At 40.1% G+C, this 144,179-nt stretch overlaps 1 protein-coding gene across 1 annotated transcript; it reads left to right on the top strand.

The window, feature by feature from the left end:
- The first annotated feature begins 40,979 nt into the window (after positions 1–40,979).
- On the top strand, positions 40,980–142,795 carry large1 (LARGE xylosyl- and glucuronyltransferase 1). Its single transcript, XM_076722074.1, has 15 exons — positions 40,980–41,690; positions 67,886–68,072; positions 91,595–91,893; positions 96,150–96,232; positions 102,314–102,437; positions 103,434–103,605; positions 119,467–119,571; positions 120,803–120,915; positions 126,981–127,106; positions 129,966–130,121; positions 134,856–135,019; positions 135,930–136,208; positions 136,349–136,495; positions 138,450–138,645; positions 140,256–142,795. Exons 2-15 carry the CDS (start codon positions 67,967–67,969, stop codon positions 140,451–140,453), a joined length of 2,268 nt encoding a protein of 755 aa, XP_076578189.1. The 5' UTR covers positions 40,980–41,690; positions 67,886–67,966; the 3' UTR covers positions 140,454–142,795.
- The last annotated feature ends 1,384 nt before the right edge of the window (positions 142,796–144,179 follow it).

The following is a 144,179-nucleotide window of genomic DNA, read 5'->3' as shown; positions in this document are numbered from 1 at the left end:
CTACAGTATGAAATGCAAAGAAATGTTTTTTGCATCTGTATTTACAATATCAGTATGACTGTATTTGTATTTAGGTTGCATGTTTTTCATTTGCGGGTCATAGTTTTTCTTTGTGTTTCTGAGTTCTGTTACTCTTCTCAATTCTAAGATAATTTTAGCTGCAACTCTTACAAAGTACTACTGATAATAGCAGCAATAGCATCAGAGATCTGAGATCACTTCCTCGAGTTTCTGGCAGGATATGTTTGGTAAATGCCCAAACATTTTGTCCATTTACCATAAAGATCAAACTCACTAAGACGAGGCACAAAGAAAAACAAGAAATGCAAAAGAACACTATGAATTTTACAGCTGCACTACATATGCTCTACGTCAGTCAGTTGACAAGTGGCTATGATCCTGAGAAAGGCTAAATGCATTGAAATGTTGAAAAATAAAATCTGAAATTAAAAGTTCTGATAGAGTTAAGAGTGTGCAACTCTTCCCTCCTTCCTTGGTAGATGGATGGACATTTGCAATGCAGGGGGTGTGACTGCAGGGAGGAACTGAGGACTGTGGCAGATTTTGTGACAAGTAATCTTGGAACCTCTTATGCACATTACAGAACATGATACAGAACAGTTTTTTTTGTTTGTTTGTTTGTTTGTTTTTTACCAAATTATAAATAAAATTCTTCACAGCAATCAAGGTAAACATTACAAAAATAGAGTACAATAAATACAAAAAGAGTTTTAAGTCATTATGACTTTTTCAGGTCATGATGGACTAACTCCAGTCAAACTGTAACTGAACCTGTCTGTCTACAGTAACATTAAAAACAAACAGAGTTAACAAAAGACAAACACATAGTCCTCAGTGTTCGGCCTGAATCACAGCAGCTGTGTGTGGCGGTGGTTGAGGCGAGCCTGAGGTGTGACGAAATTATGCCGTCCTTGTTGCTTTCTCACTGATGGGAGCAGGGTGAGTTCACAATGCTTCACTGTGGTCTGCACAATTACTGGCAGCTGTGGGGGCATCTTCTAATGAGGCAGCCTTTCCTCTCAGGCACATCACCAGACGGCCTAAGTGGAGGCCAGATTAGCTTCCACTAAAAGACACAGGAGAGGGAAGTAGACCGAGGAGATGCCCTTGTACAACTACAGAGAAAAAAAAAGACATGATTATGTGCAGTTTTGTTAAGATTCCGAGAAATCAGAGCGATTACTCGATCAGATTACTGGACCAGAGATGCGGACAATCAGCAGGAGACAAGGAGCCGTTAAACAAAAACGGTTTATTACCGAGGGCACAAGAAATACAACAACACAAAATCAGCCAAAAACACAACAATCACTACTCCGTGACGAGCGGGTAGGAATTAACCCCTGACTGAGAAACAAAACAAAATACAAGGGAACAACAAACTAAAACTCAACCAAAACACCTCGGAATAATGAAAACACAAAACCAGCCCAACGAAAAAAACTCACTACTCCGTGGCGAGCGGGTAGGAGAGACTCAACCTGAACTAGAAATAGTCTAAACAAACTAACAATGCAAAAGACTACCAAAAACAAGGAAACGAGACTAGCAGATACAAAGACTATGACACAGGACAAGAGCAAGGAAATGGCTGGAAAGTCGTGGCATGCAAGCGCAGACAATCTGGCAGCATGCGCATACTGCCAGGGTGCTTAAGTCAGACAGGCAGTGGAGATACGGCTCAGGTGCGACGATGAGTGACGGCCCCGCCAGGCCACACCTCCACTGCAGACACGGAGAGAGAGAAAAAACGTTAATACCAGCAATGCAAAATGACCAGAGAACACAGATCATAACAAGTTTAGGACTTTGTCAACCTTTGAAATCATTGACAGTCTGCCCACTAATGATGAGGGCAATAATAACCCCAAAGATTAGTTTCTAGTGACAGGATCATGTCTGTCTCATTTTGAAGACAGTAGTGTCAAATGTGTTTCTGTGCTTTTATTTTACTTGTCCAGATTTCCCTCTTCCTAGCCTCCTGCTCTCACTGGGGTATTCGGAAGTGTTCCCAGGATACATAAAATATGTCCAAGAGAGTAATTTCCACTGGGGACTGGGTGGTCAGTTATTTCAGCATACAAAAACCTGTTCAGTATATCAAGGTGTTTACCTTTTACAGGGACATAGTATAGGCTGAAATATGAGTAAATTATTGTTTGTAATGCAAAGCTCTACATATTATTTCAGCTGTTGAGAATGATGAAAGGGTTGTCCACAAAGAACAGAAATCGAGCCCTGTGGCATTTCTTTGTCCCTGTCGGGACTGTTACAGGCAGAGACATTTCTGCCAATGGGAACAGTCCTGAGTAGAATCACCTTCATCTCACTGCTTTGCTTCAACCTCTTCTGTCTGTTATTAAGGTACCTCTAACACACACCTTTCCTGGTCTGTCTTCCACCCCCCACCCCCAACCCCCCTCATCAGCTATTCCATGCATAGTACTTGCTTTGTTGCTCTGGCCCTTAGGCATTGCTTCTCCTGCATGATTCATTGTCCTCCCTGGTTGCTCTCAATACTCAGGTCCTCATTCCTCCACTCGCCTCCCATCTCTCCTGAAGAGAGCAGTGAGTAAATTTCTACCACTGGGACATCATGTTACAGTTTGCTGAGATAGTAAAGCAGCCTTCTGTATACTCCACTATGAAGGATACAAACGGTGAGGTTTAGTGTTTGTTTTGTAATCAAATTGTCAGTTCAACTCAGGTGAAAATATTTTTTGGTTTTCCCTCCCCATTAAGATAACTTATAAAAAATTCACAGCAGACACACCTGATTATTTCCCATACATTCAGAGATTCTCTGAGCTATCCTGGTGAGACTTCTTTCTGAAGTTAGACTTTCAGACTGCACGAAAGGAAGAGAAAATAGCATAATGTGCCCAGGGAAGGAAGACAAATTAATTAGAGAAGCACCAACCCAGCTCAATAGTTTGGCTTGCCAGCATGTTTTAATCACTAACAGTATAATTAGGAAGGGGCACAGTGAGGCATGTGAGGGTTCTCCAGTAATAAGGGATGAAACTCCAAATTTCAATTACAGAAAACACTCTAAAGATTTGTCCTTGGATAAGGTCTTTGGTGCTTCATAGTGGCATATACTGTCTCTCCAACAGTGCCTGATGTAAAGGGTTCCCTTTACAATATCCTTTTCCCCAGATGATGGATCAAGCCATTTTTGGTTGTCCAGTGCTGGGCAGGTGTTGTATGCCATCACCTGCCCAACAATAATGTATTTAAGACCAAACTAAGACTTGAGTTGTTGTTGAAGAGAAACTCAAGATTAACAAAACTTGAGTCTTATTTTCATTATTTTTTTATTTTTCTATTTTCAGTTTTGGCCAGTGGCTTAGAGAATCTGAATGAAATGGTTTGTTTGTTTCCTACCTGAAATGATTGCCATTCCCATGGTCATGGCAGCATGCAGAGGCAGCGGCCAATAGCTCCTTCAAACATTTTTTTTGTTTAAAGCACTTATTACTAATGACAGAAATACAACATTGGAAGAGAAAGTGTAGGTATTTCATTGTGGTGGACCTTGAGACGACCACTGTCCGTGGCATCTTCCAACCAGTATGCCAGACCAGCCAGACCAAATGCTGCTGCACTGCAGGAAGAGAGGGAATTTAAGAGGTAGTCTAACCCACCTTGGAGGTAAGGCTATTCCACTACCCCTGGCTCCCAGCCACAGGAAAATACAATGGAAAGGGACTGTTGCGACTACATCTTTACAGAAACCTGGCTCCATCACATCTCAGATCAAGGTATTGCAATCAATGGGCAGGCTGTGTTCTGCACCAACAGAAAACTGAACTCTGGTAAGATGATGGGAGGGCACTCTGTGCTTATCATCAATGATGCTTGGTGCTCAAATGCAGTCAAAATGAATGGACAGTGTTTAGCAGTCGTCAAGTTTTTAATTCTAAGATGTCAATGATATTATGTGCCAGCAAATTCACCAATGTTTTTGTCACTGCTGTTAAGATTCCGCCAGATACCGAGTAAAAAAAAAAAAAGATTATTATCAGAACTGTATGAGCTCCTCAGCAGTCATATGGCAAAACAACTGGATGGGTCAATATCACCAAAGAGTGCCTTGTAACCCTCACAATATTCACACATTTGACACTTAAATTCCTATTCCTTGTATGTCTTATCATAAATAGTGGACACTCAAGTTGTAGTGTGTATTCACTGATCGCCCACACATATTTTCAGATAACTATGGCCTGGTTTTCACAGAATAGACCAGAAAATATCTCCACCCTGTCATGGACATATACATTACTGTTAAGTATGTTTCCATTGCCACATTAAGATGGAAATTACATTTTCTGAGAGGTATGATGTCCCTTTCATAAATAGGGTTGTTTGCATTCAAATTATAAATAAACAATTGCTGCTGAGGTAAACACAGAAGAGCTCAGCAAAACCTGTAAAAAAGTTGTAACCATGGGGAAAATCTCCTGCATTACATCAACTGAGCTGTGCAAGACTGTCACTGAGTGTAACTTGTACACCACATGTAGTGACTTTGTATCTACATCATTTTTAAAGAGAATGTTTGACTTTTTTTTTTTTTTTTTCAAATCATGTCCTGAAGACTATAAATATTGCTCTGCAAACAGGTATCCTCCCAAATCCCTTCAAAACAGCTGTTATAAAACCCCCAGGATAGAAACCCAACCTAGATTGTTATGCACTCTCCAGCTATAGGCCAATATCCAATCTTCAATTCATCAGTAAGATACTTAAAAAAATGGAGGAGGAGGAATTTCAGTAAGGCTTTAGTATGTCTCCATAGTTATGCAGATGGCACACAACTGTGCATCTCTGCTGAACCAAATGATACTGCAGCTATAAATTCCATTACTAAATCTCTGGTTGTTGAAGTTGAAGGACAAAACTCATTCAACTCATTCAGTTCTCCAGCATGTAAAAGACAAGATCCTAGCCAGCCTCGACCATCATTTTGCGTTCAGAATCAACAGATCCAAAGAGGATGCCATCTCTACTGGCCTCCACTCAGCCTTCACGCACCTTGAAAATAACAACACTGACATCAGAATGCTGTTTGCTGTTTTCAGTTCAGCATTCAACAAAATCCCCCCCATGAAACTGATTGGCAGACTTAGCCCTCTGGGCTTGCATAATACACTCTGGCAATTGATCTTCCTCACAAACTGACCCCAGACCATTTGGATTGGCAGTTACACCTCCTCCACTCTCGTGCTCAACACTAGAGTATCTTGCTGTTCACACTGTACCTCCATGACTGCAACCCCCCAACATGGAAACAACTCAGACAACCAACCAAATTTCAACAATCTCACATGGTGGTGCACATAGAACAACCTCCTGCTCAATGTTAACAAACCAAGGAGCTGATTTTTATTTTAGAAAAAGACACACACCCTTGTCTATTTCTTAAGGAAACTGTGCCAAGTTCTTAAGTTTCACAGAGTAATAGAAAGCATCCTGACTGAAAATATTACAAATTGGTAAGGGATGTGCACAGCCCAGGACAGCAAGGGTCTGCAGTTGGTGATTAATAGCTTGTCCACACATACATAGGTATCATCTGAACATAGTTTCTTCAATGTTTTTTGGTCTTTTGTCCACACACGGGCTATATTTTATGTTTTTGGAAAGAACACGGCTAGCCCTTTGGCTAGTTTGCCGTTGTTGCCAGTCTTTGCGCTAAGCGAACCACTGCATACATACAGACATGGAATTGATTTTCCCTTGTAACTCTTGAAAACAAAAAAGCTTAAAATGGTAATCCATTCCTTCAAGAGATCCATATCAAAAAATGTTTTGGTCAAGAAGAAAGTTTGACCTGATGGTAGTAACAAAGAAGAGTCAGGAGATTACCAAATTCATTCCGCATTTTATTACAGTTTAGCCAGTAGTTGTAAAGATATCTTGCCCTGAACCAAAGTGTTGGATCAATCAATAGACTGCCTGAAGAACCTACCGACCAACAACACCAGCCCAGGACTTTAGACTGCTGGAGCACTGATCACTAATGAGTAAGTTGATCTTGAGAAAGTAAACAGAACCAAAGAGAGACAAATCAATACAACAGAGCTGCAGCGTGGCACAAAGCAAGCTCAAAGATATTTTGCATGAGAAGTCGTCTTTTGGCATTGTGCTGCTTTCAACAAAGCAGTCTGGCAGAATGCAGGATTAATAACAATCCAGGGAAGTTGGTGGTGGGTCACAAAGGATTTCAGTGCTCAGCACTGTAAATGTTCTGCTTTGTTTTAGAGAGACTAATCTCTTCATGGCACATTTGTTCTTTCTGTTGCCAGCATTCAACCTAGTCACTCTGATAACAGGACAGAGCTTTAGCCACAGGCTTGAACCAACATGTTCAGCTCACTAACTCATGTCAGTACAATATTCACATTCATTTTAAACATGTGTGATGTACAAATATGAGACAAACAAGCTTTTGGATTGTTATGGTAGAAAGTGATTAATCACACCTTTGTCTGTCTCTTGGTAAAGTAAGAAAAGTAAGTGCTCACCATCATCTCTGTGCACAACTAAACAAATACATTTGTAACAATAAGAATGAGGAAGAGAGTCGTGAAATAGATCGTCTTATTTATTTTAAATTGCACCTGGTCTATAACTGAGAAAAAGTTTTTTCCGTGCTTGAATTATTGATTTACTTTCCCAAAGAACAGTATGGTCAAAATTAAATGCTCCTATTGAGGTAAGGGGGTGCAATGTTGTCAAATTGCGCTTTCTCAACATTTGTGCTTGGGAGTTACAGTACAGAATAATTACTTTTGAACAGAAGCTATGACCAACGTGGTAGCACTGTAATTTCTTGATGATTATATCTGTGACTGTGACCTCCATCCCATTCTTGTGAACATGATATCTCAAGAGGACCTTGAGTGAATTTCTTAAAATTTGTCACAAACATTTACTTGGACTCAAGAATGAACAGGTTAGAATCTGGTGGTCAAAGGCCAAGATCACAAGAGCCTCAAAGCATGTTTTTGGCCATAACTCAAGAATTCATGTGCTTGTTGTGACAGAATTTCATGCATTTCATACATTTACATACATTGCATATCCAAAAAGTCAACGATCAACTTCACTGTGACACCATAATGCTCTGCAAAAATAGCTATTAGCATTCAACAGCCACTTTGACCACACAAAGCATATTTTTGACCATAACTCAAGAATTCGTACAATAATTCTGGAAAAGTTTCACACAAATTTCTCAAAGGTAAATAAAGGTTAGTGTTTCATAATTTAGCATGGCCTTCAGAGGATATTATAAAAATTGATGGGAAAAATGTTTCCAACCCCTGAGTAAATTTCTCGTCAATCCACAGTTAAACTGATGAGAGACAATGGACTGACAAGGCTGGTCCAGATATCAGAGGTGAAGCTGAAGGCTGAAATGTCCTGCAACAGGCTTTTGCGGTGATTTTTCTATGGTGTAGTGATTTACTGGGAATCTCATACCTTGGCACCAGTACATAGAGAAGACAATTTTATAAAATTGCTTGTGTTAAAAGAGCTACTTTTCACCCATCCTCTTCACAATTAGGCAGAGCATCGTTTGCAGTCTGCTCTACTTCATATCATTGTTTATCCTAAAATACCTCCAAACTGCAGACAAGGCTGCTCCAAGTAGTGGAGTAGTTGTATGATTACAATTGCATTTGTTACGATTTTCACCCTATGCTTTTGTTTGAACCCAAAGATGCAGACCAGAGAGAAGGTTATAAAAAGAACACAGTTTATTAACAATAAATAACATTGAACAAAAGGCGCATTCTAAAGGAGTGGAGAAAAAAACTAAGGGAGCTCTGTTGCGACGGGTCTGAGGCAAGGCACACGCTGACGTGTCAGGCAGGCGACTGAAACAGAAAAACACACCTTGAGTGGTAGTTCATAAGAAGAACATTAGCACACTCAGGGGCAGAGGAGAAAGAGAGTTTGTTACTCACACTCATGAAACACATGATCACGCCAGGAGTCAGGACTCAGGAGGAAGGAGTCGGGAGAAGTCAGGAACAATCCGGCAACAGGTAGGAGAGAGCTCTCCCCTTTTAGGTGTGCTCCGGGGAAGGCGGAGCTGGCCAGGTGTAGAGACACATCCGGCTAGACAGACAGGGGAAATAAACAGACAAAATCTACACTGGGGAAAGGGAAAGAGGAAACACAAGGATTTGACAAGTCTGCAGGATCCTAACTGCATTAGCACATTATCAACACCCATTGCCCAATACTGGTGTCAGTATCAGTGCATTCCTACTTTCTAATGAAGATGTTGACAGAGAAAGGGTAGAACAGCAAGTTCAGTTCAAGCGAAAGTCTTGAAGTCACAATGAGTCAGCATTTACCACAAACCATTCAACAACTCAAGATCTCGGCTGGTGCTCTGTATAGACAGGAACTCCCTCTGAGAGGAAGATTAAAGTGGTGTATGACATTTTTGAGACATGGCACAGGACAGCTGTGGCAGACACTAGATCAGTGAAATACGAAGGAATATGGACAAGAGACTGAATGAACACCAGAAACAGACAACATCAGCGGTCTGTGATCACCAGATCAAACCCACTCACAGCGTCCACTGAGAAGAGGCCAAAGGTCATCGGTTCAGTCAGTTGATGAGAGAGATCAAGGAGGATATTCATATCGACACAAGAGACCATCTTTGAACCATCGTATCATTTTATCAATATCTTATCACATGACCTAAGTTCATGACCTGTTAATAACTGAACCATCTCTATGATGACTCCATCTACCGACGGAAGCCACAAGATGTGACAGAAAGCTCTCGACAAACCAAGAAAGTGGTATTGCATATTTCAGCATTGACAGAATACCTCTGACAGAACCCTAAAATGAAATGGTTATTCATGGGATGTATCTGATGCAATTATAATGTGTGGAGGTCTTGGCATTTTGTTCACCACCTAATTATGTCTTTGTTTGTTAACTGGGTCACACAAACATAAAATCCTATAATGTTATTTTGAGTTTGTAAGTGTCTTCTGGCTGTGTGGTTTCTTTTTATAGCCTCTTCCACGCACTCAGTGAAGAGTAACTGCAAATTGAATTTCTCTTTCGGAGGAAGTCACAAACTTACTTTGATGTTCCCTCATTGAGTTACCCTGCATGAGTGCAATCTAGCAATCCAGTGAGGAAGAGAAGAAAATATATACCAAAGGTGTGTAGCAAGGAATCAAAATCTAATTTCAACCATACAAGAGAAATTCTTTGGAGCTATCATCTGTCAGGTCACACTGAAATGTCTACTCAGTGGATGCAGATTGGGGTTTTTGGCTCCACAAAAATTTCAGGGACTGGGATGTTTTGGAAGCAAAAATCATCTTTTTAGCATGGTGACTTTGTGGTGTACACTGCCACCTCACAGCGGGAAGATTCTGGCCTTGAGTCTGAGCCCCGTTTCTTCCTGTAAAGAATCATCATGTCCCTCCTATGTGTATTAAAAACAGATTTTACCATGATATTTTTTCTTATGGACAATAATTTCTCTCTGTTCCCTCAGGAAGCCTGTCTGTTGATTGAATGTTCTAGTTTTTAGTTTTGGTCTGTTCAGGGATTCTGTCTCTTTAGTGCTTCATGGTGGCTTTTGGATAATGCCAGCATGCTAACATGCCCACAATGACAATGCTAATGTGATATTTAGCAGTGATAATGTTTACCATAATAGTTTAGGATGTTAGCACACATTATTTCCACTAAACACAAAGTACAGCTGAGACAAATGGAAATGCCATTACTTCTACAAGTAATCATCATCACCAGAGAGTGGCACAAGATAAAACATTAAGATTGTAGGATTCATTTTCTGGAAACCATGTACCAAATTTTGTGCACGGATAAAGCATTTTTGACGAGTACGAGCATGATACGTGTAAAACTCGTCAATATCCGTACTCGTGCTGAAGGAAAATCCTCATTGGGTAACTGACTGTCTTCACGCTCTGCTCTGTTCTCACGACTTGTTTCATAACGTACGTGGTGCAATTGACAAGACAGAGCTTGTGTCGCGTCGGTCACTGCCTCCACTCCGGTCGGATTTTTTTTTTTTTTTACCGTCTGCTTGCTCTTAGTTTGGCTGGTGATATAAAGTCAGTTGGAAAACTTTGCTCGTACTGAACGCGGTGCTTTTGAGAAGAATACAGTGAACAAGGCTGACATATTATTTCCCTGTTTGCCGTCACTGGATGTTTGCATGAATCACCAAGTTCACTCAGATCATTAAAAAATAAACAGTCTTACAGACCACTTACACACATACACACATATAGCTGAACACACAAAGTAGCCTATATTAATGTTTTTATTGTATATCAATTTCAGACTTAAAATAATATACCGATTTAAGCCCCACCCATTTCCGATTTCTGTGTTGTTGTTTTTAACGACCACACCCACTTCCGGTTTAGGCCCCGCCCACTCCGAGTACAGATACGGATACAGATAGTGGTGTACTCGCTCATCCCTAGGCATCGCACTCTGGGACTATGAATGTATGTGCCAAATTTCATGCAATCCGTCAAGCAGCTGCTGAAATATTTCATTGTGGACCAAAGTGATGGATTGACCAACAGGCCAACATTGCCATTTCAGGAGCCATGTTGCGAGTATGACCAAAAATGCCACAAGTAAAAATGACAAGTGAGAACATATTGTAAGAATTGTGGGTAGAGTACTTTTCAACAGGGACAAAGTTGTTAGTCTCATTTGCAAAACTGATGTAAAGAAACATTACTAAATTCAGAGACTTTATAAGAAAAATCAACATAGAGTAACTCAGGATGGATACAGTTTTATACAAAAGCAAAATCACAGAGTGAGTTAAAGCCAGTGTCACTGTGGCAGAAAGAAGTTGGCTGATGATTTACCAAAGGATACTTTTGCTGAAGGCTTAAATTTCTGTTGTCAAAAGTCAAAGTTCACTGTGATCACAAAAATCACATTTTGGCCAGAATTTGCCTACACTAATACATACACTAATTAATTAATCACACAAAAGTGTCATAGGGTGAAATAATGAAGTGATGACATTTTAGATTGAAAAAGTCAAAGGTCAACCTCATTATGACACCATGATGTTCTGCAAAAACACTTCTCTGACCATTATTCAACGCATTAAATCGTGAATACATTCGCATTTGGCTGGATACTGAATTGGTGACACTAATCTTGGGTGCCCATCTTAAAACTGTGGTGACTATTTAGATCTTCTGGGCTGCCAAATTGAAAAAGTCCATCCATTTATACAGTCATTGATAAAAAGATGAAAGATCATAGATTTCTCACTTTGTATTAAATTAATATCTTGACATTTCTAAAATAAATGTTTGTGTTTTCCTGCTGAAAGTTGAAAGTGAAGGTTTGTCAGGTGATGAGAAGACTGAAGAAAGACACTGCTCCTTGCCAAGATAGTCCAGCACATAACCCTTCATAAAACTGTAATGTAATGTATAAAGACAACACCTCTGAGTTTTTCTTTTTTTTTTAAACCAACAAATTTAGTTTCCTTCAGACAAAGCCAGGTAGCTGTTTCTCTCTGCTTCATGTTAAGTAAATCTTACCATCTTCTAGCTGTGGCTTCAGATTTGTCATACAAACATGAGCGTGGTATCAAGCTTCTCATCTAACTTTCTGCAGGAAATATTTTTCCCAAAATGTCAAATTATTCCTTTGAGATACATTTTCTGTTGGTCAGAAAAAGTGTTGATGTCTCTAGCTTTCAAGGATTAATTCAGACATTCAGATTACAACCACCAGCTGCTGTCCCTCCCACATTTTTGTAGAATGAAACCGTCAGCCTGCATGCTGTGTGTTTAATTGCCCCTGCTCTCAGAGGGACAACCTACAAATATTAACCAGTCAGCTCATAAAATATTCCCCATATAGGGCACTTTCAAATGAAACAATTTAGAGACAGTGTTATGGAGGTGGTCACTGAGGTAACTGCTAGTCCTGGTGCACATATGACTATGGTGACCTTCAGTGACTGTGCTGTAACTCCTCTGCAGGGATAAGGAGGATGCCCTGCAGCTTGATTAAGAATTCCCTCTTGGCTGCTGGCTGCTGCATTAGTATGGATGTTGAGTAGGTGAAAGTCCTCTCTTGAAGTTGTGACCCTCGGCTGCTGTCAGGTATGTGAGACGCCTTCATCCAGACAAGGAGTAAGTCGAGCACTTAAGGACGATAACAGACAGGAAGTTCGAATGTAATGAGACCACAGAGAGCCCAAAAGTGCTTCCTCATTGTCTAGACACCTCATAGTCCTTTGTGCCCACCCCTCCAATACACACGCTATCACTCTCTCTCTCACACACACTCTCTTTCAACCACACTATCACTTCATCGGCGAGTTCATTTCCATTCTGAGCGCTCGGTGCTGGTGGGTCAAAGCCCTGATTGTGTGGAGAGCTGATGAAGGGAAGGCAGAGACTTTCACTTCCCAGTGCCTTTATTATGGAGGAGGAGGCTTCCCTTGGGCTCCCTCCTCTTACATCACTGCCTCCTGGTTGCAGCAGCAAGGACATAAATGTATTCATAGCAGCCACAGCAGGATTGTTTGAAATGAACCTACGAAGGGATGATGCAGGTAAAGAGCTGGTGGAACTGGGAGATGATGGGAGGGGAAGGGGAGAGTTGGATTTAGGTGCAATTCAGCAAGCTGGGCACCTTTGTTTTATTCAGCTAATTCTATTTGACCAGTGGCAAAATGTGAGCAAATGTTAGCAAAAGCTTTTTTAAATCATGTTTATTTTCCATCCAGTTGCCATCACCGGAGAGTAAAGGAGAATGAACATGGAAAACCTGAATGCAAATCAATACTCATTCAAAATGCTGTTTTTTTTGTTGTTGTTGTTGTTTTTTTGCAACGCCAAATAATTATGGTTCTGTGAAATATAGTTTGAAGAAAGTACTCTTCATTGCTTTTCTGAGAATTGGAGAAAACTGTGGTTATATAGTGCTGGAATGTAATGGAAGGAATTACATTTTCTCAAGCACTGTAGTAATGCTATAACTATCAGCCATCCTACAACTGTTATAAAACCTACCATCAGAGCCATCTCATCTCATCTCCTGCCTCAATATTGTCAATACTTTCACACTAAGTCTGTGAATCAGAGTTTATTACTGACAGATTGGTTAATTTTATTTTTTTCAATGAGTTTGAATGAAAGTGTTTTGTGATGCGAGGTAAAATTACTGGTTTTGTGAGTGAAGTGTGGTGGTTCTGAAGAAAGACAGTGTTGTTAATCTATCTCTAAAGGGATCCTATCTATAATATTGTCAGACACTTCTGATCTCTTAGTCTGACTTGAGGTATTAAATATGTTGTTTTTGTACCATTGTCAAATCAGTATATGACAGAGAGGATTAGCAAATTATCACATTCTGATGTATCATTTAGACACCAAAATAGGGCCCAGCTTTAAAAATATACTATCCTTCAATATTTTGACATTAGTCTAACACACTCCCCAGGATGTGAGCTGCATTAGCAAAACAACATGCTAATTGAAAGTTCAACAGACAAATAAATAGTAAAACAACATAGAATATGCCAATATAAGTATATAGACCCAATTTTTGGGGTCTAGACACACCAGAAACACATATGTTTGTCAAAAAACAATGAAAAAGTGTAGTTTGCATAATACGGTGACCTTAAAATATAACACTGCTGTGTGTGTACATGGATACTCAAGTAGATGTGGGAATATGAGAGGCATGAATGTATATGTGCATAATGACCATATGTGTGTTGACTGCGTGTTTTGCATGTTCTGTATCTGTACGTTTTTGATTGGAGACATGAGCAACTCAACACCCCATTTTATCTTAAACACACCACCTACCAATGTGTTTAAATCAGGAGACAGACACCACTCCTTTTTCTTTCCCCTATGTCCATAGCATGCTTTGTGCTCCTATTGGTTACCATCATTTAAAGCATCATAGAAGATGTCATCTTATAGCCTGGTTCCAGACCTCAGAATCGCCACTCACATCCTCAATGCTGTTGTACCCACTGATAAGTATAGTGGGTGGGATTAACAATGTGGACATCATCTTCCTACATAGTGAGCTTCCAAATTGTGACAGACAATTCCTGAAGAGTTGATAAGATGGACACAGTTATACAGAAATAATCTCTTGTATCTACATTTGTTCAGGGTGAAGTTAAATTGTAACCAGTAAAAATTACACTGATGGGACAGACACATGACTTGCTACTGACTGGGTAAGGCCAAACAAAAGAAAGTAATGGTCCATCCCAACATGAAATTAGCAAACATGGACACAATGTCAGGCCAAATGAATTAAATGAATCAAAATGGCAGTTCAGGTTGATTGTACCTTCATCAATCTAGGAAACAGTAGGCAAAAAAATTCTAACGTGCAGTCTTTTTATCTAGAAGTCATGAGGTGACCCAAGGGCAGTGTCAGCTGGCTTCCACTTTGACAGAAACACTGTGCCTGACGTTCACTTTCATTCCCAACTGTCGACAACTGGTAGGTTGGGCCATTATTGGTCTGATTAAGTGTAGTCTGAATTTGGCATTAATCAGTACAGCTGTCAACATGTAACTACAACCCAACAACTGAGGGTCACACACAAATCATAATTTCTTGCTAATTATAGCTCCAAATAAAAGTTATATGTGTAACTGTGGGTTTCTGACACTGAATGTCATCCAGAGACAGTACCTGAATTTTCACCATCTGTGGCAGTCAAGGGAGCATGAGATTACATTCAAGACACCACTGGGAGTTTCTTTTAACCATGATCACAGCATTTCCTAAACCATGGTAATCATGCAGTTTTACTTTTTACAGTTTTACTAAGTCTAACTTTAACTAGACCTTGACAAAACAATTGCCCTGTTTTGTTGTTTAGGTTTGATGACATCAGAGATTGCCATGCAAGCTGTAATTAGAGTCAACTACACATATGTAGTTATTAGAGATGTCCTGTTCCATGGTGCCAAAAGCCAAGCCAGTGTCATCACAAATGCATGTTGGTAAGCATGCAAGGCAGAATAGAATTAATACAATGCTACATGGCTCAACAAGAGCACAGAAAATCCCCTAATTGGCTCTTGTTGTCCCTCTGGAGTTCAAGGAGCAAACTCAACATTTTGCTCTTTGCTCTCATCCTGCTGCATGAACTTCAGAGCTCTCATTTGGAGACATGGACACCTGGGATGCTGAATCATCAGGGCTCAGGGATGCATACACTCTATCTGATCACATCCTCTCTGAACCCTGTGAAGGTTGCAGACGTGACCAGACTCAGAAAGCTCGAGTTTGTGCTGAGACATTGCTTGTGTGCTGTATGGCATCACTATGTGTGGACATTTCTGTCGGGGGAAAATATCAGCGAGTGGGTCAGGGATGGAGGATTGTTTTGCTTGCTTTTATGGGTTCATGTGAATGTCACTGAATGTTAGTGCTGTGGGATGAATGACAATCCATCCTTTCCAGCACTCCAGTGTTTTCTTCACTTGGGCTATAAAGTGTTGACAAATGGAGATGATCAGAGTGTAAGACAAATGATGCAAGGTGTCTCATAGCATAGATGTGACACTGCAATAATGTGAAAGCTATAAGACTAATGCTGAGTAATGAAGTGAGCCTGAGACCTGACCCCTCTTCATCTGTCTCTATTTGTCTGCTCCACATGAAACACAAGATGTGAGCAGTGCATAAATGTTATTGAAGCGTTCATCCCATTCTATTCACGCTCACTCTTGCTTGTCGCTGATTACACAGTTAGATTAGGTGGAAAAGGCATTGCTGTTTAAGGAAGCTTTCAAAGAACCCAAAGCATGAACAAGGATTCTGCTGGAGAACTAATCCCCTCTTCATCAAACACATATATACATGAATATCAAAGAAGCACTTAAGGAGGTGGTTGGAGTGTTGGAGGGACAGCAAACAGCATTGGCATTACGTACATTTTCAGCAGAGCAATAGTGAGAAGTGCCAGGCAATGATGGTGCCCTTACACCTGTGTGGATATGAGTGGATGTGACTAGACAGCTGGTAGCCATACAGCTGGCAAATAAGCCAGTGAATGCAAAGGATAAATGAAGCAGCTGATGCCAATCAGTGAATGTAAGTGCTAATCCAGTGCTCTGCCAGAACTTATGCTCCCAGGCCTGATATTCACTGTGATGGATCACACAACTCAACCAAGACTCAAGTATCTGTTAAGTGATTTTCATATCACATGGAAATGGATGGAAATCAATGATTCTGACTTCGGAGTAATAGGAAAATGCATTCTTTACATAGTTGTGATGTAAATTATATGTGATGGGAGGAATATGCCAGACAAATGAAAACATCTTTATATGCAGAAAAAACTATTTATGTTTCATGTTTTTGTGAAAATGAACTGATGTAAAAATAAATAAATAAATAAATACATTTAAAAAATACTGAAAATGTGTAGATTTGCATTGAAACCATGTTGAAATGACGTTGCACTGGCTGTATTTTCCAAATTTCAATTTGTGAAAGAAAGTATGTCTTCAACAACTCAATTTTGGACTTGATAAGAAGAAGAATTGAATTTTATTACACTGCTCACAATCTGAACACATTAAAGCATATGAAGACTATTTCATTATACCCAAATGTTTCTAGCCACTCACCAATACTAAAATTGTTGCAGAAAATGCCCAAGATGGCATATATGAGCATTACCTAAGCAGCATATATAACAACTGGAGAATACCAGTGTTCGGCATACTGGGCTTTTGCCGTCAGGTGCTTAACGTTGTGAAACAGTTAAAGTTTGCTCAGGCTTAGGTTAGCAAGACCTTCATCATACTGGACCTTCGTCATCAAGTGGTTAATGATGAAAACGTCAGTTTGCTGAGGTTTAGGTTTTTAGGGGGAACAAAAACACTTGGTTAGTGTTAGGAGACAATCATGTTTAGGGTTAAAACATTAAAATAAGACGTTGAAATAAGTCATCATTGAATATCAGTTTCACACAAGACAAGTTCTGTGTTTAACCTATGCATCCTCTCCAACTCCTCCATATGTGGACCTTCTTGCTTATTATAACTCATCACCTGACTGCATCCACTAGAGCTTGCAGCAACAATAAACATAATTATGGGTTGTAATAATCTATTTGCACAGATAACCTATATGCCTGTTTTTCTGGTGAGGATGGGCTGGTTTCAAAGTGCATGATATATACAGTCATGGAAGAAAGTATTGGCACCCCTCTGGAAGTGTTGGTTTTCTAACAAAAGTCACACACTTTTGGAAGTTTTTTGATGAAATAACCAAACCAGGATCATTTCAATAACTTAACACGACTAAAACAATAATTGGTTTCCCCAAATTCATAAAATACCGCCAAAATGCTGTGGGAAATGAAAACTGCGTGGTCAAAGTATTGCCACCCCTTCACAACAAGTGTCTTTTGTGCTGATAAAAGCACATTTCTCATTGTTAGAATCTTGTGTTAAGGTTATGGGTAGTCAGACTTCAGCTCTGGTAGCATTCCTGACAAATATCAGTCCATTTCTAACGGATAATATGCTCCAGTTGTCTAACATCACAGTGCAATTGATTTCTGTGGAAGGCATGATGTTTTCTCCTCAGATTTCCAAATATTTGAATGAGTATACCTTCGCCTTTACATGCAGCTGATTTTCAGTGCCAGAGGAAGCAAAATAGCCCTACAGTATCACCTAATTATTGCCATGCTTCAGTTTAGATAGGGCGCACTTTTCAGTGTATGCTTCATTTTTCCTCGTCCATATATACTGCTGTTCCATAGGCATGAACAGAACAGAATACTGAACCAAAACCATATAAATGAGTGACAATAGGTTTTGCAGTTAATTCTATAGAACAATGGAACAAAACTAGAACTTTTTGGGCCTCCTGACCAATGGTTATGTCTGGAGGATGAAGAATGAAGAATACCCTGAAAGGTGCACCATGCTTAAACTGAAGCATGATTATGGGCAGGTGATGCTCTGGGACTATTTTGCTTCTTCTGGCCCTGTAAATCAGTAAAGGAGAGGGAGAAGATTGATTTATTCAAATATTTGGAAATCCTGTATCTCCCCTTGGCTAACAGAATAACTGGTGTTGCAACAAAAAAGGGAAAAACTTATCTGACCAAGAATAGATTTCAAGTTGAAATAAAAGATTATGATCTACAGTACATGCTTCACCCTCTATTTTCCATTCTGTTTTAAAGGACTCTAGTACCGATGCCTCAACCAACACAGCTGAGGCCTCGGTACTAGAGTCCAACAGCTATACTTAGAATGTAGAAAAACATAGGGGACTTTATTAAAATGATAATGCTAACTTGAAAACGTAATTCCACAATAGCATTATAATTTTCCATTTATGTATGTGTTGTTTGGGTGAAAATTACAATGAAACTGCAATAATAAGTGCATTTTCATTTTCGCTTATTTATTTGGCTGTTCAATGACCATATTAAGATTAAAATTTTGAAATTTCCCCTCGCGGGACGAATAAAGGAATACTGAATTGAATTGAATTGAAAATGAAGAAGCCGCTTGACATTTCATTTTCAAGGACTTAACTTGTTCTGTTGTTTATGAGTTCTTGCTCTTGTTCTCATTAGCATGAAAACAAAGGAATTGATGTCAGTCTGTATAAGACATAAATATAATTTAAGTATTGCAATAAAAACAGATCTAGGGTGTTCTTATTTATTCTTAGAAGAGCACAAGCATTGTGAACAGAAAAGAACCAGTATTTTGTTTTACTCTCTTTTCTTACAGGTGGGGCTGAAGGATATGAGCACTGCTGACTTGGTGCATCATGGCTGCACATGAGACTGGATCAGTGTTGTGCAAGCATTGTGTTGCTCTCCTGTTCAAATCAGCACATTAAATCTAAATTCCTGTGGTTCCCCCATGTACAGCTAAACAGCTGCAGCAGTGGCACAAACCAACAACTTTGGCACATCTGAGGATAGTGTCATTGTACTTAAATGCTATAGCTACACACATCATGTTGCATACAGTCTTCATCTCATTATTTATCTATGTATTTATTTGATCTTATTAACTTTTCATTCATTTTATTTCCTTCATTTCTCTGTGTTCATGTCCTTGACCTCATTTTACCCCCTTTATCTGGTTCATTTTTTTTTTTTTAATTTTGTAAAGCACTTTGTAACATTGTTAAGGAAAGTGCTATATAAATAAGGTTTATTATTATATATCTTGCTGGGTGTCTTGTGCAGGGTGTAAAACCAGGCCCACTGAATTTTCTTCAAATAGGAGCACACTATGCAAAGTCATGAGGGGAGTTTCAGAGAGCTACAGCAAACTACATGCATGTATGTTTGCTTGTTGTGAACATCTACAGCAGCACTTGCACATGTAAGATCTAGCCAAGCATTATTCATTCATCTTCTATACCGCCTATCCCTTTCGGGGTTGCGGGGGGGCTGGAGCCTATTTCAGCTGTCAACGGGCGAGAGGCGGGGTACACCCTGAACCGGCCGCCAGTCAATTGCAGGGCAACATATAGAGACAGACAACCATTCACACTCACACCTACGGAAAATTTAGAGTCACCAATTAACCTAATGAAGCATGTTTTTGGTCTGTGCAAGGAGTGCCCAGAGAGAACCACCACGCACGCACGGGAAGAACATGCAAACTTCACACAGAAAGGTCCTGCCCGACCCGAGGATCGAACCGGCAACCTTCTTGCTGTGAGGCATGCACACTACCTGCTGTGCCACCGTGCCGCCAGTCTAGCATCAATGTTATATTAATGTCACATTGCCTGTATGGCAACTTTAACATTTACATTTCATAATGTTAGCTAACTACTGTAATATGTTGGACCTTTCTTTCTCAACCTCACAACACTCCTCTATTAGGTTTTGACCTTTTGTGCATGCCAGTTTAATAACTGTGGCCCAGCATACACCCCTGTTAGCATGAAGAGCTTGTCCTTCTTCAGATCCTTTTACAGGTGACAGATGTCATAAGTTATCTGTGAGTAGACAGGCTGACAATTCTCCCACACAGCCAGTTAGCCTCAACACTAGGCTAAAGATGAGCCTAGCCAAGGCAGTAGCAGCAGTTGGTTGTGGGTCTAAGTTATGTAAAATTCTTCAATTTTTATCCAAGGCCACCACCAATATTTAACCAAGGCCACCATCATTTGCTGACCTTAAAGTCTGGGGATATATTCTGTTCTTGTTTACAAGTCAGATGTGCATAGCCAAACCAACAATGACTGTATCTACGAACACGTATTGTGCCTGTATCAAAACCTAATATACAGTATATTCTTCCTCCTTCCTCCTATTGTGCCATAGAGCTCTATTGTTGTCCAAAAAACTTTGGCTTTGGGATTTGTTGACAGGAACAAATATTATAGAATAACCACAGCTTTATTTTTAAATAGCTCTGGCAGTGTGTAGACTTTTTTGTATACATGTTTCATCATTAAGTTGATGGTAAAATTCAGGAAAAAATTATCTGGATGGCATTACATAATTGGCACTACAAAGTAGTTGTATATAAATGTAGTCATAGTGGCGCAGCAGGTAGTGCGCGTGCCTCACAGCAAGAAGGTCAGCATGGGTTCTCTCCGGGCACTCCGGCTTCCTCGCACAGATCTCATTAGGTTAATTGGTGACTCTAATAATTGTCCTTAGGTGTGAGTGTGAGCGTGAATGGTGAGAGCGTGTGAGCGTGAATGGTTGTCTGTCTCTATATGTTGCCCTGCAATCGACTAGCGACCAGGGTGTATGCCTCTCGCCCGTTGACAGTTGGGATAGGCTCCAGCAGGCCCGCAACCCCGAAAGGGATGGTCGGTATAGAAGATGAATGAATGTAGTTATTTAGCATTGCTGCACCCCTCCATATTAACAGTGTAAACCCACTGCAACTTGTGCCTGGACTGTACAATACTTTCCATGATTCCCCTTTTTGATTATTTTCACTCAAGCCAAATGCAGGTTCTGCTACCTGTCTATTAGTCAACAGGCAGCAGAGATGATAGCAGTTTTTTACTGTTTATTTATAGCTTGCCAAGCCAAGGTGACATTGGAGGATTGTTATTGCAGCAGCAGTGAGTCTGTTTTATTGGCGTAGATAATAATTCACTTTTACCTTACAGGGACAGCAAAAGAAAAAGAAAAAACTATCCCCAAATGTAACATCCCAAAATAAAGCATGTCTTCCCACGCCAGGCATAGATCATGTGTCTGATTCCTCGGCTATGCATACACACATATACCTGAGGGCTTGTGGGGGGGGTGTATTTAGATTTTTTTAAAATACATTTGCACTGACATTTTGACAACAGCTAACATTAAGTTTGGTGGCCCGTCTGCCTGAGCAGCTGCTCACACACCACTTAAATCAGGTCGCAGTGACAGATGGGTTGAAACTGTATGTGTGGAGAGTGTGTGGTGTAGACTGTGTTTCATACAAGATGGGGCAACTTGGATGTTTTCGGATAAACATACCAAAGTTATAGATCAGACAATTGTTCATAATAATGTTTGAGAGCAAAAATGGGAGGGCCGGCAGGTATTGCTGTGCAACAAATCAAATCAACGAAAGATCTCTTTGTGTTGGGGTAAGTTTTTTCTCCTGTGTGATTGTAATGTCATTTTTAAAAGCCTTCTCTCTCTTGCTTCCTGTCTGCCAAATACAGTAAATGCTCACCTACAGCGACAGGAATGTAAAAATTCACAACTGACATGGAAAGGCAGTATGATTTTTAAAGAAATACATCAGTCAACTGCCAGTCGCTTCATTGCATTGTTCCTTTCAGGCATGAAAATAGTGATGAAAGACACATGGACTGAAAATGTGTCCACAACATCTACAATAAATAGACAGTTGAAAATAGGATGAACATGAGGCTCTGCTTTATAAAGATGTGTAATTTTTGCTTTTCTTTCCATCATTTTTTATAATTCAGTCTAGCAACATATCCCCTGGAAGAATTCCACAGAGGGATGTATGGTGGTTACAGATAGAAAGTGCTATAGGAGGCTTCATGAGTTTCCTGTCCAAAGCACGGTGCCATTACTCAAGCATGTCAGTGCTGATCTCAGCTCGAACACTGCTGTCCGCGCTGAATGAGGAGCCAAATAAAAGATATACAGTCTGCAAAAGACCTGAATGAAGGTCTGAGCGCTGCATCATTCTCTGATGTCAGTTCTTCTCTTTTCCATACGCAGGAGATAAAAATGGTCTCAACTGCCATATGGAGTAACTGTGAATGTGAGTGCGCTTTTACTATGTCTCTAATGGCTGAAAGAAAATGTGAGGCTGTAACCAGCCTTGTGATGCCCTACTTAGAAATTGTCATTTACAGACAGAATGCTGTTTTCTCCTGATGCTTTGTTGAGGGTATTAAGCTGGGCAGACACTGCATTTTTTAATTATCTTGTCAGTTGTGCTCACATATACATTTTAATCAGCCTCTCTGCACAGCCAGAACCTGCAATTTTTAGTCTCATACTGATGGTTCAAGACATAGTGCTCACACTCCAGGATACTCTGCAACTGCAGCATCGCAATTGAGAGTGTCCTGACTGGCTGCATCACTGCCTGGCATGGCAGTAAGGCAGTACAGAGGGCGGTGAAAACAGCTCAGCACATCACTAGGACGAAGCTGCCAGAGATGGACCATTGTTCCAACAACCCGTTATTCCAAAACTCCAATAGTCAGAAAAATGTCCAAAATTACCCCCTCCAATGTCCCTCTGACTGGGTAGTGTTCCTTCTTGTTCCTCCAGGAACATGTTTGATTAGGGTAACACTTAGATGGTTGATTAGATTGTTAGGTTAAGAAAAAAATGCCAGGCTCAGAGCCAGTCCGAGACAGAGTTGGGCCATGTCAATACATACACGTGCACACGCCATGCAGTTTGGTGAAATTTGTCCTCCGCGTTTGACCCATCCTGGTCGTCCTTCCTCCACGGCAGACCAGGAGCAGTGGGCTGCCATCTGACCAGCATCCAGTTTCTTTTTGTCACCATTTTTTGTCATCCAGTTTCTTTTTGTCACCATTGGTCAGGTGGTGATCTTCTTGCATGTTTTAAGTGGAGGAGGATTTAAGGAGGATACCCCAGGTGAACATGGGGAGAACATGCAAACTCCATACAGAAAGGCCCCCTTTCCTTGAGCAGTGGGCACCAAAGGCATGGTGGAGGACACGTCCCCAGTGCCCACAGTGGGAATCAAACCCCAGACCTTCTAGCTGTGAGGCGACAGTGTTGCCACCGTGCCACTGTGCCCCCAACAACTACTAGAGTAGAGACTAGTATCCAACTCACTGTAATTCTTCATCTTTGTTGTGATGCCAACTTTTCAACATTCAAATCAAATCGCCACTGTCGCCAAGTGCTTGCTTATGAGGGAATTGTTGGCTCTCTGTAGATAAAGATTATGGTCTTTACCAGCTTTATATGGAAAGTGTCCTGAGACAAATTCTGTTGTGATTTGGTGTTCTATAAATAAAATTGAGTTGAATTGAATTGATTCTCTGACAGCCAATCTGTTATAACCATCTGTTACAGATTACCAAGGACTTTTTTCACCTACGCAACCCAACTAAAATTCAGTCTTGTCTGTCCTTAGCTGATGCAGAGACCCTAATTCATGCCTGTCTCTCCTGGCTGTTGGTGGCTCATTCCAGATGTTTTGGATCTGGGTCTTCATCCATCAGGAGATTCAGCCTCTCCTGTTGTTTCTCTCTTTCCCTTGTGTCTCACCCTTTCTCTCTCTGTCTCTCTGTTTCCTTTATCCTACCTGTGTGAATGGTGTTCTTGAGCTTTGTTTCTTGTGTTTTTTGTTGTAGTCCCGGTCTCCGTGGTGAAGATGAGGTTGTGTGACTACAACAACTGCGTACTGCTGATTTGTGTCAGAACTGGTTAGGTTAGGTTTAGGTTCCTGAACAGTCTCTTAAGTCAACTTTTCAGAGGAAGGTCTGCATTGAGGACTCAACTTGTCAGAAAAGTGTTAAACATTTAAGAGACTGTAAAGAGCAGCAGCTCCCCTTCCTCTGTGGTAAATACCTATTTCTGAAATAGAAGAAATACCCTGGATATAAAAGGTGGTTGTATACAAAACATTTTCAATCTAAATGAGCAACAAATCCTCCAAATTAAACAACAAAATGGATTGTTACTGCCCCCTAGAACAACACATGGAAGCGTTTTTCATATCATATTGGCAGTACAACATCATTTGTCAGGCGCTTTCCAAAACCATTACAAATCACTGTTACAAAAACAAAAACCTTTTATGATTTGACTACACTATAGTTAAGTTTTGGTTTGGTTTAGGCACAAACATGACTTGGTTGGGCTTCGGAAAAGATCATGGTTTGGGTTAACTTACATTGGTTAAAGATAGGGGACCTTCGCTGTCATGTCACAATAAGACTCGATTAAGGTTAGGGAATGATCTTGGTCAAGGTTAAACGAAACCAACGTTCCCTGTCACTTAGAAACTGGAAATGTTTTGTTGACCCACCTCTGTCTTCTGTGCACCACAGTAACATCACATTAAACAAATTCTTTGTGATTGTTTTTTTCGAGGATAACAAAATGGGATGGTATCTCAGAAGTCTGTATTTTGTGTCACTTCCTCTTCAGCCCTCTGGTTATTTGTTGGTTTTCAGTACCAGCCTGTTTGTAATAATTATCCATGCCAGTCCATCATCTCAGGAGGGAGCAAAATGAGCTTGAAATCACACCATCATTTCACACCATGACAGTGATTAGTTGTACTTGCGCCTGTCTCATGCAGCAAGTCACTCTGAATCTGTTCTTAATTTAGCTACACAATTTTTTATCCGAAATGATAATGTTAACTGAGAGATCGTGTGAAATGCTTTTGAATTCTTTAAAAGGTCAGCAAAACTACAACAGGCAGTGTGAGGCCCCCAAACAAATATGAATTACACATTAGTATGCCTCCCCTGGGGTCTCATTAAGACTAATTGATTTATTGCAAACTTGTTTGTACATTAGCAACAGAACAGTTCAAATGCTATCTTTGCAGAAAGAACGTTTTGCTTTTCATGCAGTATTTTTCAGTCTCTTTCCATTCTTTCATTAATAGAGACACAGAGATCAGAGGACAGAGCAAACCTAACATAACAGTAAGTCCAGGCAGAATTAGCCTCTGTTGTCCTGGGGGGGATGCTGAGCTCATCCCTTGGTTCCTGGCTTTCCCCAGTGGTGTGCAACAGAGCATGCTCAGTGGGACAGAAACCAGTGCCTGTTTACATCAGCGAAACCTTCCCCTGTCTTTGCTTCCCACTCTATGGGGGGTTTTCATTTTGGCTGTTTGAGTTAATATCATATGAGAAACACAGGAGTGTGCGGGCCAGAGCATGTTATACAGTTGGTTGTAATTACTCGCTGAGGGAGCTCTCCTCCCCAGAGATATTTGCCTCAGTTGAAAAGCAGAGTCAACCATGAATTTCATCTAAATTACCCTCAATGGCAATAATCTTAACCATAGTAAATATACTACTATCTGTGCCTGATATGAGTGTGTTTTTGTTTTTATTAAAACTAGTGTGCTGAAATAAAGTATGCTTCCACATGCTTTCAGTTCTTGCAGTCATTCTACATTAACCTGATCATTGTCTGCACTCCTGCAATCAAGTTGTTGTTCCTCACATCACCAGTATATTACCTCACCTTTTGTATTTCATGATTCACAAGACTCCAATATCCAGCATACTTCGTTTTATTGCCATCAACGTCTTCCAGCGTTAACCATACATGGCAATTCAGTGAAATTAATGAATAATAAAAGACACACACGAGCCATATCATTATTTCACCATCAAAAAAATGATTGATGGTCCAATGTTGTTTCTTAGAAAAAAGAGAAAAAAAAGTAATTAAAAAATTTAATATACAGAAGTGTTAGAATCTATCAAATTATAAACTACCAATCCAATCCAATCCAATCCAATCCAATTTTATTTATAAAGCACAATTTTAAATAAACATAAAGGTTTCCAAAGTGCTGTACAGTAAAATAAACACAATAAAACATAACAAGTAAAAGATTAAAAAGATAAGAAGATAAAATGATAAAATATCTGTGCACATAAAATCAACAACCTAAGTGGTGTGAAAAGCAAAAGAAAAAAGGTGCGTTTTAAGAAGAGTTTTAAAATTAGACAGTGAAGAGGCCTGTCTAATGTGCAGCGGCAGTTCGAGTACCAATATCTCGATATATCCTGCCAAACAGCTTAGTGGCCGTAGCACATGGACCACTCTGTGGCTGGACTGAGAAACTTCCATTCTAAATAGATGCAACTTGATTAATGGCCATGTTGAAAAAGAGCAAGCCATCTCTGAAAATGAATGTCTTCCATACAGAGCGGACTAGTGGGCCTCTCCAGCTTCATGAAATGGGAGGGTCAGCCCTGTCTACCAGTGTCACTGACAGTTTTAAGGTTGGTTGCTCTACTCTTGTTCAGGCATTTCCTGCAGACTTCTGCCTCAGTGACATTCTTCTGTCATGAGCTGCAACTCTGAGTTAAAGTCCTGTAACTTATGCAACAACTTTCTCTCCCCTCACAGCTCTCTGTGGTGTGCCATTCTGTTACCTCACATAAAAAACCTACACTTCTTCAGTAGGTTTCTCTTGTAGAATGGATTCAAAGCCATTGCATGCTGAGTGCTGTGGAGTGATGGAATACACTGGAGGGACTGAGACGTACAATATCATCAGCACATCTATCCCTGCTGACCTGAGTGGATCAGACAGACAGTCTGTGGAGAATGAATGAATGTGACATGACATAAGTATCAGCGTTAAAGGAAATGCAATCGCATGAGCCTAGAGTTATGCTAGACTAAATGTCTTTCTGTACTCAAGACTACAGTAATTAACATTACATTTAAAAAGTGACATATCTCAGTGCATACAATGACTGTTAAAGATTGATTGTTCACAAATCTGTCTAAATCTGTGTTAGTGAGCACTTCTCCTTTGCCAAGATAATCCATCCCACCTCACAGGTGTGGCATATCAAGATGCTGATTAGACAGCATGATTATTGCACAGGTGTGCCTTAGGCTGGCCTCAATGAAAGGCCACTCTAAAATGTTCAGTTTCATCACACAGCACAATGCCACAGATGTCGCAAGTTTTGAGGGAGCGTGCAATTGGCATGCTGACTGCAGGAATGTCCACCAGAGCTGTTGCCAGTGAATTGAATGTTAATTTCTCTACCATAAGCCATCTCCAAAGGTGTTTCAGACAATTTGGCAGTACATCCAACCGGCTTCACAACTGCAGCCCATGTGTAACCACACCAGCCCAGGACCTCCACATCCAGCATGTTCACCTCCAAGATCATCTGAGACCAGCCACCCGGACAGCTACTGCGATCAGTTTGCATAACCAAAGAATTCCACAAACTGTCCGAAACCGTCTCAGGGAAGCTCATCTGCATGCTCGTCGTCCTCATTGGGGTCTCAACCTGATTGCAGTTCATCGTCGAAACCGACTTGAGTGGACAAATGCTCACATTCAATGGTGTCTGGCATGTTGGAGAGGTGTTCTCTTCACAGATGAATCCTGGTTTTCACTGTTCAGGGCCGATGGCAGACAGCATCGTTGGGTGAGCGGTTTGCTGATGTCAACGTTGTGGATCAAGTGGCCCATGGTGGCGGTGGGGTTATGGTATGGGCAGGCGTATGTTATGGACAACGAAGACAGGTGCATTTTATTGATAGCATTTTGAATGCACAGCGATACCGTGACGAGACCCTAAGGCCCATTGTTATGCCATTCATCCACGTCAGCTTAATTACGTTGAAGCCTCAACGTAATTAGCCTCATATCTTTGGCTGATATGAGGCTTCCATGTTTGAAAAAAAAAAAAAGTCTAATTATGCAAGAATAGGGATTTTTTTCCTTTTTAATATATAAAAATGTACAGTGCAGTGTATTGTCTGATTTGGAGATATTCTATATGCTCATGCTGCTGCCACTACCCTGACTGCCACTGAATTAGATACTCAAGATTGCTATCACACTCAACACTGTGAGATAATTAATGCAAAGGTCATGACTGACATCTAAAATGCTTTAGCAGACTTGTGTTGGTGTATAGGCCTTGTTCTTTAAGTTGCTGAAATAATTCACATTTCTAAGCATGTAATCAGAGATTTTCATTCAAATCTGTTAAGTGACTGCCTATCACTAAATGTAATTGTGATGGAGTCTATGGTCTCCAGATGGAAGCCCTCGCATTTGCAGTATTATAAACTGGGTGTTGGCAATAACATTCCAAGCAAAAAATCTATGACAATGCTGCCAATGTAAACCAAACATTTGCTGCCTTTTATTATCAATTCATCACAGAAAAAGCTATATGTTTGTCAATGAGATTAGCAATGGCCGCTATCGTTCATCAAAAATGCATCTACAACGCAAGACAATGGTCATTTTTGACATTTCTGACAGTGGATCAGTTTGAAAATCAGTGTAGTAATTGAAAAAGAATGAGCTGCCATATAGTGCTGTTAGATGAAGAGCTGCAAGCAGCAGGCTGTCCTGTCACAGCCCCAACTTCTCCGCAAGGTAAACAACTCCTTTCACTCCTCTGGCAGGGGATTCCACAGTTGTTGAGCCTTGACTCCAGAGGCTCAGTATCCTCTGGTTTTTAGCTGGAGTATGTTAACCATTGAAACTTTAAATTCAAAGCTAATAACCATGACACCAGATCATAGGATAGGTTAGCTCTAAAAGTTTCATCTTTGTTATAAAACATTATCAGAAGTCTGGTACAATATCTTTTGACAGCTGGTTGGAATCAGAATCACAGCTGTTGTCAGGATTGGCAGAATCCTCCTGCCTGTTTCCTTGTGTTTCCCTTGTTTCCTCTTCCTTCCCGTGTTTCTTGTGTGTTCTCTCTCTCTCTCTCTCTGTCAGTTCAACTGCTCCCCTCCTGCTGCCAACCCACCTGCAGACCTGAGGTTCATCAAACAATCAACCCTGACGGTATATAAACCCCGGTCCTTCACTCTTGTCTTTGCCAGTTATACCATGTGGTACTTTGTCTTAGTTCCTATTCTGCTCTTGCTAGTCTGCTCCATGCTCTGTGCTTCTGACTTCACATCACTGTTTTGTCTCTTCTGCCTCGAAACTTCTGAGTCATTCTCCTCCTGGATTCACTGCCGTAAGTCAGCCCAACTCTCCCCGCCTCTCTAATCAGCCTCTGTCATCCACAGTCTCCCTGCCTCGTCTCCCTGATCTTCCCTCGTCTGCCATTCCTCATTGCCCAAATAGATCAAGCCTTCTTCACATTCTGAACATTGATATTGTTCTAATAAAGTGCTTACTCTGATTTGTGTCTACCATTCTGCTTTTGAGTCCTACAAGCTCACCCTTTATGACACTGTATTCCACACATGATATTAACACCATTTTTCTCAGCCCAATACCATACCACAAGCATCAGATGGTGCCATTGGTGACTGATTAATTAACCTTTCTTTGAATAAATGAACCCTTCTTTGAATAATTCAAATGATATATGACAAAATAATGAAGCAGTGTTTATCATGTATTAGCGCTGTGTGATCCTGACCATGGGGGGTTTGGTGGGCTAATGAGGATGTAGCCCTGTGAAGTCCTGAGGTAAATTAGCAGGAATACTTCAACCTTTAATGCTGACAGAACTGGGCACTCTACTGACTACACGCCTCTGCTCCTCATCTATATCTTATATTTCCTTCTGCCCGGCTGGTGGGGGGGCTCCCTACCTTGGTGTGGGGACTCGCCGGTATGTCAGGGTCGGGGGGGCCTGGGTGCGTGATGACTCTCGGTGTGGACGGCTCCAAAGGTGGCATTCTCCTCAATCCTCAGTGCCTTACCATGTCTCGTTACTCCTGCTACTGTCTGTGGTGAGAGTGTGTGTGTGTGTGTGTGTGTGTGTGTGTGTGTGTGTGTGTGTATGTGTTTATGCATGTAGTTGAGGGTGTTTGTTTGTACATATGGAGGGTGGGAGGGTTGGGTTTTTGCTGTTGTTCTGTTTTTATTTATATTGTTTTTAACTCTTGTAAAGCACTTTGTGTTGCATTATCTGTGAAAAGTGCTATATAAATAAAATTTGATTTGATTTGATTTGATTTTCTTGCCTAACTAGCAGCATTGGGTAGCTCGTCCATGCAACACTTTAGTTCAGAAATCACAACTACTACTGGTTGAACTGCTATTAGATTTTCTATGGATATCCCTGACCCCAATGACTTTCCCTCCAAACTCAATATTAGGACAAAGTAAGTGTATTTACTCAAGTATTGTATCTACTGTGGCTATAATTGATTTTTATAATAACAATGCATCAAATGACTGTGAAAACAATCTACCAATGTGGAAAAAGGTGGCTCTTAGGGATAAACCTACCAAGCCAAGCATAAGCACAGCAACGTGCTCCGCCAATGACTGCATTTACAGTATAATATCTCTGCCATCCATTTTCATAATCACCCTGTCCTGCCTCTTGCCTCACTTGTCAGTAGCCTCTCTCAAAATCACAAGTGTAGCATAATGTAATACATATTTAAGCTAAGCACTGAATTCATATGCCATTTTGTGTTTTCATTCATATAATATATGAATATTGTCATGTAATATTGTAAATAGAAATGTTAGTTGACAGAAGTGGCACTTAAGGCTGAAAGCCTGATGATTTAAATATGTTCTTCGACAAAATATCAGATCTTTTCTGGTTTCATCCTCTTAAATCTAAGGATTTGCTGTTTTTTTTTTTTTTTCTGTGTTAATAATTATTGTAAATATTTAATGTTTGCTAACAGAAGCACTTTTGGCTTCAAGCCTAATGGTTTGAGTTATTTTCTTTAGACAAAGTGACATTTTTTTGTTGCTTTGATAGTCTTAAATATGAGGATTTGCAGTGTTTTCATTGTCATTTAAGGTTGTTAATATAAATGTTAGCTAACAGAAGCACTTTGGGCTTTAAGCCTGATGGTTTGATTGTTTTTTTAAACAAAATGTCCAGTGTTTGTTGGTTTCATGTGTATGTATTTGCTGGGGGTTTTTTTCTTTTTCTTTTTTTATTTGAGTATGTAAATATAAATATGTTGTTCCAAACAATTAGCTGGACAGAAGAAGCACTTGGTACTCTTGGAAGCTGTGAAAATGAATTGTTTCTCTTTTTGCTTTTGAAGTAAAAAATGTATTTATACATTCTTGGTTTGTTTAATGATGGAAAGGGAGATTTTAAGGGTTTGTGTGCACCAATTATATCTTATCTGGAGAAAAACATATCAAACACTGGGGAGATAAATTCAAATTCACTAACTGGTAACATTCACCTACATTTAACTGTCTGTTTGACTCAGCAGTGGTGCTTACGTGTGCCCTAGTAGTGATACATAGTAATAGCACATCAAATGGTTGTAAACATAATATACATTAATTCTTGTGGTCCGACCTTGCGCCCCCCCAAGAAATTCACCAGCCGCCACTGGTCATTACAGATGAAACTCACTGCTCTGTCCCCCATAGTTGTAAAGGACTGCAATCAGCCCTGTAAATGTTGTATGCGTTCTGCAGCAAGAACACATTTAGACAAACAGGTTCTAAACCTGGATGGTGGATCATGCATGGAGGCCTTTCATCCAGCTGCTGCTGCCATGTTGTAACCTATTATGCATAACATAAGGTGAGTATCTGCAGTGGGATGTTATCTGCAATCATACACTGCGATCATAAGTGTAGGTAAAGATAATGTGACCTGTGGCACCTCCTGGCAGCATATGTTCTCAGGCTCTGACTGCATTGTTGCACAATTTCCACATGTGCACTGATACAAACAAATAAAAAAATCATGCATGTATAAAGCTAAAGAAATAAGAAACCTTGCATACCAACATTTTCAACCAATAACAGCACCCACGTTTTAGATTTGAATGTGTGTGCTCTCACTAGCTACTTTTTCTCAGCCTGAGGTGAATGGTCAGTAGTAAATGGGATGGAGCGCTGAAACTAACAGCGCAGTTAGACGGTCAATGTCTCAGCAACCCAGTGATTGCTAGAAACCCCCTCCTCTTTATGTAAACAACCAGGACCTTCTGACTCTGCTTTCATATGGTACCAGGCTTGTGTGGTTTGCGTGATGTGGTGAAATCAGCAGACGCGCTAAAGTGGACATACGCTATTTCCGTGTTTTCTTTAGATGTGCATATCATTTATTGCAATATGAATTATGTTTCGTTTGGCTGGCAATGCTTGGTAGAGTCTTTTAGCTGAGTTTCTCCCCCGTCAATCTGGTATGCTACAAGTTAGGATTGGTGCTTCCTAGCGTGAGCATCGACCATCTCAACTACGGGCCTCTCAAGCTGCCACTTGTACAAGCAGTGCTTGTGTTGAAGACAAAAGATAGAAAGACATTTGGTGACTAACCTTTCAGATTCCTGCTGAATTCTCTGAGCTTCTGTAGGAGCCTCCCCTCCTTCAGGATCCGATTCAGGTTCGTACATGTACGGTTGAACTACTGAAGAACTCGGTCTGTTCACTGCCACCACGTCCGCTACTTTCACACGGATAATGCTATGTGAGTTTACGCTCTCCCCGTTACCATGGTGACATGGGTGGGACAGCAGCAGCTCATTTGCATTTAACGCTACAGACACCAGAAACAGCGTGTTCTGAAAGGGACTGAAACAGAGGGATATAGAGGGGGATGAGAATCTTTTCCTAAAAGCTATTTCCAGCAAACAGCTTCAAAAACATGTTTTATGGAACTCATAGACCTATGTAACTTATTGAAAAAGCTTCATAATATGTCACCTTTAAAAATATTATAAAGAAAAACAGAAAACCCATCCCTCCCACCCTCCATATAAACATATGCACACCCACGACCACACCCACGACCACACCCACACACGCACACATACACAGTAGTGAGACATGGCAAGGCACTAGGATTGGGGAAAACGCTACCTTTGGGGCTGTCCACACTAGGAGGAGTCATTGCAGACTATGACCACAGGGGGGCGCCGGCACCCAGGCCCCCCCAACTCTGACAGACAGGTGGACTTCCACACCAAGTTGGGGAGCCCCCTGCCCAGCCGGGCCAAAGGGACCCCAGACCAGTATCCCCAGCAGCAGGAAACAGGAAACACTGCAGTTAAAGCTAAAAGGCATGATATAAGATAACTAAAATAAATTAATGAAGTAAAGTAGATAAAGTAGATTAATTAGGATAAAATACCACAGAATATAAAACAGCAAAATAAAAGACATCAACATATGATAAATGATAAGAACGTAAGAAGAATTTAAAGGCCAGTTAAAAGCCTGATTAAAAAGGTGTGTCTTTAACCTTCTTTTAAAGATATCAACAGTCTCTGAAAACCTGAGGTTCTCTGGTAGGCTGTTCCACAGGTAGGTGCCAATGGTTAACTTAGCTAAAGTGTGAGCTTTTCCATTACAACAAATGTTCATGTTCCTACAATAGTAGTTTGTGGTGAACAAACAGGCAGTACGCTTCTCATGGTCAGGGAGGAGGGATCAAGTTTGAATGCTGTGTTTACAAACAGTGACTGACATTTCTTGCATGCTGTACCTTAAATGCATCTAACTAGCCTGAAACACCCATCCCAACTTGCACCATACCAATTGGGAAATGTTAGCAAATTTAAGATTAATATTGCTGTGTAACTGAAATTGCTGAGTCAGTTTGCTGAATTCAAGATGCTTCTTTATTCAAAAGTGAAAACAAGAATTAAACAATTGTCTGCCATTATCCTGTTGTAGGCTTTTGTCACAGCAGACATTTTGACTTGTGCTTGCTCTGTTATATTCAAATGTCCCAGTAAGCCATGACATTGTGACAGTGAGCCAGCATGGATAATACCAGGACCCTGAAACAGAAGCAGCTAAATGGCATTCAGCTTTCATTTATTTTACTAATCTCACCTGTGGTTTTTTATTCTACTGTCACATGTCAAAAAGTCTGTTGTAGAAAGGGCTGTTGGCACCTGTTACTACAGTCTGCTGTTCAGCCAAACTTATATAGTCGCATCAAATCTTGTATTTTATGTGTGTCTTGTATTGCTCCTTGTAAAGACACATTCATTTGAACCAAGGGCAAATTAGGTCACTAAGAGCTTATTTTACAGTTGTCCATGAAGCAATTGGTGGAGACTCAAGAATGGAAAGGAGCTGGGCATTCATTGGATTCATGCTGCCCTTAATTTTTCATACACATACTGATAAAAAAAAATGTGAAAATGAGTGTTGATTTAATGCAACAAAAATTATAGTTACTGCCATCTCTTTCTGAGGATGAATAGGATGATAGGAATAGGAAGATAGAAAACTAACCGTTGATGTTCATTTCAAAGCTAGAGTAGAATCATATTTAAATGTATCCAAGAGGCTCATTACTTGGGCAGTGTCAGGCTGAGCAGAGTAAAGCAGACTAGATTGTGATTTCCAGTCTTAGAGAGTCCTGAGCCCCTGGCAGCCAGCAGTGCAGCTCAAAGACTGGCTCCCTGCTGGGGGCTTTAAAGGTGAGCACCATAGCTTTAAAGTAGCTTTCCACCAGTGATCCCACTGCTAGGACTTTGAGGTAGTCACTTCACAACCCAGAGCCATCAGAAACATTCTCACACTCTAGAATCCTCTAGAAATGTTGATTTCAAGTGCTGAGATGAGACTAATCAAAGTAGAGCAATGTGGAAATGTAGAAACATGATGCAATGCAAAAGAGCCAGAAAGCATAATGTGGTTCAAATTTAATTGGTTAAAGCTGGGGGTAAGCTGAGTGGGGAGTGAAAACCTGCTGGGAACAAACTCAAGCTCACAAGAATTTTGTTTGAATTCAGATTTGATTTAAAAAATTGAACAGGTTGTTTTAAACTGTTGAACTAGTCCTTCAAGGCACAGACAACATCAAGAAGGGAAGGCATTGCTTGACTATCCAACTCATTTGAACTGCTGTACAAATATTTACAACGGTGCCTTTTAGGCAGTGACAGTCATTTTCTTTTCAGTGTCTCTTAATTGACACCTGGAACATCACACAATTCTCAAAATCAAATTTTTGATAGTCTCAAACATTTAACTGATTATTTTGTATTTACTGTTGAGTTAATTTGCATGTAACTTTCAAAATGTTTAATGCTGTTTAATCCTGAACCTTATTCCATTTTTTAAAGGATAGGTTTGATGATATTAATATTTTAATTACTGTCAATAAATACCATAAAAAACAATAATGAATCATCTTAATAAGAAGCACTGCACGTGTATCCAAAGCCTCATATTCCACGATGCTATAGAGCTCTATTGTTGTCCAAAAACTATTAACAATGCATCAGTGAGCCACACTATTGCACTGGATGACAAGATAAGAGATAAGATAAGATAAGATAAGATAAGATAAGATAAGATAAGATAAGACAAGACAAGACTTTAATGATCCCACACCGGGGAAGTTAAGTAGTTACAGCCAGCAATACAAAAAGCAAAATCAGTGGCACAGAAGGGTCAAGATAAAAAAAAAGTATACAGGATACAGAATAGAAAAAGAACTATGTATATGTAAAATATACAGATTATAAAAATACTAAAAATACTAAATGCCGTAAAAAGAATCCAACTGCCCATAAAAGTATTAAAAGTTAATAAGTAAGTATTATTGCCAATATTCCTATGAGAAAAACTACTACTGTCATATGTTGTATTGCACTTGAGAAATACTGTTGAATACAAATCTTATATCTAAAGTTTAAAACACTGTTGCCAATATGGGTAATAAATAGTGTTAACACAGTTGAGAAAAAATATACAACTTACCAGATTGCACAAGATGTAATGGTATTGCACCACCTGAAATGGATAATGTGAGCATTGATAACAGTAGTGCAGAAGAAAAGTAAGTTTATGATGTAGAAATTGGAAAGACAGCATCAACACAGTGCTACATTACATGATGCTGCCGTTGGGATAAAGGACCTGCGATAGCATTCTTCCTTATGGAGTGGATGCAGCAGTCTGTTACTGAAGGAGCTGCTTAACCCCCCTACTGTCTCATGCAGGGGGTGGGATGAGTTGTCCACGATTGATGTTAACCTGGCTAACATCCTCCTCTCACCCACCTCCTCGCTGGTGTCCACAGGGCAGTCCAGGACAGAGCCAGCTCTCCTGACCAGTTTGTCTCTCTCTGTCCCTCTCTGAGCTTCCACAGCCCCAGCAGGCCACTGCATAGAAAACTGCAGATGCCATAAAATGTTTATCATCAGTGTCCTACATACTCCTCAGGACCTCAGTCTTCTTAGCAGGTGCAGATGAGTTTGGCCCCTCCGGTACAGAGCATCTGTATTTTTTGTCCAGTCTAGTTTGTTGTTGAGGTGAACACTGAACTATTTGTAATCCCCCACTACCATGTTTGACACGCAGTCACAAAGCTTCACATACTGTGGTCTGTTGGTGAGGTAGTTGATGGTCCACGCATTCAGGTGAAGTCTACTCCAGCTCCTTCCAGCTTCCCCCTGAGCGGTGATGGTTGGATTGTGTTGAAAGCACTGGAGAAGTCAAAGAACATGATCCTCACTGTGCTTCCAGTATGCTTCAGATGAGAAAGAGATCAATGACTGCAACCTCCATACCGATGCCTGGTCAGCATGCAATCTGTATGGTTCCAGCTTGCTGCTCACCAGGTGGTGGAGGTGGTTCAGTATGATCCTCTCCAAGGTCTTCATCAGGGGGGAAGTTAGTGGCCTGAAGTGGCTGGGTTTCCTGCAATGCGTGGTCTTTTGGGCAGGGACCAAGGACTGAGGCTCATGAAGATGTGCAGGATGACCTCACAGAGCCGATCTGCGCAGTCTCTGAGCAGTCTGGAGCTGATGCCATCTGGGCCAGTAGCCTTCCTCACCTTCATCCTCCTGAGCATCTTCCTCACATAATCAGCTGTTATAGAGAGGCTGGAGGGGGGGGGGGACTTGGGGTTAGCTCCTCTAGAGTGACATGGGGGGAGATGGATGTAGTTTGTGATGTGGAGCGGAGAGGGGTTAGGTGGTGCCCGGACGGTGCTGCTGCACCCCTGACACCACAACACGCACAACGCACACTAGTGTTTATGGCTCAATCCCACATACACCATCCTGCTGCCATACTCCACAGAGGACCATATGTATGTGTGTGTGTGTGTGTGTGTGTGTGTGTGTATGTGTGTGTGTGTGTGTGTGTGTGTGTGTGTGTGTGTGTGTGTATATATTTTATTTTTTTTATTTTTTTTATTTTTTTTAAAGAATTACGTCTTCTGTAGGAAACAAGGGGCTTGGAGCAGAGAGTCAAAGACAGAGTAAGGAAGTCAAAAAGTGTTGGTTTGGGTATTTTCATGGGATTTTACAAGACATTCACACATTTCTTCGAGTTTATGTGAAAATGAGAAATGTTACCGTATTATTTGACAGCTATATCTGTCAGCAATACTTGCTAAGTTAATGATGGAACATTTAACACTGACTTAAGTTCATGTTAGCTTTTTAATAATATGTAGGCAACCTCGGATCATTAGCTAACTAGGCCCGGCTCTCGAAGGACCTGTTTACTTTGTCTGTATTAAAAATCAATAAATTATTTTATTTTCAAATCTTCAGACATTTTTCCAAATGCGTCTTTTTTCATTGAACATAAGGCAGTCATTTTGCCAAAAATGTGGCCAGAAGAGTTAATTTCACATATGCCTATCACTCACCTTAAAATGGGACGATAACAGATCATTATGTATCATAGATAGATAGATAGATAGATAGATAGATAGATAGATAGATAGATAGATAGATACAAAGATGACATTTAGGTTAATCTCCATAACCACAAATCTGCATATGAATGGAGATAAATAATACAAAATAATAAATATATAAAAAGCTAAATCATGAGATGATAACCTGATGGGTTCCGAAATTGCGCTTCACCACTTTTGCTCTCCAGACGAACTGTTTATCTGCATGCAACCAAAGTCTGTTCAAACATGCTTGGTATAACTACTTGGACTATAAACATCAACCAGAACACTTTCTGTATCAAAATCTTGTCCCTTGCTTACTGATTCTGGATCCATGTGCAGATACCTGTTTTAAAAGATTATTACATTGCTGACTAATGTCATGTTTTCTTTGGGGCTTGGAGTGAATGATTCCAATACTTCTTGAATTGGGTGCTTTTGTACAACCTCAAATCCAAAAAAGTTGGCAGTCCACACACTGAAGTATCTTTGGGCAAGATACTGAACCCCAAAACTGTGAATTCATATGTGTGAACTCATATGTACGTTGCTTTGGATAAAAGCAGCTGCCAAAAGGGTAATTGTAATTGTAATTGTAATTGTATGGAAGGGGCTTCCTTGAGGACGGGGCAACATTCATCACTTTGTGAAACATGATTGTATAACAGATATCAGTCCATGGACTTGAGAAAACTTCATAAAAATTGTTGCCAGTGAACACAGTTTGATTGCATGCTGTTTTACACAGTGTCCTAACTTTTTTTGGAATGTGTATGTTACACTTGCATGACTGATGTGAAATTTAAACATATTTGTCTGCCGTATGAGACGTTTAAGAAATGTTGGTAGCTGCAGGCAATCTGGAGACTCAGAAGAACTGAGGAATATTTGGGTTAGGTCAAATTTAATCCATCCCTCATAAAATCAAACACGACTTGTTGTTACTAAGAAAAACTTGCTTCAACAAAACAACCTCGCCACTATCCATCTGCAGCTGTTCAGTATGTCTACAAGTGAAAGTTTGCAACCATACACACACATTTAGCGGGGAAAAAAAGTCATAAGCAGGTTTGTGGGGCTGGAACCTGGAGGAGCTGCACAGAAAGCTGCTGGGGCTGGGAGAAAACAGAGCTGCTACTGGCTGCAGGGACAGCTAGCGGCAGCTGTTTGAAATCGGTCTGTTAGACACCCTCTGTCCTCCTGTGGCTCCTGGCACCACACTGTGGTGAGGCTGTTTGTTTGATTCTTATTTTATGGGGATAAAATCTGTTTTTGACCTTATGTCTATGCCACATGTCCCTCCCATCGTCACAACTTCTCGGCTCTTCCTACACACACACACACACACACACACACACACATATATATATATATATATATATATATAGAGAGAGAGAGAGAGAGAGACTTGGGTGGCAGTTGGAGTGGAAAGACATTTTTGCAGGGGCGGCAGCTGCCAGCCTGGTGGATCCACCCCTGCGACTAAATACTAATTATAAACCAAAAGTAAAGCAGAGACTGATGAGAATGTCATCAGTTGTGCATGTATTTGGACATAAACTGAAACATTGGTCAAATTGAAATTGGGCCTGATGGGACAAAGAAAAACGTAAAAAATGTATGGGATCACTGAAGTTGTTAAAATTCATCCCCAGGGGACAATGAATGTCACTTCCAATGTTCATGACAATCCATTCAATAGTTTTTGAGATATTTCTCTCAAAACTACACGTGAACCTCATGAAGGCACCGGTGGAAAAGTCAGGGAAAGACCAAAGCCAGTAGGATTCATCCTAAGGGACCATGACTGACCTCTGTACAAAATGTTTGTGCTAATTAATCTAACAGATGTTGAGATGCATGTATATTGCTGAATAAGTCAACAAAAAATTCTAGTACTGCCAAAATCAGTAGGATTAATCCTCTGATGACCATGAATCTTGTTCTGAAATTTTATGTCAATCAACCCAAAGAGCTGTTGTGATATTTCAGTCTGGATCAAAGTGGTTAAAGAGCAACCGACTGACCAACAGGCCAACATTGCTTTCCATAGAGGCATGCTGCTAGTGTGGCTGAAAAGTGGATGTGGGTATGGGACATAAAATATGGAACAATGCAGGATTTGTTTCTACATTTGGAAATGTAGAACAAACTGAGAAAATGGACAATGTAAAAAATAATGAAATGAACATAAAGAATCATTAATAGGAATGTGTCATTCACAGATATTCATATGTTTCATTAAATTACACCAATGGTCTCACATAAAATGTATATAGTATCAAATATACATGTACACTGACTGTAATGAATGTCCACATTATTTTGCAGTTTAGATAATCAGTGAGTTACCCAGCAGACTGATAATAGCAGTATGTATGTGTTTGTGTTTGTGTTTGTGTGTGTGTGTGTGTGTGTGTGTGTGTGGCTCATGAAGTCGAATGAGAGCTCCTTTATTTTAAAGACTATATAAACATTTTATATAAGAGCATCTTCAGGGAAACCTAATTCTGCTCATAGTGGAAAAAGAGTTGCAATATGACTTGATACAATGCTGAGAGAGTAATTTCAATGATGGCTGCTACAAATATTATCACCCTCCACTGCTTATTATAATGTTCTTGGGCCCAAAGTCTTTTTGTAACTGTTCATAAAGCAAACATAAGCCATAAATGATCACATCTTTTGACTGACTTCATTCCTATTAAGTTTTACAAGTTCTACACTCATTTTTTGGAATGTATTGCGTGTCAATCTCTGTTAGCTGAAATAATACCATTTCAGTACAAGTGTGTGCAACCTACCAGCACACTCCAAAACCTTCTAACTTCTTCATTTACTGATTAATATAAAATGAAATAGATGGGCTTAAATTTATGAGTCAAAACTCAATTTTAATACTACTTTTAATTACTTACTTACTTTTACTTGAGCTAATAATTTTAATACTTTAATACTTCATGTAATTCACACATGGTGCTTATTCTTAAATAAATATGCATTTAATCCTACAAACATATTGAAGTTGGGGAACACATGCGCCCGAAGCTTACTTTAACCCCCAAAGCATGTTGGTTAATCTCGCCGTGGCGGAGGCTGCTGCGGTCCTCGGTCCACAGTCCTGCGGTCCAGTCCAGACTCCAGTCCGTCACGATCCACTCCTTTTTCTCCTCCATCCCTTCTGTGAATGCAGAGCTGTGATTGGACGCTGGCTGCTTGTCAGGAAGAAAGAGCTGCTGTGTTGAGGCCGAAAACTCAGACGCCAACAGGACGTGGACGGTACTGGAGTATCTCCATGGAAGGGATTTACACTGTACTTGACTTTCGAAAGGTTTTTTTGTTAACTCGCTGAGTTTCCGCGGAGCTCCGACCGAAGCTCCGTGCCCCTGCTGTCGCGGCCGCCGCGGTTCTGTTTCTCCCCTCCGACTGTGTCGCTGCCTGCTGGTCTCACTGATCCAGACCCGCTGCTAGTAATGAGACTGAGAGGAGATTGACGGTGCTGTGTGGCGACGCAACCATAAACCTGTCTGAGACATGAGTCTTTCTCCAGTCCGGAGAAGACATAACGGCTAATCTGTTGCTACTGGCAGTCGGGACGAACAGCTGAGGCTGCTGGACCGCTTCAACATCCCGATCAATCCCCAACTGCATGGAACAAGTCGGCGGTGGGCCACCGTGACATTTTGCGCAAGAACTGTTATGACTGGCTTATAGACACCCATCTCCTTTTGAAGCAGTATCGTGGGCTTTATCGCTGAGGATTTATTGGATTAAGATCTTCTAAAAGCAGGAGTTTGAAGCCTCTGCATCAGGTGAGTGGAATCCGCAGTTGTTCACGTCTGACTAGCACGGCGACCTTACCTCACCAGCCTCCTTCTAGCTGCTGTAAACCGCGTTCTCCCGCGACATTTTGGCACGACTTGTGTGGTTTTGAATTGTTATCGTTACCTAATTAAGTACTTGTGCTTACATTTCCATTAAGGCCTCTACGTGTGTGTGTGTGTGTGTGTGTGTGTGTGTGTGTGTTGATCCAGAGTGCAGGCAGCAACGCAGCTGATTTGGGGTCTGTAGCATCCAGACCGAACGTACTGAAACCAGGGCAGAACAGTCATTTAATCCCCCCCGCTACCCCCCCACTCCACCGCTCAAACAACACAAAATATAGGAGGGCAAGAGGATTAACAGCACATGGGTTCAGCCGGCTGTCCTCGGAGTTTCCCAGCTGTCGCATTCTGACTCTTCGTGATAAGAAATCGTGAAAGGCAAAGCGACAAATCTTTCTGTCATTGTCCTTTACAAGTATTCCAGTTCTTGTCCTTTTCCAGTCCTTGCGCGTGTCGTTAGTGAGCACGCGGACGCATCAGCAGCCATACGGAACGAGAGCGAGCTGGATGGCAACAGATGAGCGCGAACACTGACAGTTGAACAGTGGGGATGAGAACAAGGAACGAGTTAGATGAGAAAACTGAATGGCTAACACATTTTTCATTTACTACTACAATGCTCCTTTTAACTTTTAAGTAATTCAATAGTAATTATACACATCACATTAAACAACATTAAGTTGCATTCATACATAATGTATATAATGTTGCTACAAATAATTGTAAGTTTATCAGGATTTTTTTTTTTTTTTTTTTTTTTTTTTACCACAAATTGCTTTTTGCTTGGACCAAACCAGCGCCACTTGCAGTCGGCTTAGTTTTCTAAATAATTCTCATCGTTTTTATTTGGACGAGATTTTTGCATGTAATGGCTGTCCTGTGAAAAGTATGTGTCCACAAAACTTTAACTTTTTACGAGTTACCTCATAGGCATTGAAATAGTCTCTGGAACATAATGAGGAGGAACAATTAATCCTTTCAGTTTATTAGAAAAATGAAACCCACCACATTTGGAGATGCCAAGCTTTCACTGGACAGCATCTGTTTGTCCTGATTGACTTTAACTAAGTTGTCATGGCTGCATCCACCTGATGCTCCTGAGCTGAGGGTGGACTGGACGTTCAACTGTCCCAAAAAACACTCCCAACATTACAAACTACATCATAGTGAGCCTTTAGTCTCAAAATGTCAGAAGTAATATGCCACTATAATTTATATAATTATACATAATGTTTCAACATGAAGATCCCAGTCTAAGACTGCTACCAATGATCATTGTCATTATTGATCCTATTAATTGATTTGGAATGAGTTGTATAAAATGTTAGAAAATAGGAAAATGTAAAATGCCATCACTTTCCAAGAGCCCATGGTGATTTCTTCAGCTTCATTTTTTAAGTTTGTTAAGTTTACAACAACATAAAACAGAGAAAACCAGCAAATTTGAGAAGCTGAAACTAGTGAATGTTTACTGTTTTCTGTTGAAAAAGACTTTATTGATTCATTTTCTGACATATGGATTAATTGACAAATTGTCTCAAATCCACTTATTTTATTGGACCAACCATACAAAAATCAATACGGAATCATTTTATAACTATATAAAGTGATGATGCCAAGCATCATCCGAATGACGAAGTACTTCCCATCATGCATGCCTGTTGCTGGCCTGAGTTACTTTTTGTACATGTTTGTAATGTGTCTGCTCAGAACATGGTGCATGATGCTGGTAATTGTCACTTTTTGTGCTGGTTTATTGTTTTAACTATTAGCGATATCAGTGATAACTACTAGTGTGGCTGTTACATTTTTTGACCCCATCTGAATTTCACTACTGTGTTTTAGATTCATAGTCCAGTATAATGGACTGTCTTTATCTGCTGTCTTGATAAAAGTAATGAGTAACAAGTCCTTTTTGAATTCAAGTAATTGTATTTGCGCAATTTCTTTTGAAAACGTAATTAGTTACATTTTCAGTTACTGCCAAAAGCAGTGGAATGATAATAACATTACTCCCAAAACGGGTAATGGCTCAGAATTAAACATTTATTTTCAGCACTATCACTAACATCAAACCATGCGTATTAAAATTCACATATAGCATCTATTAACCTATTTCTATTGTCAGGTGTAATATCTAAATATATATCTAAATGCCAAGTTTGCACCAACAAATAAACACAGCCATGTTGACAATTTGAGACATAATCCTTACCCGCCAACTTCAGTTTCACTGTGGAGATACATGTCAATGAAACCAGGTTTTGACCTTTTGCTTAATCCTGTCTTGACAGGAAAACATTTTTGTCAATAATATGCTCACCTGTGTGGGTGTTCACCTCACCTCAGAGAATCAATCATCTAAATTTAGACATGTGTATCTAATGAGTCAATAATCTTTAGACAATCAGAAGACAATCGATATCTCAATCTGTCCCCGGATACGTAGTGTATCAGTATTATGTCTGTTTGTCTTCATTAATGAGCGTGGAGGCTGACTCTCAGGGGGATGTATGGTGGAACAGCAAACAAGTCTGTTCTTTCCACTGCTTCATTGATTTCCCCATTCAAGCCCGGCGGCATTAAACAGCCACTTTTCATGTGATGCACTCATCACAAAGTAATCACCGGAGATATTTTGGAACTTAATGCCCCTACACTGGAGATCTGCTCACTGACACTGAAACTACAGCCATATGAGTGATGAAGCCAATAGAACATTTTGACCTCTACAGCTGGGGTGGAGAACCTGTTTCCTATCAAGGGCCATTTCAGTTTATATATCATCCTTCAGGGGCCATACTCAGTGGTGCCCCCCTAGCAGTTGAAAAGAACTGCTAGTTGGTTGTTGCTTAGCAGCTCAATGATTTCATGTTATTGGTTGTCAGGCACATCAGCTGGTTCCACATTAAAATTATGTTCAGTTCCTTTTGTTTACTTTTCATGTCTTAAAACCTCTCACCAAATGCCTGAAGGAGATTACACACTGTTATAGGGGGCTTTTGCTCTTGCCGAGCAGGAAATGCACAGTGTTAACCCGCATACGTCAAAGCCCATCAGTCTTGGAGATCATGTGTTGAGGAGATCATGGCGGCTCTGACTCAGGAGGTAGAGCGGTCCCTGGCCTTAGCAGTCCACATGCCAAAGTATCCTTGGGCAAGATACTGAACCCCAAAACTGCCCCCAATATTGTGCCATCGGTGTGTGAATTCATATGTACGTTGCTTTGGATGAAAGCATCTGCCAAAAGACTGATCGTAATTGTATAAATGTCTTAAACCAGTTTAACACACTGTCAGAAGGACCAACCAGCTGTTCAAGACAATTGATGAAGATATCATGGTCAGTCGTATCAAAGGCTCCACTTTGGCCTAAGAGAACAAGAACTGAGCACTTATTTTCATCAAAATTTAGTCTGAGGTAACTGATTATTTTAGTAAGAGCAGTTTCAGTGCTTTGTGTTCGAGTGAAATTCCTCCAGGATATTATTTTCTTTAAGAAAGTAGTTAATTTAAAATGAAACTACATTTTCCAGTATCTCAGTGATGAATGGAAGGTTAGTTGCTTAGTGTATTATCATCAAGGTTGGGTTTCCTTAGTAAGGGCTTCACAGCAACTGTTTTGAAGGAATCTGGGAAGACGCCCATTTGCAGAGAAGTATTTAAAGTCTTCAGGACATGACTTGAAACTCAGTAAACACCCCCTTAAAATGCTGAGTTGGGTTCAGTGACAGTCTTGCAGAGCTGAGTTATTCTAATACAAGGGAATTTTCCCATGGTTAAATCTTTTTTTACAGGGTTTAGAATACCAAGGTGCATTCTACCAGCGTTGGACTTGTTAGTGTGAGTCAGCCAACACCCTGTCTCTTAGTTGAGAATCCAGTCTCTTCATGTACTTACTGATAAATCAGAGAATTGTAGAGTACCGGATTGTGATGCTTTGGTCCTTGCTCAGCAATGTCACAGACTTCCTTTCTTGGATGATAAGGTTGGAAGGTGTCTTGCGTTGCTTTTCTGCCTGTTTCTGTGAAGTTGTTTTGCCGTAGGACTAATTCTGTTGCTGTGATGAGGTCAGCTATTGATAAGTTTAACCCTTTAGCTGGACACCTTGCTCTGCTTTGGTAAGTTCCTGTCTGTTGTGTGTTTCATCCAGTGTGGAATTATCTTTCTTTTGCCTCCAGGTAAGTTAGTCTTTCCTCAGGTTGCTGGCATGTGACTTTAGGCTTTGAATTTCTTTGTCTGTCTTTCCTTACTTCTGGTGTGTTGAGATAGCTGTGCCTTCTCGATGAAATCAGTGACCTTCTCTAGGACCACTGGGCAGATATGATTTCAGATTGTGGAGTAACTTGTTGAATGCTATATTCATAGCTAGCTTCAATTGTGGAATGGAGTGTCACTCTGTCTTTCAGTATCAAAGTCTGTGCCTTCATGTTTGCTCTGTGCCCTTTCACCGTGGAACCCAGATGTAGGCTGTTTGGTATCAGTCTGTGTTTTCAGCATCTCAGCTTAAACCGCAGGTGGTTTCAGTAATCTGCAAATTTTAGTACTTTAACACTCCTGTACCATTCTGAGGGTCCCAAAATGCTCAGTAAGATGTCTGTAAAGATTCTCGGTCATCCAGATCATGGTTATCTAAGGATGGTCAGAGCTAGGGCAACTGCACTTGGTGGTAGAAAATTGTAAATGTTTCCCCTCTTATCTAACTAGATTACTTTAGTGTTACATCTCATTACAGATTTAAGAGAGTACAATTCTTGGGGTTTTGGCTCCTCAGCGTAGCAACAACAGCAATTAAAAAAAAACTGTAGAAATGGAAAATAGTACTAAAAATAGTACTAAAAACAAAAGATCCAACCGTGTGTATATATATTTAAATTGTTATATTCTTATGCTCTTACTTTAATAGATGTGTCATGCACCAATTTCACCAGAAAAAATTCCTAGTATGTGTAAAAGCGTACTTGGCAATAAAGCTTTTTCTGATTCTGATTCTGATTCTGATTCTGATGATGTAGTAGTGTAGTTTGTGCGTGTGTGTGTGTTGGCCCTGCCTTAATAAAAGTGCATATGTGTATGTAGATTGTTGTTGGCATATTTGTGTATCAACAGCTGTGTCTGTGTTTGTGTGGCAATAACTGTGCTGGAGCGTCCTGGTCCGGGTCTTGAGGCTGCAGTACTGCTTGCCAGATGGCAGCAGCTGAAACAGTCCATTGCTGGAGTGGCTGTGGTCTTTGACAACCCTGCGGCCCTTGCTGACACACTGTCCGTGTATATCCTGGATGGAGGGAAGCTCACATCCACTGATGCTCAGGACTGTTCTTTGGGAACACACATCAGAAGCCAGTGTGGACGCAGTATAAGACACCAGCGGACACAGTCACTGGAAGACTCCTGCATCAGCATCTAGACTAGGCTATAGCCTGAGGCGTGGGACTATTTGCCCATGGCCTCCAAAACATTGTGATGAGGCAAGAACACCAGATGCCACCCAATGCCTCAACCCAAAGATGGTGACTGCTAACATGTTAAGATAACAGTGATGTAGGCAAGGTTTACTCCATGCAGGCTTTCTGGTTCTCCGTGCTGGCTCTCTGACCCTCTCCATTATGAATGCTGTCTGTGCACTGGTGTTCTCATATACTGTACAGGTTAGTGGGCGTTCAGGCTCACATGAGCTGTGACTTTTGTCAACTCATTCATCAGACGAAGACATGAAAATCATAGAATGGGATGAAATAAAATCACAAATTTTCACTGATGAGTATATCACTTGGACATATGAAAGAGACAGAAATACAGTCATCCAAGGTATATCAACTGTATATAAGCTGCTCCAATTAAGCCACTGATTGATCCAAGTACACTCCAAAGAGTCCTTGCTCTTTGGCTGTCTAGTTGAGCTGTGGAGTGGCTGAGGACATGAAGTGATGGAACTACAGCAAACACATTATTGTCTTCAACACATTTTATGTCCTTGGATAAGCAGCTGTTGAGGCAGGTTGAACTTGCTGAGCTGACACATAAAGTACATGTTCATGTGTCATGTGCACCCTATTTTATGGTGGCACAGTGGCACGGTGGCAACACTTGCCTCACAGCAAGAAGGTCCCGGGTTGGATTCTCGCTGTGGGCACCGGGGGTGTGTCCTCCACCATGCCTTCGGTGCCTGCTGCCCGAGGAAAAAAGGGTCTTTCTGTGTGGAGTTTGCATGTTCTCCCCGTGTTCACCTGCGGTATCCTCCGTAGAATATACCCCCATTAAAAACTTGCAAGAAGATCACCACCTGACCAATGGTGATGGCAAGATGGGTCCCCGGGCGCCGGTCTGGCTGCCCACCGCTCCTGGTCTGCCGCGGAGGAGGGGCGACCAGGATGGGTGAAATGCGGAGGATAAATTTCACCTCGTGTGCAGTGTTCCGTGCATGTGTGTGACAATAAAGGGGAATGTCTCCCCCCGATTTTTCTTCTTTTTTACCTGATGCTACACGCTAGGGCTGGGTATTGTGGCCATTTTCCTAAATCGATTCAATTTCGATCCCTAAGGTTCTAAATTGATTAATCACGATTCGATTTGATTCAGTCTGCTCTTAAATAATGAAAATGGCTCAACTCTCATTTAAGAGATTGTGAGGTTCTTGTTTTTATCCAGCTCTTTGTCCTTTGTTGTTTTAAATCCGAAATGGTTCCAGACGTCAGTTGGGACGACTTGCAGAGCTTTACCTGCGTCGGCCATTTCCGTGCTTGTGAACGTCAACCTGACATAAACGTGCTGCTGCTTCATCACGCACGGGGGGGGGGGGGGGGGGGGTCGATCTCATGCCCTGTGAATCGATATTGCAAAATTTTAATGAAATCGATCCAAAATCGATTGAATCAATTTTTTTTTACCCAGCCCTACATGCTGAATTAACAGTATTATGAGTCAGTGTTTAATTTGCTGGGTGTCTGATCCACCACGCAGCCTGTATTTTAGTCATTGTGATTTTTGAAATGCTTCACCTCCTTCCCACGCTTGTCTCCCACTAAAATACTGCCGCTGACCAATGGAGGCAGGTAAGAAATGAGGTGACAAAATCTAAAGTCTGTAAAGACTGTACAGAAATACAGTTTATCTTTATGGATTATATTGATGCCGAATTGGAGGAATGGAATTTTTAGTATGCCGTATTTCTTGAAGGGAGTTTGGCGTAATATTTATCTTGGAGAGCACAGGGAGCTTCCATTCAATTCAAATATTTTGTGAATATTTTTATATGTTTTGCCACCACCACAGAAACACTTGGTAATTGCTAAAGTATGATAAAGTCGTCTGGCATTCATCGACAGTGCTTAGTTATCGGTTTGATCAATGGTTTACAGTCTAGTAAAGCATGTTGGCATTGATTACTGATGGTGGCAGATCAGCATAAATATTAGTTAATTGTACTCAGTTTCTAAAATCAGTGTGTAATAACTACTTTTCTAAACATAATGTGGTTGATGGTGATTTTAATGACTCCTGATAAAACGTGAAAGCTCCCGTTTTTAAACTTTCCCTTTAAAAGTAACATTAGCATTTAGTCACCCAGAAACAGCCAGTATTTCTCTGTGTAATGTCACCTCCTGTTCCTGTCAGCTGCTGTGCGTCAGTGTTCAATGCTCAACATGTAAAAAAGTGTTTGAAATCATTTTTGGTGACACTCTTGACTCTCAGACTCAAATGCAAATAGCTGCATGAGTGTTGAAACTCAGAATAATCTTGATCACCCCTAACCCATTTATAGACTTAATTTTCTCATTAAAATATAATGGTAACAATATGAGCTCTTCACGTTGTAAAGAGTAAGTCAGACAGCATTTTGTGGAAAAGTCAAACAGTATGAATGCAGTCCATTTACTATTCCTTCATAATATGTACTTATCACTTGTTATTTCACTTTGGTTTTGGCCTTGGAGCCCCACATTTTGGCTGCAGTGCCACAGTAAATTTGTATTTGCACTTGAAAATGGTCATAATATAGTGAAACTGTCTTAAACATGCAGCCACCCTGTTTGTTTCAAACCCAGCAGTGATGCTGAAATAAAGCCACAACCAGGAGCACAATTTGAGAGCAGCGGCTCAGGGGGCCATTTGAAGTACAGTACGTCAAGCAGAGTGCAGTGAATACAGGTACAAAATGTGAAATGTGCCAGAAATCTAAATTATGTTTATGTATGTCATTTTCTTCTAGATCATGAAACTGAATAACAAATTTCAGCGCAATGCTCAACATTTAAGTCTAAGTCGAGGTCTTGGAACAGGTTGATAAGTTGTCCAGCTCCTCTTCAATGGCTGTGCAAAGTTATTTGGATATTATCAAGAATCTGTGCTCCTGTTCAGAAAAAGATTTTGCCATGCAGTGAAGAAAAGATATTGAGTAGATTTTCAATGTCTGTGTTTCTTTATTCCATCGTGCAAGTTTTATGCTAAAAGGAGGTGTTATCTTGCACCCAAGATACATCGAAATATACACACACTCCCAGGGTGGTCCTTTAAAATTAGTTTTGAGTGTTTTCTCATTCAGTTGTCCATACATACCACTTTGCTTGTATACAAAGATCAAATCACTTAAACAAAATGATTGCATGCTGACTGATTGGTGGGTCACGTCTCACAGTTAGTAGATTAATATGTAATTAACCTACATTTAGTCTGTGACTATGTTTGCATGTTGCAAAGGGTGGATGTTAATCAGAAGAAAGCCAGTAAAATGGAACTGTGGATGTACAGAAGCAGTGAGGCGGCTGTTCACTACTGCCGGAGGAAGGGCTGACATTCAGGCTGAATAGATTGGACCTTTTCTGTCCATCGTTACTCTGCAGTGGGTGGTCATGTGGGAGGAATTCAGAGGCTTGTTACATGGCTGTTTACCACCAACATTTGTCTGTTTCATGCAACAGCAATTTGAGAGGATGAGCGAAGATTATTTTGAAATGAGATCACCTAAGTTGTCTCATGACACTTTCCATAGAGAGCAGGTCAAGACCATACTCTGTACAGGGTTTTAAAGTGAATATAGGTACTGTCACACCTTTTTTTGTTCGAATTCTTTTTGCAGTATATTTCTACCATATTAACAACCAATAAAATGTGAACTCAGTAACTCTAACCCCTGAGTCAGTTTTACATAAGGTCACGATAGCAGTCTTACTAGGTCAGACTTAAGTTGTCCAACCTGAATGCTGTTATATTAATGTACTAATGGCAGCTTCACAAGTTTAAATACACAGATATTAAATGCATGTCTTCTAGGAGAATTGTTGTCAATTATCAGTTATCATGCACGAGGAAAATAAGATCAGTTAAAGCAGGAAGCACTAAATGAGACAAATGTATTGGTAATTGTTGTTGAAGAGTTTCTGCACGAATCAGATCAGTCAATAAAAACTATTTTCCCCTCAAAAATAATAATCTGAATCCAGATGCTATGAATATCCATCCAAATTTAACATAGAGCATGCGAGCCCATAGGAATTGAATGATAATAGTAATTTAACAGTCTAAGTTTAATAACCTTCAAAGATGTAGTCTGTGAGAGAAATGAGAACAGACTAGAATAATTAATTACTATATTATTCATTGTCTCCACCCAGGTACGGTACATTCCACCTGCAGAACAGCAGCACTACACTAACTTTTAACTCTTTTAACAGCCCACATATTAACTCTCTGGTTTTATCAGTAATAATCGCATTAGTGCATCGTGTTCAGCAGTGTTTCCTCTAGGATCTTGTTCAGCAGGCAGGCTCTCCGGGGAGCCGTGGCGGCGTAAACAAATGACACTTGACTGCAGATTTTACTTTTACAACCTATTTATTGAATGGCCAGTTGAAAATTGCTTTTTAAAGGCTGAATGTAAAAATAAAAAAATAAATAAAATAAATAAAACAATAAAATCAAATAAATAAAAATAAAAGCAACAAATAATAATTTCTTGATGGGGCTGTAGAATCAGTGGCAATGTTTGCACCCAGGCTCCGAACAGTTAATTTTTCTGTTTTTTTTTTTTTTTTAAGGCTCAGAGGCTGCACCATCACTTTGCTCTCTGCTCCGTCACTCGGCTCTCCCCCTGCTGTACTCTGCTCTCCTTCACTTTGTTCCACTGCTCCTCCCTGTCTAATGTTACTTGTCTTATACGATTACATAAAACATTAACGTTACATAATTTACACTCACATCACATCTGATTACAAGTGTGGACACAATTTTTTACCTAACCATTGTCATTTATGAGTCAGTAAAAGGCTAATGATACCTGACTAGCGTCATCTTCATCAGCTGTCTTTCTCTTCTTAAAAAAATATTTGAACAAGCTCATCTGAAAATGCAGGCAGCAGTTACATCATGGCGTGTAGATATTAGCTTAATGCTATCAATTAGTTTACTCACATTAGCAACACTGAGTTGGCACCGGGCCCAATTAACTTAAGCTACCGATATGTTAGGTAACGTTAGCTGGCCATCAATATTCTGCAAATGTCTATTTAACTTGTAAAATCTATTATGAGTTATCTTAAGCTAATACGTCTACCTTTTCTGCGGTAAGTCACTGCCCATTTTTTCCAAGACGACACTCCTCTGACTCTCTGACCTGCTGCCTGGGTGCTTGACATGATGTCACTTTCAAGGCTGCGCTCTAGCGAGTAATTAATGTCAGACTCTGCTGTGAAGCTGGTGACATGCGGCGGTGGTGTATTTGCTACAATAAAAAAAAAAAAACAAGAAAAAGAAATTTGAAGGAGCGGCGGCTAGGATTTAGGAATGGTGACCCACCACTCCTAAATGAATGTAGAGGAAACACTGTTCAGAGTTTAGTGATATGATCCCAGAGTGTTGATTGCTGACAGCTTGGTCAGCCAAAGTGTTGATCACACTGTGCGGCAGTAGAGGAGTCAATGCCTGCATCTGGTTCATGAGTAACTACGTTGACCAGAGCCGTGAGCAGAAACGTTAAAGAAGCAGCGTTAATGTCTAATCATGTTACAGTATTCTGCCTGCGTATGAAAAGTGAAATGAAAGTATCATTAACTGATCAACATTACTTGTTCAATTTTGTATTTCACGTAAAACAGAAGTTGATTTGTGTTCTTGAAACGGGAGGATAAGATGAAAAAAAGGATGTGTCTGCTGTTGAGGATCTGCCACCTGTCAGGATGGGAATGAAAAACCTGTTCAGTTGAGAACTGATCCATCGGAATCATATGCCTCCAAGCTTATCAGTTCTAGAACACTCATGTGTCTGTGCTGCTGGAAACTTCCAATAAGAAGTCAAGGTGGAGAGGTGGAGACGGTCTGCGTTCAGTTCTTCACCTGACCTGAATTGGTTGTAGGTTTTGTTCAGTGTGGCAGTGTGTGTTGGCTGACTGGCTTATTTGTTAGTGCTGGAGTTCAGTCCTCCAACAATACTCTGTGTGTGATTGATCTGGCAAAGAAAGTATTCACATAATGCCTTTTGCAAAGCTAATTATTAAGTCATTAAATCAGATACTTGATACTTGAGTCGCTTTTTGTTCCATCAGCAGAAGGTTACTGATGATGTGCAAAAAATTATATTTGGCATTTATGAATCCATTCAGAATCATAGAGGATAAGAATCATAATTCATATGTGTATGGATTGTTTTTTTTCCCCCCACTCCTACTAAAAATATCAAATCGCTCATTTGCATCGTCATCGTCGTTTATTCGTTGTCGTTTATGATTACCTCTCTGAGATGTTACCCATCAGTATGTGAGCTGACTCCCAGGTGACTCACTATTGTCTGCTGGATTTAACTGATAAATGCAGAAATATTAATAGCAATGACTGATAAATGAGGCATCCAGACACACCTGGATTAGAGAATTAGAAACCCAAATGTTCTCACTCTGAAGTTGGATGGAAGGGTAATGGAAAGCTGAGACAGAGCCTCTATAAATATGGAGCCAGGTCAGCTGTTCAGAAGCTACAGCCCAGTTAACATGCCTAACCCTGAACCCTGGCCAAGCTGCATGTCCCATGGTGCTCCACTTGGTCTTATTTCTTTTAACATACATGTTGGAGTTCTTTTGACTGGAGCCTTAAACCAGCTGAAGGGCAGCCCATTTGGCTCTTTCTATTTAAAGAGCTGTGCATGGATGTGAAATTGAAAATTGAAAGCCTTATACTTTTTCAGTGACTTTATTTAGATATGATTTGCTGGAATGGAACAACTCTTATCAAACATTCAAGAAGGGGTTGCAGTAGTGATGGGAATTTCGGCTCTTTTAAAAGAGGTGGCCCCTAAGATGTTTTGTGGCTTAAATCAATTTATTACCAAAATAATGTAAAATTATGTGTACATTAATTACTATTGTACCAAACATACTTTATCAAATCAATCAATCAATCAATTTATCAATCAAATTTTACTGCATTTCCTGCGGTCATTCATTTTCTCACCTTTCCAGCATATTGTCTCTGTCACGGCTCTGTGTGTGTGTGTGTGTGTGTGTGTGTTTGTGTGCGTGCGTGTGTGTGCGTGTGCGTGTGCACTGTGTCTGTAGCACCCGCCCCTCCCCCTCCTGCTCAGTGAGTACACACAGAAGCCACCACACATCATGTAGTTGACCAATTACGTGCAGCTTGAACAAAAAAAAGTCAAAAAAAAAACCCCCAAAGCGGCTCCTACTCCGGCTCCCAGGCAGGAGCCAGCTCTGATCATTCACTTCAAAGAGCCAGCTCTAAGAGACGCTTGGTTCACAACCAGGGTTCTAAATTAACACCCGCCAACCCGCCAAATGCGGGTTAAAATTCATATTGGCGGGTGTAAATAAAAACTTACTAGCCAATTTGGCCGGTAATGCATTAGGCAATCATGTCAGTCAGAGCCGCTCTACAGTTCTCGGTCATTTGTCCCCCTGACAGTCCGTCCTACATTTCCCATGAACACTGTCGTAATGCTACGTGATGACGTACAAGACGACCATTGGCTGTGCGCAGGCACACTACAGTTTGTAGTGCAACCGGCGCGAGAAACCACGGAAACACAAACACAAAGAAGAAGAAGAAGAAGAATGAACAGCGGCGTATAAACTGTAAAAAAGGAGACTGAGCTAGCTAAAAGTAAAAAGTAAAGTTAAACTAAATGCTGCGGCGGTTGGGACAGACGTCTGGGGGCGAGAAGAGGAAGGAGGCAGGGGATGAGAATGTCGACAAAGCGTGCGAAACGAAGAAAAGAAAGTTTAACGCTAAATGGCTGACAGGTCGTGAATGGCTTGTGTTTGATCACGAAAATGCCGTCATGTTTTGTAAGGACTGCCGCATGTACACGAAAGAAAAAAACAAGACGAATAATTTTGTGGTGGGGACTAATACTTTTAAAGTCGAGGCAGTAAAGGACCATGAGAGTGCCCGAAGTCATCAGGAGAGCCGAAGGAGTCTGCAATACTGACTGCTGCACTATTTGTGTTTTCTAGTTGTACATACATAATTCAATTTATTACCAATGCAATTTTTTGCAAGTGTTTAAGTCATGGCTGTTACTTATATATATTTCTTATTAAAGAAGGAAAGCAAGGAAAAATACATTTTATTAGGAATGTAATGTCTTTTATATAAATATTTTATAAAATAATAAATCTGACAGCATTTTTTGTTTGTATAAATTAAATGTTACTTTCTGTGTATATTTTGTTTCATGTGTTGTACTTTCTGTGCATTTTTCATGCCAACAATGTAAATAAAATGATCAAATGCATTCAGTGGCCCTCATAATCTCTCTTATTTTCACCGGGAAAAAATTTGGCTAGTGGAAATTCTGATTGGCTGGTAACTTTAGAAGGTCACCAGCCACATTGGCTGGTGATCAAAAAAGTTAATTTAGAACCCTGTTCACAACCGACACATCACTAGGTTGCAAGGTTCTTGCAAGGTGCTTGAACTTGGTGTACTAAGCGCTGATCACTGACTTACGTGCACACGAACCACAGTACAGCACAAATAGCTAGTTTAAGTTGTCACAGGGCACAGTTTCATACGAACATAATATGTATGTGTATATATATATATGTATATATACACATATATATACACATACCCTCATAACATGAACAATGTGAGCATCAGATCTTTCTTCTATTTTTCAAGATTGCAGAAGTCACAGGCCGGCATGAAGCTCGACCAAAACAGGACTATTTGCATACATACATCTTAGGCAGAGGCAGTGGAGGGTGACCAAACAGGTATATGAATGTACCCTACACTGACAATGATTAGCGCTGGAGTGCACAAAGCACTAACAGTAGTCACAGGAGTGGTCAATGCATAGTATAATAAAGTGTCTGTTCATGCAATTCACTAACTCGAGAAATAAAACTTCACAATACACATATCCATCAGCATTATGTACATTGCTCATAACCTGTTCATATCAAAATCGGTTGAGTATAACAGAATAACAAAGCCTTGGATATTGCATATCAAATAACTGAGATGGACTCACCATGCGGTGGATAAATTATGTGACGTTCAGGTTCTTTTGTCCTGTCCAGATGATGCAATAGGACCTGTGTGTCTGTGTAATCCAGCTTGGATGCAACATTCCTTTCCATGGACACAGGTGATGGTTGCGACAGAGTGAAATGTAAAAATGAATAATTGGATTGATTTTTTTTTTTAGCATGAATTTGATATGGCACCATAAGCTTTATAGGCTTGAAAATTCAAGCAGAAAAAAATCAGCACAACTGTTGATTTATTGAGTAAACAGAGAATGTTTCTGTGGGTCACTCTCTGATTGGAGATGAAACTGGTTTTTCATTGTCTCCCATTGATTTTACTTGGATTCCATTTAATTCTCTCAACATTCCATTCTGAGCATTCTATGTCGCCAATGTGCTGCTTTTCATTTGTCTGTGTAGTTGTAATCAGTAGATATTAGATAAAGACCTAAATGTGGCTGCTGGTTGCTTACCCTCAAAATGAGCTCCTGCTCCTCAGGCATTATCAGATGCTTGTATCGGTGTAGATAATAGTCATAATTATCATTTCCTTTGTATGCCTGACAGAGCTTATGTGAGATGATGTGATGTGATCCATAGGTCTTGTGTAGCAACATGTGACATTTGAAATATTTCCTTTTCATCTTGCCTGTTTTTCACAGATCCTCTGCTACTTTGGTGTGAAGGTTGTCACTGCCAAGGGCATGTGCTATTGATTTCTGCAGAGGAGGCTAGATATTGATCCAGTGGGATGTCTAGAGAAAACCACTATGCCCAGCTGACACCCAGCTGTAGGCCTCGAGTGCTTTCTGCCCGTTTCTGATGGGGTTGTTCCACTATTTAAGTTTTTCATTCTGCTTCTGTATTACTGACACAGCAGTGTGTTTTTCCTTTCTGTTAAGATCACAAAATTGGTTACCACAGATATTATGTCCTGTTAAAGGACTTTAGCATTTTTAGTTCTTAATCCACAAAGACAGGACAACACAGGATCCCTGATACGGACCTAAGCCGTGGGGGTGCCTAGCACTGTTTTATAAAGGTCACTGTGGAACTGGGCGCCTGTGCACAAGCTTCATTTCAACTCATAGCTATAAATGGCTGTGGAAACGCCCTTTAACACCCATTTGCATAGTGATACTTTTACCTGGTCCAGCCCTCATTCAAACTTTAAATGAGAAAAATGGCTAAGAAATTGTAAAAAGGACCCTGAACACTGTTTCGCTGTAACTTTATGTCTGTCACTTTATATGTGGTATCCTCCTGTCACACCACCTGCAGCTGTCTCTAGAAAACCTGGGCTGAGCTGAAGTCTCCCCCCCGAGTCATACAACAAGCCCTGCAAAGACCCCTCAGTGGCATCAAAGAAGAATGAGTGAAATGGCTGGTTCATGGCAGAATGAGCCTCCTCAAACCTGATACATGTTCGGTATCCCCACATTTCCAGATGTGGCCATTGAGCTCACACCAAACAAAGAGCACAGAGACAGGCTCAGCTGCATGGAAAGATTTTATTTTATCAAACCTTTATTTAACCACTTGAGTCCCACTGAGATCACAAAATCTCTTTTTTAGGGAGCCCTGGCCAAAATAGCAGCATTACAGTGTTTCAAGTAGCATATATGCAAATAATTAAACCACAAAAACATAATGTACAGTATAATGAGATAACACGTGTATTATAATATGCTTTGTTGAAACTAGGAGAGAAACAAAATTGTGATTTAACATTTTACTTTTGGTGCAGAAGTAATAAGAACTGAACTAACAAAAATGAGTCATGTATACCTATAATCCACAAAGAAGATGTAAATCACTGTATGACACCAGGACCCCCAGGGTGCAGAAGTGTCTGCCTATGTGTGAGTCAAATCTGCATTCATCCCCCTCAAGAGAAGACAGACAAAGGAATAAACTTTCCTTTGACATCCCTTTAAACAAACATTGATTTTGATTTGCAGCTTCATTTTTCCTGTGCGTCTACAGTGTACCGCATTGATCATGAACTCAGGGCCCACGGGCCTGCACAATATTAATGATTGATCCAAAATTACTCACCTGTGGAAGAGGCCCAGTCCATCTGGAGAGCGATCGTTGATTAGCTTGCCAACCCCATGGCAACAAGCCAAAGAGTCTGGAATTCATAGTTGACCATCTGCAGAATCAGATAATCCTCCAGCTCTGTCCTCTCCACTCCGTGGACCCACCATCAAATCGTTCAGCCCCCCGGCTGGCCATTCACTGCTGCAGTGCTCTGGCCGGAAAACAGGAGTTAATTCTGGAGTTGTTGTAAAATCATCAACCTGTCTGCAAGAACAGCAGCATCTGTTGTATAGAGTCTCAAACTGAGTATTGTTGTTTGCTTGAAGAGGACTTTTTTGTTAAGATAAGCACTCATTCGTCAGTTGAACTGTGGGTTCTGTATTGAGCACTGATTACATCCTTGGCCAGGGTGTGTGAGCATTTTCTTGTTAAGTATCTAGTTATCATAATGGGTTTTCCGTGGTGGCTTTGTTTTGCTCTAATAGCTGACTTAATGGTAGCTGGCCTCAGACTGTTTGTGGATGAATTGCTAAGTTTAATAGTGGGGTGAGGCAACACAGCTATAGCATACTTTGCCATTTTTCTAAGTAATATCCTGCACTCGCAATTAATTCATATCGACTCAACCGAATTTCAAGTGTGATCATTAAATTATAAAGTAATTAAGCACATCATCACCTGGTAGTCTTTTAACACAGTCATATATAATATTGAACTATTCAATATGATCTATTGAACTGTTCAACGATATGAACTACTGAACTATTCCATATGAATCATTCAATGTATATTATATTAATTCCTTCATGTATTCAGGTGATGGCAGAAGTCTTAGAGGCAGAGATCTTCAAACTTAAAACACCAAATAAAACCCACAGTACCTGCTGAGCAAGATATCATGACCAGCAGCCATGCTATAAATCTTGCAAAGCTCATGATGTTTTATTTATTCTTGAGGCTCTTAGAGGTGGTATTTTTGAGGCAGTGGCACACATTATTTGGTTGCATTATATACACTATATATATTTATTTTCTCCATCCCCTTTTACGAAGAAATGACAACATAACAGTAGAAAAGGAAAAGATTACAAGGAGGGTAATTATCATACATTTTTTAAGTGAACAAAGGTTGCTTGGACTTGTGCTTATTATCTATTTCTTGTATTTATTTGTTTATTTCTTTTTAATATTTGTACCAGACCACAAAGCCCCAGTATATCCTTAGGTGACAAAGAAGCCAACAGGATGTGCATTGTTTGCCTTGAATTTATCTTTAGTGGAGGAAGCAGGGGAGAGACTTTACAAATAGACAAGAACAAGCCATCTGTGTTTGCTCATGATGCTTTGTAACACGTAGCTTAACAGATCAGGGACACTAGTAGCGCTTACTTTCCGGTTTCCCCATGAATCCAAAACCATTTTTGCTTGACGAGACAAGAATTTGTTATGCTAACATTTGAATGTGTCTATTATTATGATGTTGGGTTAGGGTTAACGGTTGTGAGTCAGCTGTCTGATTAGGTTTTGGGTTGATACTTTGGTTTAGATTGATCATGACTACCTTGAATTGACTTTACTGACTCTTAAACTATGTGTGCCCCAATCACGCAATTGCTTATTGAATGCTGCTATATATGTGTGTGTGTCTGTGTATGTGTGCCCATGTATTACTCATGTTGTGGGGACATAAATCTGTTTACACAGTTACATTGTGGGGACTCGCCATACTTGTGGGGACAAAATGCAGATCTCCATAATGTAAATCATTAGATTTTAGGGTGTAGACTTGGGTTAAGGTTAGGGTAAGGTAAGGTTAAGTTTAGGTGGTTTAGGGTAAGGTTAAGTTTACGTTAAGGTTAGGGTTAGGGTTAATCTAATCTAAAATGGAAGTAAATTGATGTTTGGTGTTAGCATGTTATTGATGCTCTATGGCAGATTTAATTGCTCATCAGTGAAGGCCTGTGTGGTTGTGCAGTGCTCTGTAGCAGCTACCACAGGGGAGACAGGTTGTGTCCAGTTTGTGATGGATCTGCAGTGATGTTTTTTGCCCTTTTGACTCTGGATGTGTATAAGTTCTGAATGGAGGCCAGTTAGGCACCAGTGATTTTCTCTGCAGTCCTGATTGTCCACTATAGTCTGTTCTTGCTCCCAGGTTGAACTTCCTGAGCTTGCACAGGAAGTACATCCTCTGCTGGACCTTTTATGATGCCATAAGTGCTAATTAGCAAATGTTAGCATGCTAACACGCTAAACTAAGATGGTGAATGCGGTCAACCTACAAAGCATCAGCTTCTTAGCGTTGTCATTGTGAGCAAGTTAGAGAGAGAGACAGGAAGAATAGTGTCCTTCCCCTAATGTTTATATGTACATATTTTTTTCTTGTCTTGAACATATTGTACAGATGGAGACATTGAAACTGTTGTGAAAGGTGCAGTGTTGTTTGTGTGATGTCAGTATGATTTTCACTTTCACGTTACCATTCTCACTGTCTGTTTCTGCTGAGAACCGTGCCAGCCACGTGGAAAAAATAGGCTACATGCTGAATGTCCAGATGGCGTGCCATTGCCGTGTGGATGCTCTAACCTGTTAACATGGGCAATGAAATGAATGCATGAGGTTCCATGACACCCACGTGCTGTTCACGCACGCGGTGCGTCCTGGGCGTCACTCTTCACTTTGACAGTCTTCTGCTTCCATGGGAAAGACACTGATGACACCATTTCTGTTTTTAGTGCTGTGCCCTACTTTTCTCCCCATGGCATGTGTTTTGAGGTGTGCTGGGGTTGGGGAGGCTTGGGGGGTGGGTGTACAACAAGCACACGAAAATCATGCAGTCATGCTATGTACATGCTAATCTTGACATTAAAGCTATTTAACGGGCCATTATAATCATCATTAAGAATTATTCCTTCATTATTCATATGGGCTCAAAGTCTCAAATTACTGCTTACTAAAGAGTCAACTATTGAATGTTTGTTAGACAAGGGAGTAATTTTGGGAACAGCATCCAACAAACCAGGCAACAATCTAAAAATGTTAGAGAGAGATTAGGAAGGAACAAAAATCACCAACAAGATGAATGTTTCAGTAGGATGTCTTTTTTTCTTCTGCTAGGCCTCCAGCTCAGAGTTGGACATGATTAATTGCTTCATCTCAGCCACTAAAGGTCTGTGTCCCTCCCGACTAAACAGTAGTTCATCGTAGAGCTGTGGTATAAGTGTATAAGGCTGCTTTATATGAAACGAAGCTCCAATGCCAAGTGTAGCTGGAAGATGTCTGTCTGAGTGATAACCAGCCACTCCACTCAGAGAATGGCCTGTCACAACTATGAGTGAGATTTAGCAGGACTGAAGGTGGATGTAGAGCAATTTCTTTTTCAGGGCACTCTTGGAGACTAGACCACACAAAACACATTTTTGACCATAACTCAATAATGCATATGCTAATGTGACACAAATGTCTCATGAGATAAAATGATAAAATAATAAAGTGATGACATGCCCAAAAGATCAAAGGCCATCTTCACTGTGACATCATAATGTTTGGCAAACACATTTTTATGGCCATTATTCAGCATCATAACTCAGTAACAGAAGGGAAGATTGTGACCAAAATTCACTTTTGGTCAGATACTGAATTGATGACTCTAATCTTGGGTGTCCACATTGAACTGAATAGATCTCATGGTGAAAATGTGTGTGATGTGTCCACATTTTAGAATTTGTAATTTCCTTCTAGCAGTATCCACATTTGAAGTGTTGTAGTCGACCACAAGCTCTTTGGTTTAGCTTATATTGAGCTTTAGGTGATTGTCGTTGCATCATGTGATGAAGCTCTCCATCAGTCCTCTGTACTGTATGCTGTAAAAATAGTCTGTAAGTGAACACAGCATGTTTCTCATTGGAAATTATTCACTGGATTCATACCGGTCAATATAGTGAGAACTTTAAACACAAACAGAAACTAAACTAAGTTACTTGAGGAATGAGGGTTATTGGATGTAAAAATGATTTCATCAAATGTAATTTGGAGTTCTGCAGAATTGTCCAACATCACCATTCTCTCTGGCAAATGGGTTCAACTGCTCGTGGTTCTTGCCAGGTATGACTTGTCTTTCCCAGATCTCAGCACTTAACTTTATGCCTGCCATCTTAATATTACTAACAGGAAAGATGGCCAAAATTACGTAAAAAAGAACAATCCTGAATTATCGTATAATTCCAGCTCCCAGATGGACCTCCTCAGCACAATAAGCTGATTTACATGAGAAGCTGCTGGTGCTCAGCACCTTGCTGTTTAGGATTTGTGTGAATTTTCACCTCTAAATGCCTTTATGTGCTTTGAAAGCTCCAATGACATACATACTTCAGAGCCTCGTTTACATGGCAGTGCACACGTCCTCCCTACTGCCACAGAATACTAAAGAGTGCACAGCTAAGGTAACATAATGAAATGGAAAGCAACTCCCCCTGCAAAATCAATACATGTTCCCCTCTCCGTAGGTAAGACAGGATAAGTGTAGTCTACAGTACACTCTGCACTTCTGTCAGGAGAGTGTGGATTGTTTTTACCAGTGGCCACTCTTGATCATTATGTGGAGAGAGACAGTCTCCTCTGTCTCTGCCTCCACAGAGAGAGTCTGCTCATCTTGGCACTTCCGCCGAACTGCATTACACAACTTTGTCATGCTGAGTATGTTCTTATCGCCTCCTGATCTGTTCAGCCCTGAACACGGATGCCACCATCCGTGTTCAGGGCTGATGTCACCACTTCATTGAAGAGTTAGGAATTCAGGCAGAAAACCATGGCCTCAGACATGGAGGTGCTGACTCTCATCCCAACCTCTTCGTATTTCAGTGCACACTGCCCCAGTGCATGCTGAAGATTGGTCTGATGGAGCCAACAGAACCACATCATCCTCAAAGAGCAGAGACGCAATTTCCAAAACCAGACACTTCTCCCCCTGGCTATGCCTTGAGATCCTGTCCATGAAAATCACAGTCTGTTACAAGGGACAGCTCTGGTGTAATCCGTATCTTTCTCCTGCAGGCAGGTGAGACCGCTGGTTGCACAGTGATATTTCTCAGGATGTCCCAACACAAACAAATTACTAAAAAATCCATGCATCTCATCCTGCAGCTAGTTTTGGTATGAGAAACCTCTTTCTGAGATCTTTGCCTACACCTCCACTTGGGACAGCATTAAAATATTTCATTTAAAAAATCAAAAGCAAGACTCACTTACTCAATAACCCAGAAACAAGTTCTCCAAACCAAGTATGCTTTTTCTCAATGCCTTTACACATATTAGTGTTTTCTGATCTTGTGCCCATTTGTCAGTGCTTTTCAAAATCATTACAAATTACTATTCCAAAAAAATGATTCACAAAGACAGTTTCCTAATTTGCTACAGATATAGTTCAGTGAGGAGAAATGAATTGAAAATGTATAAGTAATGAAGTAATGTCATAATTATTAATAAGTGTTAATAATTAGGGTGCATACGCCCATATGAATATGGGAATAAAGCCGGAGGGTGGTTAATCAGAATTTTTTGTTGAATCTCCCTGGATGTCGTGGAGGACATGGTGGTGGGTTGTGCAAAAGCAGGTCGGACAAAACCTTGTCAGACCTACTATTGCCAGACCTACAGACAGAATTGCAGTTATATTTAAAGAACAGCATGCAGGGACTGATTGGTTTAAGGAATGCGTACAGAAAGATCATTGGTAGGGGAATGGTGACTTCAGAATTGCAGATGTAGGGACTTTCTTCTCTTTCTTCTAATTTCCTCTGTGACTTCCAATTCCCCATGCTGTCAGACATTCATCCATAGAGGAATAAAGGAACACCCTGAGAAAAATGATCCTCTTTATTGAACATTCATTTCAGGTTTATGGTTAGACAACTAAAAATTCTTTGTCAGCATGTGTCAGCAAATATGTGCTTGGTTAAGGCTATTGAACAACTGTCTCATGCCTGTTGACTTATCCACCCCAACAAGCTTCTGACAGACAGGAATCATAACTTACACAAGAAGCAGTTTGTCAGTTAAATGTACACATTGATCAAACAACCATACAGTCACTCACTGCCCTTGGAAAGACAGTCCCAGGTAACTCACACAAGACATTCTGAACAGTTTTCATGGGGACTATTTCTGGTGTGGAAAGTAGTCCCAATGAATACTGTTTACAGCAAACGCTTTGAACCCCTGAAAGGCAAATCCATTTGCCTTAACTTTTTGGGGTGTCGGCCAAAACCTCAGAGACAGACATTTCAAAACCCAGGCACATAAAACCAAAACTATCTGCATGGATAGAATGACGAGTAAATATGTATTCTGGTGAATGGGCCATTTCAGATGCTTAACCTTAGCCTTGATCTGTTCCCATAAAATATTTGTAAATGAAGGTGACAGTTGTGACAAAGGTCTGTGGATTATTGAAGTCCAGCAAACAACTGATGTTCATGTTAGGTGCCTTTGACCATTACAAGTCTTTCTTTGAGACATTTTCATTTCTTCTGCAGACTTTTGTTTCAGAACAGTCCTTCAGAGCCATTAATGTTTCTAATCTCTGGAAATTTACCATGTTTCTCAGCTCCGCTGCATTGCCTTCCTTCACAGAGAACAATTCAATCAGACTCCATCAGCATGTTTCCCCATTGCCTTTTTCACTGAATAAACCAGTACTCCCGTAATCATCGCTCATCACTTTTAGTGTCAACAGACAGCAATTTAGTATTGAGCTGTGTGATATGAAATTCCATTTTCTATTAACTTACTGTTGAGCCATGAGGGACGGCTTACCATTGACATCTCTAGCAATGACTATAAATTTGAAGGCAGGCTATGGATATCACATTACTTTATGTACTGAGCAATATAAGAAAATATTGGATGTGATTCATACCTTATCACACTCAGATTATAAATGGTGAGTTTTAGGGAGCACTGGGGCTTTTATGGTTCAAATTAGGTTTGACCAAGGAATAAAATGGACCTCTGGAGGTTTCTTACTAGTAAGATGCTCTTTGCATATGTTTTCTAACTGAAAATCCACTTTTACAAACGTATACGCTTCTGATTTTCTGATTACATGGTGCATGTCATCTGATGACAATACAAGAAATCATGTCGTGGCGGGACAAAATGTAATTTTTTCACTAAGCCTGTATCATAATCAATTCCAGACTGCAATGAACCCAAACATCTCTGCTTTCACTGTGTTAAGCTTGTCCCTGCCACTGCAATAATCATGGTGTGTCAAAAACACAACAAATACATTAGATGGTGGAATAACATTTCGCTGCAGTGCCCAGTACCTATTTATTCTGTTACTGGTACATTTGAAAAATTAAACAAGTCAGTCATTCAAGTGTGACAGGTGTACTCAAAAGACATTATATAAAATGTTCTGAAAAAGTGGACAAAAGGATGGCTTGTCTACATTTCTTAGACTGTACTTATTATAATGATAAACTAACCCACCATCTCTCAGAAAACTCACCAATGTTCAGACAGTACCTTCCAACACATAACAGTGTATTTGATCGGTCTAATTCAAATTTGCCTTCTGCATTTTTAACAGTAACCCAGCAAGCTAGAACTTGTGTCTTAATAAGATGCAGACCTACTTAATCTCATAAAATGTTCTCTCAAAAAGTAAATCTTCAAATTACTCTTGAAGAACTCTGAAATACTTGTTCTGCTGTGTATGCTTGTATAAGTGCTTTTGGAGCAATGTTCACTTACCAAAACTCAGCTCTCATACAAAAATGCACATTAGGGAAAATATATAAACATGCACATGCTCCACCTGTCAGAGTTTGATGTAGGTATAAGAGAGGCGGTTGAATCAACCACACTTTAAGAACACAGAGGTCTTTCGACTGACAGACAGTGGAGACCACCCTGAACTATTCATTGTGAATGTTCCTTAGGTATTGGGCAGTTACTGGGTCCAGGTTCAACTCTGACTTTTTTTCAGTCATTTCAGGTGCACTTCCATTTGTGTTCACTTCCAAAGAAGGGCATCAGAAAAGTGGCTTAAACTTACATCGTGCTTTGACATTGTCTTTTCATGTTCTGCCCTGCTAGTCTCTTACAAAGCTGTGACAGCTGACGGTACCATGCCACATCTAAGCAATTACGCTGAAAGCTGAAAATAAAGGCCAGAAATATCCTTCATTCTGCTTCTTTTCAGTGTGAACTCCTGTAACCCACTTTTTGCTAATGCAACCCTGCATGACAGGATCTGCTTACTCGGTGGTCTGACACATCATTTGAATATGCTAATAAATGTCTTCAGTGTAGTATTTGCAATGTAAATCACAGTATCCAGTGGAGAGCTAATATCACACAGAGGTCAAAGGCTAAGGAATCTCTGAAATGAATCATAGTCCCCCTATCAAAGCAGTAGCTGTCGTACTTGAGAGACTTTTTTAATCTCCTTCAGCCTCATTTAACCCTGTCTCTGTCTGTGCTCTTCACATTGCCCAGGCCACTTTAAAAAAAAACTAGAGATTCAGTAAGTGCTGGGAAGAGTGCTGGAAATACGTTTCCATTTTTCAAGTCTGCTCCTTCTACTGCATTTTACTGGGTTACACAGTGATAATTGGCATCCCGGTTTGTGTATGTGCCAGCCTCTACAGTGCAAGCCAGAGGTATTATGTTTCATCCCTTGGCAGTCTCTGGTGGAGATTAAAAATTGACTGAGGTCAAGCGGGTAATTGGACAAATGTGGTTGTAACGGAAAGAGGATTTTTGTCTAATATTACATAATGAGACTTCTGTACTCTCTGCCCTGCATCGCACTAGAAATTGACAAATTAGTTTAGGTCATCAAAGTCAGATTAGTATGTGACTGATTTATGCAACATTTATTAATATGGTTAATCTTGGTTGGCAGATCAAAAAGATTGAACTGCTTTGTGCTTGCAGTTGCAGAATTATTTGATGAGCTAGTTAAGTTGACTCCATGGAGAGTCATGTCTAACATCCAATTTGTTTTGTGTAATCAGGAGTCATATCACAGCTGGTGATGGAACCATATTATTTTTGCTCAATTTTTTATTTACTTACTGTGTAAGACCAAAGGCTTGAAGGTGAAAGTGTGAAATTTGCAAATTTCCATACCAAAATTGGTGTGCAGATCCAGAGAACAGGCTCTGAACATGCACTCGATGCATTGCAGGAGGATGCCATACACTGCCCAAGCATTCAAACAAATGCATGTTAAAATACCTGTTCAAGCCCTACTTAGGGATGGTCTTGCTCTTGGCCCCTCTATTGGAGTGTGTCACCTTTGGTTGCACCTGGTGATTGGACCCCAGTATACCTGCTTGCATAGTTAGTTTTTAGTGCTTTTTTTGTTGTTCATTTAAAGACTAGAATGAACTAATTACCAGTTCTACCGTCTACAGTCTTGATTGAATTCAAAATTTCAAAATGTGTCTTTTGGCTCAAGAGGTTCAGATTTATTTTGATTTGGCAAAAGCAGAAGTTGTTCTCAACTGTGCTCAGCTGTGATCGTGTCCATACAGGATGCGAAATGTCTGCTCCTTTTCTAACCTAGTTTTTCCTTCTCTCCCCTCTCTTCCAGTGCCATGAATCGGCCTGGACAACAGCTGCTACCCACATAGAGGTCACTTTACCTCTCTTTCCATTAGCTTTGATCTAGAGGATGCTGGGAATGTGTCGCGGGCGCAGGAAGTTCCTGGCGGCTTCGCTCGCCCTGCTCTTCATCCCAGCGCTCACCTGGCTTTACCTGTCAGTTGGAAGCTTTCAAGGTAAGAACAGTTCTACAATGAAACATTCCAGGTTAACATTATGTTGTTTGTCAAAATGCAGATACACTGGCAGATAACACTTATGAACACTTCATATTGCAGCAAGGTCCTTATCACTCTGTCCCTGGCATGTTTTGTGTCTTTTACTGAACGGCCAACAGTGCTACATCATTGTTACAAAGCTTAATCTCATACAGACTGTGTACTTGGTGTGTGCACACTTGTATTGAAAATTTGAGCCTGACTGACTAGTGCGGGGATACGTTTCTTGGCATCCCCCAAGTGGTTTGTTCCTTTCACATGATGTCAAGGTATCTATAAAATTCCACATTGATTTGCTGATGCCTGTGGGACACAATGTTGGCACAAGTATAGTAGTATAGGCACAACCTTGCTGATCTTGATCCCAACCCAGCTGCACTGGCTGCTTTGTTTGTAAGATGTTGAATTAGCAATGCTAATGCAGGATGTCCCTCAGACAGATTTAGGGGTGATCTGGCATTTATATGAACCTGAAGTAATTGTAATGTGGGTTTAATATTATCTCTATTCTTCATTCTGTTTGCCCTCCTCACCTCCTAGCACCTCAAAACTAAAAGTAAACAATCAAAATCATTTACTTTACCATTGGCATTTACAGACTGACCTGCAAACTGCGTACAGCTTCCAGACACCTGGGCTGGAAGGATGTTTTGAGATTTTCAGGCTCTCTTGACCGCTGTAACAAAAATTAGGGAGTGTAGTTTAAAGTTGAAAGTATATCGCAATATTGTTTTCATTTACTGACAAAATTAACCTTGATTCATCTTATGAGGTAATGAATCAACATGATTCTAGCATTGGAAAAAAAAAAGAAAACAAGAAACTAAATTGTTAAAGTTAAGGCAAACCATTTTAGCAGAGAGACACTTTTAATTTCCTTAATTAAGCCCCCAAAGCACCACTGAAAGTCTCTCATTCAAACACAGTTAGTTGAACACAATGTAAAATACGACACCAGGAATAACTACATAATAATAATAGACTTATTACTGTTGCCGGTGTACCAGTACGGTGCATGCTTGAAGACTTCCTTATATCTCAACCTCAGGACGCTGTTCAAATACAAACTTTGATGGCATTATGTAATTTAATAAACTCTTGTTACACATTTCCAAAAATACTTATGATTCATTTTCACCACTATTTCATCATGTTTTAAACCCATTTCACATATCAAGTTTTCAGCAAGCAAAAATTCGAACATTTATCTCTTTTTGGCCCACACATCGTCAAACTGCAAATACATTCAGCTGGGTCACATGGATCTTAGTTGACATCAAAGCATTGACTTCTTACTTATCTCTTTTATGCTCCTGTCTTTGGAAACTACTGATATTAGTTTGATCTTTTAATATTTGTCCTCCACCAGTATTTTAACCATTATTAGAAATAAAATCTCAATCAAACGCTAAAATTCATAAATTTAGACTACAAGATCAATCATTTTAGGCTGCTGAAATTACAAAATGTACAGAATATAACAGCATGGTTGTAATTTTTCACTGTTCACCGCACACAAACATCCAGAATTGTTCCAGAAAGTATGAAGAAACAAATTTCCTGCAGACAAAGTCACCCTTCCCTCCTCTTTTTCTTCTGGAGGTGGTATATTAATGAATTACTGAGGCCTGTCCAAAGTTGATTACTTCCTCCAGACAATACAGTCCAGGAGTTCTTGGAGCAATTTTAATGACTTTGACTTGCAGAATTGAAATGCTGCAGTTGTGCCATTATTAATTATGATTAAATTGACAATTTTGACTTGGGGTCACAGTCACTGGAGACTCTATATGTGAATACGCTCCCATAATGCAATAGTCACCAAGGTCTGCAAAGTAATTATTACATTTGGCAGTAAATTCCTGGCTGTGGGGAGTCGTCTCTAGGAGTGTGATAAATTGTGAAAGGACCTGGCTGCAGGGACCATCAGCTGTAGGTGAGGCCTGAATATGTGAGACAGGAACAATGTTCTTCCACTGGCTCTGACGCTCCTTTCGCACTTCCTCTCTGTCTCTCTCTCTGTCTGTGTCTCTCTCTCTGTCTCTCTCTCCCTCTCTCTCTCTCTCTCTCTCTCCCTCCCCCTCTCTCTCCATGTCTGGCCTCTTTTCTTTGCTCTGTCCCCATCTTGACTGTTGTTTTTTCCTCGTTCTCCTCTCTCTCTGCTGTGTTTATCTGTCTAACAGAGTGAGAGAGATGGCAAGTCTCTGGGGTCTTTAGTGCTTTGTCTGGATGAGTTTCCACAAAGAGCAAACCTGCAGAGAGAATAAGGTGTAAAAGTATGTGACCACTCTTAGCACATGCTTGTGTGTGCTTCGGTCTGGGGCTGACTGACCGTTAATACTTCTTTGACACCAACCGAAACATGTCTGGAGTTAGGGTTGGGGTTTGATAGTATTTTATCTTGGGATGGGAATCGAGAACTGGTTCTCGACTAGAACCAGTTCACAATTGCCCGATCCATTGGAATTGTATGCATCCAAGCTTGTAAATTCCTTATGCTGCTAGAAACAAAAATGAATCAGGACATAGAGGAAGAAACAGTCCAAAGTGTGGCTTCATTTCATGAAGACAGATGAAACCAGAGTTAGTTGTTATGCCTTTAAAATGACAGTTTTAGTTAGGAGTGAAAACACCAGCAAAATGCTGAAACGTATTATTTGAAACTCTGCTATCCAACTGAGCTGCATGTCTGTTCCAGAATCCGAGGGTAAATATCCTATGTTATAATAACATTAGTACCAGTCGTGGCACAGTATGTCTTTAACTAAGAAAACCTAAACCTACAGCTAGCTCTTAGGCTACAGCCGGCTCAACTGACCCATCAGCTCCCAGCCAGCAAACACCTTTCATGCTTTTGTGCACAGAGAGGGAAAATGAGTAAAGAAAGGGTGAACAAGTGTCACCGTACAGTCACAAAACAGCAGTTAAACAGTGGAGCTGCATGAGTCACATGCATGCCTTTTTTTCAGCTCTGTTTCCACACAGTGTTCACACTCAGAGATAGGATAATAAAACAGTTGCACAGACACTGAAAATGTGTGTAGACCTTCTTTTGTCCACACAGAAAATTAATCTGGAATCAGTATGAGAAAGAATCAAACTGATAAGGGGAATCAATAATCACACTGATATCAATAAAATCTTAGAAATTCCCATCCCTAATTTTATCAGTAATGAATCCTTTGTAATCAGTCATAATCACCTTTTGTTTGCTCAGTGGCCAGAGATACTATGCTTTTTAGTGGCAGCCTCATAAATGTTCATATCCTATACCTGCAACCTAATAATGAGATGTGCATCAGAAGTTCTGAATATCAGCACTGTGTTGTGCAGTATTGACATATTTCTGACGATTCGCTGGCCTCCTTTGGGCCTGGACCCATAGTTCCAGTCAGCAGCAATTGTAGCAGTACAGCATACAAAGATATTTTAGACAACAGCGTGCTTGTAACTTTGCTGCCGCAGTTCAAAGGAAGCCTCCTCTTACTCACTAATGCGCTTGTGTATAAATGGGAGCGAATCCCTGTAGAAAGGTTAGAAAGTCTTGTGGAAACCTGACACTGCAGGAGTGGAGATTGTTAAAGGAGCATATTAGTGCTCATGATTTTGGAATCACCTGTCACACAAAGGAGTAATGTTCATTTGTCCATATAGCTTTGGCCATGTAATTCTGCTACAGAATTAAGACTTTTGTCCGTTGGTGAATGCACGGTGAGCATGCTTGTGCACAGGGCTTGGAAACACATTTTAAATTATGTTGTATGAATGAAAAAGGAACGTGCTGTAGTTTAATATAGTATTTGCATTCTGATTCTTTCATACCTGCTTTGTTTAACTCAGATGAATTAAACTATTGTGTTTGCTGCCTTGGTCTGGTTTGTTTCGGTCAGTAAGAATGCTGTAACCAAACTGTGGTACACACCAGATCTCCATAGAGGGGCAAGAAACTTGAGCCACAGTCAGAATATTCATGTTGTTGATGATGTGACTATGAGACAAAAAGGGGAAACATATAAAAATGAAGACTGTAGGTTCATAGACCTCACAGTGTTGAAGTGCAGAAAGAAAAGCAAAAAAAAAAAAACGTAAGTGTTTAAAACATTCAGTATCAGGGCTCAGGTTGAAAGGGATGGTTGAAAGCTGTAGAAAAAGCTCTCAGGTGGACCCTGAGTTAAGATTTGTTTTGTGATACTCATAAAGGTAGTGAGGAAGTACATGACTGGATGTAGTCTGCTTGTCTTTTCGGACATGTGAAAAAAGACAGGAACTATTTAAAGATCTGAACCATTTCTACATCTACCATTATGTCCGTTTTTGTTCCACTCTCCAAACACTGCTGCACAAAAGAGGTTTCAAAACTGCGAGGTGCCTCCTGAGGGGGCAGAGGGACAGACAACATCAAGTTATAACTCACTGAATCCATGACACCATTGAACTTCCTGTTTACATCCCCATTGGCATCAGAACACGATGGGGTGTTGGGGCCCCATTGTGGCAGACTTTCAAAACCTTTGCTTTACACTGTTTGTAGATACAACCACCTAGTTAGAAGGGCACAAAATGTTTTCACCATGCCAAAGTGGCACAAAGGGATTACCTCAGACCTCTCCTCTCCTGTGAAGATGTCATGGGTGGAATGTGAAGTATTTGGTCAGCTACCAATTCTAATTTAGTAGCTTGTATTGGCTAGTGCATCTTGTCCCTGACCAAAGTTGGAACTTCTATGGAAATTCTTGGTGACAGTGAGTATAACAGCCATTTTTACCATCTGGCTTTCAAAACAAATGCAGTAGTATTTACTAATGCAGAATTCAAACTATAGCAAGTTAGTCAGTTTGCCCCCTTTGCTGTTAGATCTACAATAACACAAAGTCCCGAATTCCTTACACTGAGGTGTATGGCAAAATGTAGCTTTTCATCTTCTCTCTCAAATTGAAGAAGTATATAAGCTTGCTGTGAAAGACACTTTTCTTCGGCTCAGAACTAAAACCAATGTTTTTATCTTGCCTCATGCTCTCTGATGGGAAAAAGGTTATCCATGCTTACACCTCATCATGTCTGGATTATTATTTGGTTTGTTAGATGATTAGATGATGATCACAGGGCTCAAGGCAAGAGACAGACCCGCAGCTGCCAGCCTTGAGAAGGCCAATGAGCTAAACCACTTTTTCAACAGGTTTAGCTCACAGCCAGGAGTGGCCCTACATTCCCCGGCCCCTTCACGCCACCCCACTATCCACAATGGCCTCCACAACCCCCCTCTGCCCAACCTACTGCAATATTGCACATACGGTCTATGGTTTACATTTATTTTTCATCTGAAACTGCACAATTTTTTACCATAAATACTTGTTTATATGCTTAGTAATATTTTATTTTTATTAGATAATTATAATATTATACAATATGTATTATACATTATAATACTTATTATATAGCTATATATTTACTTAAATTCACTGCTGTTATTCCTGTCTGTATTTTTTTTAATCACTTTTTTGTTACTTTTTTAAACAATTCTTGCATACATTCTGTTTGTATGTCAATTGCTACTGCAACGAAATCATTTCCCAAATAGGGATCAATAAAGAAGCAGTCTAAAGTCTAAAGTCTTTCTACCTGGTGGGAGTTTTCCCAGAATTCTATCAAATGGTGATCTCAACTTTCTATGATTTTCCTTAGGTTACAATGAACAAATGCTTTGACACTCCACTTTGGGATCCCACGGAAATGTTAATACTGTGTGGTTTTTAGACATTGCCGTGCCTGTTAATGACCACTCCAGGGCAGACAGTGTTACAAGGAATGCATTTGTGAATGAATAATCCAATGTGTGAATATGAGTATTATCTTAAATTATTCTTGTGCATCTTAAAAAACAAATCACAGTTGGCCCCAGAAAACTAGATTAATGAATCCCATATTCCATTCAAATTGGCAGTAATGGGGTCTGAAAAATGCAGGATTTATTTTAAAATTCTCAGTGAAATTAAACGAGTCTTTGATATTTCCCAAAGCCTCATATGCAAATATTGTCTCTTCCCCATTAATTACTTCGCCTGTTCATTACTTCATTACTTTGACCTTTCTGCCGAATTAATTTAAGTTCCCTGCTTTTCTAAATGGACAACAAATCTTTCATATCCATAAGAAAAGAGAAGATGGGAATTAATGTTCCTTTGTCATCAGTATGAGTTAGGCCCTTATACAGACCACACATGGCTATACAGACTGCTGAGAACTACATCATAAAGCAATCAAACAAATGATGTATGTATTATTTCCTGGAGCCACTTACTTGACTCATTTACACTGCAGTCTTTTCTGAAAGGGCCTGTGGGGAAAATGCACATCAACAAAGAAGCTTTGATTCCCTAGTGTAACCTGCTTAACCCATGTCAACAAGCCAAAGTCCACCTACAGGCTGTAATTTGATGAAGGATTTGTGTTTTGGCTTTTTTCTTTGTCAACAGTTGTGGAATTGATGTATGCGTGTTTAGGTCATTTGGCAGGAGGTGAATGACAAATTCTGACTCAGATGGTGGTGGGGCCTCTGTTGTCAATCACAGCTGTTGGTTATGTTAAGAAATCAAGAGTAAAAGGCAGTTAAGACAGATTAAAGGAAAAACAAAATAGATTGGTTGGATGATGTTTTATTCATTCATAATGCCACATGAAGAATATTTGTCATAGTAACAATAAAATAGTTTTCCCATGACTTTAAATGTTCTTGTTTCTATTTCAGTCACTTTTTAATTACATCAGACCTTGTACTTGTCCCAGTTCTCCCATAATTTAATGACCATCTTTGAAGGTAGCACACTCCACAACACTGTAATTTGAGCCACAGCGAACTTGACAGTTTCAGGTCTCTGAGCCTGTTGATGCAGAGCTAAATCAAGTTACAGAGAAGACATACAGCTCTCTACCTCACCATAAGCTTATGCTTTCCCTTCTAATGGAAACATTGGCTGTAGTTTTTTTTGTTTTTCAGTGGTAGGAGTTACCACAGACTGGCAGTTGGTACCTACTATACATCGCCTCTGCCACACACATTTGTTATTGTTTGGTACAACATAATGACAACAAGAAAAAATATTTTACGAAATCATTTACCAGCATATAAACATCTTTTTATATCGGTTAATTCGTTTTTAGAACTTCCTTCACAGATATTTAATTGGTTAGAAAATTATTATCTTCTGTGCATCTATTGTCCAGTTACTATAGAATGTTAAATTCTTTGTCAAGGAGGTGAAAATTAGACTTTCAATTGTTTCTCTGAATTAGTCCATAAAGCATAATGAACAAATTTGTGTCTGTAACTTTATTGTTGTTTTTTTTAGGAAATGATTATTTTATCCTACTGCTGCTATTTCCACCACAGCTGCTTGTTAAGCAGCAGTACATCATGTTGCTGCTGGCGTTGGTATTCTCCCTCTGTTATGGTCTGCCTGGGCTGGCTGTGTTTTAGATCAGTCTAATTATCCTCTTGCCCATTCGGGTCAGGTCTGACTGTACTCAGGCCCCCTTTGGATCAGGTCTCTCTTTTTTCAAAATTAGTTTATGGGCATCAGATTCAAGTAGGTTTTCCATGGTCCCGTTTGGGATTGGGTCCAAAGTGTGGTGCACTTGCAGGGCCCTCACAAAAGTACATCAAGTATTGAGGCTTGTGCACAGGTACAAAAACATTTTGACCATCCATTATCCATTAGCTATACCACATTTCCTTCAGAGAGTCGTGGTGGTGAGAGTGGGGCTGGAGCTTTTGCCAGCTGACAGTGGGCAAGAGACAGGGTACATCCTGGAAACCTGGAGACAGACAAAGATTTACATTCACACCTACGTGCAATTTAGAGTGATCAGTTAACCTGCATATTTATCTACTGTGGGACCAAATTGGAGAGCCCGTAGAAAACTCATACAGGCAAAGGAAGGACATGCAAACTCCACACAGAAGGGCCCCCAATGTGTATGATTGTAAATAACAACCAAATAGCTAATTGATAAAAGAGGATGAGATATTAATAAAATAAAAATAGTTATTACAATAACTAAAGGTGAAATGGGCAGAGGCATGTAGTATAGAAGACAGTAGGAGGATCATAACAGCATCCACAACATCAGCATCACTAGTGATAGTGAGATTACTGATATAGACAAGAAGAGGATTCCAGGTCTTATGGAAGGATTTCACAGACCAGTTAGCTTCTCAAGATGGATGCATTGTAAAACTTCCTGTATCCACCTGTGGTCTGTTGGGGAGAAGCATGCTTCCATTTAAGAAGGGTAGAGCACCTGCCAACAGGACAGTAAAGGCAACGACAGGCTGTTGTGAGCATATTCTGAGTTAGAGGAAGACCAAACAGAGCAGTCAGGGGATTAGGATCTATATTTGGGCTGAGGGTCTGTTCAAGAGTTTCAAATAAACTGGACCAAATGTCAGCCTCAGGCATGCCCAAAACTGTATATCATCACCCGGAGATTGCTGACATCTATTACTGCCATTGCTTCTATTGGGGAATACTTTTGCTAATTTAAACTAGGTGAATTGGGCTCTGTGGAGCACTTTGCATTGCAGTAGGCCATGCCTGGTGAATATACATGAAGAGTACACCATGCTAAGAATGTCACTCCACTGGCCCTTTGACACCTATGCCACACACTCAGGAAGTTGATTTTGCTGTAGATAATAAATATCAGCCACTTTTGATCAAAGTCAAGACTGACAAACTGGTCACTTTCAGAATTGGGGGCCAATTGGGGCATTGGGGACCTTGCTTTTGGACTAAAATCCCTTACTTGGAAAAATCAAAAGAGATGGCTATTGGGCAAAGTGTATTTAAATGACAGAGATGCAAAGGATGAGGAGACCCCATTCTTATAACGGTCATTAAGCGTTTTAAGACCATTGGTTTACCACCTGCAGAAGATGGGTACAGAGCAGGATGGGGAGAATACATGATTGTTTGAAATTGATTTAAAATTGTGGATCGAGGCTCCATGTTGTTTCCTGATTCGGAACCAAATCTTAATGGTACTCATGGCAGTTGGGTTGTCTTAGATTTTGTGGGCCATCATGGAAGGCTTAGAACAGATCACAGAATGTAAACAGCAGATAGAAAAGGACATCTAAGTGTGGACCCACAGTGGGCAGGGATTGGGGAGATTGCAGCTGAGTGGTGAAAAATCAGAAGCCGTAGCCCTTCTTTAGATTTGAGGAGCTAGAGAAATGATCTCTCCCAGGACAGGCAGACTTGTTATTTCAAACGAACACATCAGAACTGCTGCTGATTGAGACTGATGCAAGCAGATATAGTGATGCAAACTGGAACACATTGAGAAAGAAAGAAAAAAAAAAATAGGCAGGATTTTTGAGATTGATTCAGCCAGCAAAGGATAGGGGAAGGGAGGCCCCACCAAATATGATTTAGATTTATCAGGAAGTGGCTGAAAATATTTGAGGAACAAATCCTTAAAGATGTTGAAAATCCCTCAAGTATTTAAGTCCTTCTAATCTTATTTTAAAGGGCACAGTGGAATTGGGAAGTGCTGCCCCCAGTTCACAGAAAACAATTCACTTTTCTGGAGGTCTAGTAATAAACGACAAAACTGATCCACAATTGACAGTATTGCAGTATTGAGAAGATATGGGGATGAAAACATATAGGAGAAGGTCATCCCCATAAAGTGAGAGTTTATGGATCAGGCTCCGGAGAGCGCTGCCCTCAAAGCTATCATGGCTTTGAAGCCAGACGGGAAGCATACAAAAGTTAGATTCAGGGAGTTAATTTAGAATCAAAGCCAAATTTTAGAAAACAGGTAACCCTGTAACCCCTTTTTCCATGTCGAGTGCTACTATGATTATAGGAGTGTTAGATGAGGGGAGTAATCTTCTATTGTTTGAAAAAGGATGTCTCCCTTAAGTTAAGCCTGTTTGGATTATGGATGGCATGACACTTTGGAGACAGAGGGGGCCAGGATCGCCTATAAGCATCACGTATCATAGATACTAGCCGAAGGGCTGGTATCTTACAACCTACATTTAAAAGCAAATCTGGACTACAGCTTCTGCAAGAAATGGGGTCTTATCTTCTTCAGAGGCGAAGAGATGGAGACCATAGACAACGTTGCAGGTAATTGGCCTTGATGAAAGGAATTATTATACATCCTATCTAAAAATTTGGACTAATAATGTATAGTACACCTTGTAAAATCAAACAGTCAATGTATCAGGGCCTGGGGACTTTCCATTTTGCACTGATTGGATCATTTCCTGTATCTCTTGGGTGTAGGTCGGGCTACCTAATTGCTTGGCAGTGATTTTGTCGATTTTGGGGTGTGTTAATGACTGCAGGGTTTTAGGAGTCATTGTGGGAATCGAGGGCCAGATGGAAATGGAGGTTTCATGTAGTATTTTGTGAAAGACCTATTCATTTCAACTGTATCACAGATTAAACAGTTTGATTAGGGGAATTAATCTGGATGGACTGCCTGCACAGGCCTGTTGAGCTAGGAGCCTTCCAGCTTTGTCTCCCTGTTGTTTGGATTGTCTTAATTTTCTGACTGTCATCAATAGGTCATGTTCTGAATGTAATACAAGCTGTTTTTTTATATAAAGGGCAGGGAAGGGAGAAGGGGAGGATTAGTAATTACCATTAAGATTGAGAAGCTCTTCTGTGATTTATGACAGCCCAGCCTTTTCAATCTTTCTCAAGTGTGAAGTTTAGGAGATGACCTGCCCTCGCACAGAGGCTTTGAGAGCCTCCCACAGAGTACCACTGCTGCTGTCATGGGTGTCACTGAATTCAATATATATGCGAATCTGTGTGCCAGCAAAGTCTTTAAACTCACTATCTGACAGCAAGTGAGAGCTGAATTTCCCTCACATGGAGGGGGCTTATGCCAAGAGGGAAATTGGTGTCAACCGATGTAGGGGCATGATCAGAGATAGCTATAGGATAGTAATCGCGTGAACTGGCATATTATCAATCGATAAGAAATCAAACGAAGAGGTTAATGAAAAAGTGTTTCGTCGTGGTGGAGAGCACAAATGGAAGTCAGAATTACTGGTGTGTTCTGTAACATTCCTGAAACTCTGACATAGACAACAGTCTTTAGTATCTAGTATAGTATTTGCTGGTTGGAACACAACACTTTTATGAATGATAGTGTCAGCCCCTTATAGCTTTATCACTGAATTTTCATCGACGTCCTCTTAAGATGAATTGTGACAGATGTTTTGAGATGTGTTTGTTCCAAAGACACCTACAGTACAATGTCCCCATAGATGAAAGAGCGCAAATAAATTACCCTGCGTGTTTGTGGCATTAGTTGCCCATTATATGGTACAGCAGTCGAATAAATTAGACCGCATGAACTTTCTTAAGTATTGCATATTAAGTCCAAGTTTCACGGTCATAATTAGGACATAGATGTTGACATGAATATTTATAACTCTGGAACTGATGATAATGGTAACTCATATATGCAATGAATGCTTTTTATGAGTTCTTTGCATTTTTGATATTGAAATCTAGCATCTGTTTATCTTTAGGGCTGGGTATCGAAATTCACTATGCTTCGGGACTACCAAATATAGACCGTTTCCAGACCTACGTCACGTCCTTTCACTGACCGTATACACATGCAGCTTGGCAGGAGAACCGCCCCTCACCTTATTTCCTGTAAGCCGTTTGTCAACATCCTCCATCCTATCCAACCATTAAAATGTCCTCTGGTTGTGTTGTTGGATACCAGAACAGGGCTAGCAAAAATCAAGCTTTGAAATTTTTTCAGATTCCAAAGGGAAAAAGACCCTTCAATGCAAACAGACGAAGGTTGTGGCTACAAGCGATAAAGCGGGTCGACTGGAATGACGACATCATTAAAAATGCATGGGTATTAGGAACTCATTTTATATCAGTTAAATTATATCTGTTTTGTTGTGTTGCTTATTTCTGATATAACATAGTGTCCTAAGCGGTTAGCTAGTTAATATTAGCTATCGCATAACATCGTGTTAAATGCAACAGATTAGGGGTAAAAGCCCAAGGTGAGCGTATTTATTCACATAGAATGACATTATTTACATAGAATGACAGCAAACATAGACATAGAACATAGAACATTCACAGAATATTAAACAGAAATTATTCACATACAATGCACGTGGAACAGGTCAAGGACAGGGCATGGGCACATTTATTGTTGTCCAGGGAATGGTAGGGCAAAGGGGTGGCACGATAGCTTCAGTCTGCGACCAGGGAGAGGGTCTGATCTGGAGGGAGAGGTGGGGATGGGAGAACAGAGGGGCAAAAGAAGCAGAGAACATGTAGGATAGATTTGTTATTGTTAAATTGTCCACTGTTTAAATATCATTCCTGCTATAAGCATTATTGATCTATTTGTTCTTGTATGAATTATTAATGTTAATTTGATCATGGAACCTGATTGCATTGTTAAAATACTTGCATTTGAGTGTAATATTATTGAATTTAAATGTAATCTTTAAATGATGTTCTAACAAATAAATGATCCACAGTATTTGTGGTGTTCTTTATTATGCCTACAGTACTACTTACGTACTACAAAGGCGATGTAATGGTCACAACAGAATTCTTACCTCTTGCACTGCTTACAGAGCCAATTTGGCAGCTTTCTCTTCATTTCCGCACAGCTGCACTGGAAGTGGCTGTCACATCGGACATGGTCTATCGTCTTACCATAGTCTGGCTTTTCACAATGCATTCAGGCTTTCGGTGTTTCCAAGGCAGGGTCATGGTTTCTTGTGAGCAGTTCAGGCAACACATTTCAGATGAAGAAATCTTTAGCCTTTGGCATGGCCTCTCGCAACAAGTCTTCATCTGTGTATATGCTCTGAACTATGACCTCCTGCTTCGTCCACAACACAATATCGCAGTGATTGACATCACATACAAATATGTGGAGCTGTGTCTGGTGGTGACACTGATGAGACTTCTTCAGTTGTGAAGATTCATCCAGGCAGAATTGCTTGTCCTCAGTGTATCCCTGAAGGCCATCACGGACACTTTATTTCAAGTGCCCCTTTCCCACAGCAGGTGCATGTGACGATTCCATCTGGTGATGACCCCAAGTGTGGCTCGCCTGGTCGCAGCACAAGGCCACAGTGTCTCACCTGGTGGTCTTGGTGTATTTTGGACATTTCTTTGAAGTAGGCTTATCTTGCAATGTCCTCCATGTTATTACCCCACACTACAGATGGGACAGTTAAGTCTTTTCACTGTAGTGCATGATCTTCATCGGGGTTGTCTTCATTGTCGTCTCAGTAATTTTGACCATGCGGTGGAATATGGTGTCTGTTATTCTGCCAGCTCTGTGGGCGTGCCAGTCCCTGGACTTCAACTGCTGCTTTGTTGCCATTTCTAGCCTCTCACATTGATCAGGTCTCAGTCGTTGAGATAGTCTGTGAAATATATCTTAACACCTTGAAGTAAGGTCTTGGAGTGGGAGGTCCCTTAGTGTTGCATCAAGACAGTGGTCAGCGGCTCCGGCATGTCAGCCATGTCGTCCTCGTCGGTTGAAGCCGTGTCCGTGTCACTGGTGTCCATACTCGTGAGAACAGCAGCATGGGGTGCAAATTCACAGAGTTCCAGGATGTCAACATCTGTAAGCTCTGATGAAAGAACAATAAAAACTTAATTTTTTACCACATCAACAAATATCAATTGAACAGGTCAGAATTTTGTTGTAACTCCATAATACTCCAAAACCACACACCTCTTCACATTTCTAACATAGCAAGATATAGATATTAGAATAATGTCCCAAATTGGGATCAATAAAGTAACAGTTGGGATCAATAAAGTAAGTCCGTCTAATATCTGGTTCTGACGCTGCACTCCCTGACTTAGGCCGCTGCCTGAAGGTGCCCTAGCCTTTTGACTTACTTACCCTGCCATGCATGTGCAATTCAAGACAAAGTGCCTGTGTTTGTGTAGGATTACCCACACCTGGTACATGAGGGCTTTGTGTCCTTGTCGTTTACTTGGAAGCACTTCAGCCTTCAGGAGACAAAACTCCTTATTTAGGTCACTGTACTTCACATCCTGAACATGTCCACAGACAACGTAGTTGTAAGTGTCCAGTGATTTGTACGCGCCCAGCTTCTCCTTGGTGTAGACGCTAGGTTTTTTGACCGGGAAACAATATATGTCCAGCCACTCGATTGCTGGCCATTTAGTTAAATCATCCAGCCATTCCCTATCTGGAATTGAATATGGATCTCTAAGTCTTTCTCCGTCACTTAAAATTAATTTTTAGAGGTAGCATTCCCGATCTCTGGGACACAGCAACTCCAGGTAGGACTGTACCACTGCCATTTTGTTTTACTGCTGCCAAGCACATCGACTGACGTCGCATTGCTTACCAACAGTAAAACAGTCTATTGAAAAACGAGTAACTGTCTTATAAGAAGTCATATTTTTGAGGTTGGGTCCTCTATCGGTGCTTGTGAAACTAAAGTGTAAGGTAAGCTGAATAGAAAAGAAAAGGATTTTGTGTACACATAGGAGACTCACCACTAAAAATGTAATACATAAGGCATTACTTGTCCTGGCCACAGACTTTTAGAATGACTCATTAAACCAATAGAAATACCACAAAGTTAAAACTCAGAACAGTGTTTGTTTATATGGCTGATATATTTTGAACTAAAACAACAAAGTCAAGATGGCTTTAAGAATTTTACGTCTCTCCCATATGAGTTTATTTATTACAGTGTGAGGCCACATTCTGAAGGAAATGGAACCAGTGTTTAGAGCCACAGTTGATGAATGTAAGAATCAAAGCCCTTGTAATACATGTTTCACCAGTTATAGGGCTCAGAAAGTAATTTTATAAGTTAATATAAAGTGAAGTCATGAATTGCAATATTACATATTTCATTGCAAGTTCTTCACCGTTGATGACTGAAGTCTACAACCCATAAACATCAGCAGATGTCTTTACTTCTTCACTTGCTTTGGGGGCTTTTGGCCTCACGACCGGGTCAGTCTGATTGAGGTCAGATGTTTGACTTAGTCTGTCAAGGACATTTTGCCCTGGCTGGTCTCGGATCATTGTCCTGCTGCATTATTCAAAGACGCTAGCATCCTAACCTTAGTCTAAAGTCCAATGTGATGAAGCAGAACCAGTTGTTTATTTGAGATGGACAAGATATGTTTCAGCTGGGATGTACAGAATCTGATGAGAAAAAGTGGCCTGGATGCTTAGTCCAGACTAAATATGCTTCCTTGGGAGGTGACCAGCCAAATTAACTAAAAATTCCAACTCATAATTTATTCACATTCATCTCATGAATATGAGACACACACACACACACACACACACACACACACACACACACACACACACACACACACACAGGTCTGTTACTACACACAGACTGGTTTACATCCCCCTCTTTTTGTTTCTCTCCCTATATGTGTCAGCAATTCGTTTCATGAAGTCGCCCAAAAAACAACTCTCATTTTAGATTTTTTCACAGACAATTCCGCTCTCGCAACAGCAGGTGAGCAGCGTATGAAGGAAGCTTGTTGTTAAGAACATATCCTATCAGGACAATCAAAGCCTTATATGCCACCGAATGACATCACACCTACCAGGTGCACTCACAAGCCTCTCTCTCTCTCTCTCTCTCTCTCTCTCTCTCTCTCTCCCCCCACTCTCTCTCCCTCTCTCTGTCTCTGGGTAATTGTCACTAGACAGGAGGGGTAGCTCAAAGGGAAATTGTCTACTAGTTCATCCATCATGGATGGCATTGTTCTCTCAAAGCCTGTTTGTGGGAAAAACAAAACGTGTTTGTGAGAGAGAGCTAGCACACAGCTCCAAAAATAGAAAATCAATATGTGGCGTTCAGTGTTGATATTGTGGCAGGCCATCACAAATAAATAAATGTATGGGAAACTTGCCTTGTACCTTTTACAATAAATAGACAGGCACCATCTGCAAACTCTGTTAATCTTACCGACCAGTTTTCCTTCTTTCCTGCCATAATTTTAGAACACATTCAATTACACATGTACTCTGTTTTAAAACACTACACGTCTGGATTCAGGCTTGAGCACAACACAACACATTTCAATACTCTGGTTTTCAGTGACAGTTTTTACCATCTTAGATTAAAAATAAACTTTGCGCTACTTTCTTTCTTGATCTGTCAAAGTCCTTCAAAACCACAGGTCACAATCTATCTGGGGCTGAAAGTGTCCACTCAGAATTATTTTAATAACAAAGGCTTTGCTGGTGTTTCAGTCTAATGTCCTTGGGTTGTATCTTAAAGATTCCCTCTAGATATGTTTTAAGATATATATGAAACACTGCACTAATAATGAATTTGTGGTTTTTCCACAAATTTGTATTACTTCTTAAAATCCCTAAAATTGCATCTACTCCTCCCTCATTAAAAAATCTTGACTCTATGATTACACAGATATGTGTCATTTCAAACATTTACTTACAGGAGACTCCTACTTTTGACTATACTCTTAAAATTGGATTTTCAGTGAGCACAGAGACACTTTCCATTTTCAGCAGATGAATGTGAAAAAAGCTTCCTTCTGTCCAACTCAAACATTCAATTATAGGAGCAAGATAAAAGCATAGAGGGACTTTAACAATTGCTGATTGAACAAACATACAAGTGGTACTGTATTATATAAACGTACAGAAATAATTGAACACATGTGCTGTAATTGATCAGTAGATCAAAAACTCCTGGAATGATTGGACATAACAAAGTACAATTTTTTCCCACTTTATTTCTTGCACATCAGTAAAACAGCATGCTTGAAATATAGGCTAAAAACAGACGAGCCCAATACTTGCAAACAATGTGAATTGTACCAACATGGTTAATGAAAAAAAATATTACAACGCTACTACAGTGTATACTAGTGTCAACAGAAACAGTATCTCATGTTACATCAGTTATTAGAGATTACTACTAAACAGGATATGTTCAGAAATGCCCTCATGCAATCTAACTTTGCTTGACTATGAAACCTTTTTAACCAAACAATGTTAAAATGAAAGGATCCAGATCTAGCATCCACACATACTGCAGTGGCAGTACAGTAAAGTAAATACTAACTGATTCTACACATGATGCATTGTGTGTACAATAAATGAATAGTGTTGAAGTATTCATTCCTGTAAGCAGCTGTCATAATATCCATCTAACCGTCCAACAACATTGAAGGTCACTCATTTCAGTATGCTGGTGTGAGTCCTTGCATGATACCATCCGGATCATAACATCACTGTCATTGCCAAGATCAGGCAGCTGACACAGTGTGTTGGGTACACAGATGGCCATCAATAATGCTGCCATAATGCTTATCAAGCGTCACATCAGGTTTATAGGTTAGCATACCAAGGTACAACCCTATTGCAAAAAACCTGGGTCTCTATGTGAAACATAGATAAAAAATTCGCAAATGAACTGTTTCCTGACGTTTTTTTTTACATAATGCTCCCAAGCCCATGGAGTAATATCCTTCAAACAATCATGTGTTTCACAAAGTAGCAAACCTCATCCAATCCTTGCTTGTGAATGACTGAGCCTTTCAAGGATCCCCTTTTCATACATGATACTATTACTTGTTTTAGTATCATCAGTTCACATGTTTGTTGTTGCTGGCATCAGATTCAGGATGAGCATATATTGATAAAAATCAATGAAGTTGATAAGGTAAAACATTAAATATATTGTCTGTGTACTGTTAATTATTACATTCTATTTCATTAATGTTTTACATAGCATCACAACTTTTTGGCGATGAAGGTTGTACTTGAGTCTTGTCAGTGAAAACTGAAAAGTAATTTAGCCTGATTGATCAGAAGGCACAAGCAGTCAGACAGGTTGAAAACAAACCTCCACATTTGTCACACTTTGAAAATGCAGGTGAAAATTAAAATTGTTACCCAAACTGTCTTTAAACCCATTTCCTGCCTCAACTTAGCCCCATTGTAATTTCAACCCTCTGCACGTTACTCCGTGAGTTAGTCACATAATGTTCCCTACATAAGCCTTAAAGGAAAATCCAAACGTTACCTGTTCTGTTCACCTTTTCACCAACAGCAGCAGACTGTATCTTCAAAGGCATTTTTGTGATCTCACGCCTACCTGTCCGGAAGGAGAAAGTGTTTGCCCAAGGCAAAACCAATGTTTTGAGCTTTTTTCAGCTTCTGAAGGGGGCATGCATTAATGTAGTGGTTCCCAACCTTTTTTCCTTGAAGCCCCCCTTGCCTGTGTCCAAGACAAGCCAGGCCCCCCCAACCCCAACTCTTACCTGCATACATGCACGTCTTAAAGCATCCAACACTTTCAGTAACTTCTGAAACTAAAAAGTAGAGTTTACACAGTGTTCGTCAGTTCTATGAAGGTGTGAAAGTTGGCTGGCTTTGAAGGTCTCTCTCTTTTTTTTTTTTTTTCTTTTTTGTTTTCACTACTTGTGTTTCACACTCACAAACACAAACAACATCAACAGCAGACCATCATTCCTGCTGAAATACAGAACCACACAATGCTGGACCAGAAGCAGAGACACTGTCAACATGCCAAAAGGAAGACACACGTGTTACTACCATACAGCATCTCAGCCTGTGCCAGACTAACCTTAAAATCATAGACCATCCAATAATCAAAAATTGTCAGCTGTTTTCTTACTATGAAAGTAGTCTCATGGAAAAAATAAACTCCACATAGTCTCCTTCCACATTTCATATTGTAGATCCTGGTAGTCTTCTGGCCCCAGAACCAAAACGAATGGATGAGATAGGACTCTGTCTACTGGCGCAAAAGCTTGAGCTGGAGTGACCCCTATAAACATATAGCTCCTATGGAAAAGATGCTGGATGTATGTATGGATTTATATATTTTTATTATTTTTACTGTTTTTATTTTTACTATTTTATTAACCAGATCATTTTTAAACCAAATAACCAATTAAGATATGAATCACAAAACCTCCTCCTCCACTACTGTGAAAATTTGATTCATGTGTTTCACTGAGGCTTTTGTTTGCATGTAGATGATGACTTTCATGATAAATGCCTAAAAGCCAAATGAATTGGCTTGGCTGCATAAAAGACCAGGTGCATCTGCTGCCCTGAAAATGCCATATGCAATCTCTGAGTAGCACAAGCAAATGGTCATTGAGTCCAGTTCAGTAGGATTAGGCCCAGCAAATCCACTCTGCAAATTAATTACAGCTTGGATAAAATGGAGTCCAGAAGGTGCTTTGGTTCTGCAGGAGAGAGCTTTCCATGGTTGGAAGGGCCCATGTATAAACTGTCTGCCTTCATATCTTACAGGGGACATTAAATCAGAAGGAAAACAAAAATATGTCACTTCATGAAAGGCGTTATAGCTAAATACACGTTTTCATGGTTTTTCAACAAAAATGTGTCTGGACACCCCCAAAATATGAGAACACATCATCCTCTCTCTTTTTTGCTTGCTCTGCGTTTCAGAAAATGTGAGTCCCGAAATACCAGTACGTCCCCGGCTGATGTCCTATGGGGATTCAAGCTAGATGACCAACCCCCAGCTAGATGACCATATTGCACACTAAAATTTAGCTAATCTACCTCACTTTCATCATTTTTATTTCCTTATTTCCTTCCTTATTTTCCTCACTGTCTATTGTAACATGAAGATGTTAGGCATCATCCTTTATTTTGTGCCTTAAAAACATTGTTTCCATTTCCTGGAATGCTATGTAGGTAAATAGAACTGTGGTTAAGAAACAGAAAGAAGTGACATGGTCTGCCTTTGTATCAATCTCATCTCCTCTTCAGTACTATGACAGCTCCACACCTACACACAGATCCCAGATTTAGGATGTTCATTTCTCCATTTCACAGCAAAAAAGGCCCACTGCCTTAGCTGTGGGACTATATCATTAAATACTACAAAAAATTCATTTATAGATTTTGATCCAATGAAAAAGGTACTAGTCTCAATCTGGGAGGTCTCAGATCCTGTTCCAACAAGATCTGCCACAAATACATCCCCGTATAGGCTAGATACCTGTAACAAATGAGTGTAACGGAAAGAACTGGAAGATATTTAATCAACAGCTCCTGACAGTGAAGGCTTGAGCTATTTTTTGTAATTATTTTTTGTTATCATGGCTTTTTGGTGCCGAAATTATCATGTTATTATCATATGTTGGGACAAAATGCGTGTTAACACCATTAGTGTTGTGTTGTGACCATTGTGAAGTCATGCCCACTGAAGTAATGTAAAGCAATTACTCTCAGTATTACCTGTAATCATACAGACTGCAACTAAGATGAGATAAAAGAGCACTTCCTGCTCTATACCTCAGTTTCTGTAGCCATTTTCACACATTGAACATTTCATCAAAATATAAAGCTTAAAACTCAATACCAATACCTGACACATAGGACAAGCAGAGATGAATGAGCAGTAGGATTTGCAAAATTTGAATTAAATTAACTTAAAACAGACATCATGTTGGAACTTTGTAACAGGTAACGACGAGGTATGTGGAGATGGAGCACAAGTAGTTTATGAAACACTGCACACAGCCTTGCTTTCTGAAAACCTACTAAAGATCGTTAATACTTTTGTATGTATGTATCTGTGTGTGTGTGTGTGTGTGTGTGTGTATGTGTGTGTTTATATATATATATATATAAACACACACATACACACACACACACACACACATTTATATAGATCTATATATATAGATAGATATAGATATAAACATATATAAATAACCATAGTATCAAGGGTTATCAAGGTATAGCGGGAAAGCCACGACCCGTTCTAGAGAGGGGCATGGGCAAGTTAAAGACACAGAAACAGCCCATTGAGAAGAGGGCTGAAACAGTGGGGTATATAGGCATGATAGAACACATGATCCAGTGATATTTTCAGCAATAACCTTCAGAGACACCTTTTTTGGACCTCAAAGACCAATACCTGATTGGACAGCAAAGCCAAGACCAATGAGAAGTTCTGTGACATGACTTCAATTCGTTCCACGTTGTATTTAGAGGTCAATAAATAAATAAAATAAAATGAAAAAGCTTTTACATGTGCTGGAGTTTTTTGCCATTTTCTCCCTTCAGTACCCTTCAGTACAAGAATGTTATTTTAAAGCCTGAGTCAAAAGGGGAACAAGAGTCTCCCAGTTGGTTTTAAAGCAATTGGTTTGACAACCATCTATTTCCAATACTGATCAATACTTGTGATTTGAGCAATAACTGCAATAAGAGTATACTATGACATGTATTCTGAGTTCTCCAAGGCTGTTTTATCCTGTTAGATTCTAATCGGAGAACCTAGTGTATTCTTTAATTATCATCAACCAAGGCTTCTCTCACCCCTGAAGGAACTGAAGTTTCTAAGGTGTACTGGAGAAAGAGAGAGAGGATTCACGGCTGCCTGTTCATATTTGAAGCAGTTGTAGAGGAGCAGAGGAAATTACTACTGACATGGATTAGATACACGAGTGCAGACTGCCCTGCTGTTAGTACTGACAGTATTGATTGAAAGATATCTGTGTACTCTCGGTCTTGAGATGCATCAGCTCTTTGATGTAGCTCCTACATGTAAAACTTCATATACTCATTGAGATTCTCATTGTGTTTCTCTATTAAAGGGAAATTCATCACAAATCAACTATTAAACACATTTGATTGCTGGAGAGGAATTTTGATGATGGCAGTTACTCAGTCCATGGGAACTTGGCTTGGGAACCAGAGGGTAAATGGTTCAAATCCAGTGCTGACCAGTCAGTATGAGTGCGGACTGGTGGCTGGAGAGGTTCCATTTCATATCCTGGGCACTGCTGAGGTGCTTTTAAGCAAAGCAGTGAATCCTTAACTGCTGATTGTGCCTGGTTATGTGGGAGCCCCGTCACTCTCTTCATACATTAATGCTTATGTATAGTGTAGGTCCTGTTTGTGTACCTGTCTATTTCTGGCCTGCATATGTAAAATAAATTGAATTCACCGAGATTGATTAAAAAGGTATATTTTTACCATTGTCCAATGAAGATTACTATGACTACTAACACTCAGCGGTTTAATACTGTGATATAAAGAACATTATTTTGCATCAGCTTGTGAACTGAGGCTGGGAATGCATGTTAAACAAGCAGAGGATGACTTTTAAACTGAGTCTGCCACAAAGTTAGTTATTTATAACCTTTGTTTATTCAGAAGTCAAGATCTCTTTTGCAGATGAGACCTAAGTCCAGCATAGAGAAAGAAAATCAAACATAACCACTCAGCAAAAGTACACATACAAACAATGAACATAACAAGACAAACACAAGTGGATAACACGCAAAGAACGCTGCCAGACATAACAAATGCAAATACAGCATCACAGACAACACTGTATAGATTTAAAAATTGAAAGTTGGGAAAGTTTATTTATATTTAAGACATTCAAGTTTTGACACCCTCTGTTATTCATTCCTTTTTTAAGGTGCAAAGTAGGAGGAGGAGGAGGAGGAGGAGGAGGAGGAGGAGGAGTGGGATTTAGAGTTCAATAGGCTTGAGATCTGGTCTAGTGAGCAGTGGGTTTAAATTTGAGAAGAGATGGGATACTCAGGCAGCTTTTGCCGGAGACCGTTCTAAAAATCATGTTATTGATATAGGTTTCTTGTTTAGAGAGAGGAGCAACCTTTTTCATATAGTGTTATGATATATGTATGTTACTCTTGTAATGATGTGCACAGCACAATGAAATACTGCGTCAGGTTCATTTAAGGGAAGAGCAAGAAAACTGGTGTGTGTCGCAGACCAGATGTAACATTCGTGACCAGACCTTTGGAAAAATGTTTTACACATTTAATTAAACAGAAAATAGATATAGATAGATATATACAGATTCTACAAAGCTAGACCTGTCAACGCAGATAAACTAATAAAAATATGTTGAGGCTTGCACTGATCAGTCACGAACAGTCGAAGAAGATCAGAAGATCAAATTTAGCAGTTAAATCAATCCACACAATATGAATATATGTACATATGTGTATATATATAAATATGTGTGTGTGTGTGTGTGTGTGTGTGTGTGTACAAGCACAAAATTTTACATACATTCTCATTGAGGTCTCCTCAAAAATTTGGTGGTGTCGTAGACTTGTGCTGAAATAATTTGGGCTCATCACCTCAGTGTTTCTAATATCTTTGCTTTGTTGAGTTAGATCATTTGTGAACATATCAGATTCAGAGGGTTCTTAGTTGGATTTGTGTAAAACAAACAAACAAACGAAAAAACTTACACAATGATATTTCACGCTGATACATCATTTTGATATTGTAATATAAAATGACCCTTACTATAAAGTCTTCCATATTCAGTCCATATCGCTCACACATTTTTTTAGTTTTAAAATCAATCCTCATATTAAATCAATGTCTTCCTGTCCTTACCCCCACAGTGAAGCCCCTCCCCCTGTCTCCATTGGAATCCCAGTCGTCAGCACCAGTGGGCGGAGCCAGTGAGCAGCAGGCCTTAGAGCTACGGGTCCGGGCAGTGGAAGAAGAGAACCGGGCACTGCGCCGGGAGCTCAGCCGGCCTCCCAGGAGCCCGTCTGCACGCCTTCCTAATGGTGGTCACCATGGCAACCAAAGCCGAACCCATTCAGAGGAGGGCACTGGCGACAATGAAGGCCAGAAAATTGCGACAGTGGGAAACAGCTCAGATTGTGTGCAGCAGCCAGCGGTGGATAAGTGTGAGGTGAGATATGTTTAATGTACAGTTGTCATAGCTGTTTTTAGGAAAAAATACCCCTTTGATAAGTTTTAATTTTGTCGATGGGAATTCTGATGGGTATTCATTAACATCCTTTCATTTTATGATTAAATTATAACAACAACATAGGAAAAAAATATTGACAACAAAAATTCATCGTTCTCACTATTAATTTTTGTTTGTGCTTGGTGCATGTCATGTATGCATTATGGGAAGAAGAAACAACAAACAATTTGAAAAGTCATCTGACGACACGCCATCCCACAGCGTCTACCAAGATGAATATCTATTATGGATGTGGATTAACTTGGTGACAGTAACAGTATGTTAATTCCCTTTCATGACCAAATTAGCTCAAAGTTTTTTGTGGATTCAGAGCACATTAGCAATGAGCTTGCTATGCTCCACCAGGACATTGTTGAATTTAATGAAGGCGAGCTTACAGTAAACATCTACTCCTACTAAAAAAAACAGACACTGACTCATTTGGCGAACATTTAACATGATTTGGTATTAATTTTAGCTCCTCGTAAAGTGAATAAATGTGATATTTCCCAGACAATGCTCATCTGCCTTAAAGACGCAGTTTATACATCGTTTATACAACTGCTGATTTAAATCAGAGTTTGAGTGAAACACTGCACCAATTTTAGTAGATGAACTCAAAAATATATAAAAAGCTGTTTTGTCAGATAATAAACATTACAATAAGGCAGTGGAAGGCTGTGACCTTTATTATAATTCATCATATGCAGCGGTGACGGTGGAATCGTTCACAGGCTGAAGATTTGAATACTATACCATCTGTAACATTAGTAATGTTGTGGATGAGATTGTTTCGTGCAACCAAACATGCAGAGGCCAGAGAGGATCGTGTGAACGAAATATATGTATAGGAATATATGCATTGCACTTTTTTCTAACAAACTTAGAAAAAGGCATTCGTTTTCCATGAGTGTGCTTACTTCTCATTGCAATTTTTACAGCCAGGAGAAATATCTTTCAGCAAAATCCAATACAGTATCATGAAACTGTCTGAGAAAATTGTGAATAGAACAACAACAAAATTCTACTAAAATTCCACTGACTAAATCCTGACAAAAAAAAAAGCAAGCCATAAAGACTGAAATGTGACTTAAAGCCAACCACAGTTTTCAGCAAGCAACTAAGACTAAAACTACATGGAAAATTCTTGTTGAAATTGACACTGCTTTTATTAAAACCACAAAATGTTCCATTGGTAACACACCATTCAAAGCCTTTTTTGTTCAATAATGCAACATGAAACATCAATTAAGATGGCGGCGCGTGCAGACGCAGCGGCTCGTGGCTCCCGTGTTTACGTTTTTGTTTGTTTGTTCATCTTATTCTATTTTATCTTATTTTATTATCTTTTCTTTTTCACACGGGGGTTGCAACAAAAATTTCATTGACATGGCTATGCTCAATGACAATAAAAGCAATCTTGAATCTTGAATCTTGAATCTTGAAACATGACCTCGCAGATGTTTTACAGGAACCAGGTTACTCCGAGAACATTGTGAGGCGATATTATACCTTGGGTTTAGCCACCTATTAACCTAACTGTCAGCAGTGATGGCATTGGTTTGCTGTTAGCATAATGTGCTGGATGCTGGATAATGTGAGCACTTAACACAGCCATGCTGCGATCCCACACTGACGGTACCTCATAGCACCACAGCACCTTTTAGCTCAGTGGGAGTTTGTCTGGATGACTGGAACAGTCTGCTTTCAGGTAGTCAGTTGACTTGGTACAGACTCAGGATACTGGCTCAGTTGTATGAGCACAGCACTTGTGAGTATTTATGTGAAAATCATTTCATTGTACACACATTTCCTTACAAACTAGGTGTTGTTTTTGGCCACATTAGCAACATGGATCTGGGGATGGCAGTGGTGATACGTTGGTCCACCACTTCAGTCCTAACTGACAACTATTGGATGGATTGCCATAGAATTTTGTTTGGACCTTCATGTCCCCTTGAGGGTGAAGGGTGGCAATCTTCTGACTTCTGACTGATACTTCAAAAAATATAACAATATAATATAAAATAATGGCACTCCCATCAGCCTCAGCTGTGATTTGTGTTTATTGAGAATTTGCAAAACATGGTAAACATTGTACTAGCATGTTAGCATTGTCATTGTGAGCATATTAGCATGATGAAATTAGCATTTCGCTCAAACCACTGCTGTGGTGTATGGCCTCAAAGAGCTGCTAGCATGGCTGTAGACTCACTCTGACATCCTTACAACCCTGAAAATGTTCAGGGTGTGAGAGCAACATTAAAAATAAACCCAGGGAAAAAGGAAGCAGGGAAGAGTTTGAAGCTCAAATAAGGAACCTATTGACAAACGGAAACAGTTCTGCAACTGAACATCAAAAAGAGGCACATGGCACTATGGCCGTAACAGACATATATGCCAATAGTGCCGCAGCTGCCGCAGGCTCGTGTCAGCAGGATTTACAGCCCAGCAAATTTATTCTTCAGGCTCTATGTATAAGTTTGATATGCTAATGTTGAGTCTGGAAATATTAAAGAAAGGTCTGATGGGTATTTACAATTGATAATTTCTGAATTGGTGCCTTGGTTGGCTCTAATACCAGTGTTGCAAAAGTAAAACAGGTGGCTAATGATGTATTTCACGCAATGCTGGAAGGAAGGTGAAAATGGAAAACCCATTATTCTGACTTGGGAGCATTCACTTAGTTTTCCAAGACAAAAACTACTGTACTGTACTGTGTAGATATTTTGTTGTTGTTGTTAATATTTGATATACAGTTACAGTAATTTAACAAATCTATTTCCTTTATGCTTTTTTGTATTTAGTTTGTATAGCTCAGATTAAGAATATACCAAGAATAACAGGAGGTTCAGAACTGGTTTTCCTCCAACACAAGAGACACACACCATGTGCTTTCCCATTGGCAGGTGTGTGATTTGTGTGCAGTGCTCTCTGAAAGGATATGCCCTGAGATGTTTGCTTAACACCACCTTCTACTTTCCTCCCACATCAGCTGTCACTCAAACACAGTTGTTGGATACGACCTGGAACTGTTTAAGATAAAAGTGACTGCATGAAAAGCAGAGCTGCTTCAGGGTAGATGGAATGGGAGAACTTAAGAGAGGGCAATGTGACTGTAGCACCCTTGCAGCAGTGGTTGAACATGACCCCTTCTCATTTGGAGGGTTAGCCTAGCTGCCCTGACCCCTGCAGTGAAATTACTGAAGAAGCCCTGAGAGGTGAAAAGAAAATACACATGGAGTTTTGACATGTCAAGCTGGCATCGGGGAGAGATGAGCTAAAATTGTCATAATGTAGGATTTTGAGAGAGAAGTCCTGCTTTTCAGCTAACACCCAAGAGTCATACACAGTGAAATCCTCCACTATGGAGATAGGGAGACATTTTTTTTACCAAAAGACCACATCACAATGCTGTAACAAGGCATGTCATAGAAAGGAGTCATACTGTGGAAACTCATGAAGCCATTACTTGAGGTAGAAGTAGAAATGCCAAGTTGAGGGAACCAAAAAATCAAATTATAGCGCTCAGCGAGGGTATTTGTTTGGTTCTAGAAATGGGGGGCATGTTGTTGTCCTTTTAAACACTGATGTTTGCCCTGTGGGCACAGGTGTCAGACCCACAGTTCTCAACCTATTACCTTGAAATATAAAAAAAGGGTGAATGTTAAAGTATTAAAAAATTTGTACCAACTGTCCTTTAGAAAGGTTAACTTCTCAAATTGCCATGCATAAAAGTAAAGAAATATCCTGATGGAAGATTTCTGTTTCTCATTTGGGTTAATGAATGAATGAAGAATGGATTATGTACTATTGATATTAGCTTTGTAATGCTTCATAAGAGTTAAATGTTACAGGAGTCCATGAATGGAGTAAACAGTACTGAATAATTGGGGCTGCAAGGCAACAGTCAACCAAGCAGCTGACTTAATATTACTATGGCTGATCAGAATTCTTCCCTTGTTAATGTTCCACTGTATGATTTGCTATTAACACTGTACTCTTTGCTGAAAGTATAGTTAAAAAAGTAAAACCTTGTGTTTTATGTTTGCAAATTTCATGTTTTCTTTTTTGTTACTTGCAAATGAAATTTTTCTACCCTGTGATGTGCAGAATGAGCTTTTCACTTCTTCTTTTTCAGTCTTTTCCTTATAATCCGTTTCTCTAATCCTTCTCTCTCCTCATGATCTCTACAGACCATCCATGTGGCCATCGTGTGTGCAGGTTACAACGCCAGTCGAGACGTGGTGACGCTGGTTAAATCTGTCCTTTTTCACAGGTACAGCAATGCTCTTTTTTTATTCTTACACCAACCTAGTCCCCTAGATATTACCTTTAAGTGCATGTTCTAGGAAAGCAAATGCTTGTCAGATTACGTGGTGGCAAGTGGTAAAAATGCTAATATCAACTGTATCAGCTAAATTTATTGCATTGGTTCACCAACATATTCAATAATATGTTTAGGCACAGGCAAGGTTGAGTATTGATTTGAGAAGTGGGGGTCTGCCATTTTAAAGCTACCTCGAATCAATTACCCTTACCTTACCTACACCACTTCACAGTGCCTAATCCCATTCACCCCTACCTCTGTACCAAAGCTGGGGAGCCTCAGGCCATACATGGCCCATGAGACTGTTTGATTTAGCCCACAAGACAATTCAGAAATATAGAAAAGCAATTACTTTACTTCAGCAATAAAGAAAATACTATAAAATAGTGGATTAACACAGTTTTCTAAACGGTCTCTGAACGGAACACACACAGAGTGGCTGATATATTGTCAATGCATCATGGAGACTATCAACAAAACATAAATAGATGAGAGTGTCACGCCTTCTTTTTTGTAATTCAAGTTTTTTATGTAGGAATGTCATGTTTTCCAACAGAAATGGACATTTTTAGTTTTTATGTAAAGGGCCAGTCAGTGTGCCTGAGTTAGTTTGTGGGTCACAGTGATGACAATGGCTAATCTAGAGTGTCATTACACCTACAAACATGCTAAACTGGATGAGCTGCAAGGACACATGTGCTTTAATCAAGTTAATGTTCTTCAGTGAGTTTGGATTCTCTGCAAGGAGCTTTCACATGACCCCATTCTGACACAGACAGTGCAGTTTTGTGGTGAGTGAGGCCACCCTGATACAATTACTGGCCCAAGTGGCCTACCCAGACATTTAGAGCCACACCCACAGGGGGCACTACAAGCACCAAAATTGTATTCCTCAAAACCCAGTGGACAGAATTTCACCAATTTCGGTGTGCATGTTCTTGGAGCAAGTATTAATCCAAATCTGAAGTGCCATGTTGATTGATGAAAGTGGACATGGCCTATCACATATTTACTGATAACTTGGGTTGGCATCCGATGCTACCTCCTGAAAATTCCCACCGAGTTTTGTTTTAAGATTTATATAACTAATTGTTTTAAAATGTTAGGGCTCAAGGTTATGCATAGTTAAGGACATGGCCACTTTTTGTTTCAACAACAAGGCTTCATTCAGCCTGCCTTTCCTCCACCCATGCACCACCTCCTTGACCATTTTGGTTTAGCCAGGGGTTAGGTGGAGTTACTGCCAAGGCACTGCCAAGATGAAGACGGCCAGAACCACCACACTGAGCTGGATAATTCATCCATGTTTTATACAGTCTATGCTTTAAATGAAATTAAACTAGCTGAAGTGATATGGAGCGCAAGCCGTTTGTGGCTGCTTGTGGCTTGAATTTTGGCCTATTGAGGTGCTTCCTTCTGTTCAGCACAAAAGAGATTGAATATGGAATCACCGCTTGCGGCTGTATTTTTTATGTGCTTGAATAAGATAGAATAATTAAACTCAGCCAAATAACTGGAAGTAATAAGCATATGCTTCCTAAGAAATATGAGCCCGATCGGCCAGATAGCCTGAAATTTCAGTGTGCTCTACAAAAATCCACTGGACTATAAAGGTCTGCCATGATGCATTTTCCACCAGTTAGATTTTTTTGGAAAAACAGTAGTATGACTAGAGAGTAACATGAATAGAACTGTTTATTCAATTCAACACCAAAATGGGTGTATGGCATTGCAGGACTGAGATTCACATTTCTTTTATAAATGAGCAAGATCAGTTGAAAAACATTGTCACCATCAACCACAATAATTTGCTTGGGATGGGGCTTATCAGAAAAATAGCCGTAACTCATTAACAGTTTGTGTAGTTATCATAAGTCTTGCCTTCAGGCCAATGTTTTGAATTCAACTGATAGAGGAAGCCAAAAACATGTACCTGAAAATCAAGTTGACCAAATTTCACCAATTGTGTGCACTGTTGATTGGTGCAAGTGGGTGTGACTTATCACATTTGCTCATAACTCAACATGTTCATTAGCAATTCTGATCAAACTAATTTGTAAAATCCTGTGCCATCTCCTGATGATTCCCACTGAATTTCATTTAAAAAAAAAAAAAAAAAAAGATGAATTAAACAAGCCAAAGTAAATTTGCTCACCAGTGTGACACCTAAAACCCATTCATTCACAGCTACTTGCACATTTAATTTTTGTCCATTGACCTGCTTCCTTCTGTTGAGTGCAAAAGGCTTTGAAATCTGGAATTGCTGCTCGTAGCTATATTTTGTTTTCTCTTTTATGTTCAGAGAGACATAAGAAGCACATTCGCATTCTCATGTTTAATTCTGACTAAGTATCATAACGTTTCTATCAGCTTAAAAATATTCTCCTGATAGCACCATGGGGTTTATAACTAAAACAGAGCGGTGTTTTTATTTATAGACATGCTAATGTTGATGCTTATGTGTATGAGTGGTTTCAAATAAGAATCAGATCCAACAGGGTCTTGCTTATAAGCAAACATTTAATGCTTTGAGACCAACCGAAGCAATTTGTTTTGAGTTGTGTACTTATAGAATCCCAAATGTTTCCAACAATGTTCAAACCCAGAGAAATCCGGAATTGTATTCAAGGTAACAGTGCATTTCATTTAGGGGACCACCAGATGATACTTCAGAGAGTTAGGGAGAAAGTTGGCAAATGTGACTATCAGTAATGTGAATAAAACTTCAGCGCATTACCTCTTTCATGAACACTTCTGCCTGAGTCACATCAATGGCAATGGTGGTGTCACTGGTCACTGTCTCCTCACAAACCATGTTTTTGGCCATAACTCAAGAATCCATATGCTTATTATGACAAAATTCCACACAAATGTCTCAGGATAAAATATGATTTGCCACAACCTCCATATATAAAACATTGTATTTTATTGTATTGTATGTGCTGTCCTGGTTTCTTTTAATCATGGCCACAATCTTTCTCCAACCCTAATCAAGAGGTTTTAGTTAACTAAACTTAACCATAAATGAAGTAATCACTGAAGAATCATTTGGATTGTTTCAAATGACACTCACTGACAGTATTTTGTTCTTAAATCTAATGAATTGTTGATCATGTCTCCCCACTAATGGGGGTACTGTATTAGAAAATGCTTGTATGGGTTATTTTGGAAGGCAGAGACAATAGCCTCAGTTTTTTTTTATTTTATTATTTTTTCAGTCAAGGTTTGAGAACATATGCATATGGATAATGCACAATTAGTCATGAGGGAGGATGACAAAATCTCAATAGGGTATTCTGCAACATTCTGTATAACCATAACAGCAAGATCTGTTTTTTAATTTTGCTGGTATGAGTAAGTACTTTGTCATGTATATGAAGGGTGCCAGTCATATAAATCCTATCCAGTTGTTGTTTTTTCTCCTCCCACACAATCTGTCTAGAGTACATTCATATAAACCACTCCAAAATGCTTGGTTTCTGCTCTATACTAGGGATGCACCAGTGTGTTCCACTGGCTTGGTACTGGTATTGATTCGGACTTTATTAAACCAATTGGGTATTCACTAAATTTGACTGATTCACATTAAATACATTCTCACAATTCTTTCTCAATGCCATCATGTAATTCAGTGTTTCAGGTACTGTATCAGCTGCTGTACATTCATTCAGTCAAGGGGGCTGATGAATAATATTTTAGTGCTATAGCCATCCCTGATAATATTACCATATGTATGACATATGTCAGCAGGCATCCTGTCACCTGAATGGCATTGTCACAGCAGTAACCTCATTTGCTGTAGTTATGTTTATTTTCTATGGTTACTTAATGTTGGTCAGTAATGCAGCTGCTACTAACTCATCAATTCTTGTATGTGCTTCACAAGAAATGTCAACATAACAGACTTATGCATTTGGTAGTTTTGCCAGATTTACTTGATACAGTCTTTCTCAAACTCGATTTAGACTTTTTTCATACTCTCTGTGTGACACCCGCTTTTAAAAAGTGCATGGATGAAATTGATTTTGTTGCACAGTATGTTTAATGATGCAAAAGAGAGAGAGAGAGAGGAAAAAAAGGGAATGGGTCAGAAAGGAGGACTGACTGCATCTTCTTAACGACAAGCTTTTGGCAACTACAGAGGAAGTTGGTTTTGGTTTCTAAGGAGAAAGATGCAACATAGCTGAAGTGGTTTGGTGCAGAAATACAGAAGCATGTAATTAACCCTCAACCCTAGCATTTTGCAGTGTGGATGGTTTACTAAACAGCCCTGCTGGGCACATACCCAGGAGCCCAAGGACCTTTGTATGAAGTGTTAAAATTTCTTGTTGGAAAGTCAATTAAATGACTACAAAGAAACTGAAAACTGAAACTGAAAAATGACCACAAAGAGAGACTGATGTGCTCACAGCTGCTCACACCTGATTAGCACAATTAAATCTGAAATCTGAAAGTCAGTCTGAAACGTATGTATTACTAGCAGATCTCTTGTCAAGTTATGTCTCAGAAGAGTTGATCTTGAAGGTGTGTCTGCATTCAGGTCAGGATTTGGTAAAAACTGAGGTTGATGGGTTCTCATGAGAGACTGAGGAAGTGATGGAATCAGTACTGGGAGAGAAAAAGTTGGAATGGTGCATCCATACTCTACATGGTGGAAGAAACTTCCTCTTTGAGCTGGAAGGTGAGAGCTCAGGTTCAGGGCAATGCTTCACTCCTCTCTGAGCACAATGAATCTGTATCTGTCTGCCCTGAAAGTCTTGACCAGAACAAGATATTTATATTGCATTATGAAGATTAGATGAATAGATTAGCATGGACAAGATTCTGATAATCAGCATTTACTTTACATATTTGACTCTTTATCAATATAATCCCATGTATCCAGTCAAAGACTTGTTGCCATTTGTCCAGAGGATGCGAAAACCATTTCCATGTGCACTGCTGCTGCTGTCAGCTAGTATGAAACCAGAGTTCTGATACATTTTGACAGATTCCAGCCCCCAGTGCTTATTGAGCAAGTGCAGCTGACGCATTCATTCCCAAGTCATTCATCACAAGACACCCCAGAGTGTTCACATCCTCAGCTCAGTGTCACAATCTCTTGACCTGATTTTGAATTCCTGAATATGTATTTTGCACATACACCCCTGTTTGATGTGTGTGAGCTGATGTGAACTATATGTGCTGATGTGGTACTTATGGTGGTTTTTAGAGATGGTAACAGACTTTTTATACTTGTGCTACAATTTTTTGCCCTGTGCTGCAAGTCCTTAAAGCTCTGTAGCAGCTTGACATACAGCTCTGTCCTCTATACTGTCCTACCTAATGAAGGCCAAAGGCCCTTGTTTATTAGCATGTATATTAATAGCATATTGGCTTGGTAGTAGTCATTATATAGTACTTACTAGTGTCATTCTACAACTACAAGGGCTTTCCCTAAATAACCTTCTAATAACTGCTTATTGACTTTAATGAAGGAAATTACTGTGTTAATAACCTAATTGTAACCCACAGAATATAAACCTTATATAACCTCAATATAATCCACCTTAATATAAAATGTGACTAAATACACAAATCCTGATGTACAATATAAACAATAATAATTATTGATAACTGTTTAAACCCAGACCTGTCTTCATGTACAATAACTTTTAATGATGCAAAATGACAGGTTGCATGGATATAACCTAATGTTGATACTTTTAAAGGAATTTCTCGTTTGATAAAATTCTTTATTAATTTAACTGTGATATTAAACTTTAATTAACATCAATATGGTGTAAATACGTCAGACTTCGGCAAATTTCTATCTACAACTACCAGGGCAGTTTGATGCTGTATCTTAGAACTATTTTCCTCACTAGTTATTCCAAACATTGTCCACCATATTTTACAAACCTTTTCTTACCTGTATAAATAGTCCAGAAGATTGACCCTTTTAGTGTTGTAGTAAAGAACCCCCAGTGCAAACAGGATGTTGCTGTGAAACAGCATAGAACTCATTTAAGTTTGGTTATGTGTCCACAGGCGGAACCCACTGCATTTCCATTTCATCACAGACTCCATTGCTCAGCAGATCCTGTCCTCTCTGTTCCATACCTGGATGGTTCCTGCTGTCAGGGTCAACTTCTATGACGCAGATGAGCTGAAGGTGAGGAACACAACTCCCAGTTTCCCTTAGAAAGCTGCATCCAACTACACTTAATGCCCTTTAGACCATATTCCCACATGAACCATTTTGTTCTGATGTCACACTCACAGTGGGAAGCTCGAACAGTGTTAACAAAAGGATAATGTCGTACTGCTGTGTTCCAGGTTGCAAATCATATAGAGGAAAGACATCTGCCAAATCGTTATCATTTCACCTGTTCCCAATTGATTAGCAACTGAAAAGACAAAGGATAGTGAAAATCCAGAGGGACATCAGGCCGTATTTCAAAACAACATATTTGATGGCCCATTAGCTACTGTTGGACAACTGGTAACATTAGCTTTCAACCACTCCCTAACTAACATTACCGTTTGATAGCAGTACATGAAACAATAGGAAAGGCAGAAATTAATTCTGAAATATCAACGCGCTTAGACACATTTATATAAAACTGGAAACAAAACACCATGAATGTAACCAAGCTTGCAGTCTAACATAACGTAATTTAACAAAACACAGATGTCTTGCCAGGCACATCATGCAACACAAAACACTCACCATTCCTTCTGTTCATACAGATTATATCTAATACTTGTTTTGGATGTAATCTGTATGAATGTTACACAGAAATATGTGTTCCAGTGAGCGTAATGTCACGTGACTGATTTAAACAGCACATTTCTGAGTTCAGGTGAAGAGACAGCAAGACAGTTAGCATTACATTGCTGACTTGATTACATCTAATGTACTTCCATTCTTAAATAAATGTGAGCTTCCCACTGAGTGTCAAAAGAAAAATGGCATCATCATGTGAATATGGGCTGTAGTGGTTAATTAAGTGGTTAATTAATTGGCTGCCACCTCCTTTGATACTATGGAGAGGTTATGAGCTCTGTAAACAATCTTTAAGGGTGATGACATATAAACAATGCAGTTATAAAATTCAGTCAATTTAACAGCAAATAATCCCAACCTTGTTTTGGTGTGGTGTTTCAGTCTGAGGTGTCATGGATCCCCAACAAACATTACTCAGGAATCTATGGCCTGATGAAGCTTGTGCTCACTAAGACACTGCCGTCCGACCTGCAGAGAGTCATCGTCCTGGACACAGACATTACATTTGCCACTGACATTGCTGAACTCTGGGCTGTCTTCCACAAGTTCAAAGGTAACAAAATTCCTGCTTTCAGACAATTTCTGCAATTTCATTGCATGTACATGAATATTTTTACCAAGGGTTTGACCAGTATGGCTTTGTAAAGGCAGCTAGTAGTGATTTAATTTAAGAAAACTACTGATTTCAGTGTTTCCCCTAAAACTTCAGTTTTATCACATGGAAAACTTCCAAGACCGTATATAGGTCTTTACTAGATGCTCAAACCCATGGCATTTGTCTTTGTTTTGTGTATTATATTTTATAGACCAAATAATGGTTCTGTTCATTGGAAGTCTGAAAAATGGAATAATCAGTATTATTGCTCCTGTAGTTCTGAATGATTTCCCTCATCATTGCGCAAGTGACAGCAGTACAGAGTGAGAGTAAAGGTCTGTCATAGCAGATTTTTGTCCAGATGCTGGTCTGCCAATCATTTATAATATTTTCTCTCCCCACTCATTCTCCAATAATGGCTGATTCATCACACATGGAGAAAATCATCACCATGACTCATCATGTAAGATTGTGCTTGTTCAATCAGTGAGTGGTTGGGATCAGCTGGATAGACACTGTGGTGTTCCTGTGATGAGCCTGGAGGAGTAGTTCTTCATCTATTCATGAGCTACAGTTTGTGTGCTGTAAATGAAGCTTTAAAATATAGGCCTACAAACTGCTCAAATGTGCCATGTAGGCTAATAAACTTAGTAACTCATAAGAATGAAGTGAATAGTTTGATATTTAGGGTAATATGCTCACCACAAATTGAAATAAAAAAAAGATAACAGCACTGAAATGTTGAGATGTTGTCTTTAAAAATTACAATATTGTCCTTGTACTGTGACCTTGTAGTTCTTTATTGTGTGTATTTTAAGGAGCTGGTGAGTTTCTTTTTAAGTGAAATCAATATCTTCTTTTAAAGTTACTGTGCTAACAAATACTCTTAACAATCAAATCACAAAGGTCAAGATTTATCGAAAACAAATATCAGATGATGTGAACTATTACAGCCAACTTTTCAGTCCTCCTTCCAGTATGGCTGACCAAAACAGCTATAAACCCTTTTGCTATCCAACACAATCAGGTAACAGGTTGTATGAACTAGTTCTGTTCGAGCATAACCTGATTCTTACAAATAATGTTGAACGCCCATCCAAAAAAGTCCTGTGAGTATTTCACAAGGAAGCATGGAAGAGAGGAAAGCGTAAAGATTGAGGAAGGCACGTAAACAGGGGGTGGTGCTGGTCAGTCACTTCAAAGATTTATGAGTAGTGCTGTCCTATAGTGCAGCACAGCTAACAGTGGGTGGATCAAACTTCATTAGGAAGTGACTCCAATGCAGCACGTCTGACACCCACTCCCTTTGCTGTCCAGTCTGGCTGAACTGTTTAGCCCCATTATGTTTACAGCATTTCAACACTCCACTAAGATGCACTCAATATATGTTGATCTCAGGCTTCAAAGTACCAGCTGATACACAAGCTTATAAAGCAGGTTACAAGAGCTTATACAGCGCTATGATTTAGCCAGCACAGCTCTTATTTTATCTGGTCATTAACCTTATCGAGTGCATAGAAGCCACCAACGCACAAGGGATGTTAAGACCTTAATGTATTCCAAGAGAGCATGTACTGATACATGCCATTAATTAATTTACATACAGTAACTACATACTGTCCTACCCAAGCAACCAAAATATATGCTGAAGTGCGATCACTAAGGACTATGTCTTTGGTAGAAATGACTGTGATTTCTGAAATAAAAGTCAGTGGTTTGATGATAATAATAGCCTAGTCTATTGACCAGGGGTGGAATTACCTGTACTTAAATGGCTCACTCTGTAAGTATAGTGTACATTCACACAGCACTAATTCTATCAGTACAGCAGACATGTCTTACTCACCACTCAGCTGCTTTCACTCTCTTTTTAACAGAAATGTTATATTCATTAATTCCAGTCACCTCTACTTTTTTGAGTGTTGAATGCCACTATCAACAAAACACAAGACTTACTGCAGATGTTTCTTTAAGAAATTCTTTAACAAATTGACAAATTGAAAAAGAGGGTTGCGTTATTTCTCATATATTTTAGATTACCCTGAGTTTGGCTGTGACATTAGTCTAATGCAAGTTAGACAATCATAAACACTAACTCATTTGAATCCTAAAAAGTTGGCAACCCTATCCCCAGACGAACTCAGAACAAGTGTCTTCTTACAATTCAACAGAGCTGAAAACAGATCTGGAAAAGTCTGTTCAGACAGAAAGAAGAGCAAGTTTTTGCATTATATCATGCATACAAATTTGACCATTGGACCATTTGCACAGTCTGTGTTAATTCACCCCAAGCAGCAATTGAAGCACCAACTTGTGTGTGTGTGTGCGTGTGTGTGCGTGTGTGTGTGTGTGTGTGTGTGTGTGTGGCTTAGCTTCTGACTGATCTCAGAAGTCAACTAATTTTCCCCCGTTTCACACCTTTTTCCTCTCATCTTTGTACATTTTATGTTCTTCTTTACATACTACAATGGGTGTGTACAGATGCAGATGCATTTCACATGTGTAATGGAAGTCAAAATGCAGACCTTCTATTATGCTTTTCAGCACATGTGCTGTTGCTGCAGTTGTCCACAAGGATGCTCAAAGACATGAGCTTCCGACGAAATTAATATCACACGGACCCTTGCGGCTACACAGATGTTGAAAGTATAATTTGCCCTTTACCTTTTTACTGCTCTCATTCTCTGACTAACATGGATTGAGAGTGATGGGGCATTCCCAGGTCTTCACTAATAAATTACATTTCTTATTCCATTAATTTTGCCATTTTTGGAGTGGTTAAGTTGTCGTTCGTGTAACTCAACTCATCCTACAGACATTTAAAAATTAAAAAAAGAGGGATTGTACTCTTTGAGTTGTTGGAAGGCCTTTAATGTAACAATTTCACTTAAAAGTAATTGAAAAACAGCACAATTGAGTGACTGGAAATTATCAGTAAATTCAAACTGTGGTAAAAAAGAGAAACTGAGAGCTGCAGAGTGGTGGTTATGACATGATTCTGTTGTACTGAGGAAATTAGTGCTGTGGCTATGTACACGATACTGATTTTATCAAGACAACAGGCAAACATGGAGCAAATGTTGAGGTTGCATTATCAGAAACTCAGAACAGAGGATCAGTCAGAAAGGCTTGTTATTATGATAAAATATAGTTTTAAAAAAGGCAAAACAGAAAAAGACACTCTACACTAATATAAGCCTGTTTTCAATAAAGACCTGGATCTCTTTGCAGCTGAGTTAAATAAATGCCAATATTTGAGTGTCTGTTACATTGTATTTATTAACAAATTTTGCTCTGATATTCATTTATTTTGTCATTTTCAGTTCATTTTCCTTACAGTTCCCTGGATCAGAATCAGAATCAGAATCAGAAAAAGCTTTATTGCCAAGTACGATTTTACACATACCAGGAATTTGTTTTGGTGATGTTGGTGCATGACAAATCGCACCAACACACCGAGGCAGCCATCCGCGGCACCATCTATGTTTGTGTGTATGTCTGTCTATGGCTAGTTGAATATGATTCTGGATTTGTAACAAACATACTCTGAGTGAAAACAACAGTTCAGGTTTATCAAACCTCAAATCTTAGTGCATCATGAGGACACCGTTTTAAATACTTTCAAATTGGATGTTGATTTCCAATATATAGATCTGAAATGCATTTATTGTTTGGCATTAGTCTCGGAGTGTTAAATGTGGTCCTACCGAACTCCACGTATAGGGCATGTTTGTCCAATGACCCCATTTTTCACAGCAGGCCTGGTCACGTTGGCAATGAATTGCTGTGTCTTTTTTATGGATTATTTTTCCTGCTTGCCTCCAGGTCCTTTCTGTCTGCCTCTCTTTTGTGTTCTCCATATGACCCTGACAGCACTCAGGGAGGTTAAATGTTGAACTGACTGTATGTTCTTGTTGATGGGTTTCACAGCCACACAGAGATGGTTACATACACCATTTATCCATCCGTTGTCAGAAATCACTGGTGCCTGCCTGGAATTTGTTCAACTTAACTCTCCAATTCTAATCAGTAGATATTCTGGGGTTTGGTGTGGAGCCCTAGGGAAATTAGAGCTCGACTCAATACCTCATATTTCATCTTAGCCTCATTCCCATATGCTTTGCACTGCCGGGAGTACAATCCATGACCCTTGCCACTTTGACAAATTTGAGGCCCGTGATGGTGTGTCTGTAGGAGAGGGCAGGCAGGTTGAGATTTTTAATGTAGGTACGGAGGAGACTGAACAGTTTGTTGGATTGCATTTGAACTCATTCATTCTTGAACGTCTCTCAGGCGTTGTGTATAGAGCCCAGGTCCATTTCTCTTCACCAGGTATTTTCTTCGAAACTGTGTGCATGTGTCTTGGAAGTAATGCCGTGCACTTTTCAACCTGCCTAGTAAAGGTAGATGGCATTTTGCGTCCGAAATACCCGGAAAAACTGGATGAGGTAAAAAGAACGCATGCATTCTGGTGTCCTAAAAACATTGTTCTAAAAATGAATTATTGTACTTTTACTTGATGATTTGGACTGCTTGCCATCACAGTTGGAGCTACAGCAGTGGCTGTGACATGCAGCCCTTCGAGACAATTATGGTCATTTCAAACTCTTAGCACCTGATTGGCCCAATTTGCATCCCAATTTTTGCTCCTTTTGAAGTCAGACCTCTGTTCAGTGAAATGTGAACACACAAACAAGATACATATATTTTTAGATTCAGTGTGACTTACACTTTCTGTGGATAATGTTATCCTCTGTACATCCATAGATACATTGCAAACAATAACTACTATGTAATCCAGCCCCCTCTATAGAGCACTCTTCTGAACCATGTTACAAAGTGTGCCACACAAAGCAACCACAAGACTACAAGATCATAAAAACAGTTTCCACTTTAAGAAAAAACAAATTAAACCAATTACACTGTCAGCAAAAGGGCAGTCAATAAAAATCAAGTACAATCAGGAAAAGCTCTCCAATAAAAGTATGTTTTATGAAGAGGTCACAGAATCCACTGACCTGATCACTTGGAAAGTGAATCATGTGATTGTATCCCCCAGTGTTTCTGATGATAACAATGTCAGATTCAAAATTGCTAATATGGATTTTTAGAGACAATGAGAAAAAAAATGATGTTTAGTTTTGGGGATGTTTTTTGGTTGGAAATTTTGCCTGGATATTGTTGTTTGCAGTTCAGACATACATTCATGCAAAAACTTCTTTTTAATCTGTATGCGGCTTCTTGGGTTTCGGGCCAGGAAAAAGACTAAATTGAGTGTCATCTGCATAGCTGTGGTAGGAAAAGCCATATGAGTGAATAACAGAGTTAAGTTACTTGGTATAAAAAGAAAAGAGGAGACCCAGAAAAGAACCCTAAAGAACTCCAGTAGTGAGGCTCTAAGGTTCAGATTCTGTAGTTCTTAAGGGAGGATGTGAAGAGCCTGAGACTCTACATTCTTGGATGGTGGAGAGAGGTAGAATCTGGTGGTTCAGCCTGTCAGACGCTGCAGAAAGGTCCAGGAGGATGATGACAGAGGGAATCTGCTCCGCAGTATTGAGTTTTTCTCTGTAATGGCAAGGAGGGCAATCTCAGTTGAGTGGCCTGCCTTAAAAGTAAACTGGTGGGTACAAGAAGATTGTTCAGGTGTAGATATATGAGAGTTGAGTGAAGAATGCGTGCTAGAGTGTTTTAGAGATCAGAAGGGTTGAATATGGGCTTCTTTAAAAGAGAATTCACTCTAGCTGCTTTTAGTGTTAAGAAAACAACATGTTGTCAACAAGGTATTGATGAATGATGGGCCAAGCAATGCTTTTTGTTTTGTTTTGTTTTGTTTTTTTACTTTCCCCAGCCAGTCCCAAACTGAGGTCAAATGAGACATCTGAGCTATCTCAGTGACAAACCAGCAAACTCCATTCACTGGTAAAGACTGCAAGATGTGGTTGAAGGTTGCTTTCCTGCTTCGGTAGGGAACAAGAGGGGCCTTCATACAGCAAAATCAGTCTCTCACAGTCATCTGCATGTGACTTTGAAAGAAGCAACAAAAAAAACATCGTAATCAAAAAATTAAAAATGTGCTCATGTGGGGGCAGATTTATTTGCCTGCACTGCCTAAATAAATTCAACGCAGAGTAATTACTGGCCTCGATTCGGTGTGTCTGAGAGGTCCAAGTGCACAGAAGGCTTTTCATTTTGCACAAGGCTTTAATTTCAGGAAGAAGTAAGTGGTTGGACCAAGACTCGTGAATAGGATTTCTTATGCCTACACATGCATCTCCCTCTGTGTTTTTGTTGCTCTCTCTATATCTATTCTGACACATTAATGCATACACATGCGTACAGTAACATTCACTTGGGAACACTTAGTTTTCTCTCCCAGGAACATCCTGTTTCTTGTTTGGTTGCATTGTGGGAAGTGTAGTATACAGGCTTTTTGAAGCCTCACCCATTGTATGAAAGTCAGGATATGTCTTCTGTTTTCATTATTAATTGATTGAATGGAAATAAACAGGGGTTAGCGTGGAAAACTGTGTTGAACCTTTCTCAGCTTTCCCTGGTCATGCCATTGGGCCACTGTTTCATCGTGAGTTGCACTGATTGAAGTCATGACATCACGCCATCACACCTCCAGTGTTGAGTCCATATATGTACAGGCAGCAGTGGCATCTCACAGTGACAAACTGTCTTGTTGTGCTTTGAATGGTCATTGACAATCAGATCAAAGTTGAAACTCACTGTACTTTAAGAGCTGCAGTGGCTCAGTGGTTGGTACTGTTGCATCACAACAGGGATTCCTGGGGGCCAAATCTTGGCTTAGACAGGGCCTTTGTGTGTAGAGTTTGCATAGTTTTCCTCTAGGTGCTCTGGCTTCCCCCATGATGTATGTTAGGTTCATTCTCCTGGCACTGCCCCTGACCAAGGCATTTAGGTCCATGGCAGCTGCACAGTGGGGATCAATAATTGTATACAGAACTACAGGGTGAAGAAAGTCAAATATTTATCTAAAATTTGGAGCTGCATCTGTATGTTGTGGATGATTAAACTTAACCTCAATCTGCTGCCGTGGTGACACCTGCTGCTCTCATCACTGAGGCTCACTGAAATGAAAGGCTCCCAGTAACTTCCTCAGATCTGGTGTGATCTCACAGTTAAATATCACCTTTTAAGACCTGATGATACGTTGACAATTGCATCAAAGAAACTCATTTTACAGCTTATCTTACAGCTTTTACTCTTACTGATTTATCTTTGTTATCTACCATTTACCCCGAGTAATCTATGTAGTTGTGAGAGACAACATAAATTGAGGCAGCGAGAGTAGAGTTATAGGCTGGCAAAGAGAAACAGAATCTTATCAGTGAACAGGGACTTGGCTTAATATCATTTTGATTGACATAATTAATAATAATCTTTCTACAAAGCTGGTGAGTGGGAACAAGCCCCATACACTGAAACTGGGATTGTAACCCAGTAAGCGTCCATCAGCCTCAGGGCCAACGTCTCTGCCGATGGGAGCTTTTCCTTCACAGATGTCTTTGCCAAGTAGCAAAACTCATTTGAGAGTGGTCATTTTAATGTAGTACTGTAACTCGCCATCTGCTAAAAAAGCTGTCAGTGCAGCTGCACAGTTTCACCTGAGGATTTACTTCAAACAACGTTCTTGTTCAAGGACAAGTCATACACAGTATAGTGCAACTATGCTACATTATTTATTTAACCAGGTAATGTCTTAGATGATCAGCAGTTTCACAACTCAGAGCATTAGGGACAACTTAGGGACAACACCATCTAACTTTTGAAATGGAAAGTTTGAAATTGAGAGGTAGTGATGAAATAAAATACCTGAATTTAAATTGAAAGAAGACTCCACATGTAAAAGCAAGAGCCAAAAGCCCAATTCAGTCTGGTCTAATTTTATGTTTAGATCTGTTGAAATTGATGAATTAGCCCTCTCTATCTTGAAATGTAATTTAACAAGAGAACTTAATTTGTTGAAAACATCCTTGTTCCATAGAGTTGGGTTATGTCAAGATTTTACCAATTGTAATTTCTTGAGTTAGTATAACAACACTTGAAGTTTGTGCCACCTCCTGTTTCTTTTTTCATGATGTACAGTAATACGGGTACAAACAGCATAAAGATAAGAAATATACACAAAAAATCGCACAGCATTAAAATTCTTCAAACAAGAGGTGCTTGGTGTTTGGATCCATTGCTTTCACCTAAAACAAATTTTCTGAAGAATCACTTTCTTAGTTTTTAATGACATTTTATTTGGACAACATAATTTCATAAGACAATAATACAGTATCATTGTATTATTCCAATAAAATTAGCACTAGTATGGATGATGCCAGCAGCGAAAAACAACTTCCAACTAAACAAATTTCTCAGTTGGCATTTGTTGAATATATCTAATGATAAGATTGTTAATCAGTGCTCCAAGTGAGGTGCAGTAGGAGGATAAAATCGTGGAGTGAAGAGTGTATGTTGGACCTGCTGACCTTGGCATTCATATTTACTTATATCAGCACCCTTGACTCAGCAGTAAAACCTCCCACTGATCTCCTGGTACCTCTCCACAGCTAATTTAAGAACTGCTCACTCCCCCCCTTAGTCGCCTGCATGCTGGGAAATAGATTGTGGATCTCTGTGTGAGGACTTTGCTATGTAGGACATGCATATATACCATTATGTCCAGCTCTGTAATGCATTCTACTCAGACTGTAATCTCAAAATACCAGGTATTGGCTTTAATCCTTCAGGGGCTCACAGGCCAGATAGCCAGTTGTTAAATTCCAAGATCAATAACACCTAAACAGTGTAATGTGAATTAATCTGTTTTGAAGATTAAATGGCTAAGGCTATGGCTAACAGCTTTGTTTGACCATAGAAATCAACTTGTTTTGAAGGGACTTTTTTTTAGATATTATTCTGAACCAGAGCTGTTCATTTTTTCCTCTTTTTGAAATAGACTAAAGCTGTATTGATTTTGTTTCCTTTTCTTGCCTGTCATGGCTCTCTGACTTGGAAAGTCAGTATTTGACTGTTTTTGAGAAAGACTATGGTTAAAGCTTCACGGTCAGTTGCTCATCAGTTTTTCTTATTGTGAATGTTGGGACTGCCCCAAAGAGTTTTGAAAGAAAGGTAGGCCATGTCCTTGTCTGGGGAAAAAATAATAATAATAATAATAATGCTGATTTTGATGGGAAAGGAAACTTTCTAATGGTCGCTTTTCGTTTAAAACTGTGATTGATTATTTATAAATTAAAAAACAAAGTTTAAAAAAAATATATGATTTTATGAAATTGTGTACTATGAGAAAGACCACCAACTGTATGGTTTCCCTCAGCTCTATGAGGCAGTCCAGCCTCTTTTAGCTCATTGCTTTGGTTTTTCCCCAAACTCCACTCTACTAAACACAATTTTCAGCAGCAGGAAGCTGCTTTTAGTGGAAAAACTCTGATAAACCCACTGCATGCTACCTGCTGAGCACCAGACAGCAGAGTTAGCAACTGGCTGGGTGAACATAGTGGAGCATTTAGCAGGGAAAGAGAGAGATATATTTCTCAGGAGTTAGGAGAGAACAAAAACATAGTTAAAAGTAGAATGAATCTTGGGCCTATCAGGTGACTACAAACACCCGAAATGCATGATGATGTAGCTCTATGTCTGATGGATGAGCTTGAGCCCCGTGATCTCCTTCATTCCCGTCCACACATCCTTCACTCTGTTCCGCTGGAGTTTGGCCTCCAGATTCCACCTGTAGGCATCTCTGCTCTGCCTCATCTTCTCCCCCAGCTCATGCCGAACACTCCTCAGTTCTTTTATGTCCCCTGACCCGAAGGCTTGTTTCTTCCTATTTAGCAGACTTTTCAGGTCACTGGTGATCCAGGGCTTGTTGGAAAAGCAGCATACAGTCCGGGTTCTTCTGTTCACAGAATTTGATGTACTCTGTGATACACTCAGTCAGGTTGTTGATATCCTCCCCATGTGGCTCACACAACACATCCCAGTCTGTTGTCTCAAAGCAGTCCTGCAGTGACTCATTAGCCTCCTGCGTCCACCTCCTCACTGTTCTCATGGACACAGGCTGTCTCTAGACAAGAGGGACATACTGAGGTGTTAACAATACCAGGCTGTGATCAACTCTGCCTGGGGGGAAAGGGCTGTTGCACTGGATGCATCCTTTGCATTAGCATACAGTAGGTCCAGTTTGGTGTTGTCTCTGGTGGGGCAGTTAATAAATTGGTGGAATGTTGACAGAGTTTTGTCCAAAGTGTTGTGATTAAAGTCCCCAGTAATGACTACAAACGTGTTTGGTTGCTGCTTTTGTAGCTCCATGGTGGAGTGGATGACGTCACTTACTGCTTTCCGTCAGCCTTCAGAGGGATGTAAACAGTGATCACGATGGCAGACATGAACTCCAGAGGCAAATAATAAGGCCGCATCCCCACAGTTAGCAGCTCAATGTCCGGGCTACAGAAACGTTCCTTAAAGGTAACATGGGACATGTTGGTGGACAGAGTTCAGCAGGGTAACAGCTCTGGGGAAGAAGCTGTTCCTGTGCCTGCTGGTGTGGGAGCAGAGGCTCCTTATCCTCCTATCAGATGGTAGGGGGGCAAACAGTCCATGGCTGGGGAGGGAGCTGTCACTGCTGATGCCGTGTGCCCTTGTTAGATATCGCTTGCATTGGAGGTCCTCAACGGCAGTTAGTTGGGCACCAGTGATGTACTGGGCGGTTTTCACCACCTGTTGCAGGGCCTTCCACTCAGAGGCTGTGCAGCTGCCGTGCAATGCTGAGATGCAATTGGTCAGGATGCTCTCAATGCAGTAGTAGAAGTTAACTAGGATTTGACGAGCCAGGTTAACTTTCTTCAGTCTCCTCAGGAAGTAGAGGTGCTGTTGAGCAGTCTTTATCAAGGTGGAGGAGTTGAGGGTCCAGGAGAGGTCCTCGGAGGCCAGGAACTTGAAGCTGGAGACACGTTCAGCCTCAGCCCCGTCGATGTGAATGGGGGTGTGACTGCAACCTTTAGTTTTCCTGTAGTCCACGATGAGCTCCTTGGTCTTCTTGGTGTTGTCTGTGCACCACATCACCAGCTGCTGAACCTCATCCCTGTAGGCTGATTCATCATTGTTGTTGATCAGGCCTATCACAGTGGTGTCGTCTGGGAAATTGATGATGGAGTTGGAGCCATGCACAGGCACGCAGTCGTGGGTGAAGAAGGAGTAGAGGAGAGGGTTCAGCACACAGCCCTGTGGGACGCTGGTGTTCAGGGTCAGGGTGGCGGAGGTGTGGTTGTCTAACCTGACAGGCTGGGGTCTGTTGGTCAGGAGGTCCAGGGTCCAGTTGCAGAGGGAGGTGCTGATGCCTAGGTCACTTAGTTTGTTGACTAGTTTGGAGGGGATGACTGAGTTGAATGCTGAGTTGAAGTCGATGAACAGCATCCTCACGTAGGTGTTGTTGTTTCCCAGGTGCATTAGGGTGGAGTGCATTGCCGTGGAGATGGCATCCTCCGTCGACCTGTTTGGTCAGTAGGCAAACTGATGGGGGTCTATTATGGAAGGAAGACAGCATTTGAGGTGGGCCAAGACCAGTCTCTTGAAGCACTTGGTGATGATGGGGGTGAGTGCGAAGGAGCAGAAGTCATTAAGGCCCACTGCAGCTGACTGCTTCAATATTGGCACGATGGGGGTGGTCTTGTGGCACGTGGGGACTGCTATGTTGGCCAGTGACAGGTTGGAGATGCCAGTGAAGACCTCAGCCAGCTGTTCTGCACAGGCCTTGAGCATGCGGCCGGGTATGCCGTCAGGGCCAGCAGCCTTATGGATGCTCACCCTGCTGAGTGCAGAACGCACGTCATAAGTGAGGGGCTGTTCATCTGGGTGGGGAGCAGTTTTCATGGCTGGTTGTTAGTTGTCCTGTCGAAGCGAGCATAGAAGTTGTTGAGCTCGTCAGCGAGGGAGGCATTGCTGGTTGGGGCCGTTTTCTTTTTAGGCTGATGCAGTGGGGCTCGGCCTTGTTGTGGAAGTGCTCCTCAATCTGTAGCTTGTGAGTGTGTTAAGATTGAGCCTGATGCCCATCTTCAGGTTAGCTCTGGATGAGCTGTGTTGCCAGATCTGAAGGCAGCATCACGTTCTTTTAGTAGGAGGCGGACCTTACTGTTCATCCAAGGCTTCTGAATGGGGAAAGTTTTTATCTGTTTGTGGGTGGTGACGTTGTCAACACAAGTGTTAATGTAATCCAGAACAAAGGAGGCATGTGAGTCAATGTCAATGGATCCTGAGTCCAGCGTGGCCCGGGTACTGAACAAACTCCAGTCTGTGTGTTGGAACTGGTGCTGGAGTGTGGCATCCGTTCTCTCTAGCCATACTTTAGCAGTCCTCACTGACGGCTTCACACGTATGGTGAGTGGTGTGTACTTTGGGAGTAGGAACAATAAGAGGTTTCCACTCCTCGACAGTATACCCTGTTAGGGTCAGTAGTCCCTCCTTCCCTGAGCCAAGCCCTGCTTTCCCTTCCTGAGTCTCCTTCCTGAGAACTTCCTTTGGGTCAACCAAAAGTCCTCCTCCATAACCTCCCAACGAATCCTGAAAGCCTTCCTTCTTCAGCTTTATGGCCTCTGTCACCACTGGTGTCCACCAGCAGGTTCCGAGGTTGCTGCCATGACAGGCGCCAACCTTCTTACAACAACTCCTAGACTTGAGTTTACCTGGTCCGTCCAGCAATCTCCCCTGTGATCTGAATCAACTCACCACCAAGTGTTGATCAACTGACAGCTCTGCTCCAAGACAAAATAAGATAATCCTTTATGATTGACATTCTGGAATAAGTCAGCAGATCTGATATGGACAAAGTCAATCAAAGGCAATCACTGATCTTTGGCTTAATGTCTTCTGATAGCAAGTATACTTATCTACACTTACACTCCCCTCAACAGGGTGTTTTTTATGGCCAGTCCATGACTAGCACATTCCTTCCAATAAATTCCAAAGAAAAACAGTCTGAGCCTCTCAGTGAGTCACGTATCCCCACACCCATCCGGTGCCTGTCACTCTGGGCAACTCTGGAAAAAGAGAGTCCAGCCCCCCTCTCCAGGGATTTGGTTCCAGACACAGGGCTGTGCATAGAGGTGAGCCCAGTTACATCTAGTTTTTACCATTCCACCTCCTGCTCAAGCTCTGGTTCCTTCCTTGCCAGAGAGGTGACATTCCACATCTCTAGAACCAGTCTATGATGCCTAGGTCATCACTTTTATCTGCTCCTTCAGTGACATTGCACACAACCCCAGGTTCACAGGATGGTGGCTCCACGTAGCTCTTTTGAGCTGTGCTCCACCAGGCACCATGGGTCTGAATGTATTTAGCTGCTGCTGAATACAGTACTAATATGTGTTCTTCAGGGACATCAAACATGATCAAAATAATTAGTCACACAGGTTTATTAAGAAGAAGAAGAATCGGGGGGAGACATTCCCCTTTATTTGTCACACACATGCGAACACTGCACACGAGGTGAAATTTGACTTCCGCCTTTAACCCATCCTGATCGTCCCTCCTCCGCGGCAGACCAGGAGCGGTGGGCAGCCAGACCAGCGCCCGGGGACCCATCTTCGCCGTCACCATTGGTCAGGTGGTGATGTTTTTAGTGGGGGTATATTTTTACGGAGGTGAACACGGGGAGAACATGCAAACTCCACACAGAAAGGCCCTCTTCGAGCAGCAGGCACCGAAGGCATGGTGGAGGACACACCTGGTGTGTCGAGAATCGAACCCGGGACCTTCTTGCTGTGAGGCGACAGTGTTTCCACCGTGCCACCGTGCCACTGTGGCACGGTGGCACATTACTTAACTGCAATCAAAATTGTTTAACTTTATAAAAGCATGGAGTAGAATATATAGGAAGAGATTTCCATAGAATTTTCCTCCCACAACTGCTGACAATGAGATTAAATTTACAGCCACGTTTTTTGATGAATCCAAACCAAAGTAGAATCACCTGTGAAATCTGTCCAACATGAGCAGTGTTTTGTTTTTTGAGCACTAATTGGCAGGCTCTTTCGTCACCTTGATGTCAGATCTGTGTTCTTTGTTTTGCAGCATTTCTAAAGGGGGCTGTCTGCTCTCTGCTGCCTGCTCCAATAAACTCTCATTAATCTTCCTTACAGCCTTCATTAAAGCTGCAACTGCTACACCCATGCCCACTCTCCATGCTCCTATCTCCTCCCTAATGCCTATCTCCTTGACCTTTATCTCTGCCCAGCTTGCCTTTCATAATCTCTCGCCCTGAAGCCCTCATACATCTCTTCCTTTCTCATCTCTTTATTTCCTTGATCTCTCCTCTTTATTTCTGCCTCCTTTTCTGTCCTCTTTATGCCTTTTATCTTGTAGCTGAAAACTCCATATGAGCTCAGTATTGAATTCAATTTGCCCAATGTCTCATGGCAGCAGTGTGCCATTTGAGAAGTAGCAGTTCTCTCCTGTTATGTCATTGACTCATAGCCAGTTAGCTAGAGATCATAACTCAGTTATGCAGCAAAGAATGTTTTTTATTGAGTTTACAATTAGTTTTAAATCTGCTTTCCTAAAATTTGATTAACACAAATTCTTGAGTTTGCAAAGATTTTTTACATTGAAATGCTTACAGGTGCTTGGCTGAACAATACTGGATTTTTGAGGTTGATACCAATAGCAGTATTGTTACTGAGTTTAAAAATCAGATCATGGCATATCAACCGATATTGATGTTCTTTCAAAAGCACATAACATAACACTCTTCTCTGAAATGTATTTGTATAGAATAGTGCATATGTATGATATTTAACTGAGAAAAACTTGATAGTGCTTCTGATGGACAAACTGTGTCATGGAGATGTTCTTTCTATATTACTCTTTCTGTGTAATGTCTGCACTGCAGCTTATTATTAATTGGCAAGACATAAGACATATAATACAAACTCAGAATAATGAGAATGACATGACTTTGTTATTGTTGAATTAATGGAATGTGTGCTGTGGAAATGTACATTATGCTGAATTCACCATGTAAGCCAGTGTCGCACAGGTAATTCCAACCCTATCCTGATTTTTCCTTTGCCTAGTCTTAATTATCACCCAGCCTTTATTTGCAACTATTTGCGACTCGATGATTTAGATAGATAGATAGATAGATAGATAGATAGATAGATAAATAGATAGATAGATAGATAGATAGATAGATATTTGATTATTTGAGAATTGATGGTAAATCAGTTATGTTTCTTAACACTAACATTATGTTACCATTGTATGTTACCATGGTAACATTATGTTACGATTAGGAACATAGTATAAGGTTGCACTTTGTCATACTTTCTGTTGTCTTCTAGGATGACCCTTTCTCTCAAGAATGACATAACGATTTTGATAAAACAATCCTAGATAGACCATTGTATTTTTAAGTCCACACCCTTTTCTGTGTTGAATGTTTTTGAAAGTAAAAAAAAAAAAGAAAAGAATATTACCCACATCGTGAGAGCAGACTGGCCACATCAATGGTAGTGAGTATGGCAAAAGAAGTAAATGACAATGTTTCATCATGAACTAACTCCTGTAACACTTTGAACATCACAAGATATGCAACACAGAAAGAAAATTCAAATGCTTTTGGAAAATCCACCACAACACCCAGGACACAGGACCTAACCACAAAACAATAAATACAAAAGAATAACGAAAAAACTTTACAATAAATTATAGTTAAATAAATGAAAGCTGCCGAGAAAATAAGTGGATGCAGAGAATTTGAAAAAGCAGTAATGATATTGTGTTTGCTGTGTTCAGGCCAGCAGGTTCTGGGTCTGGTGGAGAACCAGAGTGACTGGTACCTGGGGAACCTGTGGAAGAACCATCGACCTTGGCCAGCTCTGGGCAGAGGCTTCAACACTGGTAAGTGCAGGAAGACGTGATATTAGCATGCTAGCATGGTGGGAACACATTTAAAAATACATCCCAGTTTCATGCTACACATTCATTTTAAGCAGATTTTCATAAATGCAAGTGTCCTGTCTTGCATTTATAGTTACATACTGTATATTATCACAGTTTCATTTTTATTTTGATTGAGAACTCTCACTGATTATAATTTGGTGTTGTGTTGATTATCTCCAGTAAAGAGTGGCCACAATAAGTCAGTTTCTTTTCTTCCAAGAATGTAGTACATTTGTACAGGCATTCATTATCTATGCAGGCATTCACCAGGCTGGTTAAAAATTGTGGGGAAACATATTTTCACAAACATGTGGGGTATATAATTTCATAGAGCTTCAGAGCTGCTGATAGTAGAATTGATTGGTTTCCCTTACACCTTGTTATTATTTTCCCCTGTGTATATTATTTTCTTCCATAAAATCCAGCAGGTCTTTTCCTTGAGGTGACTTATAGCTCACTCACACTGTGCTGTTTGGAGCAGGAGGATAATTGTTCTTTTGACTGTAACCCAGAACAAACAGGACAATCCACTGCAGCAGCTCTGTGATTTTCACAGCAGATACAGCGCAGTGAGAGCAGTGAAAGACTCACCGGGCCACATGTGTGTTGTTCAGGTTCAGTGTTCAGCTCTTAAACTTCGTGTCAGTGTGACTGAGCAGCAGATCTCAGAAATAGAGAGGCATGTGTTACATTAACACAGACCAATTTGACAGAAAGCCTCCACCTCAGCTGTGGTTGGTAGGTTTTGTGGAGGTAGCTGTGACAACAGATGGAGCACAGTGGGGTGTGAAAGATGGTTTGTTCCGATTCGAAAATATATTCACTATGTCTCTACCTCTGAAAACTGGCTGCTAGATTTTATGTATAGCAGCCAGGAAAATTGTCTTTTATTAGCCAGGGAACTGAGAAGAACTTTTTGTTTTTGATTTTTTGTTTGTTTGCTGGTGGATAAAGTTAGCAAGGGGAACCTTAGAGTCTACAGCTTTATCTCAGAAAACACAAGGCTGTGATTCAGTATCTCATGATGGAACTTTATCACCTTTAGCAGGCAGCTAGATACTAATCTCTCTGTTTCTAAAGCAACCATATCTCTGTCTGTACTGTGTGTGTCTGTGTGTGTGTGTGTGTGTGTGTCTGTGTGTCTGTGTGTGTGTCTGTGTGTCTGTGTGTGTCTGTGTGTTCTTTTCAGGGGTGATTTTGCTTCTCCTGGATCGTCTCCGGAAGCTGCGATGGGAACAAATGTGGAGATTGACTGCAGAGAGGGAACTAATGAGCATGCTGTCCACCTCCTTGGCAGACCAGGTAACAAATACACACATTTATATCACTATACCCATTGAGACACTCCATTGACATAATGCATTCCCTAAGCCCTTACCCTAACCTTAACTATCACAACTGAATTCCTAACCCTAACGTTACGATTTGATCTTATCTAACCCTACACACCAAGTCTTAACCCTCAGAAAGAAGTCTGGACCCATGGGGACCTTAATCTGGTCCCCATGGTGACAGGAGGTCCCCATGGGTTAGTGTGAAGTCATCTTAAAGTTCCCAGTGGGGGCACACACATAAACACGCACATGCATGCACACACACACACACACACATAGACACACACACACTAATCCTCATATCATTTCACATGGGCACATCACAAAGAACTAACTACTGGTTGCAGGAGCTTGCTTGTCCATACATTTTAGACCAGGCTAGTAATATAAACTGTTGTAAGCATTTTTGTTTTCTGTCACTGCTACCTGAAATTTTGCTGTTCAACCAAGCTACAATAAATGGTTTTGTATGCTTCAAACAAACTACTTTGTGTTATCCTACCACATCTAAAGGTAAAAGTGTTTCTGCCTGTTCTGGATGTCCAATATGCTGTCATCCTCCAGACTACATCACACTGCCTCCCTGATTTCTCTCCAAGAATTTTGTGCTTTTTGCGAGTCTTTGTAGTGTCATTCCCATTAATCATACAAATGGGGATAACAGCGCACACTTTCAGTGTCTCCTCAAAGGCATTCAAAGGCATGGTGCTGCACTCGCTTGTACACATGAACACTTGTGTGAAAAACTAGTTGTGTGAAGAATGAAAAAAGATACTAAATCAAACCCTACTTGCACAGGCCTAACCAGTCATTGTAGAAAAGTAAATGTGCTTGTTTGCTGGTTTTGGAAAGTCAAAATACTGTCAGAAGCTGGCCCCCAACTGGAAATGTGTGAGCTTCTTAAAGTATATGACATGCATCAAAACACTCGCACCTTTTGTTTTTTTGGATCAGCACATTCCAACTATGCTCCTTTGAGTACCTCTATCTGTATGATGCATTCGGTGTGGGCTATCAACTCTATCACCTGACAAACTCTTGATTATGTTTAGTGGCAATGTTTTTATGCCCAATGCTAATCAGAATCAGAATCATTTTAATCGCCAATTTTAAAATATACACAGAAATTTAATTTGGTCATTCAGTGCAGTGAACAAGAAAGTTAAAAATTAAAAGGTTAAGTTAAAAGTTAAAGAAAGTTGAAAACAAGAATTCTATGCTACTTCAGTATATCACATTGAACAATAAAATATGGTACATTATGCTATATACTGTTGGGCAAAATTTTGTATGCAGATTAGGATTAATATAGTAAATATGCAGCATTATGCTAAATTTGCACATATTGCACAGTCCTGGCAAATACTGTACATATTGCAGAAGCCATCATAGGGGATTGTACTGTCACAAACAGTGTGTGTGTGTTTCCATGTGTGTGAGTGCATTTGCATATGTGCATGTGTGTGGGGAGGTACTGGCTATGATGCATGGTGGGTGGTTGGAGGATGAGGGAGGGTGCTAGGATGGGTTTTTGAGGAGAGCGATGGCCTGTTCACATGTCTGGTGGTGCTGGTGCTGATGTACCCAAACCAGTGGCTGGATGGAAGCTTTCTGAAGAGGCAGAGAGCCAGGTGTGATGGTGTGCCACGATTTTGTTGGCGCACTGTCTGCCTCTGGCATCATGCAGAACACTTGATCATGAGCATTCGATGGTGGCTCTGTCAAACTGGGTGCGATTATTCAGGGAGATGTTCATCTTCCGAGGCAGTCTGAGGATGAACATCCTGTAATGAACTGGCTTGATAACATGAGATGAGTGTGTCTCCCGACACAGAAACTTAACAGACCACCATCTTCTACAGGTGCGTTGTTGATGAGTAGAGGGGTATGTTGAGGTGGGTGTCTGCAGAGGTTCATGACCATCTCCAGGGTCTTACTGATATCAAGTTCCAGATTATTGTCTTACACCATGCTGCCAACTGTGACACTGTGTTCCTGTAGACCAACTCATAATTGTCCTTGATGAGACCTAGGACAGTGATGTCATCAGCAAATTTGACCAGCTTGATGGAAGGATGGCTGGAGGTACAGTCATTGGTGTAAAGGGAGAATAGATATGATATGATATCTGATATTGGTGGTAACAGTGTTTAGACAGGTGACTGCCAAGCCAAGGTCTTCTTGAGGTTCTCTCTAGTGAATGTTTCCATGTCACCCTCCTGAATACCTGTTCTTTGTGGTGCCTGAGTTCTCTGAGCTGGTTGGTGAAATGTGGTTTGTGGTTATTGTAGATTATGTGGGTTTTGGTTGGAAGGCAGACCTGTTCACAGAAGTTGATACATGAGGTTACCATGTCAACAAATGTGTTGTTGTTGTCCTCAGAGCCTCTCAGAGACTCCCAGTCAGTTTTACTCCATGCAGTCCTGATGCATGTCAGTTGCTTATGGAGTCCATTGCCTTAATGTAGTCTGGATTGTTTAGCTCTATTCAGTGGCTGTCTATATGTTGGGACCAGTGTGCGAACTATGCCATGGCTTTCAAGGAGAGGACTTGCTTCTGCATCTGATATATAATAATCAGTCAATAACCACATCAAATCTCCACAATATGAAAACCAAACATCACAGGTTAATACAGTACGGCCAACTAGAGCAGGGCACAGTGCTTCGCAGTGATGTACTTTGTCTTATTGGTGCCGATAAACTAGAATATTCTAGTTTATCGGCACCAATAAGACATGAAGAGGTCAAACAGCAAAACAGCCTATAAATACACAACTGTATGAGCATCGAATCAAAAGCAGACAACACCAGGCCTACTATACAAATACATCAATGCAAGGGTGAAATTTGATAGTGCACCACCACGCTTCAGTAGTGATTGCAAGAATAGCATGCATGCTGGTATCTTTATTAGAGTGAATCAACCTCATGCATGAATCATGCTTCAAAAGTAGCCTAATTAGACGCATGATCAATGATGATACAGAAAGATGGAAATGCATGGCAAAAATAGCATATAGCCAATATTTTAGAGACCCCCCCTCCCGGCACCCCCGTAGTTCACACCCTTGTTGGGACCACCTGTATTATGCAGTGATCTAAGGGTGTTTTTACACGTCTTCCTTTCAAAAATACCTGCTTCACTACATAAAGGACACACTTCTTCCTGCATCGACATCGAATGTTGGCAATGGACATAAATGGTCTTCTTTAGCACCTTACAATATGAATGTGATTCCCAGCTATAGATGTAAGCTGACATTACACTTCATGATGCGGTCAATGTGTGTTGCACTGAAACAGAAACAGTTTTACAGGCAACATATATCTACATATATCGTTTACCTCTGTTTTCATCTCAGAGTACACCAGAACACTGTCTTTACTTTTCAAACCTTTACAATGGTTTGATTTCAGGCATGACATTTTTTTCATCCTACTTGAGTGTACACATATCCTGAAGGTCATAAATAGGTCTTATCGTAAACCATGCCCTGTTCTATATCTACCAGAGTAATGGCAGAGACTGAGACCTTGGTGAGGGGTCTCGCCATTATCTCAGTGCTATTCAGAGCTCATCTAGATGAGGGATGCATTTATGAGATTTTAATTAAACCTTCATTAAGTAAAGTCCCACAAGGTATGCAGTTTGGAAAATGAACGGGGCTTTGGAAATCGTTTGAGTATTCCATCTGCCTTCTGCTGTATAAGCTCCAATCGACTGTCAGCCCTCTTTATCGCAGCATTAATTATGTGGCTATAGAGTTTTTATGTGTCCCATTAGGAAACTGCAGTGTGTAACTAAGACACTTGTCTTGTGAACCTACAGCGATCTCAATGTCAAAATAAGTATCTCAGATGAAAATACATTTCCTCAAAGCAATTTGAAGTATTCATCTTTATGAGTGTGATTGCACATACATCCTAACCCTCGTCGGTTTTTAGTGGTGATGATTAGATTATGAATGCATCTAAATGTATCTTAGTAACCTCATAAACATTACAGTAAAATTTCATAATACAACCAAACTCAAATCCATAGAAATGTATTTTAAATTCTAATGAAGATCCTAAAGTTTACAAAGAATTTTTGCATCTAATTGAATGCACAAAACATTGAGTATTTCCATGATGCTATCAAACAATTTTGATGATTTAGCAACCTTAAAAGCTAGTTACAGAGAAAATTAAAATAAAAAGTGCATGTTTAAAAATATAACATCACAGCTTTTGAAATCATTAACACATCTTCATCATTATATCTGTGAGATGGAATGTACTGAAACCTCAGTGCATCTAATTATTCTGGTTTCCCTGTTCAAACTTACAGTCAATGGTGGTTTAGCCCCCTTCCCCTTCCAAATACTTTTTGGCTCTATTCATATTCTGTTTTTATTTTTATGTACTTTTATTCTACCTGGACAAGACAGAGTCTTCCAGGGAAGGCATCTCCTGTCCATGACCTCTCCATTACCACTGAGAACTCTGTGGTGTCCCCACATTGGACTGAAAGCAACCTGGATGTGAAATGGGAAGACCACCTGACTTTCGCTGCCAGCATTGCTCTAACAACCCGCTCTTGCAGACTCATTCTTCACAACATCAGGAGGATACGTCCGTTCCTCACCCAGGATGGCACAGGATCTGGTCCAGGCTCTTGTTATCTCACACCTAGACTGCAACTCCTGGCTAGTGTGCCTGCGTGTGACATCCGACTTCTGCAGCTTATCCAGAATGCAATGGTCCAGTTGGTCTTGAACCTATGCAAGTTGTCCCACACCATACCATTCCTTTGCACACTGCATGGGCGACTTGCAGCTGCTGGAATTCAATTCAAGACAGTGCTACTTGCCAACTGTACTGTAAATGGCTCATCTTACATTAAGGACAAGGACCGTACACCCCAGGCCGTCAACTACGCCCTGCTACTGTCACTCAGTCACACCCTCACCACATGGTAGGCCCAGCTACTGCTGACTGTTTGCTGTCCTGCCTCCACAATGGTGGAACTCATCTCATCATCATCTGCTCTAGCTGCACTTAGGCTCAAGTGTACATTTTGCCACTTTTGGCAAAGTGTGCATATTCATTTGTTCATTTGAAGCTTGAAAAAGGAACACATACAATGTTAAAACAATAATTTAAAAAAAATTTAAGTATGAAATGCATAGAAAGTATGAAAGACATAACAAAGTATGTTCGACATGCTGTGAGGTAATTTGAGATGGCGTTTGTTAAAAATGTGTGTTTATGTAAATATGTGTTTTTGACATGCACTGTTACTGCCCTTGGTAAATTGGTCTTTAATTTAACATCCATTCAATGTGCAGGGTAAGACTTAAAGGTGCTCACTGTGCTCATTTTCAGATTCATTTGGCAGACGCTTTTATCCAAAGCAGGATAAGCAAGCAGGATGAGCAAGCTAGCTGATGGTTGGTGATGAAAGTCACACAATGTTGCCAAGAAAAAGAATTACAGCAGTTTCACCATTTCTTTTTCACATATAACTATATAGTTACCTTCAGGCCATGTCTATCAAGTACAGCAGATACAGCAGCAACATACACACCAACAGCAATCCCTTTAACCACAAAGCTAATACTAGCGGATTTCACACTACAGTAACATTCTGAGTTTCCACAAAAAGCAACAGGAACAAAACAGTTACAGGCATCCAACTACTCATTATTTAGTTGGCTGCAAATGAGGTTTGACCAAAATGAACCCCTAATTCACTAAATTAGATGTGAAAATATCGGAAGATGAGTGAGAAGGAGGCTCTGGCATCAGAGAGGCAGTGGGTGGAAATCAGTGTGTAGAGCCACAATGTCATATCTAACTATATATATACTATATCTAACTGAAGTAGGGTTTATTTCAACCAATCCAGAGTTGGTGATTGTTGCAACAGTGTAAAGACTAAGAAACAAATATGGTTTTGGTGCGTTTTATCGTGTTATTTTGAGTTTGAATAATATGTGTTTTACAATGATCTGCAAGGTAAAATTACTGTGTCTGTGTCTATCTGCAGGACATCTTCAATGCTGTGATCAAACAAAACCCGTTCCTGGTACACCAGCTACCCTGCTTCTGGAATGTTCAACTGTCTGACCACACCCGCTCTGAGAAGTGCTACAAAGATGTGTCAGACCTCAAGGTGAGGCTGCGCTGTCCCCACTGTCCTCACACCACAGTTGCTTCAGACATGCAAGGCATGACCTGCATTAATCAAGAGACTCAAGCCAGCCCCACGCTCAAAGTGACAGACATTTGGTTTTACTTAAAGCAGAGTAAAAGCATCACATATTTTGTTAAGCTTATAAAAGCATTATCCAGGTTTCAGGAGATATGCAGAGTTGTCCTAGCCTGTTAGTGGTTCCTAGTAGGTGGACTATGACACGTCAAGTAGATGTATGACTTATGTGTGGACAAACAAAATGTAGAACTTGAAGGATATTGTTGCTGAAGCTTTGTGGCCATTCATCTGATAACACAGTCTGCCTATTTCAGTTGTTTTTTTAATGAGGAAATTCACCTTAAATAGCAGTGATTGGGCTCCTAAACAGGCAGCCATCTATACAGATTTTTTAAACATCTCAAAGCTCTAACACCTGTAGGTGTTTCATTAATGGCTTTGTCAGTGTCTCACTCAATATCACTGCTGCACACATAAACTAGGATGCCTTGAGTTGATATGAAAATATTAAGATGATCCTTGATGTTGTCGATAAATGAGCAGACTGTCTGTCAATGAGAGCAAACCAAAAGCCAAGTCGTGCAACTAATTATTGTAGGAAAAAATCACATTTAATGCAGAAAATTGTTATATAAAGAACAAATTCTCCCAGGGGGCCATTAACACCATATACGTCAGCCGATGGAAGCTGTTTAGAAAAGCATATCATCAGTTGTTTTTGTTTAGTTTGTTTCAGTTCTTTTCAGGCTGCATCTGTTGTGGAATGGCCTGTCAAACACCCACATACGATGCTTTTTTGTCTTTTGTTTTGTTTTCTTGCATTTAAATACCTAGATCAGATTTTAAAGCTTGATTCCACAGTTCAACTACTATAGAAGCTGCAAGGTGTAATCAAATAATCAAATCAAAGCCTTTGTCCAAAAGTTGGCTAAATGTTAGAGGAAGGCTTTCCTCCATTGAAAGATAAAGTGAAAGCTGACATGAATCGTTCTTGTTATAAAGGGGGGCCCTCTTAACACTCCAACAGCCTGGCTGTGAGCCATCAGAGCATTAAATACTCTGTTCGTTTGTGTGCTCAACTGCTATGTTCATAATCATGCCATACATTGTTGAAAAGCTAAGATTGTGATTCTATTAATGCAAACCATGATACAATCACAAGAGGTATAATCAACACCAACAACAAACAAACACCAAGACATCTGACTTAAAACGGAAATGGCCAAATGACAAATTTAATTTTGAGTGATACAAAGAACCTGTGCTTTTGATCCCAGCCATACCACTTTTTTAAAATTGATTTTAATTGTTTTGCAGAAGAAGTGTTAACAATAATTAATCACTCGCTGTTTATCACTCTGTTAATCCCTCTCACCTTCCCTACACCTTTTAGAACTGTTTTAATTTAATCAGTGCTTGAAAGGACACCATAGATTGTTCTGTCATCTCTAATCACAGACCAATCTCCAACCTGCCTTTTCTGAGTAACATTTTAGAAAAAATAATTTTTTGACAACGGAATGATTTGTCTGTGACAACAATGTGTCCTGAAAAAATCCAGCCTGGTTTTATGGCCCAGCACAGTTTGGAACCAGCTCTCAAAGTTGTGAATGACCTTATGAAAGGCTCTTATCTTAGGCTCAATACTTGTCAGTCAGCACATGTTACTGCTCTGCAATATTATTTGAAATCAACATCAATTTCCATAATTATGCAGATGATACGCAACCGTATATCTCCCTGTAAGATCAAATTAATCTTTTAATAACTTGATTGCATGCATCTCTGACTATGGATGGCTCAGAAATTCTTATAGCTCAGTCAAGACAAAACTGAGATCCTAGTTCTTTGAACCAAAGCTGAAAGAGAAAAATTGTCTTACACCAAACACCAAGGAACAAGTAAAAAACCTTGGTGTTATCACTGATTCTGACCTAAATTTTGAATGTCACATTAGAAACGTGACCTAGGTGTTGTTCTGTCATTTAAGGAATATTGCCAGAGTCAGATAATTTCTCTCCCAGTTAGTACATGTTTTATCTCTAGCAGGCTGGACTACTGAATGCTCCTTTGTCTGGTGTCTCTAAGAAAGCTATTGGTCAGTTACAGCTCATACAGAACAAAGGGGGCACATGTTCTGATGAAAACCAGAGAGCCCACATTACTCCAATCTTAAAATCTTTACAGTGGTTGCCTGTCTGTCACCAAATTACTTTCAGAATTGTTTTTCAAATCACTGAATGGCTTTGCCCTCTCTTGTCTGTCTGACATGGTGAAGACATACAGTACGCGCCTGCTACGTCCCACAGCTCTCGATTGTTTCTGAGGTCAGGCTTCAGTTATGCCCCAAAACTTTGTTCCTAAGGTTTTTACCTGATGGATGCTTTCTGTTACCTTATCCTGCTCTTAAAATTCATCTTTACTCTGTTTTATTTTCCTTGTTTTTGTTGGTTTATGATAAATGTTACGGTAATGCTTCTTACATATGGTGCCTTGTAAGGTGCTGCTAAAGGTACAGTATGAGGAAGTAGGTGAAGTTTCATTTTGAGTAGGCATTGGCATTCATTATAACATTTAAAAAAAAAAAAAAAAAAAAAAGATTATATCAAAAGTAATGAAAAGAGATGAAAATTTGAATAAATGCACACCATTCATTATGAATTGAACAAAGCATCTGGACAGACCAAAGTCTTTATCTAAAGACTTTGGGTTCGAATGAGGGAGTGCATCTGGTTTACTGGTCTGTATATTACAATAGAATTATCTGAGCATGACAATAACAGACCCTGATAACTGCTTTTACGGCTGTCTGTGATCCAGGTGATCCACTGGAATTCTCCAAAGAAGCTGCGAGTTAAGAACAAGCATGTGGAGTTTTTCCGGAATCTCTATCTAACCTTTCTGGAGTACGATGGCAACCTGCTGCGGCGTGAACTATTTGGCTGTCCCAGTGAGGCCGACCACAACAGTGAGAACGTAAGTGGAACTGCATTTGTAATCCTGCCAGTGATTCATATTTAGTGCTAAAGATATGAAAAGTGGTAGTCAATTAGTGTTTAGTCAGCTGTAGTAGGTCAGAAAACCTTTCGCTCGGTGGACATTTTAGAAGAATGACACCCATCCCATCTTATTTCAGTGTGGTGGAGTTTTTTTCTTTGTGTTTTTGTTAAGTAAGTTGTTTGTTAAGGCAATGGAATGATTTTGATTTGAGATTCTTTTCAGATTACTCTTAGATAGAGATGGAAAGAGTACAAGAAACTTTATCTTTTATTGTGGTTTATTTTTATTGTACATGTACTTGTGCAAAAATGAACTTGCCAAGATAAAAGTAAAAAATAAGTCAGTTAAAATGTACACTTTTATCACATTACATTTAGTGTTGCTTTCGTCAATGAAAATTGTGACTAAATATCGTTGTCAACTAACCTTTATCACGAGATGAGACGCAACGTAAGTGCTGGTCATGTGACGATAACTACAATTACATATATAATGCAATATTGTTGGCAAATAAAAACGAGACTAAATGTGGTTTACAAAATAAAAACTCTGCTAAGATGTTTCTTCATTGTCGTTGATGAAATGGTAGAACGTTATTTTGTCTCGTTTAGTCACGTTGTTGTTATTATTTTGCAGTATTTATGCTTCCTGTGTCTCACTTCAGATGCTGCATCAGGTTGCACTGTGCAGTCGCAGGCGACTTCACTTCCTCAATCCCCACTCGCGGCATTATTTAGAAGATGCAGCTGCGGTCGGTTAGCGTTAACAATAGACAACTGACACAGAGAACAGGACCGATGGCCAGCCAGCCGGCTTTGGTTGGTAAAATAAATATGTTGTAAATTCAAATCAGAGCGTCTTCCGTGTCTGGAATGAATGTATTCTCGAGTCTATAAGGTAACAATAATATAATAATAAGACAACCTTGTTTGAATTATGAAATGGGTTTGGCTAAAAGAAAATTTTGGTTTCGTCTTTACTACTAGGTACTTATACCATATTGACTGGATTAAATGGAATTGCATTACTAAAAAGAGACTAAAATACAATTTTCATTGACTAAAACTAGACTAAAATGTCATCAGATTTCGTCGACTAAAACTAGACGAAAATAGTCATGGATAATTCTGACTAAAATAAGACTAAAATGCTCAGACTAAGTATGAACGTGACTAAAACTAATAAAAACTAAAATGACAGCTTGACACAAAGACTAGACTAAGACTAAAATTAAAACAGGCCGCCAAAAACAACACTAGTTACATTTCGGAAATTATTGGTGATACATGATGCTACTGTTAAACTGTAGGACACCTTTAGGCTACAGTTGCATTCAGTGTCAATCCAACAATACTAGTGGGGCAGCATCACATCGTGTCACTGAGCCCTGATGTCAGCAATTAGCTTAATGAAGTTTGCAGTCACAACCGTGACAGAAATTGTTAGAATAGGCAGAGATTCCTCACACGTCATTGACGGATGAAGTCCCTTAGCATTGTAGCAAATGTAGAAGTCACTGCAGGAGAATCCACTGTGAGCATTTTAGCATTTAGCATTTAGCCAAACCCAGCGTGGATCTGACGAAACATCTTAGGTGCATTTGGTTGTCACTTAGCATGCTTGCCAGGTGGTGCATTAAATCAGTTATTAATCTATGTTGGTGTGACCTTTTTTAACTATGCCAGGTACAGTAATGACTGACAAAATGCCTGGCATTGTGTTCTGAAAAAAAATGTTTTAGATAATATTGTTTATTAATTGTAGAATGGAATATTTATATATAAAAACTGACCTAGCCTATTGCTGTTATACTTCCCGTCCCACCCTCTCTTGTTGACTTTTGATTTGTTGACTGGGATGGGACTTCTGCCATGACCCAGTCACACAATGAACGGTAAAACTGACTTCCATCCTGCAGGATCCCACATGAATCCTGTAATCCACAGGATATATTTGAAATTTCTTTAATAATTATATACCCCTACTTTCCAATAAACACTTTATTAATAGCTCATAATTTCTTGAATACACTTAAAGGAAACTTCCAAATGTTTCTGCCTACCTTCTGCTGATCATGCCAGCCTCACTTTAAACTAGTTTCTGCCTAACTTTTGTAGGCCAGTAAATTGAAGTACATTTTATAACCATTTATGTTCTCACCAGTTTCTTTATAATTTCAACAAATCAGTATAAATTTGTAACAAATTTCCTAAATTTACATTTCATCCAGATTTTTATCACAGACAAACACAACTTGATAATAATATCTTCATACCATTCAACAACTGAAAAGTCAGTTTCTGTATTTTAAACAACACATTAACAAAAAAAAATTCAGGAAAAAGTTAGTACTTTCATTTAAGTACCTGCATATAGTAACTGTTCGTGTGTGTGTGTGAGAGAGAGAGAGAGAGAGAGAGAGAGAGAGAGAGAGAGAGAGAGAGAGAGAGGGAGAGAGAGGGAGACCGATAGAGAAAGAGAGACCGAGAGAGAGAGAGTGATGTGTCTAACAACACAGAACATATATTTATTTAATATTTGCTTTGTATAATATTACCGTATTGTGTGTTAATAATATTATAGACTTTGAATACTATTATTTATATATACACACACACATACATACACACACACACACGATTATTTATTTAATAATTTACCGAGTGCGTCATGGTTCATGGCCAGAATGATTTGCATAGAGTTTGAGGAGTCATGTGCAACAGTGTACAGTTAGTGAAGTTACTGAAAAATCTGACTTTTTGAGAGCAGAACATTGCAAGAGAAGCTAAGTGTCAACTTGACTTGAACAGCCTGATATCATAATTCAATAACAATCCAAAGACAGAGTCAGAGACTTTAGACTTGGTTGGACCACATGTTGTCTGACCTGTTTCATTGAAGCTTACCAAGGTTTTGACAGATTCTTGAGGGTGTTCAGCATACTGTTCAGACTCTGTTGATGTTTTATTATTCAGGCAGTTGATGCCTCACTTCTCCTCACCTTCTAACCTGCTGAAGGTCGCCATGGTCAGGATTTCTTTTTATAGGACGAGCCACTATGGGGCTGTAGAATTATTTAAGTGTCAGCTGTGTGGTCAGTTAATCACATTAGAATTTTCCATCATGGTGTGCCAGAACCTTTTTTGCCAACACTCAATTCTAATGTGTCCTTAACTCAGGAAATTGTTTGCTCACTCAATTTTTCGCGTTTAAACAGCAATTTAAATGCCATTAAAATGATGATTAGTCTAATGAAGTCACTGAGGGATTGGCTCCAGCAGCACATTGCAGACCGGGCTCCGTCAGGGCCGTCAGTGACACTGCAGCCCAGTCACTCAATGGAGCTCCACTAATAGTACTGTGCAAAGCAGAACAACAACACACCAAGGCCTGTGGTGACAAATGACTGTGTGGACATACGCCTGAAGGTAGAATACTGACATTCATTCATACTGGTTGATATTCTGTATAAACACAATTTTACAGTATGCACACATTGTGCAGAAGTCTCCAGCTTTGTGCTCAGCAAATCCTGTTTCACTGTTTATTTGTGATGTCTCATCAGAATGTTGACAGAAGCTAATCAGGGAGAATTAATTGGAAAACTGCATTTTATTTGTCTTAAATTAAAACAGCTTGGTGCAAAGGTGACAAATGTAAGATTGGTTGTTTCTTTAAACCATAACGACGAAGGGTCCCTTACCCCTAACTGTCACTGGGTTAAGTAAGGTCGGGGACATGTATGACAGAGCTGATCACTGCCATTCTAGTCAGAGTGTTCATTTCCACGGGGCGCATAGCGTTTCCATTTCAGAAGCATCCCAGATCTACGCTCTGCTCTGCAGAGAATCCACACAGAGTCTGTATTTGACAAACGACACATCAGTCCACACAGACCAGATTGAGCCAGATAGGAAGTCAGACACTGGAGCGATTTAGAGAATCTGCTAAATTTTCGAAATAAAACACCTTTTGCAGACTCCTGATCATATATTAACAATAAACACAATTAAAACAGACATGGTAGAAGCACAAAAATCAAGGGAAAATGATCAAACAAATATGCGATCAATACAGATCGTGGCAAACTTAACAAAGCAGTAGCTTCTAACCCAAACCACAATCGTTTCCTAACCTTTCCAAGTGGTTACTTTAATGTCTATAAATGTAAATTCATCTCATACACAAACTTTTCTTCCTCTGTGGCAGCTTCTGCAGTGAAAGACTTAAAATACTGAAAATGTAACAAACAACCAGTGAATGCAGCTTCATATAGACAAATATAATAAGTACCTTCCCTGGAAAGGCTGAGGTTCTGCAGGTAGAGTTGGTCATCCATTTAACCGCTGGTCTGTGGTCCAATACCTGCCCCCTCCTGACCACATGTGAGCAAGACACTGAACTTGCATGGCAGCTTGCTCTCGTCTGTGTTTGAGTCTGTATGTGAATGGGTAAATGAGACACAGCTTGTAAAATGCTTTGTATAAAAGCACTGTGTAAATGCAGTTTTGTGTATGTGAAACGATTAATGATCTGTTCGTCTTAGCCCTATTTTGATCATGGTGCAGAAGCATATTTTGCTGACAGAAAGTCACTGGAGCTCCACAGACTCTGATACAGCAAACGAAGCTGACAGCATCATCTTCAGTGGTTAACTTTGTAGTCCATAAAATACCTCACTGTTGGTGTCCTTCTACTGTCCACCTGCAGCTCCAGAAGACTCTATCAGAGTTGGATGAAGATGATCCTTGCTATGAGTTTCGTCGAGAGCGATTCACTGTCCACCGAACACACCTCTACTTCCTCCACTATGAGTATGAACCCAGCTCTGACAACACTGACGTCACTCTAGTCGCCCAGCTGTCCATGGACAGGTACTGTTCTTCACCCACAGTAACAAAATTCAGCCAAAAAGGTTATCTGTTGTAAAAATGTATCAATACTCACCTGCATGTAATGGGGAGCTGTCTGAAAAACCTTTGTTTTACACCTGTTACACAGGTGTGGTTAAGAGTGAACGTGGGAAGGGCTTCAGGTGCTCTGCACATTCTGTACAGTAGTAAAGTGGGAGAGGTTAATTCAGAGCTAACCCAAGGTTCCAAAAGAAAACTTCCTCACACCTTCTACACAGATAATGTTACATGAAAGGAAATTAGAGCACATCCAAGGCTTATATGAACATGAAACTTAAGCAGAGAGCTCGCTTTTGGAAAGAAACATCTAATCACAGAGCTTAAATCTATGCTGTTTCATCTGCCAACAAACACTACCCTGTTTTGTGTTGTTATTTTCATCATGTACGAGAGGTTTCATGTAATATGGCAACTCTACATTACACAGGATACACATTCAAAAGGCTTTTTACTATTGGAATGTTTATGTGCAGATGTTGGTTAGAGCTTGGTGTTGAGCCTCAATACCTTTATAATGCAGACCACAGTGTGCCTGTAGTATAGTGTATCTGAAATTGTCAGGTAGCTAAAGCTGGCATGGAATATAAGTTATTATCACATTCCCTCAATCATTATCTTGTTTGCACAAGTCAATATCCTGTGTTCATATTACATGTGGATAGGCTGGGGTGCGTGGTTTGACATGTATTTTGTTGAGACAAGTTACTATGTAGTCGTTATCTTGGTCACACAAGTAGTTATCTTTTGCATACAAGTTATTATCTTGCACCAAAAGAATAAAAATTTCAGTCCAGGGCTTTGTTTCAATGTAGAGTGTTATATACTAATGTGTTTTTGTGACGTCACCATTCATGTGTCCTGCCCTCTGCAGGCTCCAGATGTTGGAGGCCATCTGTAAGCACTGGGAAGGCCCCATCAGCCTAGCCTTGTACCTCTCTGATGCTGAGGCCCAGCAGTTCCTGCGCTATGCTCAGGGCTCCGAGGTGCTGATGAGCCGCGGGAATGTTGGTTACCACATCGTCTACAAAGAGGGACAGTTCTACCCAGTCAACCTGCTGCGGAATGTGGCCATGCGGCAGGTCAACACACCCTACATGTTCCTATCAGACATTGACTTCCTGCCCATGTATGGCCTCTATGAGTACCTCAGGTAATAGGAGAAAGAGAAATCAGATGGAAACCTGCTAAGTTGGCAGTGTTACTGACAACTCTGCATTTTATATGAGCTATCACATGTATATTGTAGTAACAGACGACGTGTTATTCAATCTAATTTGTGTGTTTTTGTAGGAAGTCAGTTGTGCAGCTGGACATGGCCAACAACAAGAAAGCTCTGGTGGTTCCAGCTTTTGAGACACTGCGATACCGTCTGTCTTACCCAAAGTCCAAGGCTGAGCTGCTCTCTCAGCTGGACATGGGCACACTCTTCACTTTCAGGTTATTCACTGTTTCTGTAGGCAGCAACGCTTAAGAGTCTTCAGGTTTTCATTCAACAAAATACGACAGCAGCTCTTTTCAGTTTCCTGTCTGTTGAGTTTATGTACACCAATAATATTGATCCATCTGGGTTGTTTTTTTGTTTTTTTTTCATTCATTAAGTCAGATCTTTGCTTAATCCTCTGGAGCGCACTGAGAGACTCACTTGCACTTGTATTGAGCAGGCAAGAGATAAAACACAAAAATCAAAGAAAATAAAGAAAAGATAAGAAGCAATTAAAATGATGGACAGCTACATTGGACTATACAGTAAAATCATTGAAATTGTTTTTTACAAAACAGATTTTACAAATATAGATAACAACATAGCACTTAATGATATAGCACCTTCTTACATCACATACCTTTTAAGTCATTATCAATCAACAGCAGCCCTTAGGTGCTCTGATGCTAATATTTGCTGTTCCTAAAATAAAGGAGCACAAAATGAATGTGGAAAGTGCCTTTAGCTATTAGAGTGTTCCAAGAATGTGGAACACCCTGCCCAGTTAGCATTAGATATGCAGTCATCTGAAGATCTACTTATTAAGGCACTCATACCTGTCAGGTTCTCCATCCCACTGACGTTCATCCTCTTCTTCTTCTTAATGTCTTCTGACTTCTAACCCTACTATTCAATATACTGCCACCTGCGCTACTGGAGGACCCACGGTTAGGCCTCCTGTCAATGTTACAGATAACCTGTTTTTTTCTGTTTAGACAGATTAAAAATACGGGATATTTAAGAGAAAATATTTAGATGAGAGGACAGTAGGAGAGAAGGGTGAAACAGGGGAGAAGGGTTGACAGGTCTGAGTTAGTGTAGTACGTTTTTATCTCTTTCTACGACCACTTTCACTGCTTTTATTCCTCTTTCCTTTATTCCTCCATTTTATTCCCCTTTTTGCTGGATCTTTTATTCTATTTTCATGAACTGATCTATTTTTTTGCATTTTTTCTATTGTGTTTTTGTTTTTATGCCACACTATAATACACTTGAATGAATGGTGCTGTAAAAATAAAAGTTATTAATATTATTGTTAGTAGTAGTACTAGTAGTGTTAGTAGTAGTAGTAGTATCAAAAAAATCACCAAGGCACACATTATAAAGAGTAAACAACAAACATAAGTGCTCCATCCCCTCTTCCAGCCACATTGCGTTTACAATACGAAATAATAAATGATCTGTTTGTTTTCTAAACAGCCTACACGTTCATGTAGGCACACAATGCACACACACAAACTGTGCTGCCAACCATAATACACATCATTTATCAATTTGCTCAACACTTATGAGACAAACTTGGTGTTCCAGTGACAGCTCTGAGCAACAAGACCACATGAAGAAGGGAGAGGAACTGTGTCCGTGCTTTGCTTCAACATACATCAGTTATACGCAGCTAGGATCAGGATTTAATACAGAACTTTGCATGCATAATTAACTGTAAAGATTCTGGATTTTCTGAAAACATTCCAAGCTTCAACCCTGAAAGGTCACCTATTTTTTGTTTCTTTTTCTTTTTTTTCCCTTTAATATCAATTTTACTGTAGTGTGTTTTTTATTGCCATTATTATCACAACAGTGAACACCACGCGCTGTGGAAAGGCAGCAACGTGACAGGAGGATTTCTGTGTTTGTTGGAGAATAGGGGTGTTTATTTTTTTCTTGTGTGTTCTTTTTCCCATCAAAAATGATTTGGTCTACAGTGTGAGGTAAACAAACACTCTGAATAAGAAGAAAGTCTAGACTTTTAAGACCTTCTACGATACACACAGACAGAGGTTTCTAATCGAAATGCCACTGAATACTTATGAAACTATTAATCTCACTTCCACTCAGGAAGACTAGATGTGGGAGCATAGTTCACACTCTCTCCAATAGTCTGAGAAAGCCTTTTCTTTCTTTTACGACCAGGTACCATGTGTGGACTAAAGGCCACGCACCAACTAACTTTGCCAAATGGCGGACAGCCACTACACCCTACAGGGTGCAGTGGGAAGCCGACTTTGAGCCCTACGTCATGGTGAGGAGGGACAGTCCTGAGTACGACCGCCGCTTTGTGGGGTTTGGCTGGAACAAGGTGGCTCACATCATGGAACTGGATGCACAGGTAACTTATCTCCACTTCCTCTAGTTGTATACCACCAAACTATCAGCATACTTCTTTTCCATACTTTATGGTGTCTGTAGTTCATGAGAAAAGCATCTTAGAATACCAAATAAATTGTTGTCAAAGCCACAAACATTTAGCACATATTTTCTATAGTGTTTTTAAGTTAAGTTAAATCATTTCTGTGCAATGCACATTCGTTACTGTTGTACAGCTGTACAGCAAATACCCCTATAGATGTGCCATCATGCATCTAATCATGATTACACTTTATTATAATACTTTATTAAGTTGTCTTAGGTCAGGTTTGGTTGAAATACTTAGTATCTGTCTTTGCAGTGACCAATGAAATGTGTTCCCGATTTCGGTTCCACAATTAAGTTAACTTGTAATAATAAAATGGCTGTAATCTTATCACTAAAGCTGCACCAAATAATATTTTATTATGTTAACAAAGGATCCCATTTGTATAATATTGTTATATGAAAGGTGACATTCATAGAGATGAACCCACAGAAAATGACCAACTCTGCAGTTTCCCTCAGCTACAAGGCTTTTTAGCATCTTTCAGCCCATTGTTTTGGTTTTCTATCCACAAACTCTGCTCTAATGGTTTCTAGCAGGCTAATATTTCCTGTGAAAATCTCTTATAAGCATACTGTACACTACCTACCCAGAGCCATGATGCTGCAATGTGTAAAATCAGGTTTTGCCTTTGAAGTTAGTTACAATGTAGAATTAACATTCATTCATTCATTCATCTTCTATACCCGCGTATCCCTTTCGGGGTTGCGGTAGAATTAACATATAACTTTAAATTCATTCATTCAATGATTTATTACAAACTGCTGTCATGATAGAGTGCAGACAAACTAAAGATATATGTTTGATAACGAGGCTCCACATGGTCTCTGACAGAAGACATCCCTTTTGACTTCATGACACTTTTTGTTGTGTAGTTTATTTTATAAGATTGATTTTATGCTGCAATTTACCTGTCACAATTGGTTGCTTGTAACAGAAACTTGTGACTCTTTACAACTCTTGACAGCCATCATATGGATAAAAAAAAAAACCAAAAAAGCTATTTCTGTATGATTGTTGTAATATTAAACTATTAAACAACAACAAATTAAACAAGACAACGCTGTTCATACATGATAGTGTACATCATCACTTTCTCTTTTTCTATTAAAGCAATCTATGATAGTTGTCCTCATATATGTTACTAATAATACTCTCATTTTAACTGAATGAAACAACGCTCTGTTACAACATGTTCATTATGGATAAGTTACATAGGTTTTGGCATAAGTGTAGGTGGTGCAGCTATACAAAATGGTGAGTTTAATGTGAAATCTAAGTAGCTGCCATGTGGAAATTAGTGTTAACTTTACAATCTAAACTTCAAGTCAATTTTGTGTGCAGCTGGTGCTCAGGAGCTGGTGGAGAGGTGGACACAATGATGACTCCTAATGAATGATAATGTTGCTCTGTATCTGCTAGATGGGCAGATAATATATCAGATGTTGAGTTCACAGGTTGAAGTGATGTAATTAAGACCTCAGCCGTCCAGACTGAAAGTTCTTCCTGTCCTTCTCTCTCTACAGGAGTACGAGTTTGTGGTTCTGCCCAATGCTTACATGATCCACATGCCTCATGCACCCAGCTTCGACATCACCAAGTTTCGCTCCAACAAGCAGTACCGTGTCTGCCTCAAGACCCTGAAGGAGGAGTTCCAGCAGAACATGTCACGACGCTATGGCTTTGCCGCCCTAAAATACATGACGGCTGAGAATAACAGCTAGCCACCACTGCAGACCCTCACACCCCCTGCCCTGAACTACTGACACACTCTGTGGGCTGGGGAGGAGGGGGCACAGGAAATGGACAGCCCATGTAGGGCCATCAGGATACTTTTAGACTTGAGTCCTTGAGACTTTGAACATTCGACCCTCAGTGTGGGACTGCAAGAGTCTTTATGTCCATTCTCTGTCCTCTGCTGTGGATGGAAGGGATAATCCAGTTGGAGATCTCTTTTGCCAGGATGTCAAAGTTCGTCTTTCACAACATGAGTGACTGCTACGTCTTGGTCCTGGCTGTGTGGGCCCTGAAATCTGATGGACAGCAGGCAAAGGAAAGCAGACATTCAATGCCTTGCCATATTTGTAAGACCAGTGACAGAATTGTTGGCTGTAACATAGTGTGTGTGTGTGCGTGTGTGTGCGCGCGTGTGTATGTGTCTGTCTGTCTGTCTGTCTGTCTGTCTGTCTGTGTACATGCAGGTAGATGAAAAGGGTGACTGTGTGTGCTCCAAAAAGCGTAAGGAGAGCAGAAGATGTGAAACATTGTGGGCTCACATTCTGTTTGCACACCTTCCAAGTGCCAACTAAGAGCAGCAGCAGTTTGACTGACAGCCCACCCCAACTCAAATGCAAATTGTCACCAGGCAGAAAGATAAGACAAAGCAGTAAACATGTCCACACAGATTTTGAAAATCTCATTGTGACGATTAACACACTCAGATATTGAGGTGAGCAGCCAGCCAGCAGCCATCCGACCATCTGCTGCTGCTTAATTTGTTTAATAAGTGATACAGATCAGAATAAATCCTGTTCCTCATATGACAAGGGAAGTTGAGTGCAAGGACGGCTGGAGGTCGTCCATGCAGTTGATATTCAGGGTATCTCCACATCAGCCTAAATGTGCTGCTAGAGAATGTTTCCAGTGTTTTATTACAACTACAGTATAGTACCAGCAGCTGGTTCAGTGTGCTTTTTTGTTTATTTGAAATTTATGCGAGTGCGGTCTACACACACACCTGCTGAAGTCCTGACGGTTTGTGAAGCTGCCAACCCACCACATTGAGCAGCACATTGAGGCGAAGCACCGCTCACTGAGCTTATCGTTTCCCTTTCCTTCGAACAACCACTTTTATTTATCTGTGTGTTTTTCGTTCAGATGGGGGAAGCAGGGAGAGAGTTTAAACTCTGAAACTCTATGAAAATCTGCAGTGAGTCACAGACACTCTTTCTTTCTGTCACTCTTTCTGTCTTTCTTTCTTTCTTACTCTGGCCTCTAGTTTGACAACTTTACAGTGACATTCAGTAACACTGCTGTAGTGTGTGTCCTCCTGTTTGTGTTACCACAAACGGGTGTGTGTGTGTGTGTGTGTGTGCAAATATTCTGCCTAGTTTGTTCAGCTGTGACTACTGCTGTAGCACCTTTAACAGACACCTACCAGGCAGTTTTCTATGCCCACTTATCAAGTTTAGACAGGACACACAGACTGTTAGTCACTATATTATACTGAAGCCATATGATAAAAAATGACATGACATCAAATTAAAATTAAAGTTGGATCAAAGTCATGAATGGAATATAAACAAAAACAGCAGAAGAAGAAGAACTTCTGCATGTTAGTAGTTAAGTTACAACAGTAAATTTTAGTTAGCTAACAACAATTCTTAATCAATTATAAACTCATTGATGAATTGCATTTATGGACAAGCAAAAAAAAAAAGTGTTATCGTTTTTATGGGCTGTCTCACTCATGCCACGTCATCCACATATCAGGGATCACTTAACCACTACAGCAACACAACAGCTGACGCCACCATCGGGAGAGACATGTGCATTTGCACCTTTTCAAAGTATGAGTAGAATGCATCTAATAAAGTGTTTTGAACAATCAGATTTCAGTTCAGTTCAGCCACACAACTCTTGACACTTGGCATGAAGTTCAAAACACATAATCAATGAACTAGAGACCATCTTACAAAGGGATCTGGCTACAACACCTGTCAACATTTTGGCATTCTAACCAATGAGTACTCAGTACTCATTACGACATTATTACATGAGTATTCTACTCAGTACTCAGTAGTCAGACCTCACCTATCTTCAAACTCTGCCTTCATCTTTGATCTCAACTGCTCGCCTGTAAAGTTTCTTGACTGCGTCTTGCACAGTTGTGACAGTATTGCGTTGACAAAATCTGCAAAGACTTATATTCATTATATGCATTCTGCATTCATGACTAACCATGTTTAATGTTATGCATTCCTTGTCTTAAAAAAGAATATTTCGGCAACATTTTCCTGAATGTCTTAGAATGATCTGTGACTGAAAAGAATGTTGTGGCTGGTTAAAAAAAAAAAAAAAAAAAAAAAAAAGCAGTCAGTTGTGTGACCTTCAGTTTAGGAATTTCTTGAGTACACCAGTTGAGAACTAATTTCAAAGTATAGGGGACATTTTCTTATTTTTAAGTTTCTCCTCAGATTTCTGTCCAGGCCCAAAGATACAGTAGATACAGTTTGTGTGGAGGCTGGTCATCTCAGTAAAGGTCTGTTAAACTGTGATGAGGTTCATGATAGCTGAAATTTCATTCTGGTTGTCTCTCTCTCTGTGGCTCTGTCTCTGTCTTTCTCTCTGCAGCCATGCTTGTGTCTGTGTGTGCACATGCGTGTATGCATACACTGTGTGTCTGATTGTACATGTATGTTCAGTATGCTAAAGTGTGTGTGAACGCGTTTTTGTCCCCTATTGGGGACCTTTTACAGCATAAACACTGACCTTGTTGGGACCAGTAGTCCTCATGAGGAAAGCACAGTCCTAATGAGGGAAAAGGTCATTTCTAAGTACCTGGTTAAGGTTATCAGCAAGGTGTCACTTGAGGTTAGGTTAATGATAGACTAGAGTTAGGGTTTGGGTTTGGCTGTCCACAATGAATGGAAGTAAATACAATGTCCTAACAAGGATAGCTGTGCAAACTTGTGTGTGTGTGTGTGTGTGTGTGTGTGTGTGTGTGTGTGTGTGTGTGCGCGCATGTATGCGTGTATGAGTGCATGCGCGTGTTCATATGCGTATGTGAAGTTTGAATCTGTTCTGAGTGTGTGTGGCTTTGCAGAGTTGGGAGGCGTTGCAGTGTGTAAGTAGGACAGTGCTGAGTGATGCTGCTACCTGAATAAAAGCAAAGAGTCAAACACTGCTGTCACTTTGTTTCATCGTTGCTGTTTTCATGAATATCAGTTTAGCCTTGTGAACCCAAAGTTAAGAGAGTCATGTGAGTACTCACTGTTACACCGCACACATACACAGTACAATACTTCACCTTTGTGTATTGTTCTTGTAGGAATTTCCAGGAGTTTAAAGTTTATTCATCAAAGAGAGTACTACTCAGGAAATAAAAACAGTTGTTTCACTGGCTGTCTGAAAAATTAACTCTGATGATGTCATAGTGATATAGTCATTGTCTAACACCGGCTCCAGAAACAGAAACCCTGTGTTTCAAACTGGGGGAGTGGACTTTGAAAAAGAAGAAAGTCCTTAAAGTTTAGAATACATAGAATACATAATATGAAGGACTTCTTTCAAAAAGCAGGACAAAAGCATTTCAATCAGGAGAAACAAGTGACTGAAGTAAAGATAATTGTTTATTATGACAGATGATATGATTCAGTCTTATCAGACACTCTTATCTGCGAAGACTGGGCGGTAATGGGGAGAGAAGAACTAAGGCAGAGAGGGAATCA

Source organism: Chaetodon auriga, chromosome 22 (assembly GCF_051107435.1).
Source record: "Chaetodon auriga isolate fChaAug3 chromosome 22, fChaAug3.hap1, whole genome shotgun sequence".
NCBI classification, from domain to species: Eukaryota; Metazoa; Chordata; class Actinopteri; order Chaetodontiformes; family Chaetodontidae; genus Chaetodon; species Chaetodon auriga.
Note: the sequence above shows the minus strand (reverse complement) of the source record. Positions and strands in the feature narration are given on the sequence as shown.

Coding starts and splice junctions, on each gene's coding strand:
- large1 (XM_076722074.1), top strand. CDS start 67,967: ATGCTGGGAATGTGTCGCGGGCGCAGGAAGTTCCTGGCGGCTTCGCTC. Junction 91,894..96,149: donor CAGCGGTGGATAAGTGTGAG/GTGAGATATGTT, acceptor TGATCTCTACAG/ACCATCCATGTGGCCATCGT. Junction 135,020..135,929: donor GCCCAGCTGTCCATGGACAG/GTACTGTTCTTC, acceptor TGCCCTCTGCAG/GCTCCAGATGTTGGAGGCCA.